The sequence below is a fragment of the Mirounga angustirostris genome, unplaced genomic scaffold (genome assembly GCF_029215605.1).
Source record: "Mirounga angustirostris isolate CCGP_5_RB_7025 unplaced genomic scaffold, mMirAng1.0.hap1 SCAF_6, whole genome shotgun sequence".
Classification (NCBI taxonomy): domain Eukaryota; kingdom Metazoa; phylum Chordata; class Mammalia; order Carnivora; family Phocidae; genus Mirounga; species Mirounga angustirostris.
Window position 1 is genome coordinate 77,231,256 of NW_026991714.1, and position 132,033 is coordinate 77,363,288.

At 44.0% G+C, this 132,033-nt stretch overlaps 2 protein-coding genes and 1 long non-coding RNA gene across 5 annotated transcripts; 1 reads left to right on the forward strand and 2 right to left on the reverse strand.

Moving 5' to 3' along the window:
- The first annotated feature begins 27,600 nt into the window (after positions 1 to 27,600).
- Positions 27,601 to 77,859, forward strand: STAMBPL1 (STAM binding protein like 1). Of its 3 annotated transcripts, none has more exons than XM_064594576.1 (11): positions 27,601 to 27,719; positions 53,072 to 53,154; positions 57,380 to 57,597; positions 60,927 to 61,002; positions 62,845 to 62,940; positions 65,003 to 65,360; positions 66,452 to 66,576; positions 68,600 to 68,737; positions 72,875 to 72,987; positions 73,984 to 74,083; positions 74,833 to 77,859. In XM_064594576.1, the coding sequence occupies exons 2-11, from the start codon at positions 53,125 to 53,127 to the stop codon at positions 74,887 to 74,889; spliced, it is 1,311 nt and encodes a 436-aa protein (XP_064450646.1). In that variant the 5' UTR covers positions 27,601 to 27,719; positions 53,072 to 53,124; the 3' UTR covers positions 74,890 to 77,859. The 3 variants fall into 3 exon arrangements, 2 of the variants coding, with proteins under 2 accessions (XP_064450646.1, XP_045733699.2); XR_006791272.3 differs by lacking the exons at positions 27,601 to 27,719; positions 74,833 to 77,859 and adding exons at positions 28,045 to 28,555; positions 70,042 to 70,225 and having other exon boundaries at positions 73,984 to 74,002; XM_045877743.3 differs by lacking the exon at positions 27,601 to 27,719 and adding an exon at positions 28,396 to 28,555.
- Positions 77,860 to 83,553: 5,694 nt separating this feature from the next.
- On the reverse strand, positions 83,554 to 100,426 carry ACTA2 (actin alpha 2, smooth muscle). The gene is made up of 9 exons (XM_045877744.2): positions 100,161 to 100,426; positions 96,139 to 96,292; positions 94,477 to 94,605; positions 91,552 to 91,662; positions 89,713 to 89,797; positions 89,208 to 89,369; positions 87,689 to 87,880; positions 86,047 to 86,228; positions 83,554 to 83,843 (listed from the first exon to the last, which is right to left on the reverse strand). Exons 2-9 carry the CDS (start codon positions 96,265 to 96,267, stop codon positions 83,700 to 83,702), a joined length of 1,134 nt encoding a protein of 377 aa, XP_045733700.1. The 5' UTR covers positions 96,268 to 96,292; positions 100,161 to 100,426; the 3' UTR covers positions 83,554 to 83,699.
- Positions 100,427 to 110,239: 9,813 nt separating this feature from the next.
- LOC123846378 (uncharacterized) lies at positions 110,240 to 115,593 on the reverse strand. Its single transcript, XR_006791273.3, has 4 exons — positions 115,434 to 115,593; positions 114,503 to 114,720; positions 113,233 to 113,390; positions 110,240 to 112,327 (listed from the first exon to the last, which is right to left on the reverse strand). It is a non-coding gene; the product is annotated as an uncharacterized LOC123846378 (long non-coding RNA).
- Positions 115,594 to 132,033: the final 16,440 nt, after the last annotated feature.

The following is a 132,033-nucleotide window of genomic DNA, read 5'->3' on the forward strand; positions in this document are numbered from 1 at the left end:
TCATATATAGGATCTCTTCACCAAACTAGAGTCACTGAGCAAGACATACCTGCAATTTTAAACTAATCAAAGAGTACACTGACTATAGAAAGACACACACACACGCACGCGCACAGGACAGGCATTAGAAATAATTGCAAATGCAGAGAAACTGCTTTTAATATGAGGAGAAGAACTACCCAAGGAGGTTCTGTTGAGCATTTGTAATGAAATGCAGAATAACTGGTTGTGTTAGAGAGGAAAGGGATAAATTGTGAATAATAACATCATTATACCTCTTATACTCTTGTGTATACATTACTTGTACTTCTTTGAAACAGTATTACAAATATATTCGATTCTAATAGGTTACTTTCAATACAGGGGGAGAAATTTTTTGTATTTATCAGATGTGAAAAGAAAAAACTCAAAGCATCAAAAATATAGTCTGCATTTATCCCTCTTCTATATAGGGATGATCTCTATTTATAATTGCTGATAGTGAATTTCTTTTCAAATGCCAAGCTGAAAGGTGTCGCTCTGTCCGTGTGGTTCCATAAAGGAGCCAGTCTACTTTTGTATGTTTAGAAAATCCAGTTGGGTACAATTTTCACTTTTCCTCTGGAAGTTTGACATCAGAAAACATGACTCCATTAATTCCATTTTCATAAGTTCCTGCAAGATCCAAATTACCCCCACAAACATCTGGACATTGTGACATATTTATCGTATTGCTCCCTACTTAGATGTAGGTAGAGTTTTAGAATTGCAAAATAATTTGCCTTAAAATATTAAATGTATCAAAAAGATTAATACACAGCACTTTGTTTTGGCTTAACACTCTCACAGAAAGCTAAGCCAGGAAAGGACACATTTTAACAGGAACAGGAAATTACATTTGAAAAGCAAGAACAATTTTCAACACCTTTGGAATCTTACTTCCAGAAAGGTCACATACCTCAGAGTATAGGATCCCCATGCTGGTCCTTCACAGATTTGCATCACCCTTACCGCTTCTTGAATCTTCTGGAAGTATTTCTGATGAACATAAAATCCTTCCCAGCCAAGAGAAAAGTCCCTAGAAGCTGAGGCCGGTGGCACGTCCTTTCTTCCCACACCTGTGGAATGCTCTTCCAGTAACACAGGCAACAACACACCTTCTAGAGAACCCAGCCCAATGAAACATAGGCATTGGCTTACGGCGTAATGACCCAAGTGTGCATCATTTAATATTACAACCCTGAGGAACCGGTTTCTGAGTCACATTTGCTCTGCGAGTAGTGACATGTGGAGAGAAGGGGGCAAAGTCAAGGAGAAAGGGAAGTTCTCAGCCTCTCAGGAAGGACTCAGGGTTCAAAATAGGGCATTGTATATAAGACATTTCCTAATTGAAATCTGGTATTCAGTGGCTATTGAGAAAGGCTAGGGTTGAGCAAACTCACTTATTAGAACCATGGATATCTGCCACAGGCTTGATTTCCAGAAAAGATAATCCTCAAGGGGCCCCTGAGCAGCTCAGTCGGTTAAGTATCCGACTTTTGATTATGGCTCAGGGCATGATCTCAGGATCCTGAGATCGAGCCCACCGTCAGGCCGTCAGGCTCCACACTCAGCATGGAGTCTGCTCAAGATCCTCTCCCTCTGTCTCCCCACCCTGCTCAAAAAAAACAAAAAAAATGAGAAAAAAAAATAATCTTCAAAACTCTCACTATGGATTATTTGCTATCTTTAAGCCTGGACAAAGCTATTTGTTTTTCCTTGATGGTCCTGATTAATATAAAGAAATTAAAGCAATAAATTAAATAACAGATGAAGTTTTTAAGCTATATTATTTTATATACATAAATATGTTCACTTTCAAGGGCATTTTGAATAAAGCTTGAACAATTCAAATTGAAAGAAACGAAAATCTTTGAAGAATCAGTCCCACTTATATCCTAGTTAATTAAATTATCTTTAAACGTTTAAATTACACTTATAGTATCACTATATTTAATTTTCTTTAATAAGTACTTCAATTCCGAACCTAACAAGTAATACTTTTCCAGCTAAATGGTCTTGAAATTTAATAAACTTATTAACATAATAAATATTAAGTTGTCTTAAAAATTCTAATAGTGTTTATAAATTCAGCCAAATTATTTTATAATACTCAATTTTAACATTGTAAGTCTGAAATCAACTGTCCCATTACATATTTTAAAAGGAATCACCAGGCCACTTGGTCAAACATGGTTTTATGCAAAATCTCTTCAACATTCTAAACATTTTATATATAAATATAATACCAACCATTCACACATTGTCATAGCAAAGTGTGGAAATTTTCCAGAATTAGAAAATCCACACACACACCCATGAAAGAACCAGTTTCAACCATCCCAAACAAATTGATGTGATTCTTCCAGTCACTGAAGGTTCTTCAGTGGCCAAGAATAAGGGGCCAGAATCCAAGACCTGAGCCTACATATATTCAGTGAACTTCTTCCTACTCCACTGATGGACATAATGAGCTATTTTTATAAGTTTTATAACAAAAATTATATACTTTACCTTAGATTTGGCTTTCGGACCAACCTCCCGGGAGTTTAAGAATTAACTAATTCTTTTGTTGAAGATGGAAGTCTGCAATAACCACTAAGTTGCAGCTGACTTTCCTTTTGGCTTGGTTTGATTTTGCGTTTCTTAAAACACTTAAGACATTTAAGTGTCTTTCCCTTTGACATAAACATTAATGTTTTTTCCACTGGGTACTTCACGCTCTTATGCAAATCTTCTATAACCCCTTTCAGCTCCTTCTGTAACCTCTTTTAACTAATTGGTGTGGCCAGAACTCTTCACTCTCCCCACCTCTCTGCGAAGGTCGCTGCTAGCTTCCTTCTCTAAGCTCCTTTCTCCCTGACCTCGAGAGGATTCTTCAACTTCCTGTCAGGACCAAAACTCACCTAATCGGATTCTGCATCTCTCTCTTGACTTCATCTTGAAGGGTAGCAAAACACACCACCCTAAAATATGTCTCTTTGACATAAGGATTGTTTTGATGTGGTTGTTTTTAAAAACCTTCAGACACATAAGAGAATCTCTGAAAACAGAGTAGAAGTTTACTTTTTTGTAAAGGACATTTACATATATAAAAGAAATTTCCCATTTATAAAGGTGTCTCCCTCGGGAAGAGGAGGCTGACTCTAGATCTCCATTGGAGATTAATTCTTCAATTAATGGAGAAGGCAATGACTTAAATCTGCAGGACAATTGATGCTGTTTACTGTGCTTTTCCTGATAGCGGTCCCATAACTGCCCACCCCCCCAACTTCTTCAGTTCTCTCCAGCTGGAGATTATATTTAAGGTGTTGGTTTGGGTCATTTCAAGGGATTTTACTCAGTTTTCCTGGGCCTCCTGTGTGTACACATGAGATACACACGTTATTAAACTTCGGTTTTTTTTCTCTTAATCTGTCTCTTGTGACGGGGGTTCTCAGCCACAGAACCTAGAGGGGTAGAGGAAAGATTCTTTTTCCTCCCCTACAATCTGATTCTAAAGACACAATACTCATTATAATTACGGAAGAGGAACTGTTTCAATGTAGGGTTGACTCTGAAAAACAACAATAAAAAAGCAATTGACTCATTGCAATTGGTAAAAACACTCCAGACCAGTGAGTCTCGAACAGCGATGATTTAGCCCCTAGGTAGGACTGCCAGATTAGCAAATAAAAATACAGGATGTTTAGTTAAATTTGAATTTTAGATAAATTTCTGAACTACCACATGGGGAATGCTTCTACTAAACAATTATGTTGTTTAACTGAAAATTAAAGGGGCGCCTGGGTGGTTCAGTAGGTTGAGCATCTGTCTTCAGCTCAGGTCATGATCCCAGGGTCCTGGGATGGAGCCCTGAGTCTGGCTCCCTGCTCAGCGGGGAGTCTGCTTCTCCCTGCCCCCCTGCTCTTGTGCTCTTGCTCTCTCTCTCCCCCTCTCAAATAAATAAATAAATAAATAAAATCTTCAAAAAAGTAAAATAAAACAATAAAGCCATTACTCTGACCATTGTGTGGAAATTGGATCTGAGGCAGGCATGAGAAAAAACAGCAAGACCAGTTAAGAGGCTATTGCATGAGGTCAGCGGGGAGACAATAGTACGTAAGGCAGGAAAGCAGCAGTGAGGACAGAGAGAAGAGGAGGTAGGAGGTAGAAATAATGGGTTTTTTGTTGAAAATGCACTGTTAGGCTGTGTTGAAATAAACTTCTGTGTCCAAGATGGAGCCACACTTGCCCAGAATGCCACGTCAGCAAACCAAAACTGAGAGAACTTTCATGTTCCTATAAATGCTCCATTTGATCAGAAAGGCAGTATTTCCAGCCAGCCAATCCCCAACTGCCAAGAATCTGTGCTACTATTGTAGTTCTAAATAAAGTGAGATATGCAACCCTGGCCAATCAGCTTAAACCAAAGACATTAACCTTATTCCCCGATGGGCCTGCTAGCCAGGGATGCCCCGTTTCCATATTGCTGCTTCTAATGCTCTATAAAACTTGCCTCTGCCCAACATCCCTTGAGAAGAGTGTCCCATTTGTGTGGCATTGTACTCCCCCAATCCAAAGGATATCAAACTAAATTGTTTTATTCTTGTCATTTGACAATGATTTTCTCCTGGCACCAAATACACGTCCCTATACATTGTTCTGTGATGCTCACATTAGCTCTCTGTAAATTACATTTCTCTTTTCCCCACTGGCCTCCTGTTAGATTTCCCCCATAGGGTGCACTCAAGGAAGACTGCAAGACTAAGGAGGCAGAAAGAAAGCTGCTCCTTCCTGTGTGTTTCCTGATCCCATCAGCCTAAGCCCAGGAATAGCCCTTCATCCTGGAAACAGCGATAGGTCTGGCTTTTTCCCTGCACTGCTTGGACCCCAGCCGAATCATGCCCTTCAGAGGTACCAATTCCAATGGCCTCCCTCCTCCAGCCCAACCAGGTGCAACTCCTCCCCTGAGCTCCTATAGCAGCAAGCAGACCGTGGTCCCTCCTCAATGCCTGGGTCCCAAGAATTTCAGGGTCCTTCCCTGTAGCTCCTACATTCTGGTAACCCCAACCTCTAGTCCTTGTTCCCCCATTCCAAGAGGTGGTAGCTGCTTCTGTAGTTCTGTCACCTCAATGCCCCCCCTTTGCCTTTTCAGCCCTGCAATACCCACTTAACTGATGTCTTATATTAAATTCTTTCAGTTAAAATAACTAGTGTGGTTGGGGGGCCTGGGTGGCGCAGTTGGTTAAGCATCCAACCCTTGATTTCAGCTCAGGTCATGATCTCAGGGTTGTGAGATCGAGCCCCGCCTCTGGCTCTGTGCTGGACATGGAGCCTGCTTAAGATTCTCTCTCTCCCTCTCCTTCTGGCCCTCCCCCAAACTCACCCTGGCTCGCTCGCTCTCTCCCCAAATAAATAAATAAACAGACAAACAAATACAAATGCAAATGAAAAATAAAAAAAATAAGTTGTACGGTTTTCCTTACTGGGCTCTGGCTGATATAGTGCCCTGGAGATGTGTAGAAGCTACAGATAGCCAGAATTCTCAATCCGATATAAGCAACATGCAGAATCACAGATCAAGGAAGGCATGCATGTTTCCAGCTTGGTGCCTTTCACCCAAGTGCAAAACACCAGAAAGGAAACAAGACTAGGGAAGGGCTGGGGAGACACGATCTGTCCCAGTTTGCAGGAGTGGTGTTTGAGAGACATCCAATATCCAATGGGAAATTTGTCATCCGGTCCCAGAATTTTACAATGAGAGCTGTTCTAGAGACAAAGATTTGGAGAGTGATCAGCAAATAGACCAGTAGTTCCCAAAGTAAGAAATAAGAGAGTTTAGATACCTTACTAAAGTCTTTCCCCCCCCCACCACCACCACACAACCTGTATAAATTCTTTGACTGTATAGGGTTTTTTTCTTCTTTAAATAACATAACAACTTTTTCTTTTCATTTTAGCACCTTTAAATGGGAACAATGGCTATCCAAGCAAATAAGTACTTTTGCTAATCAGAATGTTTGTGTTTCTGAGTTTTAATCATCGGAGCCCTGTCATCTCTTTCTGCAATTCTCTTGCTTGTGAAAGCTTATTAGATCATTTGTTCGCTTAAAATAAAGTCCAGGATTCTGAGGCCAAATTGCAATAATTGTTGTTTTGTACTAAGATAGGGTCTTTACTCCAAGACTTAAAAAATCTTGTCAAATTTGAAATCACTTCTGAATTTTCCAGAAAGAAATTTATGGTAATGGAAAAGGAAATGGGGTCAGCCATCCCTTAAAATAAAGAAAAAAAAATACATTGGCATTTTAAGTTTAAATTTAAAGTAGGTCACTTAATTGTTTAGCACTTACGCAACACTTAATTCCACGGTGGGTTTTATTTCTGTGTCATCCTCCATCAGTACTCACAGAATTAGTTATTACCATGTGCTTTAATGGAAGCACGAAGAGTAAATATCATGCTCTTGATCCCGCAGCCATTGGAATGCTGTGATTTGTGTTTTTCTGTTTTTTAGATAACTTCACATATCTGAGATGAGAGTTTATTTTTATTTCTTGGTAAAAGCAGAAATGAAGCTTAAAAGTAACTATATTACTGATAAATCCTGTGATGTTGGATGACTGTTTCGGGATATAACCACCTACTTTTGCAAATGTCCACTATTCCTCCAGTGACTGGGGAATCTGCTGGAAGAATTAAATTATAAGGCTCTTGTCATTTTGCAGTAAAACCAGTTTCACAGTGTAGACAAGCTATACTCTTTAGGGTGTGGATTTATTACTCTGCCCTGGGACAGAGGATGTTACCTACCTTATTTACACTTTGAACTGCAATTTTCTCTTGCTCTTGGTGCCTTTTAGGGCTTGAGAAAGAGAATTTATGTCTACTTTCTCGCGGGGCCTTAACATTCATCCTATTACATTCTCTTCTGAGGTTATGAAATGCAATCTCAACTTTTTATGGGGTTTTGTTTGTTTGGTTCTATTTCATAGTAAAGGGTTGCTTTCTGGATTTTTTGTTTTGTTTTTTGAATTCAGCTGTTGTTAAGGTCAGGCCCGTCAGACTGGTGGGCCCAGATTCTGATCCTTCCTTTTTAGAACTTGACCTATTTCCCCCAGTTCTCAGTAAAGCCCAGACGTTTTCGGCCAACCATTTCTCATAGAATAAGGCAGGGTCCCAAGGCCATTGTCTCACATACCATTCTTTCAATTCAAGGCATTCCTTCTTTCTCTGTGTCAATCATGAATCCACCAAAACAAGGGAACCTGAGACATTCCATTATATTGCCATTTTTAAATTGCTTTGAAAGCATTAAGAATGGCAGCATCTAAAAGGCTGAAAAACCATAGTATAACATTCAGGGCCAACCATTCTGGAAGGCACTTAGCATGCAGACTGATGAGAGTTTCTGTCTATGTTCTTATCCTCTCTCCCCCTTTTTCCATTTTGCATTCCTCACTCTTACAGTTATGTTATGAGCCAGCTGTGTGATGCGCTGCTTAAACAGACTCATGAAACTCTGACGGATAGGCTTTCCACAGGCCATTGAGAGTATAAGAAACATCTCACATCCTTATTTTTTAAATCAAATTGTAAGTGGGTTGAGCCTACTTTCTGAGGCTTTGAAGAAATCCAAGACTGCTCAAGTTCTCTGGGGTTTCCCCCTCTCTTGGGACGTACCGGAACCCTTGGGGTCTCAGCACATATCACTCTATGCAAGTGAGTTACCGTGGTGATTAGCATCATCCTTATCATTATTCTGTAGCGTGCTTACAAAAAGCTTGGCAGTTTGCTAAAATGTAAATTCCCCACACTCACACCAGAATATGTGAGGACCTGGGGAACTGCATGTTGATAAACATTCCAGATGATTCTGAAGCTGGTGTCCATGGCCACTTTGAGAACTGGTGATTCTTGATCTTTCTGATCTAGAAGCTTGGACAGGAAGCATTTATCTGGCTCCAAAGACAGTTTTGGACTTGCATATAAATGCATTTGTGAGGCACCTGGCTGGCTCGTTGGAAAAGCATGTGACTCTTAATCTTGGGGTCATGAGCTTGAGCCCCACATTGGGTGTGGAGCCTACTTCAAAAAAATAAATAAAATATTAAAAATGAATAAATAAATGCATTTGAGTTTGAGATTCTAAGAATTCTTCACATAAAATTAATGGAGGTGGGCGGCGCCTGAATGGTTCAGTTTGTTAAACGTCTGCCTTCGGCTCAGGTCATGACCCTGGAGTCCTGGGATTGAGCCCCGCATCAGGCTCCCTGCTCAGCGGGGGGTCTGCTTGTCCCCCCCAATTCATGCTCCTTCTCTCTCTCTCTCTCTCAAATGAATAAATAAAATCTTAAAAAAAAAAAAGTAATAAGGCTGTATAGCAAATACTATTCCTGACCTTAATGATTCTACTCTCTCGATGACGACACTCAGTTATCGACAGGCAGTTATTGGGCCGGAACTGCCTGCTCATTTCTATTCTAGACATAAAACCGAAAAAAGATCTTATGGTAAATAACCCATGAAATAGGAACAGATTCACGTGTATCTGAATTGCTGCTACCAGGGCTTTGACCTACTACATTTTCTACCCTAGGTTTTTCTTCCTTGGTCATTAATATTTGCTTGTTTCTTTTAACTAACGTGTGCTCAATGAGAATGCTATCACTCTGCCATCCCAGCAAAACTACTGCTTGGAGGGAGAAGAAAAACGTAGTTTTCGTGACCATAGCACAGATATAAATACAGTACATAAACCGATATCCAGCATATCTGCCGTACTACATGGAGAAGCGTCAATGAGGGAAGGATGCCTGCAAAGCTTCCTTAAAAAGAAACAGGTAGAAAAGTTTGAGAAATACTGCTTCACCTGATTTCAATCTTAAGTTTTCTAGTTTTTAAAATAAACAACGTTTATGGGGCCCCGGGGTGGTTTAGTAGGTTGGGCATCTGCCTTCAGCTCAGGTCATGATCCCAGGGTCCTGGGATCGAGTCCCGCATCGGGCTCCCCGCTCAGCGAGGAGTCTGCTTCTCCCTCTCCCTCTGCCTGCCGCTCCCCCTGCTTGTGCTCTCTCTCTCAAACAAATAAATAAAACCTTTAAAAAATAATATATAAATAAAATAAACAACTTTTAAATTTGGGAAATAGAGAAGAAACTGATTTCCAAGAATCCTGCCGCACCAACATAACACATACCCGTAACATTATCAAACACATAGTTGGCACTTGGTGTTCTAGGGAGTAGTCTGAGCCCTTTATATATATTAACTCCTCTAATGTGGTCAACAATCCTTGACCACATTAAACCCAACAATGATTTAACAGATGAGGAAGCCGAGGCCCAGAGACTTAAGTAACTTGCCAGGGTGACATGACTCTTAAATGGCAACATGACAGTCAAAACCCAAGACACTTGGCCTCAGAATCTGTCCGTAGAGCCATTATATTATCTGGTCTCTCTTTTGGTATACAGCCTTCCAATCTTCCTGTGGATGTGTGTGTTCACTTGGTTAATTAACTTGCAAAAAGTGGGATTTTGTGGTGCAATGATTTGCATCCTACATTTGCCCTTTACTGGTACTTAGTGACTTCCTTTCCTGTTACAAGAAAGGCCTCAGTATAATTTTTCTGTGACCACCTTAACATTTCCTTGGTATCGATGATAACAGCTCTCATTTATTTAGCACTTCCCATGGCCTGCTGTCTGGCAGGTGCTTGACACATACTGTCTAGTTCAAACTATGAGGAGAGGAATTCCCTGAGATAATAAAAAACAATGGCTAGCATTTATTGAGAGTTTACTATTCACTGGGCACCTCTGAGGGACCTCATCCACATTAGTGCTCTTTTGCAATCACCCAATGAAGTTGACACTACTGTTATCCCCATTTGTACTGAGGAGGAGACTAAGACTTTGAGAGGCAAACTTATCTGCTCAAAATCAGCAGGTGGCAAGTGGCAGAACATAGCCAAAAGCCTTCCTCTAGGTAGACTTCTTGCTGCCATGGTGGTGTCTTGATTTCCAGACCTTGACTCATTTTGGCTCCCCAGACACCCCTAGACCACTGAAGCTGCAGATTGCTCATTATGAGCTTGGATTTCCTGACCTTTTTCAAGTTCAACTTGCCCAGCTACTGTCCTGTTGCATTACAACTTGGGCATTATTGACTCTGACCAAATAAATGGCACAGAAAATAAATCCGTAATTCTTAGAATGTGCCCCTCTCAGAGTGGGTCTTCCTGACATTAGCCCAGAGGCAAACAGCATCATTTGCAGCATTATTTGTAGGTGGTCAAACAAGAAAGCTGAATTAGCTAAGAGCTAGTGTCAGGTTTCCTGTGCAATTTCAATAGAAAAATATTAAACCTATAGGAGTCAATATTTTTCATATTTTATGTTTAAAATATTAGTAGAAGAAAAGTTACAAAAGTATCCATATTCACTGTGGCTATGTGATGTCTCCAAGTAGAAGATGATAACTGAAATCCATATTTCAATGTGTCTTCGAAACTGTAAAAAAGAGAGAAATATGCAAAAGCATTTCCTTAGAGGGAAAAAAATAAACATTCCCTAAGGAAATTTATGGTGTGGCCAAGCAAGTTGAATTCTCCATGAGCTTTTGAATCTGGTTTGAACCAAATATTGACTCTTAGTTTATAGTTCTGACCCTTACGGGACTGTACTCAGGAGTTTGTCAGTGACTCAGGAAGAAACAAAGTGTGGGTGTAGGAAAGAACTATCTGGCAAAGAAGGAGGTGACTTAGCTGGTGCTAAGAAATATGAGGCATTCTTATAGATACATTCAGCCCACAAACTCAGCACGGGGGCCAAGAGAAGGCAGACCCAAGATGGGCCACTTGGGTATGAAGATCATTTTGATTTAAAAAGCAATCAAGGGCGCCTGGGTGGCTCAGTTGGTTAAGCAACTGCCTTCGACTCAGGTCATGGAGTCCTGGGATCGAGTCCCGCATTGGGCTCCCTGCTCAGGGAGGAGCCTGCTTCTCCCTCTGACCCTCCCCCCTCTCATGTATTCTCTCTCATTCTCGCTCTCTCAAATAAATAAATAAATCTTTAAAAAAATAAAAAATAATAAATAAATAAATAAATAAATAAAAAGCAATCAAAACCCAGCAGATTCAGGAAAAGCTCTTTTACCTCCTCGCTCAAAATAATTCAGATAGAGGACTTGCTCCAGTAAGAGAGCTATCAGTATTGATAACTATGTTATGATATGAACTAGGTATGGTAACGAGGGAGGAACCTAGTAAGGGCTGTTTGATCAAAGTCCTCTATGTCACATTGTTTCTGAAGGGCCCAGAATGCATTTGTTTATAAACATTTGCTCTTTTATCTTCCTGTGAATTGCATTCCTTCCCTTTCAAGTCCCAGACCCCTAACCCCTCAGTTCTAACTCATATGTATACTTCATTTTGCCTGACTGTCTTTGGAATTTCCATGTCTGTGTGGATTCCACATACACATAAAATTAAATTTGATTTTCTCCTGTTAACCTGTCTCATGTCAATGTCAATTTGATTCTTACTCCAGCTAGAAGGACCTTGAATGGCACAGAGAATTCTTCCTTCCCAACATCAGTTAATCACACAAAGAAGTTTGAGGATCCAAGATGGAAGATTCCATTCATCTTCAGAGGTTTGATGTTCCTCAAAGTTTAATCCCAGTGCAGGAGGAGTGCAAATTGTTACATCCACTCTGGAAATTTTTTTGGAAGTACTACTGCAATTCTACACATGAATATCTTATGACCAGAAAATTCTACTCTTAACATATACTTAACCAAAATGTAAATACCAAAGACATAAAAAAAAATTCAAGTGGCATTTGCAATGGACAAAAGTTGAACTCCACGAGCTGTGGAATAGATAAATAAAATTTGATACAGTAATATAATGGAATTCTATACAGCAATACAAATGAACAGACTACTGCTACATGCAAAAATATGGATGAATCCCACAACCATAATGTTGAGCGAAGAAGCTAGACCCAAAAAAGTATGTACATGCAATTCCATTTTTATAAAGTTCAAAAGAGCAAACTAATAAGATATTAGAATCAGAGTAGTGGCTCTCTTTAAGGAAGAGAAGGAAATGGTCATTGGGAGGCACTTGAGAGAGTTTTTGGGTACTGGCAGAGTTCTATTTCTTGATCTGAGGTATGATTTCACAAGTATATTCACTTTAGGATAATTAATTGAGCTTATTACCTCCACATGTTTCTACATGTATGTTACTCTTAAACATACAGAATGAATAGACTAAAACCTCCAACAAATATGATTTTCTAGGACCCTCTCCCCCAGGGCTACTTCCCCATTCCCACCAGCCCACCATCCTCTTAGAGAATGTTCCCATCTCCAGTCCTGCCTTTTCCTTGTCACTCCAGGTGGTGGTGACTGAGTCACTGTCTCTTGTCATCGTAGGCCTTGGACACCTGTAACACATGCTTCCTCCTAGCCCTGAATCACCCATGGCCAGAGAATCCATCTTATTTGAGAAATATGATAGGAACAACTGGAATCTGGCCACATTGATCTTTTCCTGGAAGGATTCTGCTGTGCCCTAAAAACACACCCAATGAAGTTAGGGGAAAGCAGAAGTACAATTACTACTTAGAGTGCCATCTGGTGTATTTTTTGCCAAGTAACACAAACATCTCTGCTAGGAGCCATGGAATTTAAAGTCTTTCCCTGAAGCATATTATAGACTTTGGATTTAACCTTTGACAAAGTCCTACGAATTTCTGTAATGTATCAATTTGGGAAATATAGAATAACTACTGATGTAGTGGACATTTGTCTGGGTTTTTTTCCCCTGTCATCCTGAACAAGCTATGTTTGGAGACTGTCCCACTATGGAAACAGTAGAAAAACAAATATTGGATTTCCCAGACTCCCTTTACCTCAAGCATCACATGACCTAGGGCCACCAATTAAAAACATCTGCCACCTGAGCTTAGAATTAGAAGCTCAGAAGAAAAAAAGCTGAGACTGCTGTTTCTGTTCTAATGACTGGTTCCCATTTCTAAAGACAACAATGGGAGCAAGTCTAGCAGCAAGTGCAAAAGCTAAAGGGTATGAGAATTTGCCCTACTTGCAGGCTAATAGATTCTTGAGGGAGCAAAGCAGATGAGCCAGATAGATACCTGAACACACAAGAGAACATAGTGGATCTTTTATAATGGGCAGTAAGCACGTCTACCCCTTTGCTCTGTAGGGAAATACTGTTTTTACTTTCCAAGGCTTCTGCTATGCAAGCATCCGTTTAAAAAAAATTAAATTTAAATTCAATTGATTAACATAGAGTGTATTATTAGCTTCAGAAGTAGAGTTCAGTGATTCATTAGCTGTGTATAACACCCAGTGCTCATTACATCACGTTGCCAGACACATCTCCGAAGGCAAGGGAGACAAAAGCAAAAATGAACTATTGGGACTTCATCAAGATAAAAAGCTTTCGCACAGCAAAGAAAACAGTCGACAAAAGACAACCTACAGAACAGGAGAAGGTATTTGCAAATATCTTATCAGATAAAGGGCTAATATCTAAAATCTATAAAGAACTTATCAAACTCAACACCCAAAGAACAAATAATCTAGTCAAGAAATGGGCAGAAGACATGAGCAGACATTTCTCTAAAGAAAACAACCAAATGACCAAAAGACATATGCAATCATCCTTGACGGGTAGTCTAGAACACCAGCAACCAGGGCCTCTGCTTGTAAGACATGCAGAAAAGCAAGATACCAATAGAGAAATGTCTCCTAACACAGGGCTCAACAACCAGTGTTGAGGAAATTGGAGGTGTTAATTGCAGTGACTCAATTGAACCATGGTGCCAGTGATGTTTTCACCAGACCAGTCTGCAGCATTATTTCCAGCACTGGCCCTGGCTACATTGTCTACAAACCTAGTTCCTGAACCCATTTGGAGTTAGCCAGCTCTGGGCAATATTTTCTGCTTAGCTTCTTTCACTCACACCTATCTGTCCTGACTGATACACTAATGAAGTGAAGTAGTGACTTTTCACTAGAAAATGCCTATCCATACCCATCTCTTGCCCTTTATTTTGGTTGATTCATTTACTCTCTTAGATATTGGATAAACCATCTGCCTTCTCATCCACCAAAGGCAGGTGTAAGATCTCTCCTGAGTCCAGTCTTAAAGAACAATGAAGTAGGATCTGTACCACCCAAATGTCCAAGACCTGAGGTTATATCCCCAGATCATATGCTTTCTGAAGGTGTTGGATCCCTGGCCTGCAAGTTGCGAGGACCCTGGAGATTTTGTCTTAATCTAGGATATAAAGAAACTCAACTTCATGAGCACCACTGATGAGTTTCTGCATTTGTTAATTGTGTTCTGCACGACAGAGCTTCCTAGCACAGTGTCTCACGGTTCTTGCAAGATACAGTTTTTGTTCATGGATTGTTGGATAAGGACCTGAGTTTTAATATTTCTTGAAGGATTGTCTCCCAGACAGTCCGTAATTTGATATTGGTTTTCGTGTCTAAAAATGTATCATTTTTGCATTGTCCTGATAGTAAAAAATACTTTTCTAGCAGTTTTCCAAGATGGAGTGTATATATTGCATCATCTTGCCTCTACGATCAGCTACCTTGATTATATTTTAACTGCACCTTTCATGTTAATTACATATCAAGTCCTTCTCCCTCTTAATTTAAGGACTCATACGCTGCTGGGGTGGGAAGGGGCTGAAGGGGTCATCTAGTTTACTGCTCGATTTTTAAAGAAGGAAGGAAATTTCACATGCTGTAAGTTTTCATGCCCTTTTTGTTTCTTTTAAAAACATGCCATTTGTTAGATTTATTTTGAAGCAGTAATGTAATACTTGCTTATTCTTTTATTGGAAAATAAAGGAACTAGTTTTTAAAAAGTCATCCAAAGAGTATTTGCTATTAATGCCTACATGCAGTTTTTTCCAGACACTCATTTCTCACTGTGTGCACATTTTTATGATTTAAATAAAAGTATATATTTCATTTACATCTTGGTTATTTTTCCACTTAGCTGCATATCATTGCTTCTTTTTCTTAACACGCCACTGCTTCTAAAGATGTCCCCCCTTCTTTCCCAAGTGGTGAGGAAAGTTAATGGTTTTAGGAGGCAGTTTTCAGATTTTAAGTTGCCTGCAAATTTATTTTTCATTTTCATATACAGAGTCACACGCAGGTTTGGCTGGGATGGTAGGGAGTAAAGTGCATGCGGTTATGATGAAATGTAAAGTTAGACTTACGTGTTCTAAATGATGTAAGCGAACGCTGGGCTGGAACTTTCTAGACCAACATGGTCACTAATGCACCCAGGATCTATGTCATCTGCAAGAAGAGAAAAGTATACAGGAATTCCTACTGGGAAATGGACCAGCCATGCAGGATCAGGATGACAGATGTCACTGAAAATTGTCAAGACAAGCATTGTTTAAAAAGATAACAATGGTGTGCCTGTGTGGCTCAGTAGGTTAAGCATCTGCTTTCTACTCAGGTCATGATCCCAGGGTCCTGGGATCCGCCTTCAGCTCAGGTCATGGTCCCAGGGTCCTGGCATCAAGCCCCGCATCAGGCTCCCTGCTCAGTGGGGAGCCTGCTCCTCCCTCTCCTCTGCTCCTCTCCCTGCTCATGCTCACTGTCTCTCTCTCGCTCTCTCGAAACAGTAAATAAATAAAAACTTTTTAAAAATGATAACAATGTTATTTCATCTTGGCCAGAGGGTTTATTGTATGCCATGAACCATACCTTAAATGCATTTTCTTAATCATCTCACAGACCTTAAACTAGATACTGTTACCAGTTGAGACTTAGAGAAGTTCCGTAGCTTATCTTAAGGAGCTTGCAAGTGACAGAGCTAGGACTCCTGTAGCATCCGCCTCAGTGCTAGGCATTTTGAAGTCACCCAGTGGCAATCTGTGGGGCTGACGCAATTGGATGTAAAAATTATATTGTAAAAAATTATATCATATATTTAAAGGGGTGCCTGGGTGGCTCAGTTGGTTAAGCATCTGACTCTTGGTTCAGGTGGTGATCTCAGGGTCTGAGACTGAGCCCTGCATGGGGCTCTCTGTTCAGTTCAGAGTCTGTTTGTCCCTCTCCCTCCCCCTCTCCTCCTCCCCCTACTCGTGAGTGCTCTCTCAAATAAGTATGTAAAGATAAAACCTCAAAAAATAAGAATATATTTAAAGATGTGGGGAATGTTCACCACACATTAAGAGAAAAAAGGAAGGTTACTTAGGAGCGTGTGTACTCTAATATGTATTTAGTAAAGTAAACACACAGAGCTATATATGGTACTCACACCCCATAAATACGTGTGTGTGTGTTTGCCTGTACAGAGGAATCCAACAGCAAATATGCCAAGATGTTGGTTGTCTTTGGATAGTAAGATCACAGATTTTTTTTTTTTTTAAAGATTTTGTTTATTTATTTGACAGAGAGAGATACACAGCGAGAGAGAGAACACAAGCAGGGGGAGTGGGAGAGGGAGAAGCAGGCTTCCCGCTGAGCAGGGAGCCCAATGCGGGGCTCGATCCCAGGACTCTGGGATCATGACCTGAGCCAAAGGCAGACGCTTAACGACTGAGCCACCCAGGCGCCACCGATCACAGATGGTTTTTATTTTCCTCTTTGAGATCTTTATTTTAGAAATATTCAAGTTTTATAATAAGAAGAAGCAAATAGCTGGCTGTTTGCCTCAAAAGGTTAGTTGGGTAACTGGTTGAATGGTGTTATCAGTCAGGGTTCTCCAGAGAAGCAGAACCAATGGAGTAAATACAGACATATGTACAGAGAGACATATCAGGAAGGATCGCTTCACATGATTATGAGGCTGAGGGGCCTCACCATCTGTAAGCTGGAGGCCCAGGAAAGTTGATGGTGTAGTTCCAGTCTGAGCCCAAAGGCCTGAGAAACAGGGGAGCCTATGTCTGAAGGCAGAAGAAGACAGATGTCCCAGCTCAAACAGAGAGAGCAAACTGGCCCTCCTCTGCCTTTTTGTTGTATTCAGGCCCTCAGTGGATGGGGTGGGGAGTGCCCACCTACCCTGGGGAGAATGATCTTCTTTACTCAGTCTACCAATTCAAATGCTAATCTCTTCCAGAAACATCCTCACAGACACATCCAGAAATAATGTTTTACCTACTCTGGACATCCCTTAGCCCAGTCAACTTGACACATAAAATTATCACAAATGGTATCCTACATCCTAAAGCCTGGGCAAGAGGGAAAGAATATTCGCATCATCATAAAGAGGGAAGCAGATGTGAATACCAGCTTTTTTTAAGCCAAATCTCAAGGTCTCATCCTAGATTTATCCTGCAAAACACCCACCAGGGGTTCATAGTTTAAAGCAGAGTGTTGAGAGGCATATCTTCCATCCCCTCATCAGAAGAATCACCGGAGGGCCTTAGCTTTTTTTATAAAACCTCAGAGCAATCAGGTCTGTCTCCTAAAACAAAGCCTTGACCTCCTATCCCACCCCTCTGGTAGCATCAGAAATCTCTATCTTTCCGCAAAAGATTTTTTTTTTTCAGTGAACAGGAAGATGGGAACAGGCGACGAGAGAAAAAAAGAACATATTAGAGATAAACTCAAAGTTTTACCACTTTATGCCCAGATGCTTGCCTCCAGGTCTTCCCCTCCCCAAATCCTCTTGAACACGGTAGCCCGACTTCCCTTTCACACTGGCTTTTCACACTCGTGTGTTAGTAAGACAGGAGATATATTTCCTTCATAACTTTCAATTTGTACTATTATACAAGTAATAGATGTTCTTGGCAGAAAGGTTGGAAAAATAACACAATTAGAAAAATTACAAAGGAAGAGAGGAAACTAAAGATCACACACAAATCCGTTCCCCATCACCCAAGCACTTCTGGAATTGAAATCATTCTCTAGGCACTGACATAATGCTAGGGGATGTTATTTCTCTTGCAACAACTTCCTTAGGCTAGATCAATATAGATTTTAATCAAGCTAAGTCAGAGTTTAATGAAACATCTGCTGAAAGATGCCTTTTGTCTCCTGAGTCTAGTCTGCATTGCAGACATCTCTTTTTGGCTATGACATCGAGGCTGAAAGAGTAACCTGGGCTTCTAAGCAGAGCACAGCATTTTCTAGGAAAGGCAGCTTGGATGTCTGCATGTGAAATGGCCCGTAAGTACGAAGACAGATTCTGTCTCCCCCTCCCTGCTCCTCCCCCAATGCACATAGCTTTGTTTCACTGTGTGGCTAATGAACTTGCAGGACAGCTCAGGGGTGTCTCACCAGCTGACTCTACCCATCTGACTGACTTACTAATCAGAAATTCTCTTTTATTACTAGCCATAATGATGACTCTTTATTGAGGGCCCACGGGGTGCTGATCACCGTGCTGAGCATTTGAGTTTGCCAGATCAGCGAATACTTAACAAACTCCCCATGAAATAGTATTACTATTTCTGTTTGTTATTTTTTAAGATTTCATTTATTTATTTATTTGAGAATTTGAGAGAAAGAGAGAGAGAGATCCTGAGCAGGGGGAGGGGCAGAGGGAGAGACTCTCAAGCAGATTCTGCGCTCAGCACAGAGCATGACATGGGGCTCGGTCTCCCAACCCTGAGATCATGACACTGGGCTGAAATTAAGAGTCAGATGCCCAACTGACTGAGCCACCCAGACCCCCCCCTTACAATCCCTGTTTTATAGATGGGAAAACTGAAATTCAGAGGAGTTAATTTAACGGCTCAAAGGTCACAGGGCTGCAAAGTGCTGGAACCAAGATTCAAACCAAGTCTGTCTCACTCTAAATCCATTCTCTTAACTGATCGAGTTAACAGGCTCTCTCAGGTAAGTAGACTCACTTTCTAAAGACATGGCTCATGTTCATGATGCTAATGGTCCAAGTACAGAGGAAAGCCCTGGACCAAGATACTATAAAGTGTCATCCACTCAAACCTTATCTCCCTAAATATCCCACCTTGAGACCTAAATTCCAATGCTATGAGGTCAATAACTGCTGTTTGGTTGAGTCCAGATGACTGTTGAATTTTTATATTTGGTAAGACAATTCCTGACTCCCAGAAGCACCTCTACCTTATGGAATATCAAATAAAAGAACTTCATTTGGGGATGGATAGGATGTATTTTTGACTCCATACTTTTCATCCTTTCCTTGTGTCTCAGATGAATTGTGTGTGACAAGGATATAAGTTCCTATATGTCCTCAGGCTTCCACCATCTTCTCAGAGTTGGAGAGGTAATGGGAGGTCATGAAAGGACCCTTGCTTGCTAGGTTAATCCTGGTTTCTCTTTCCTTGGAAGGAATCTGGGTAATGTGAGAATAAATCAGTAGAAAGAGTCTAGGAAGCCTTACAGACTTAAAATAAAGAGAAGGAAGAGGAACACAACAAAAACCTTGGAGTGACTGCCATTTATAAGACACAAAGAATAAGAAAAAAAAGTAACATTGTGAAAACAACCCTTTCAGCATTTTTGTGACACACACAGCAATGCTTTAAAATTGCCATCTAAAATTTGGATGCTGGGGCGCCTGGGTGGCTCAGTCAGTGAAGCCTCTGACTCTTGATTTCAGCTCAGGCCATGATCTCAGGGTCGTGAGATTGAGCGCTGCATTGGGCTCTGAGCCCATCGTGAGTTGGCTTGAGGTTCGCTCTCTCCTCTCCCTCTGCCCCCACCCCACTCTAAATAAATAAATAAAATCTTTAAAAATTAAAAAAAAATAAAGTTTGGAGGCTGAATGGATATTTCTTTGAATGCAAAAGCTTGCTAAGAAAGTGTTACAAAGTAGTAGAACATGACTTAAGTTTGGTCTTCTTCCCTTGAAAATGAATCCTCACACCTGTATTATTGATCTCAGCCTGTCTTGACTCCTTCAGGATCTTACTCTTTTCCTTATGTCTTTCCATATTCCACAGTCTTTCATCTTCTTTCTACCAGCTCCTTCCTTCTGCTGCCCTACCTTGCAGGCAGAAGCTGCCAGGCTCTGAGGACCCCCTGACTGCCCATCTATTTCTTGCCTTCCATTGGGGTAACTGGTCCATGGTTGGCATCCCAGTCCTGCCCCAACACTCACCGATTCCTGTGACCTGGCGTAAGTGCACTCCACCTTCTGCTGCCCAATACACGTGGACATTTGTTGAGGCTCAGTCTTTGGTGCTCAGGCCTTTCCCATTCACTGTCCTTGAGGCTTTTATCCATCTTCTGGGTTGTACTTATCACTCCTCAGCAGAGGACCCCCAACTCTACATCTCAAGGTTAATTTCGTGGGATTACTAGGTCGGCATTTCCATCTGGCTCTTTGCCATCTTACTCCAGCCTCCATTATAGCTTGACTCGGAAACCTTTGTGCATCCCTCCCCATGCTAGACACAGCGCTACATGCTCTCTAGATGTGATTTCACTTACTTTTCATAAGAGTTTTACTGTATTTATTACTTAAGAAACTGGGGCTTGGGAGAATTAATCGACTTGCCTTTGAAGTCCAATCCGTCCAAATATAAGTACCCCCACCCCCATTCTTTCTGATCAACTCCTCTGCCACCTAATAGTCCACTTCCACAAATTCACTTAGCCCTTTATAATATGTAACAGATGCCCATTTGTTTCTAGGTGGCATCTGAGTCCCACTTTAACTCTGACCTTTATTGTCCCGTGGTTTGCAGATTTGCAATATTCTCCCCATTCCCTTCTGTGTACCATTTCTAAAAACACAAGCCTTCATCCTTTGCCCTAACACAAGGCCTTCCTTTAACAGGGTTGTGAAGAGAATCAATTGGCATAATGCCTGGGAAAGCATGTACAATCAGTAAAGGTAAAATCTAATCACACTAGCTGGTGGAGAGCTAATGCCATTAATCAACGCTAAATGTTGAGTGTTTCCCAACTATAATGGAACAGCCGTGTGGAGTCCTCAGTGACCTTGACAACTTACCACCACCCTCTAAGATTTCTGTTTCCTCTTCTGTGAAGTCAGGAGGTCGGACCAGCTGATACCTGTGGTACCTTCTGATTTGAAAACCTGAAGATTCTACTTGTCCAGAATGCACTCTATCTCCCACCTCAAAGAATAATGGGTTTTTCTGATTTTAAAAAAACCATAAAGTCAGAGAAAGGCAGTATTAACAAGCTTTTAGAATTTCCCCCTTCTCTCTCCAGAGGAGGGGGTATTTCCTTGTTTATTCGAGGCTCTCAAAACATAAGTCGTGCTATGACAGAGTAACTTATGATGGCAAAGTTTTGACATTTAATCAGAGAAACTGAACAAATCACAGTGTGCTATGACATACTCATGAGTATTTTGTCCCTTGGAGTACAAAGGATCCTGTAGTCTCTAAGAGACTCATAGGAAACTATGTGGTTTCATTTATGGTTTATTTTGTACTTACGTTTAAATGGCAAATAAGTTCTATGGACTGAATTCAGTCCCCCCCAAATTTCACATATTGATGGTCTAACCCCCAGTGTGACTGTATTTGGAGACAGGATTCCAGGAGGTAATTGAGGTTAAATAAGGCCATGATATTGGGGTCCTAATCCTATAGGGTTGGTGGCCTTATAAGAAGAGGAGGAGATGGGGCACCTGGCTGGCTCAGTCTGTGGAGCATGTGACTCTTAATCTCGAGGTTGTGGGTTTGAGCCCCACACTGGGTATAGAGATTACTTAAAAATAAAATAAAATCTGGGGCGCCTGGGTGGCTCATTCGGTTAAGGGTTGGACTCTTGGTTTCAGCTCAGGTCATGATCTCAGCATTGTGAGATCAAGCCCCACAATAGGCTCTGCATTTAGCAGGGAGTCTGCTTGTGATTCTCTCCCTCTCTCCCTGCCCCTCCCCACTGCCTGCATGCTCTCTCTCTCTCTCTTTCTCTAAAATAAATAAATAGATCTTTAAAAAAAAGTTAAATAAAATCTTAAAAAAAAACAAAAGAGGAAGAGAGAGATCTCCCCCCGCCCCCACCCACGTGAGGACACAGCAAGAAGGGGAGCATCCGCAAACCAGGAGGAGAGCTCCCAGTAGGAAAAGAATCAGCCAGCCCCTTGATTGTGACTTCCAGTTTCCAGGCAGTGAGAAAAAATTTCTGTTGTTCATAGCCACCCAGTCTGTGGTATTTTGTGAGGGCAGCCTGAGCAGGCTCAGACCTAAGTATTATCTATATTATGAGCCTGAGTTTTAAGCCCCAGAGCACGTGCCCCAATATATATTCACAGATCCGCTATTTTTACTATTTGTCCTTGGAAAAGGTCATGTCTTTGCTTACAGAGCCACAAATTTAAGAATTGTATTTTAAAATAATATTATTCACTCCGGTAAAAACTTTACTGGGCACTTTTTTTTTTCTATAAACAGAAGATAGCTTCTTTCTCTGCTGACCAAAGAGATTTTTTTTTTTTTTAAAGATTTTATTTATTTTTCAACAGAGAGAGAGACAGTGAGAGAGGGAACACAAGCAGGGGGAATGGGAGAGGGAGAAGCAGGCTTCCCGCGGAGCGGGGAGCCCGATGTGGGACTCGATCCCGGGACCTTGGGATCATGACCTGAGCCGAAGGCAGACGCTTAACGACTGAGCCACCCAGGCGCCCAGAGATTTTAAATTTAAAGAACCAATATCAGGCCATCTTGCGTGTTTCAAAGGGATGCCACTCAAACCTACTGAAGAGCTGTTAAATAATACTTAAAGCCTACAATGGAAGGATTTCTATTGCATGGGAGCAGTACCAGAGGAGATGGGACTGTTATAGGATATGTTTTGACGGTGCAGGTCAGATGCTGTTCTATGGTTCCCCCCCTCCCCCCTTTCTGTCCTTCCCCACACATCCTTCATATCTGCAAACAAGCCTGTAAAAAAAGGTCTGTAGAAAAAAGTCTAACAATACCCCAAACACTATTAATACTTTTTTTAAGTAAGCTCTCCACCCAATGGGGGGCTAGAACTCACAACCCCGAGATCGAGAGTTGCACGCTCTCCCCACTGAGCCAGCCAGGCGCCCCTATTAATACTTGTCTTACATTTACTAACATCTCATGGGCCTCAATCCAAGGGATCAAATAATATCAGCTGAAGAGGGAACTTATATTTTCATCACATGTCTGCCTGGGTGTTGAAATGTGTGATGGTAGTAAGTCTTCTCTCTACAAAGCACATGCGAGTTTGCAAAATGCTTGCATATTCGTTAGCTTCATGACAAACCTCAAGAACTATCCGGAGCCACCATTCCCATGTTTCCAGGGGAAAACTAGGCTCAGGAAGTTAGATGATAGGGGAAGACACAGTTGCAGGAATTTTGAAGGCTCATCCAGTGTACTGGCCACGGGAACACAGTGGACGTGAAGTAATCCGAGCCTAGAGTAACTAACAGGAAGGGAGCACTAAAATAAATCTCACGGGCGCCTGGGTGGCTCAGTTGGTTAGGCGACTGCCTTTGGCTCAGGTCATGATCCTGGAGTCCCGGGATCGAGTCCCGCATCGGGCTCCCTGCTCAGCAGGGAGTCTGCTTCTCCCTCTGACCCTCCCCCCTCTCATGTGCTCTCTCTCAAATAAATAAATAAAATCTTTAAAAATAAATAAATAAATAAAATAAAATAAAATAAAATAAATCTCACAAATGGAAAAAGTCAAATGTGCCTTCTGTTTCTGTGTTTGGTGCACTTAATTCCTGGGTTCTGTGACACAGACTAGTTATGAAGAAATTCCTCAAATGAAGAATAGGTCATTTAGAACTTACTAGCTCCGTAATAGCCTAGACCGGTGGCTTGCAAACTTTTTGGCCTGGGGACTTCTTGACACTCTTCAAATGATCTTAAAAACTATGGAGGACTCCAGAGAGCTTTTGTTTATGTGACTTTTAACTACTCATTTGTACTGCATTAGAAAATAACATTTAAAAATTTTAAATATCTTATCAATTTATTAAAAAATAAGAAAGAGATCACATGTGAAACGAAATACGTCATTTTCATTACAATAGAACTATATTTTCCCAAACAAAACAAAGATTGGTGAGAAATCTGGCATTGTTGTATAATTTTAGAAATCTCTTTCACATCTGGCTTCAGACATCTGGCTGCATTCTCCTGCCCGGGTCTGTGTTCTAGCTGTGGCGACATCATACATGTAGCTCTGGAAAGTTCCACTGCAAGCCCATGAGAGAAAGAGAGTGAACAAGTCAAATGATGTATTCATGTGTTTATGAAAATCCTTTGATCTTGAAATCCATCTGAAAGGATTTCGAGGGTCACTGAGCCATACTTTGAGAACTATTGGACTGAACAACAGCAAACCCCTAATTTTAAGAACACATGTTTTTAAGGTACAGGCTTTTAAGCACATAATCTCTGAGATGAATATCCCTTCCTGTAGAATCAACTGGGTATTAGAGTTCTTGTTTTTCCCTTGACTTTAAAGATAATCCAGAGCCAGGAAATTCTAAACAAAGAACAAGGACTCCAGTCCATCTAGACTCAGCAAGGACCCCGGGTGAGGGCGGTTATTACCCCAGGGACTATCACTTTATGTGCAAACACCAAACAATTACAGGAGTGTACAAATGTAATTTTGGTCTCCTGACTTATGTAAATTCAAGCCTGCACACTTAATCTTTGTACTGTGAGTGCCAACAAATAAGATTCCCCTAGGATGTCAACAGATGTGGCGATTAGAGACTGTTCCAAACTCTTGGACTTTTGGGGCCCCAAAGAGAGGGGAGGCCCTCCATATAGCGGCCAATCAGAGGCAAAAGGGGCCTCTTTGTCTTGAACACCAATACCCTGTGGTTCTTCCACCCCAGATCTGTCTCAGATCTCCTGCCTTGGGACAGGACAAAGTCTGAGTGTTGGCTCCATGTTACTCCTCCAATGAGAAAGATATTCAGTGTTTTGCCACATACCACAATTAGGAAACACTCAAATGCAGCATTACTTAATAAAGCAATTTAGGGGGGGCCTGGGTGGCTCAGTCGGTTAAGCGTCTACCTTCGGCTCAGGTCATGATGCCAGGGTCCTGGGATCGAGTCCCGCATCGGCGTCCCTGCTCATCGGGGAGTCTGCTTCTCCCTCTCCCTCTGCTGCTCCCCCCGTTTGTGCTCTCTCTCTCTCAAATAAATAAACTCTTAAACATAAAGCAATTTAGAATGCGCTGTCTTGTTTCTATATATGCCATCAACTAAGCAAATGACAGGGGAATCACAATCCCTTAATTCATCATTCTTTGTGAAACAGTGTGACCCCCTACTCCCTTCGTCCCTCTCTCCCTTCTTTCTACCTTCGTTCTTACCTCAAATATTGATTACGTACCCATTATGAACGAGGCACTGTGATAAGCAGAACCTCATATTTTCCTGGCTACCAATTCGGTGTATTTGTAATTATTAAATAATCTTTTTTCCTAAATAAGAGGAAGGCATGCCCACTATAGGATATTAAAATTATAGTAAAGTGTAAAGAAGGCAAGGATAATTGCCCATAGTTAATCTCTAGGGGTAATTTTAATAAATTCTAGATTTTTCCCCTGTGGTTTCACCTAGTTGAGATTATATGTGGACACCATTTTATATCCTGATTTGTTTAACATTGGATCACGAGCAGCTTCAATGTTATTTAAAACTCATCATAAACCTAACTTTAATGCCTAAAGTTGATGATAAATATCTCAATGGAGAAATCTTATTTCCCATTTCAGATTTCCTTAGGACCAGTTCCTTCCTGGAGGTAGAATTACTTGCAGGGAAGGCTACATTTCACAGCTTCTGTTAACACACTGACAAATTCCTTTCCTTGGCAGTGTATCAAAACTACACCACCAGATGAGGGGGCTCATTTCATTGCACCCTCACCAGTATTGAGGGCAATGTTTATTTACACACTATCTTTGCTAATATGATTAGTAAAGAAAACAAATCCTATCTTTTTTTAAAAATTGCATATTGGGCTCATAGTAAAATAAAATCTTTGAAAGTGCTAGTAAAGGGGCACCTGGGTGGCTCAGGGGGTTGAGCATCTGATTTCTGCCCTGGCTGGTCCCAATTCTGATCTCGGGGTTGGGAATCAGCCCGATTCAGTGGGGGGCAGAGGGGGCGGTCTGCTTGTCCCTCTCCCTCTGCCCCTCCCCTGGCTCGTGCTCTGTCTCTCTCTCAGAGAAATAAATAAAATATTTAAAAACAGAAAGTGCAGGTACAGTTATAGAACACTTTAAAATTCCAAGATAAAAGGTGAATAAAGACACTTTTGCCCACTTTTCATTAATTCAATTAGTGAAAGGGAGGCAGACCCGGATCATCCCAAAAGTCACTGGATCAGAGTTTTGGTGGCCAACACTGAAACCAATTCTGATCGCTTAATCAGAAGAGAAATGTCTTGGAAAGCCAGCAGGTAGCAAACCAAAACAGACAGGAAGGCTGGAGCATCAGGTTCATCAAACAGGTAGGGTGGTTGGAATCAGAACATGTCACCCAGTCCACGTAGGACACCGCTTGGTATTGCCACTGGACATGTCTGTTACCTCTAGCACTGCTGCTTAGGAGCACAAACATCACTTCATAGATAATGACATTATTTCTAAAATGTCTCCTGTTTGAGTCAGACTCTGGATTCAAAGACCTGGATAGGAATCTCTGATGGGCTGAACTGAGGTCACATGATGGTGCCGGGGATACTAGGGGGTGGAGACTGAGTACTGGGCCATTTTGGCTTTTATGATCATTTGGATTCTAGGTAGCAAGACCTCGATCAATGACCACTATAAATATTTATGTAAAATTCTTTGTTTCATAATATTTTTTAGGAATCTGATTAATCTTTTAATTACAACTGAATTTTTAGATTGTCTAGTGGGTCATGAGATTATCTAGTCCAGAACTGCAAACTCAAATGTCTATCCTATCTTCAAATGTCAGTGGCATGAGGCATACGGGGGTGGTGGGGACTGTGGAAAACTGAAGAGCATCATCCCAGGGTCAAGGGGACACCTCTGACTTGGCTTCAGCTGATGGTTGCTAGAACCCACCATGAACCAAACGTTGCCAATTCTTTCAACTTCTCAGAACAGACCAAGAGTCTGCGTTTTTGTGAAATTTCCTGATTTTAAAATTTGGAACTAAATTCAAAATGAGAAAAACAATGACACCATCACTTTTCAAAAATCAGGGCTGCAGGCCACCTCCAAGAGTCAAACCTCTTCATTTTCAAAACCGAAACAGGGAGATGAGGCCTAAGAAGGTGGGGCATGCCTGAGGCTCAGAAGCTCAGCTGGGGCCAGAGGCAGGGCTGGAAATTTGGTCTCCCCAGGAAAAGCAGATAAGGAAAAGCCAATGTTTCACTACATGTCTCTGCAATCACTTCTCCTGGAAATAACGTCCTCCCCAAATCCGGGAAAAGCAGAACAGTGTCTGTGTTTCTTCCAGCAGAAGCAGTGTTTGTAAAATGTTTATAAATTCATAGAATCTGCTGGGGCGACAGAAAGAAATACCGTGTAGTGACGTCAGATCAGAATTTAAATCTTAACTCGTACTACTTTCTAAGTGGGTAACCAGAGACAAATTACTTCTCCGGGTCGCAATCACGGGAAACGTGAGAGCACTTTTCCTAAGGCTGTGGAGAGGATGAAATAAGATTTCACGCTGATCGTGCCGGACACAGTGCCAGGACCATACTAAAAAACGCGCCACAGGATAATAACACGATACCCAGAAGGTAGCTGACTCGTCCGCGTTACCCGGAGGGTGGGGGGGAAGGAAGAGGACTAACGCGTTTCACGGTGGGGGTGCGTTATGGATGACCCTCCAGGCGAATTCCTAACACGAGGACTAAGTGGGGTTTCCACCCACGCGCCAGCCTTCCTCGGACTCCCGTGCGAGGGTCACGGCCACGTCCAGCTGCACGGGGCGCGCGTACAGCGCAGCGTTCAAAGGGCACCCTCTCGGGGCCGCCGGGGTGAAGCCCATGGTGGCGCACGAGAGTCCCAGGGGTTCGGGCTGGGGAGGTGACGCGCAGCGCTTCGGAGGACAAAGTGGCTGCGGGTGGTTTCCCTGGCGCCCTAGGCCCGCCGCGGGGGCTCGCTGCCTGCCACCCGCGAGCTTTCTCTGCAGAATGCGGGAGCCGCCGCCGCGGAGGAGGGGCGGAGGCAGGGGCGGAGGCGGCGCCCAGGCCCCGGGGCCGGGGAGGCCGGGACCTGCGCGGCGGCGGCGGCGGGGCCGGCTGCAGGCTCGGGTCGGCCGGCCTGCGCGTGGGTTCCACAGGGACCTGCTCGGTGCGGCTTCTGGGCAGCGTGGCCGCCGAGGGGCGGCGGCGGCGGAGGAGAGCGGGGCGCGGCGGAGAAGCGGGGACGGCACGGCCAAGGCCGGCGAGCGGGCGCTCCTCACCGGGGCGGGGCGGGGGCTCGGGGAGGGGGGGCACATCACCCGGCTGCAGGCCCTTCCAGCAAAAGCCACCGCGGCGCGGGCTGCAGCGGCCAGACGGATGCCAAGGCCACACGGCAGGCGCGGGGACAGCCGCCGTCCCACGCGGGCTCCGGACACCGGGGGCTGCTGGTGAGTGGACGCGCGCGTGCGTGAGTGTGAGCCCGCTCCGGCCCGGGGCGAGGGGGCACGCCGGCGGGGGCGGGGGCGGGGGGGGCAGGTGCCCGCGGGCCCCTTTTCCGCCCGCGGCGTCCGGTCCCGGGCTTTGCTCGGCGGGGAGAAAAGGCGCGCTGCCGGGGCTCACTTCCTTCCTGGCGGTCCTGCGAGCGGCCGCCTCCGCCGCGCTGCCGGGGCGCGGCCCCCGCCGGCCCCTAGGGGTTGCGTTCACCTTGATGGGGAAGGCAGGAAGCCGTGGCTGCCGGTGGCGGGGCGGGACTGCGGCGGCGACCTCTGCGAGTGTGCTTCTGATTCCCACTGGGGATGCAGCCTGGGGGAGGGTCCGGCGTCCCGAAGGACCGCCGCTCTGCTTCTGGGGCGCGCTGCACAAACGGACCCTCACCCCTGCAGGACGAGCGGCGCGCCTTTCTAGATGGTGTTTGATTTTGTGCCTTCTCTCAGCGACTCTAAGACACGTCCCCTCACCTGGATCATTGAAGCCTTAACCAAAGCCTTTTAATGAAGTCCACAAAGGAAGTGGAATGTGGCTGAGACATAATTTTCCAAAACTCTCTGAAACAACCCCCGCTGCGGATCCAAGAGCCTAAGGTGCTCTAATTACTGAAAAGGAAAAAAAAATTAAAGTTGTATAAGTAATAAGTTGTTTAGGAAACAGAACCTGATAGAGAGGATTGGAGAAAGTCTTGTGTTTGGTTGGCGTGGGGGGAGGGGTGGCTTTCTGGAAATCAGTGTTTGATGTAAGTACAACAGACATCTTTCAAAGTAAGCCCCAGCGAGCACCCTGCTTTGCAAACATCCTGCTAATCACTGAGAATGAAACGAAGTCCTGGGTTTTAGGGGTGTCCAAAATGATCGTGGCTATCTAGGGTGCGGATTTACGATCTCATGATTCAAGGCCCTGTCAAGGTCAATATGGCAGATTTGTTCCAGCAGTTAAATTACACCTGGATGTTTGATATCCTGTTCCAAGATTGGGGGTCGGGGGTGAGGGGGAGGGGAAGAATTACTTTTTCTATGGTGGTTTTACACAGAGATTAAGCCACTGTGTTCTGTTTCTTTCCAGACCTCCTTTCGGTTGGCAGTCTTGTAGGCATTGTGTAGTTACCCTCTAAATATTTCTGTTTCTTTCTAATTCAGGTTAGTGCCTTTGAGAAACACACTCCTCTTGTTTCCCATTTTCTCCATTGCAGCATCTTCATTCAAAGACATGAAATGTTACTGGAATCTACCTAGAAAATGAACGGGCTGCTTGTTTTCTGTCCAAGCATATAGACAGCAAATAGTTTGCCCCTCAGGAATCTGTTTTTGCATATACTTCAGCTGTCATTTCTGTATGAGCTGGTTCTTGGGAATTTTAAGAAGAAATGTGCTTTCTTATACTCTTTCGTGAAATAAGCACCATTTAAATGATCAGGCAGAGAATCCTAGCCCTTGATTCATATTGCCAACTTCTGGGGGCCAGTTTCTTGCCTACTCTTGGGTCTTTTGGTAGGACCCATTACCGGTGAGAGGCTTGGAGGAAGAAATGGCAGAATCATGGCCCCAGGGTATCTTCCCCAGAGAGGTTTCTCCTGGAGAGGAGAATGTCTCTGGGGTTGGCTCCTGAAAAGACAGATAAAAATAGTTAGGGAATTGCTAGTAATAGCTACCTCTTTTTACTTTCGGCACATAGGACTTAACACAGCTTGGTTCATATTCCTCCTTTAAGGACCCTTCCCAAGCCTACTTACAGGTACAATCCCAGAAGTGAGGTTGCCTTTTACAGAGAAGAAAAGCCTGGTACTTCTTGCTCAAAATATGAGGGGGCAGGAGGAATGTGAGAGGTGCCCAGGAATCCCAGCTGCCTACCTGGAAGGATACATTTACCAGTTAGACTACATTTTAATCCGCTGGGTTTATGATTGTGCCCAAAGCTAGCATTTTTTTCTCAGCACTGTGAGGGATTTGTAAGTAACTTGAGTTGAAACTATGAGAAATGACTCATGGTCATCCTTGAGAATATGTGAGTGAGTTTTTGGTCCCTTAGGCTAATGGATTACAGCTGCTCAATAAATATTTGTTACGTGAATAGCAATTCTAAAATGTTTATCTTCCCAATTTAACTCTATCACCTCTTCTAGTATGGATGATTTTTAGCCATAACTTGGTATGAATTAGCAATCATTTCATCCAATTGAAGCCCAGTTGATACACTCAACTAAGACTGACTTCCTCAACCAAAGGAACTGTAAGAATCCCTCCAAAACAAAACAAAAGCAAGCAGACAGCAATGTATTGGTACCTGTTGACTTGCTCATCCCAGCTATCTGAAATTGTGAATTGTCCAGTTGGACATGTGAGTGGCCATTCAGAAATCCTGAGTTGACATCAGAATGTTCAACTCAGGAATAATCTGGATGTGGCTACATCTGGATGTGGCTTTTGTCAGAAATGATTTGCATTTCTAAGCAAATCAGGTGAACTTCTGGTACATTCCTGTATCTCCTCATGCTAAGTAGAAGAGCCAATTAAACATTTGGCAAATTGCTAAGTCTTCAAAACCTATGTTGTTTGATTTTTTTAATTTTAAATTAAATCCATGTTATGTTTGTCCATTGATGTGATTGCCTTAGAGATATTAATTCAGACTGCTGGTTACTTAGTAACTTAGATTTATTAAAAGCAGCCCCTGGATATAAATACAAATAATTCGTATGTTTTGGTTTGCTCTGGTTAGCCTCTCAAGGTACTCTTGGAAATGGGTGCATTCTCTGATCTTGAATATTAAGGGTATTATACCTTTTTTTTTTTTTTTTTAAATAGGGTGACTTTCCGTCCCCAATCCTTAGAAGTTTACCCTGTGGTTCATGATCTAGTTTCAGAGTGAAAGATAAGAAAGCTGTCTGAAATTTACCTGGATATTAACATTAGAGTGCACATTAATAATAACATTTTCTCTTTGGTATCCTTCCCTTTACGTCTTTCAGTCAAGCTTGTTTCATTCTGAACAAAAGTCAGGTGAGATCCTTCAACATTTAAAATTTTTTTCTATTGGGCTATGTTCAAAATAAATATGTAAAATAAAACATTGTTTATCACTGTGGTTTTGAAGTAACATCAACACTGCTGTTCTCTATGTAATGAAGCATGATCATTCTTTTTTTTTTTAAGATTTTATTTATTTGACAGAGAGAGAGACTGCGAGAGAGGGAACAGAAGCAAGGGGAGTATGAGAGGGAGAAGCAGGCTTCCTACTGAGCAGGGAGCCCTATGCGGGGTTCGATCCCGGGACTCGATCCCAAGACCCTGGGAACATGACCTGAGCCAAAGGCAGACGCTTAATGGCTGAGCCACCTAGGCACCCCTAAGCATATTTATTTTAGAGAGAGAGAATGAGAGACAGAGAGCATGAGAGGGAGGAGGGACAGAGGGAGAAGCAGACTCCCCGCTGAGCAGGGAGCCCGATGCGGGACTCGATCCCGGGACTCCAGGATCATGACCTGAGCCGAAGGCAGTCGCTTAACCAACTGAGCCACCCAGGCGCCCTAAGCATAACCATTCTTATTAAGGATTTATTTGGTAAGTAGGCATTGATCTCTTGAACCTGAGTTAAAGGAATGTTCTTTCCATGTCTTATTAAGGCCCTCGAAAGCCAGGGTGTGGCATTTTGATTAGACGAGGTGGCCAATTCAAGGTCGGTTCATTGAAAGGAGTAAGTGACAAAAGCGTCCTTTTAGAAGAGTATTTGGCACCTGGCTATTTGGCACTTGAGTGGATTCGTAGAAGAAGGGAATTGGGGTAGAATCTAGTGGCAGATAATGATGGCCTGACGTAGCATCCCAATGACACCGAATGGACAAGGGAGAATGTTAGGCAGTCAGACCAATGTCATATGTGGATGAGGGTCAGTGCACCTGACCATGACCATGACCTCACTTGTTCCCCCTCGGTTGATCACAGCATCCTTTCCTGCTGAGCCCTGGTGTAACCTCAGAATCTTGCAAACACTGGCCAGATATTTATTAATAAATAAAGTACCAGGCACTGTACAAAACCTTAACACATGTCATCTCAAGGATGGTGGCATGGTTAGAAACATGGATTCTTTGCCATTGACGAGCTGTGTGTCCTTGGGCAAGTTACTAATTTCTCTGAGCCTTGGTTTCTTCATTTTTCAATTGAGGTATTCATTTCTGTCTCATAAGGTTTGGAGCAGGGTTAAATGAATAAAGTAGGTGTAAATGAAAAGTGTTTAGAAGTTTCTGACATGACGTTAAGTGCTGTATGTGTTGTTATTATTAATTCATAAAACAACCTTATGCAATAGGTATCATTTTGAAGAGTAAAAAATTGAGTACAAAGAGGCTCAGGGTCATAGCTGGGAGTGAAAGGCAGACAATGACCCCAGGGCTTGCTTTCATAACGTGTATACAGGGCTGTCTGCTATCCTGCATGCGCGGTGCTCGGAATGCTACTTGGGGCAGGAAACGTGGGTGCGGGTCCCCTGGAGAGTCAGGGCGCCAGTCATTTCCATTGTGGAATTGGCCATCTCCAATATAGAATGAATACCCAGTGTACAGAATTTTTGCTAGTTTTCCTAGATGTTTTGGTCTTTGGGGAATCGTAATTTTTCATGAAGTTCTTTATTTTATTTTATTTTTTTTAAAGATTTTATTTATATATTTATTTATTTGACAGAGAGAGACACAGCAAGAGAGGGAACACAAGCAGGGGGAGTGGGAGAGGGAGAAGCAGGCTTCCCGCCTAGCAGGAAGCCCAGTGCGGGGCTCGATCCCAGGACCCTGGGATCATGACCTGAGCCGAAGGCAGACGCTTAACGACTGAGCCACCCAGGTGCCCCTTTTCATGAAGTTCTTTATTAAGAGGTGTTCCAATGTGCGTTTTCACATGTGCTTGAAAAACAGGCTTTTTTTTGTTTCTGACAGGTGACATATGCAGGGAATACCCATTTGTTACATCTCCTTATACTCAGTGATTCTTTGCTGGAGGCAGAGAGGATACGTCTCCCTAATGAATGCATAACACTATAATGTATCCATTATATATTATTTATATAATGTAATACTGTGTATTTGTATAATATAGGGTATATAGGGTTTATACAGTGTATAGACTATATATGACGTGTATTATATACATCTCTATACATTATATAATAAATACTATGTCATACATTATGTTAAGGAGACACAGTATATGTAAGGAGTCACTGGGTATGAGGAGAGATGTTACTAATGAGTATGTGTATATTGTATTATTGGGAAGATATCAGCATTCTGGAAAACACCATCCACCACCTATGCCCATCTCTACACCCCCAGAGTCTCATATGTCTTCCATTCTTGAGCCGCAGTGGAGTTATGATGACATTTCATAGCCATTGTTATTCAGGGGGCATCTGGGTGGCTCAGTCGGTTAAGTGTCCAGCTCTTGATTTTGGCTCAGGTCATGATCTTGGGGTCATGGGATCGAGCCCCGCGTCACGCTCCATGCTCAGCCAGAGTCTGCTTGAGATTTTCTCTGTTCCTCCTCCCCTCTCACTGGCTCTCTCTAAAATAAATAAATAAATCTTTAAAACAACAACCATTTGTATTCAGAATATTTTAGAGAGTAATGGCAAAATAATTTTAGCTATTTTTTGTCATGTTGAGGTAATTATGTTTAATTTTAAGAGGCCACATTTTAATTATAGGTGGGAAGACTGCCAGAGCAACAAAGAGTAAAAAATCCGTAATTCCGCCAGAGCTTCTTTAGGATGGAATACATCATCACTGATTTCAATATTTTAGCATTACATTAGTTCTTGTAATTCTTCGTTCTTATAAATAGCTTCCAGAAATCTGTAACTGGTATTGCTTTCTTCTAAGGAGGCAGAAGCTTTCCTTGGTCTTGTAAAAAGTTAATGGGTACTATTTAGTTGAGGAAAATTTTTAAATCTCGTCTTTAAAAATATTGTCTGCATCCTTTGATTTAATTTTTCATATCAATTATACATTTATTTAACCAAAGTTCAATTCCTTTTATTTTTTTTAAAGATTTTATTTATTTATTTGACAGAGAGAGATCACAAGCAGGCAGACAGGGAGGCAGAGGGAGAGGGAGAAGCAGGCTCCCTGCTGAGCAGGGAGCCCGATGCAGGGCTCGATCCCAGGACCCTGAGATCATGACCTGAGCCGAAGCCAGACGCTGAGCCACCCAGGCATCCCTAAAGTTCAATTATTTTTAAAGGAACTGTTTTTAGGGTTTTATGAGTTTAAACCTGATTTAAAGAAAAAAAGGTGGGGCGCCTGGGTGGCTCAGTCATTAAGTGTCTGCCTTTGGCTCAGGTCATGATCCTAGGGTCCTGGGATCGAGCCCCACATCAGGCTCCCTGCTCGGCAGAAGCCTGCTTCTCCCTCTCCCACTCCCCCTGCTTGTGTTCCCTCTCTCGTTGTGTCTCTCTCTGTCAAATAAATAAAATCTTTAAAAAAATTTAAAAAATGATAATAGAGAAAGAAAAAAAGGTGGGACGGCCACGGGTCTCCACCTGTGGCCGTGGTGAGCCTGGAAGGCTTCCTACCTGGGATTGATCACTGGGAGCCTACTTGTGGGTTGGGAGGAGCTGGCTGGCAAGCACTTTTTTTTCTCACCACACCTCCTGCCCTCGTGGGCCAAGCTAGCTCATCAGTCCCTCTTTCAGTAGCCTGGGGTTATCACCACCGCCCCTAAGATGCCAAGCAAGTCAGGAGGTTGAACGAGATGCCCTGTGGCCTTGTTCTCCCAGGGAGCGAAAGAGCACCAGAGACAAACGTTTTTCTAAATTAAACAAACAAACAAACAAAAAAACCCTTATTAAGGATGAAAGAATTTGAGTTCCGGTGGATTTGGTGTTTTGTTTTTTAAAACCTTTGCTATACTTTTTCTTAGTGGCATCATAGTAACTGAACCAGAGAATCAACTCAGGCTCATACAAGAGATAACTGTTCAGGGACCCATCAGGAATTATTCATTTTGATTGTTTGACTTGATGACCCTCTGGGTCATTTGGAAACAGGAGGCGGGTGATGACTCATTATTAACCCTTCCTGGCTCAGGGTGAACATTGCCTGTCTGCTTTCCTTTGCAGGTGCTCAGAAAGCAGCTGCAGTGTGGGTCCCTTATGGGTATAGCATTTCAGACGTCAATGGCTGGGGCAACAACCAGCTCTGCACCTTTTAGTTAAAGGCAGAAAGAAAACTAGAATCAGTAATCGCATTTATGGTTACATTCAGCTCATCTAAGGACCATGTGATTTTATTCACCCTGTTGCTAGAGCCATAGCTTTTAACACCAGAAATGTGCATTTCAACCACGAAGAAGAGATGTAGAGAGGCCTTTATGTCTGTGGGTTCATGCTTCAATCTTCTGATAGGTTGACTCAGGTTCTTTTTCCAGTCTGTTTTGTCCTTGAAAGGCTGGTTTATGAACTGTTCCACAAGATAAGTTTTCTTTAATAGAAACAAATAGACAGGACGGGTGGAACAAAATTAGAAGAGAGAGGCCTGAAATCAGCTCTTTTTTGTAAAAATGGGTCAGAGAAACGCTCACTGAATCAAGACAGTACTTTCAGCAAACAAAACAAAACAAAAAAGATGAAAATCACTTGGAATCATTAGTGGGTGCAGAACTTGGTTTTTCCAATTAATGGAAAAGCCATGAGATTAAAGTACAGCTTTAAAGACCTGTAGATGGCTATCACATTCTTATCACATAAAAGTTATTTTTCTGTTGCCAAGTATAACGTTATTGAAAGACTTAGTTAAATAACTGGGGTGATGTGTCCTTAACTAGTCTCCAAAAACCAAAATGGCCTCCATCCCACTGACATAATTCAGTAAGTTTGGGTGGGGCCGGGAACCTTCATTTTAACAAGCTTTGCAGAGGATTCTAATGTGCAGATGGTCAATAAACCACCCTTTGAGAGAAAAGAAGCCTATAAAGAGCTAGATCTGATTTCATATTCAGATTTGTATTTCTACTTTTAAGTAATAACGTATACAGTAAGGCCATCTTGGAGTTTTTATAACGGCAGTATATATTGTGTTTCATTTTCTTATTAATACCACTTTTTGGATGGAGGGAATCAGAAAACCACAGGGTTGGTGGGAATATTTAGACGGAACATCACACATCCTGAATGGCAGATGTTGGGATGGAGCAAAGAGGGTTTGATCAAAGAGGGAAGTAGCAGGGAGACATACGGTGGGGAGCAATGGGATACAAAGTCTCTTCGTGCCCAAGAAAAGTGGTCAGGTCTCTGGCACTGAAGGGCCTCCAAGGAAGGGTATTTAGACCTCTGCTGGTAGGCACTAGGTTACCAGTGTGCCTTGCTGAGCCGGGGACTAACCTGTGCAAACAAGTGTTAGACCCACGCTCGGGACACACAGCATCTGGTCCAGAAACAGAGAATTAAGGAAGAGGCAGGCAAAGCCAACTGGTTTGTCACCAAAAGGCAGAAGGGAGCAAGGGGGAGCACTTGGGGCCTTGAATTCGGCAGAAGTGACTGTGAAGGGTTTATGCAGCGGATTTCTCTGTGTTTCTAAAGGCCTGTAGCCAGTTCCGTGCTCTTCCCGGCACTCAGCTCGGCCATGAGGCCAGGGCAGCTCCTCTGGGTTTAGAAAGCCCCTGAGTAAACTACTATAGCTACCCACTACCTTAAAAATATTGTGAAGGAAGAAGGGCACAATTAAGCTCTGTTTGGACTGGAGGAACAGACTCAGAGAGTAATTTACCCAAATTCACATATCTGGAACCTGGCAGGGCCAGGATTAAAATCTGGAGCTACCTACTCAAAATTGATAGATGTCACGAAAGTATAATTTATCTGATTATGAAGTGATACCTCTTGGTAACAAACTGTACAGAAATGAATGAATTGAACGTGAAAGGCCTTCATGATCCCATCCTTGAGAGAACAGCTGGGAAAAATTCAGTGTGTGTTGTTCAGACTTTTTTCTTGCAAATGCCCATATACATTAACTGCATATGTATGAGCATCACAAGGATGGAGTCATACTTTATATGTTACTTTACAACTGGCTTCTTTTCCCACTTAATAATGCTAGAACTTGGACATCTTCCTGGTTCAGTACGTGTAGGTGTGAGTCCTTTCTAATGGCTTCATCAACTAGAGATATCTTTATTTTAAGTAACACCCTTTTGATGGATATTTTTACTTCCTAAATTTTCATATTTTTAAACCATGCTGAGATGAGAGAGAGGGAGGGAGGTGTGTGTGTGTGTGTGTGTGTGTTATATTATATGGCCTAAGGGGACATCTTAGAATTGGAATTGCTTGGTTAACAGGAATGCATATTATTTAAAAAATTGCTAATTTTTCTTCCAATCCTTATCAATGTTTAGTATGATCAATCGTGCAAATTTTATCAATCAAATAAAGGAAGATGTCTTGTTCCAATTTGTGGTTTCTTAATTATTAGAAAAATGAAGCATTTTTCATATTACTTAGTTGTTTATATTTCTCTTGTGACTCATTCATTCCATTTGCCTGTTTTTATTCAACTCTATCTCTTTCTTATTTTTCTGCAAATGCTCCCTATGCTTTAGAAGCGATAGATGTTATAACTGTCACAAGGGATAGGAACTCTTTTCCTTTTGTTGTCCTTTTCCTTTCTGAGGGATTTTTAAGGTACTAATTTTAAGGTACTAATTGAGCATTAAAAACAATGCTTTAAAATAATGTCAGACTTAAAAAAAATTAAATCATGTCAGACTTCCAAAAAATTGCAAAAATAGTACATGGAATTTCTGTATACCTTTTCCCCGCCCCTTCCCCAAATATTAACAGCTTACATAATCACAGTAGTTATCAAAATCAGGAAAGTAATACTGTCACAATGTTACTGTCTAATGCACAGGTCTTATTCACATTTCCCCAGCATCCTTCTGGTCCAGGATCCCCTGCAGGATCGTGCCTGGCATTTAGGTGTCTTTTCTCCGAGTTCTCTTTTAATTTGAAACTGTGCCTCAGTCTTTCTCTGTCTTTCATCATCTGGACACTTTTTAAGAGCAATAGCCAGTTGTTTTATGGAAACTCTCTGCATGTGGGTGGGTCTAACATTTTTTCATGAGCGTGTGAGCGCGCGTGCGCGCGCGTGTATGTATATGTGTGTGTGTGCAGTGGCAGATTGGCTGTGGACTTCAGGGAGGCGGCAGACACAGGGGGGCTATTTCCCGATTTGGGCAGGGGTTGTGCAATTGATTAGATGTTGGTACCGTTCACTCAGTTTCCTCTATGCGAGTCAGAAGCACCACCATCTGCCATTCCAGCGTCAGCATTGACAGTATCTTTGCCTGCTTTTGTCCCAGACCTCAATATGTCCGCTTAACTTCCAAGGTCTATGTCTTTTCCTCAGAATCTCCCTCAATAACTATTTATCCTTCTTCAGTCATTTCACCACTCAGTCCAGATCTGGGGTACCTTATCCACAATTGCCTCCTATCCTGTGGGGGGCCAGTTCCTCTCCTCTATGATTTTATCCATTGCTGCTAGACTTTTTTTTCCCCCCTTTCAGCTTTATTGAGGTGTAATTGGCAGAGACCAGTTTAATTTAATAAATATGTACTAAGTGCCTAGTTTGGCCAGATCACCTTATGGGGCAAAGTTGTGAGTTAAATAAGAAGCTAAGTGCAATTGAGGAGTTTCAGGGCCATTCCGCCTAGTGGTAAAAGGAAACTGTAGCCTTGTCTTACTCCTTACAAAAAACTAATTCCACACAGATCAAATGTATTTATTCAGAAATATCCAACCGTAAAAGTACTGGAAGAAAAGATTGGTGGACATATTTTAGGAAGTTTCTTTGGCATTAGTGGGTTTGAGGACCTTTAAAACCCGATCCCGTAAAGAAGAGATGGAACCATTTAAGAGGCTGCAATGTAAACACTTTGTACAAAAACTAAACAACCTTCAACCAAAAATGCCACCTAAACTAAGAAATGTCAAAGGGAGGATGGAAATAGAAAATTTGCCATTCTCAGACGCCATACTAATCATTGTTCAGGCAAGAATCATCTTGGACGCTACAGTTAGTGGGCCGAGGTGTATTCGCAGATTCTCGAAGTAACTCCCTAAAGATACTTTGTAATTACGAAGGAAAAATTAGTATCTTTGCAGGGAAGAAGCCTGGCAGACATGATTTAAAACAAGAGATCAAAGTTGGCATCACCGATAATGGGGCAAAACACTGCCTCCCTTTGCACTGAGGACGACACGCGGTTGTTTCTGAGGTATTGTTTTGCAAAAAAAAGTGCATAACTGTCTCTGTTTCCTGTATTTTGTCTTTGTAGCAGTTCCCACACGTCTCTGCCTCACCCTGCCCCTAGCAGAATGTTCGTGTCGTAAGATCGGATATGATCTGTCTCTTTGGTCACCATTGTATCACTAGCTCCTAGCACAGACTGTCGTTAATAAATAATGTTGTACAAATAAATGAAGGGCTGGATTTCCTTGGAGCCAGCAATATTTGTAGGAAAGATGCATTTAGCCGTGGAACGTACTGAGTGAGAAATCACAGTTGGGTGTCGTGGTGGAAGGGTATGGAAGACATTTGAAGACACAGGGTGAACGCTCGGATGAAGCATCAGTCGAGTCATGAAAAACTGTGTCCTATGGAATAAAGGTATGTTAACGGGAAAGACAGAAAATTAATATTTGAGATGCAGGGTGAGGACAGGTGTGGGGGGACACCTCCACTTCCTGGAGGTCTAGGCAGGAGCTCCTGCTGCGGTAGGGAATATGCAGCTGGTCAAGGCCAGGCTTTTAGGAGGTTATTTGTAGCCGTCTTAGGGCAGTTTTATCTGATATGAGCCTCGGGTTTCCATGTGCATCAAGATCTGCTGGGGTGCTTGGTAAAAATAGAGATTTGTGGGGCAATCTTCTCAGAAAATCTGACTTGGTGGCATCTGGAAATCTGTTTTCTTGTGACAGGCGCTCTCCTCCTCTACCAAGTCATTACGATGCAGGTGGCCTGGGAACCACAGTCAGAGGAAACTCCTCGTAGAGGAGGGGGATGTCAGTGACAGGGCGGGAAATTAGGAAGCGGGTGAGTGGTGAGCGTGCAGGCACAGAAGCCAGCCGGGCCCCTGCGGGCCCCTGCTAACCACTTTGGCAGCGTGAGGGGCTCATTAAGCATCTTTAAATGGACTGCCTGCCAGGCAAGACTATGGAAGGACACAGCCAATTTTGTTTTGGTCCACTGTGTCGAAGAGATTGTCTAGTACAAAACCGAAAATGTGATCGCCTGTCCACGGGAACGTGTCGAACTGTTACAATTCCTGTGGTCGGGGAGCATTGGAGAAAGGCTCCTTGAGAAGTATTCGAGGACAGCTTTTGCTTTTGAGTAGTAGTGCTGGGCTCAATTCATCTTGGTCATGGACTGTCCTTAGGAAATCTATGAAAATTAAATAAAATGGATTCATAATGCCCAAGGACTGACCTTGTATCTCTGAGCTTCAGGCAACAGGCAGGCAAGAAAATGAGGTTATTTTTAAAATTTATTCTGACTCATTATGCTTCATCGAATTAGATAACTCCTGGATAGTATTTTGTTACAAGCTTATTGCAGCAAAAAAAAGGGAAGTATGTTCAAGTATACATTAAAGTTTAGTGGCTTATGGATGGCTTAATTTTTTTTTTTTTTTGGATGGCTTATTTTTAGAAGGCATAATTTCCAGGAAATTTTAGTACCTCAACAGCAAAATAACAAAATTAACTTGTATGGTTTTAGGATAACAAAATAATTTGTACAAAAGTGAATTTCTCCCCGATACCTCAGATTCATTTTCTAAGTGTTTTATGATGCATATTAATTGGATCATCTCATTAAGAAAAGAAAAAAAACAGAATCCTAAATCAGCACATTTATGTGCATGTGAAATGCCTTTTGAAAACCACAATTTAGAACTTACATTAAAAACCAGCACATAATTGAATTGAACTGAGTCTTGGTAGAATAATTATGTGTTTGAATTTTTCAACTCCATATTCCAGGTGGTCAATCCACAGACTATAAAACAAGTGAAGGGAATGAATGCTCTTTTCTTTTTTTGGCATAGACAAGATTATGAATCAGATATTTGTAATGCCGAACTGAAATTTCCTTTTTCTCTTTTCTCTGCTTAAATACATTTGCTGAAAAATCACGAAACATAGAATACAAGGAACAGTCCTCAGGAAGCTAGAAGTGAAGTGGTATCTTAATTCTAAAGATGGTGAAAGTAATGAGATGATAAAAATAAGAACAGAAATGAATCAGATAAGGTTGCGAGGAAAAACCAGCCCAAAAGCTGATTCTTTGGAAATCATTGATGAAGTAGCTAAATTTCTGACAACGTTAACCCAGAAAGAAAGAGGAAAACCCACAAATAATTAATATTAGGAATGAAAACTATAATTACAGACCCATTAATTATTTATTTATTTTGGAAAGCTTTTATTTATTTATTCATTTGAGAGAGAGAGCAGGGGGCAGGGGGAGGGGCAGAGGGAGAGGGAGAGAATCTCAAACAGATTCCATGCTGAGCATGGAGCACAACATGGGGCTTGATCTCACAACCCTGACATCAGAACCTGAGCCGACACCAAGAGTTGGACGCCTAACCGACTGAGCCACCCAGGCACCCCATGACCCATTAATAATTTAAAACATCTGAAGAGAACACTATCTGCATTTGACAAACAGATAAAATGGGGGAAAAATAGAAAATCTGAGCTACTAAAATTGACTCCAAGAGAAAGCAGAAAACCTGAATAATACAATAACCGTTAAAACACTCCAGTCAGTAGTTAGAAGTTTCTCATAGGGGTGACTGGGTGGCTCAGTCATTAAGCGTCTGCCTTCGGCTCAGGTCATGATCCCAGGGTCCTGGGATCGAGCCCCGCATCGGGCTCCCTGCTCAGTGGGAAGTCTGCTTCTCTCTCTCCCACTCCCCCTGCTTGTGTTCCCTCTCTTGCTGTGTCTCTCTCTGTCAAATAAATAAATAAAAAATCTTTAAAAATAAAGGAGTTTCTCCCCAGTTGCCCCGCCCCCCCACACCACATCCATATATATTCCCTGGGTCAGATGATTTTAAAGGCATGAACTTTCATTTCTGCAGTAAATCCTATCATTCTTATCCAAGCCCCAAGGATCTGACTTTGCCCTGATTTCACCATCAACTATCACGTGCTGCTTGAGCTTGAACTCGGGAATCCTATGCACTTAGTTCTGAGTCCCTGCTCCACCCCTTGCTCAGGTTACTTATCTATTCTGGGCTCTTTTTTTTTTTTTTAAAGATTTTATTTATTTATTTGACAAAGAGAGATACAGCAAGAGAGGGGACACAAGCAGGGGGAGTGGGAGAGGGAGAAGCAGGCTTCCTGCAGAGCAGGGAGCCCGATGTGGGGCTCGATCCCAGGACCCTGGGATCATGACCTGAGCTGAAGGCAGACGCTTAACGACTGAGCCACCCAGGCGCCCCTATTCTGGACTCTTGTTTCCTCATCTGTAACATGCAGATGATGGTGTGGTCATTTGTTAGCACCAAGCATCGTGCTCTATGTTTTATAGGCATCCTTTTCCTTACTTACTGTTCTCAACCCCACTTTGCAGCTGGAGAAGCTGCCATTCTGCATTTAGTGGTTGGAGTCAAGAATATGAACCCAGGTGGTCTGACCCTGGAGGTTGCACATTTGATCTCTAGGCTCAAATGACCCCTATCTGTTCAGGCTTTGGTGAGGGTTAGCGGGTTATTCCAGTTAACCAGGGAAGGAAAGCTTTCTGTTCATAGTCATTATGATGATGATAGCTCTTTTGCTATATTAAAGGATATATAGTGCTACAATAATCCCTCACCTGCCCAGAACTCACCTTGCTCTTATCTAGGAGACAGTGGAGGAAAAAAAAAAAAGGGTAAGAAAATGGTCTTTGTGTAGCCAGTTTGGAAATCATGTAGCACCTTCACTGTAATCAGCATACAGTTTACTCACAGGGGGACCCCTTGAGATCCGTGTCCAGTCTAAACTTTAATTTTACAAATAAGTGTAAATTATTTCATCAGTGAGCTAAAATTAAAAGGATAGAAAGACAAGTTAGAGGGAAGTTAAATAAAGCAGTTCTTTTTTAATTGATTTTGTATATAAGAGCAAATGAGAAATGGAGCAAAGCATTGCTATGGGCAGGTACATTGAAATACGGTTGACTCATCAAGAAAGAGTTAAATAGTAATTACATTTTAATCAAAGAAGATGTAATATCTTGGAGATATTCAAAAATGGTTAAATCTTACAGAATTCTATTATTATTATTTTAGTGATACAGAATCACTACTTTTTGCCATTGGAAGGAATTACATAGCTGAAGAGTTCGTTACGTTGCCAGAGAAACCCTATATCAAGGCAATATCTTACAGAATCCTGGGAGTGTCCCAAACAATGGCACTTACATCTTATATGGTAACAACAGTTCAGAGGAGGATAGTTGTAGGGTAAAACTCGGCACCGCGGCAACCTCAACAAGAATCCCACCTCATTCCACCCTTTGGCACACCAAGAGCTTCTCAGGCTTGACTCCCATGTTGCAAGATGGCAGTTGCATTTCAAGTCTTGCATGAAGACACATGTCCAGCCAATGAGAAGGCACATACATATTCTCCAGAATGTCTCCTGGTATTAGAGATGAAAACCTCTCACAGTCCTCCCAATAGTATTCCCCTTTTGGTCCCATTGTCCAAGATTTGGTCACTTACCAACTAGCCAACTAGTCCTGAGTGCAAGGGACACTGGGAACGGGAAGGTCTCTGGTGAGGTTAGCGCCTGCTGGCAAGGAAAACATGGCGGGCATGGGGGGCAAGTAGTTGCTGGGTGGATAACTGAGAGTGTCTGTCAAAAACTAACTGCAATGAAGCAAGTCCCTCCACATCAATCATCTCTGATCTCTATAACAGAAATCAACACTGGGGGACAGAGGCAATTAACCTCACTTCCCTAATCACCTCATGTGAGAAGGGGCTGGTTTTCTTTGACTTTTCTACTGCGTGCCAGGGACTGTAATAGAACTTCTATTTATTACTTCATGTTTTGCCTTACATATATCTCTCTTATATATTTAAGTTCAGTCGAGTTCTTCTGGAAAGGTGTTCTTTCCCCCTATTTAATAGAGGAAGAATAAGTACACAGAGAAGGTTATTTAAGATGTCATAGGCGCGCCTGGGTGGCTCAGTCGGTTAAGCATCTGCCTTCGGCTCAGGTCATGAGCCCAGCGTCCTGGGATTGAGTCCCGAGCCAGGCTCCCTGCTCATCGGGGAGTCTGCTTCTCTCTCCCTCTCCTCACCTGCTTGTGCTCTCTCTCAAATAAACAAATAAAATCTTAAAAAAAAAAGAAAAAAAAAGATGTCGTAGCACTCCCAACTCATAAATGGTGGAAGTTGGATTCTCCTACAGGTGTATATGGCCCCAAAGCCTGAGCCGTTGGTGCTAAAGGTCCCCAGCCATTTCATTCTGGTGTCAGGACAAAAATGCTATTATGCTATGAGAAATAATTACTTTATGGCCAAAATGAGACTTGATAGCTTTCAGTGTAGCCTAGACTTACCTTGAAGTAATTTAAAACATGCATCAGAGCAATAATTTATTTAATAACCTTTCCTGTAGCAACTGCATTCTTGCTGATTGATCAAATCTAAACCACACTATTGTGGTATGTTTAACCTGGACTATCCCTCTAGGGCTAAAAGACAAGCACCTGCCATCTGGTAGGTGCTCCCATATGGTACTTACAAGTATAGGGGGAAAATGCAATAAAACTATTTCTAACATTCTTACCCAGTTTCATATTTATCTTCTCAATGTTTTAGTACAAGTAAGGTGTTATCTTACATGTAAAGGCATATTTATTTGTATCAGCTTATTTCTGATTTGCAGGTATTTACAGAGGAGAATAAGAGAAAGTAATCTTTTGTTTTAATGTCTGAATTTTTAAATCTTTTGAAGTGAACAGCACGTGTGGGCCTAGGTCATTTCGTTCCTAAAGCCGGTCCCAACCTGCAAGAGAGTGACTTGGGAGATGCTCCTCTCTGCTCGTGTCCTTTAAGGCGTGAGAATGACCCTTTACCTCCTTTTCTCTAAATCAGATGATAACACTGTAGCTCACAGCCTAGCTGATGATCACTTCTTTTATTTATCTCCACCATAGTAAATTGCCCCATGTCGTTCCTGAAAAACATAAACTCTAACCCAGTGGAGACAGGAAAGGCTGCTGGTCGGCCAGTTAGAAATGATAGCCTGGGAGGTGGCATGAGGTGCTCCCAGCCTGTGTCACCGGCTGGCAGGGTGCTCCTGCTTTTCCAGTTCACCCCAGCAGTCTGGTCCGAGGGAGTGCCAGCGAGCAAATGCCACGCCCGGGAGCTCACCTGGCTGCCTCTTCTGTGTGCTGGCTCTCGGAGGAGACTGCTCATTGCCCGCTGGATGCCCCTGTATTCTGGAAAATATGGTTGTGTGCATGGAAGTGGGTCAGAATTCTGAGCTTAGCCACAAAAAAAAGCACACACACACAGACTCACACACACACACACAAAAGAAAGTTAAGGGACTTAAAGTAAAAGGTCATGAGATAAACAGTGTGCTAGGCGAGATATTTTCTTCTTCATTCTTGGCATTATCTGCAGCTGGTTTTTCTTTTTATTTATTTATTTGTTTTTAAGGATTTTATTTATTTATTTGAGGGAGAGAGAGAGCATAAGCGGGGTGAAGGGCAGAGAGAGAAGCAAACTCCCCGCTGAGCAGGGAGCCCGATGCGGGACTCAATCCCAGGACCCCGGGATCATAACCTGAGCCGAAGGCAGACGCTTAACTGACTGAGCCACCCAGGCGCCGCAGCGGCTGGTTTTTAATGCAAAAGCAGCCTCATAGAGCTGCTTTCACGCTGCTTTTGCGGGGGAGGAGCAGTTGAGACTTGGAGAGAGCCAGTTGGGACCCCAAATTCAAAAAGAATTCTGCTATTGGGCTGTAAATCTGTGGGGACAGAGGGAGAATAAACTCTCACAAACTCAGAGCTGTGAGGTGTCAGCTAGGAGAGGGTTCCTGCCCCCTCCCAGGCCACTCATGAGTGAAACCCGCTTCCTGTCCCATCCGCCCTGGGCCTGGTTGGGAATTGTTCCGTTGTTTCCAGGAGGTACCCCTTAGCTGGACAGGAGTTGGCCTGCATGTGTTCAGTGTGAATATATATGGTTTTGACCAGTTCCCCAAGCCCTTGAGTGCCAGGATTCATGGAAGGCAGACACTCCCCCTCTTCCTCTTTAAAAAGTCCTTGAAAGAGGAAAATGGTGTGTCTGTGGAAGCTACAGGGAGGAAAAGGGGCTGGAGGTCCAGGCAAGAAGACAGGGGGCTCTAAAGCAAAAAGAACTCTCGAGAGGTGCGCTACAGGTTAAATGTATCTGTGGGCTGTGGTTCAGATTTATGAAGTCACAGAAATGTGGGCTCCCCTGGGGTGGAGGGAGGCTAGGGAGCAAGTTGAGATTGAAGCCGGTGTTCCTGGTGAATGTTTGCAGTTGGTTGTGGGCCACTCCAAAGTGATGAGCCCAGTTGTGCAGGAGGGAGGGGAGCCTGGGAGGGTCCAGGAAGGATGAGCGGCAAGTGGACAATGCAGCCAAGACTCCCAGCCAGGCCGGCTGCAGAGGCTGCCTTTGTTCTTCGTGCCCCTCGAGCCTCTGCTTCCAAAGGGAACTTAAGTGTTACTGGTGCATGATGCTGAGTACTTCCCGTCCGCCTTTGGCATTCTCTGCTATTTATTTCTGATCCTCCAAATTCCAGTGTTTATCTGATCTTTAACACCTGAAGTCATCGTTGGCCTGCTTCCCACGATGCTTGCTGATGAGCAAGGAGCTCCAGAACATGGTGCGGCCAGTGTTGGGCTGGCTGGCCTCCTCCAGCCAGCTGCCTTGCTCTCTCTCAAGCACGTGGTGCTTCTACCCCAGGGCCTTTGCACCATCTCTCTCCTCTCCCTCAACCCCTTCAAGCCCTTGCTTCATTTTTGGCTTCAGGTAAGACCTACCTTGAAAATTCCGTTTCATACTGGCATCTGCTGCCCAGCCTACCCCCTCCACAGGGCCTCTCGTTCCCTTTGCTCTTTTTCTTTTTTCAAAAGCACGTATCACCTTCTAACTTATGATACGATTTATTTAAAAGATTTGTTGTTTATCTGTCTCTTACGACTAGAATGTAAACTCCACAAAGGGCAGGAACCTTGGCCAATTCTGTTCACGTCCCGCATGCTTGGAACAATGCCTGGTATATCCTAGATGTTCGGTTGCTGTTTGTTGAATGAATATGTGACTGAATTAATGAACAGACGTGTGTTAAGAGAATTAAATGAGCTATCCGTAAGTTCTTGAAGGCTGGTGCATTTGGGGGATGTATTTTAGCACAGATTTAGTGCCAAACACTTACCAAGCGCCTGGGAATGTGATGGGGAGTATACTGTAGACTTTAAGGAAACTGTTTCCTCATTCACACAACAAATACGTACGAGTAGCAGGCACTGTTCTAAACTCAGGTTAGAAGATAAAAACAAACCAATGTCCCAAGTCCTGGGCCCAGTGGTGCCAGATCCTCTGATTTTTTTTTTTTTTTTGAGAAGCTAAAACCTGAATTTTTATATGAAACCTCCTGATTTTTAAATATTGATAACTAAGTTAGAATTTTTTAAATTTACTCTAATAACCAAATTAAACATTTTAACAATCAAATGTTGCCTTTGGGGCTGTAGCTTAATAATATCTGAAGAAGTGTGAAACTTCTGGCTGGGCATGTGGGATCTCCCAGGTTGGGCAGGATTTGGGTGAGTTGTGAGGTCACGAGGAGGGAGGAGGATGTTTCTGCTACTGTCTGTCCCTGGAGCAAAGACGTGGATGCAGCACAGCCGAGCGCTGGGGCGTGGGGGGCATGATGGAGGGTTGTCGGTATCGGCCACGGTCTCCCTTGGGCCACGCTGCCTCATCCTTTCTAGGTTAAACCATTGCATTTGTCAGCATGCAGGTCCAGCTGCCTAAACAAGACACAGTATTGCACAAGATAGACGTTTGTGTCTGTCACGGTCTGAGCGTAAGCAAACTGGAGTGCTTCCTTTCTCTTCTTGCTTTGCTCTACCTCGTGCTCCTGACTGGCTCCCCGCACCTGCTCCGCCACATTCCAGCCACCAGGAAGGGCCGGGGTGGGTGAGGAGACCGGGTCCCTTTCTCTAGAGGGCACGATCCAGACTTTGATCCCAGTACTTCTGTTCACACCCCATTGGCAGGGCTTGGGGACACGGCCATGTCTAAGGCCAGGACAGGCTGGAAAATGTAGGTTTTTACCTGGGTTATATATCATCAAAAAATTATATTTTTCTACTAGAAAAAGAGAGTGGATATCACAGATATCAAGCAGTATATGGCATTTGCTTTTCTGGGTCTCAGGTTCTGTTGAGGTCGGGCACTTCTTACAGTGCCCTCAGTTTTTTTGGTTTGGTTTTTTTTTTTTTTTTAAGATTTATTTATTTATTTATTTGTGAGAGAGAATGAGAGACAGAGAGCACGAGAGGGACGAGGGTCAGAGGGAGAAGCAGACTCCCCGCTGAGCAGGGAGCCCGATGCGGGACTCGATCCCGGGACTCCAGGATCATGACCTGAGCCGAAGGCAGTCGCTTAACCAACTGAGCCACCCAGGCGCCCGGTTTGGTTTTGTTTTTAAGATTTATTTATTTAGGGCGCCTGGGTGGCTCAGATGGTTAAGCATCTGCCTTCGGCTCAGGTCATGATCCCGGAGTCCCTGGATCGAGTCCCGCATCGGGCTCCCTGCTCAGCAAGGAGCCTGCTTCTCCCTCTGACCCTCCCCCCTCTCGTGCTCTCTCTCTATCTCATTCTCTCTCTCAAATAAATAAATAAAATCTTTAAAAAAAAAAAAGATTTATTTATTTAGGGTTTTTTTTTAGAGAGAAGGGGGCGGGGCAGAGGGAGAGGGAGAGAGAATCTCCAGCAGACTCCCGGCTGAGCCTGGAGCCTGACGCGGGGCTAGATCTCACAACCCTGAGATCACCAGCTGAGCCGAAATCAACAGTCAGACAGTTAACCGACTGAGCCACCCAGGAGCACCTGCCCTCAGCTTTTTAAATTATGTTAGCAGGACCCCAGTAGCGCCAACGGAAGGTGATACTCAACATGTATTTTTTTCTCTTTTAGTTTCTTCTGGACCACACTATTTGTGTTTAGATTGAAGTCACATGGCGAGATTTTGTTTTGTTTTGTTTGTTTGCGTAGTTGGTCTAGAGCAGTGTTTTTCAAATGTCTTGGTCTTGGGACCCCTTTGCACTCTTAAAAAGTACTCAGGATACTAAAAAACTTTGCTTATGTGGGCTATATGGATTTATATTTACCATATTGAAAATTGAAACGGACATTGACAGGAATATGCAGATAAGCATTCAGTTAACTTGGACCCTCTAGAAGTCTCCACTGCAGAATTGTGACATATTGATAGTAAAGGAGCAAATAACGTTTGAGTGATATTATGAAAATAATATTGACCTTGCACACCCCTTAAAGGGGTCTTGGGGATCCTGTACCACACTTGGATAGCTACTGGTCAAGAGAACATAACTGGTTATGTTGACTTGGGTGATAGTTGGTGTTGAAACTGATACATGCTAAGATTAGAGGTTAAAAAAACAAATTAAGACAGGACCACTGCCATTGAGTAGTTAATGGTCCAAAGAAATAAGTTGACCGACCGATCTATAAACTTCTTTCATCTTAGATTTGAGGGGAGTTGGTTTCTATTTCTGAATTATAAATAAATTTATGTGTGGGCATTAATAGTGATGGGTTTGCATCTATGGCAAAGTAATAAAATCTGGTATTCAAGATATATTGAATTACACATTTTGTACATTCAGAAGCTCATTACAGAGACGTCTGAGTCTTGTGCATGCTCATCATTGTTTTTGGCCACCCAGGCCGGCCACCCGGTACCTTTTCTCACTGGGCACATCCCACCACCTCCTGTGGAAGTGTCAGGTGCTGGGGGTTTGCATTTTTCCGGTGCCAGGCTGCCAGCATGTGACCTAGGCTCTGCCAGCCACGCACCCCCGTCCCATACTTTGAACTGGAAACTGGTGACATCAAGCAAGACATGGCCGCTGGTGGTGATGCTGGAAGTTGGGGGGGGCCCCCTCCCCATCAGACCAGTGCTGCCGAGTGATTTGGGGGGGTGTTTCTGGATATGTAGCCTCCAAGCCCCATTTCCCTGGCCCTCCTGGAAATCTGTGATCTTTCTACTATCCTATGAATTCAAGAGTCAGTGCCTTCGCTTGCAACTAAGAACCCTGCTTGATGCATTCCCAAAGACAGCATCTCTGAAAGTATTCTTTGGAAACTTCGTGTATCAGATTTACCTGGGCCACATCCTAACCATCAGTGCCAATTGGTGGGCTGACAAATGATGGATTCAGATTCTAGGAATCTGCATTAAATAAGCCTCAGGCTTGCATAACTTTTAGATACAGTAAAATTTAAGAACTGCTGTTACAATGTTTTTAATTTTAAAAATTATTTGTCTCCATTTAAGGATCTGAGTAACTCCCCAAAAATAACTCTAGGCTTTCACAAGACCCTAGTCAATGACTAACTAGTGTTTCGTTGTCCCCTTCCCTCCCTTCCCCCCACCCAGCCCCAAATTCCCCATAAGCCTTTTTGTTCTGTCTCTTTAACTGTTTTAATGTCTTTCTTTCTTTCTCTTCCTTCCTTCCTTCACTCCTTCCTTCCTTTCCTCTCTCCCTTCCTTCCTTCTTTCCTTTTTTTTCTTTTCTTTTCTTTCCTTTCTTTCCCTGGTTTATTTCTTCTTACTGAGGGCTGGTAATTCCCCAAATGAAGTTGCCTACACTCTGTGACACCAGAACACCAGAATTAATTAGGGTTTTAAGCTACACTGTGACTGTGGCACTCCCCAGGTCATTTCTTTCCCAGCCATTTCTGCAGCCTGCAAGCTTAGATCTCCCTGTTTATTCCAGGCATCACTAGAGAGGATGAAGGGGAAAGATGAGCACATGCCACGTGACTTTCCTTGGAGGGTTTCTCAGGCATGGATTCAGGCCAGAGAAAAAGCAGGAAGGGTTGAATGATCTACATGTGAGATTTCTAGAATCACAGAATGCTGTGATCTGAATGAATGAATGTAGGTTAAGCTCCTCTTGTCATAAATGAGGAACTAAAGAGAAGATGTGCCCAGCATCACATAAATAATTTAGTGGAGTAAAAGGCCAAAATGAATTTAGAAGTGGGAAGTGGTGAATGCAGAGCCTGACCTGAAGTAGCATAAGAGAGGAGACTAATTAATATTCATGGAGTGACTATTTGAACTTGAGCACATTCACGTAACCCTGAGCCTCAGTTTCTACAACTGCAAAATAAAGATTCTAATAATAGCTGACACGTCTATAATCTTGACTGTGCTAGCAACTATTCCAAGCACTTCATATGCTCACTGATTTCATCCTTATCACAAAAATATGACATAGATCATATTATTTCCCCCACTGTCCCTTGCTCAGGATCTCACAAGGCAGCAGTGGAGGTGCTGACCAGGGTAAGGGTCTCATCTGAGGCTCGGGGTGCTCTTCCAATCTCTCATGATTACTGGCAGAATTCATTTCCCTGTGGCTGTGGTATTTATGGCAGCTGAGTCTTCAAGGCCAGCAGGAGACTGTCTCAGTCTTTGAAAGGCCTCCCCTGATTAGGCCGGGCCCACCCAGGATCATCTTTCTTTGGATTGCTTCAATCCAGCTGGTTAGACAGCTTAATCTGTCTGCAACATCTCTTCATCCCTGCTGTGTGACATAACGTAAACATGGGAGTAGTATTCCATCACCTTTGCTGTGTTCTGTTGTTTAGAAGTCAGTTACAGGTCTCCTCCACACTCAAAGTTGGGGGGGTGTTACACAAACCCCTGGATACCGAGGGGAAGGAGTCAGAGAGCTGTCTTATAATTCTGCCTTCCACAGCTAGTAAATCTCAACCTAGGCCCAGACGGACTCCAGCTGTGGGAGTCCATGGCCCCAGTGTCCAGGCTCTTCACAGTTAGGATCTTTCTCCCTTTGAACAAAGTAAACCCACTTTATAACCTTGCATGGAGTTCTGAGTAAGAAAACCCCCAGAAGACACACTGGGTGCTAAGCAATAGTGTATTCTCGTCAAACCCCTGCTTTAAAAGGTCTGCTCTTAAGGCCTGCTTTTAACCACCTGCCGTTGTGTATTTTCAGGAAGAGATTTCCAAAGTCTCTCTAAAAACTCAGGTTATATAAGTCATTTCGATGTGTTTATATTCTGAGCCAGAAATAACCCTGGGGTTTGAGATTTGAGACTTGCGTTCTCAAAAAAAAAAAAAAATTAGATAAATAACCGTAGCTCTGCTTTTTGTCTTTGAAACAGATGAAGTGATTGAGAAGAAACAGTGAACACCTTCGTTCTGTGGAAAGGACAACATGGATCAGCCATTTACTGTGAATTCTCTGGTAGGTAGCACCAACTGATACCCTACATATGGCCTGAAAACCCAGAAAGAAGAACAAAAACATAACACATGTGAAATGAGTCACCGTTACTTCACAAAGTTGAGCACTTGTCGCTCCTCATCCATCTGTGGGGTCCTCTCCTTTGAGGAAGTGACTAATAAAGCCATCTTTGCTAGAGCTAAAAATAATTCATTTTGTCCACAAAAGCGTGAAATTTTAATCTCTCTGGTTAGATTCCAGGAGTGTGGGGGAGGGGAACTTCAGAATTGACTTTGTAAGCAGGGACTTCAACCTCTTTGTGCTTCAGCTTCTTCACGGATAAAAACTGGAAGCTTCCCTTGTGTGGTAATGACCGAGGGAGACGTTCTATATATGACACGCAGATGTTACTTTGGGATCCGGTGTAAAGGTCTCCACACTTGAAATTCTCGTTCTTCTCACTTTGCCCTTTAGAACCCAACACGGTCCGTGCCTTCTCGAGGTACATCTTAGAAGGAACAACATGCCTGAGACGAAATAACAGGAGCCCTGGGATCACAGGGACATAGTGTGAGTCCCAGATCATTCTCTGGGTGAGAATGTAGGCACATTATATAACCTCCATGGCCCCATTTTTGTACTTGGCACATTACGACAGTTGGGGACAATATTTTTAATGTTCCCAGCCAATCGTGGAGTCTTGATCAAAGGAAGCTCTCACGACTGTTAGCCTTCTCCTGACGACCAGCAGTATACTGAATACCTGCACTCGCAAAGCTTTAGCCCCAGATCACAAGGAAATGGAGGGGGTGCCTGGGTGGCTCATTCGGTTGAGCCTCTACCTTTGGCTCAGGTCTTGATCCCAGGGTCCTGGGATGGAGCCCCGCATTGGGCTCCCTGCTCAACGAGAAGCCTGCTTCTCCCTCTGCTGCTCCCCTTCTGCTCTTTCTCTCTCTCCGTCAAATAAATAAATATATAAATCTTAAAAAAAAACACAAAGAAATGGAGGGCCTGGTTCTTGCTCTGAAATAGGTCGTGACCCCCATCCTCCTTGCCAGGAATGTCCTTCACAGATGCTCAGTTGCTTTGACGGGAGGAGGAGCAGAGAACTGTAGGAACTTCTTCACTTTCTGACCCCATGCTGTCGGGGCACTGTGGGGGAGTAAAGGCAGCCCCCTTTCCTACCTGCAGAGGAAGGGATCATCCTTTTGGCACGTCTTAGGTGTTTTCTAGAACATTAGGTAGCAATGATTAAAATGTTAGTGGACATGTCACTGTAAAATGAACACTAAGGCTTTTTCATCTGGAGATTTTGTATTTTGTAAGGTATCACAAACCCAACATTAGAGATTGATGAAGACCTGAGGCTCTTTCCCCGTTTACTTCTGAAATCACTTTTGCTAATTTGGGAAGGATAGGACCATTCAGGAGAGCAAAAACAAATCTTACTTTTACTTCCTGGTAAAAAGATAATCCAGTTACAATCACATTGCACCTGTTTCTCTCTTCCTCTTTTATTTGGTACATGTTTTGATTATCGTCTGTGCTGCAAGGAACATGCTACATCCTAGGAAACAGGGATGGATGGACACTGCACACAAATAATTGTAATTCAGTGCGGACTGTACAGTAATAAAAAGTGGGCAAATTACTTTTGCACGTTCAGGATCCTGGAAACCCCCTTTGGAAAAATGTGCTAATTTCCATAGTTTTTTTTCCCGATCATTTTCTGATGTCGTTGACGCCTTCACCTGTGGTCGAATAGCAGCATTTTCCTTGAGGGCTGCTGGGCGCTCTGGGTGAGGGAAGGGCGGGCTGCGGCTCAGACAAGGCACACACTCAGGCCTGAGGCTCAGACGTCACAAGCTTCGATTCCTGCTTCTGAGGAGGGGAAGCCTCTGGCGGCTTCTCAGAAATTAGAAAGTCTTTTTGAAAACGAGAGGAGGAGCAAGACAGGGTTTGGCTAGAAGGAAGTGTGCCTTTATGTAAGGTGAGGTCACTGAGGCAGGGCTGGGGGTTATGTTCAGTCACACCTCTCTGTTCTCAGAATTCTGGACCAAAGGTAATTGACTGAAGATGCCAAGGTCAAAAATCCAGTGTACGCTTTATTCTTTATCACTTGGCCCTGGAGACAGATTCTGGGAGACTAGTAAGTCTCCTTATCCCTTCCGCTCTAAATTGAACTGGCCACCCAATCTCAGGAAGGATCGCTGGAGACTTCAGCACCAGGAAGCCCAGGCCCTGAGAGCCTCCTCTTGGGAGAAGGAAACGGGGAGGAGAACAGGTTTATGCCTCTCTGGTTGGTTATAAATTTCACCTTTAGAAACAAGAATCAGGGCGCCTGGGTGGCTCAGTGGGTTAAACGTCTGCCTTCAGCTCAGGTCGTGATCTCAGGGTCCTGGGATCGAGCCCCGCATCGGGCTCCCTGCTCCGCGGGAAGCCTGCTTCTCCCTCTCCCTCTGCTGTTCCCTCCTGCTCGTGCTCACTCTCTCAAATAAATAAAATCTTAAAAAAAAAAAAAAAAGAAAGAAAGAAGAATCATTCCAGGTCTCTAGGGTTCTATCTGTTACAAAATTGCCACCACAGTGGACCCCCCCAGGGCATCGGAAGATTCATTGCAGCCTGCCCTGACAGCTTGGATCCGTCATTCATGGCCAGACTAAAACCATTCCACCTGTGGATTTCTTTTTTAACTTCCTACAGACCTTTTAATCAAATGCGCTGCCCTTGACTGACAGAGGCCGACTCGGGGAGCTAAATTTGCTCTGGGCTAATTCCATTTCTGTTGATCAAAGGTTGCTAGAGGTGTCTAAAGCAGCGTTTCTCAAACTGCAGCATGCATCAATGCCTCTGGGAACACCAGTTGAAACATGGGTTCTTCAAGCCTGCCTCCAATCTGTAGATGCCAGGGGATGCCTGTTGAGAATTTGTACTTTTTTTTTTAACTTTTTTTTTAAAAGATTTTATTTATTTATTTGACAGAGAGAGACACAGTGAGAGAGAGAACACAAGCAGGGGGAATGGCAGAGGGAAAAGCAGGCTCCCCGCTGAGCAGGGAGCCCGATGCAGGGCTCAATCCCAGGACTCTGGGACCATGACCTGAGCCAGAGGCAGACGCTTAACCGACTGAGCCACCCAGGCGCCTGGGAATTTGTACTTTTAAGAAACTCCCAGTTGATGCTGATACTGCTGGAGCATGGACCGTACTTGGAGAAGCAGTGGTCTGAAGCTGGGGTCAGCAAACCATGGTCTGAGCGCCAAAGTCACCTGCTTGTTTTGAAAACATTTTTGAAAACAGAGCCAGGATCATTTGCTTACGTTTGTGGCTGCTTGCACATCGGCAGGGCTAAGTAGTTGTGGTGGGGACTCTAGGGTCTGCAAAGCCCAAAATGTTTGCTATCCGGCCTTCAACAGAAAAAAGATTTGTTGACTTTTTTGCCTTTCCAAAGCACTGAGCTTTTCATTGAATCATTGAATAATTATCCTGAATACATACGTTCTGTGTTTTCCCAAATGTGTACAGATGCTATTTTTATGAATAAAGTACAAATGTATGTCTTAATATCACTGACTTTTTCTTAGTAATGATTTTCATTATTTTCTCAGTCAGGGACTAATTAACCGTGCCTGTTAATGTACTATAATTATTATGTGCAGGTCTAAGAGTCTTTTTATGTTAAAAAGAAATAGGGGGTATCCTTGAAAAGGACTTATTGGTGAGGTTTTGTTCACTTGGTGAAAAAACAGGTCCTAAAAGCTTCTTATTAAACTGGATATATTTATAGTGGAAGAGCATTGAATCCTTAGAGTAACTTTTGAATGCAGACCACCTCTTGGAGACCCCTCAGAGGAGCATGATGTGAGCCCTCCCCAGACAAGAGTCCACCTGCTGGTCTGCTTCACGTGAGCCGGAATGGAAGTATCCATGAGGACATAAGGGTCAATGATACTTTACCTAAAATGACCTAAAGCATTTGCATACCCAGGAACTGCCACATAATTGTACCCTGAACCCTAAAGGAGATTTGCCCCCAACACAAAGGTGTGTCTATCCTAGAGATACATGTCTTCTTGGTGTCTGGCCCATGTGTTTCTGCACAAAGATTGCACTTTTATGGTATCATTAACTCTTAGGAAATGCTTTCCTTAGGGACTGGTGTCGGGTATTTAGTGCAGAAAATACACCTGTAATTTCAGTCCTGTTCATTTCTTATTTCTACTCAGAGGTTCCATTTTTGCTTTGCAGAAAAAGTTAGCTGCTCTGCCTGACCATACGGATGTCTCCCTCAGCCCAGAGGAGCGAGTCCGTGCCCTCAGCAAGCTCGGGTGTAATATCACCATCACTGAAGATATCACCCCACGCCGCTACTTTAGATCTGGAGTAGAGATGGAGAGAATGGCGTCAGTGTATTTGGAAGAAGGAAATTTGGAAAATGCCTTTGTCCTTTATAACAAATTTATAACGTAAGTCTTTTGTTTGGGAGGTCTTCAAAATGGGAAAATATTTACATGCTGTTTTAGTGAAACGGTTTGGACTTCAGGAATATTTTCATATTCAGACCAGTTTTGCAATCTCCAAAAGCATTAACTGTCCCACGTTTTTAGGTTACCAAGTAATGTATTCAAAGGCATCCCCACACCAGCTCTGAGGCTCAGGCATGGAGCAAGCCTCAGGGACATGAACAAGTCTCTCAATAGCCCTGTGTAGTGACGTGCATGTGCCTGTCTTTGGCACTCTTCACCAAGAGAATGTCCTGTTTTATGCTGTCCTCCCCCCACAGGAATGTCAGCTTTGTGAGAGCAGGAACCATATTGCAGCACCATCCACAGCACTTGGAACAGACCAGCGCCTGGAACAGACCATTAACGGTTTTAAAATTTGACTTGATAGGTTGGGACGGGGCGGTAAGTTGGCAGTTATAGGAAGGATCTGATTCAGGGATAGAAAGTAGCAGTTTCACATTGTAGTTAGTATTTTTTTAAAGATTTATTTATTGATTTGAGAAAGAGAGAGAGTGGGAGGGGGCAGGGAGAGAGAATCTCAAGCAGACTCCCCACTGAGCTTGGAGCCTGACATGGGGCTTGATCCCAGGATCCTGAGATCATGACCTGAGCTGAAATCAAGACTCGGCCACTTAACCAATGGAGCCACCCCCAGACGCCCCTAGTTAGTATTTTTTAAAAAGGCAATTTATTGGGGTGCCTGGGTGGCTCTGTCGGCTAAGCAACTGACTTCAGTTCAGGTCATGATCCCAGGGTCCTGGGATCGACCCCACATCAGGCTCCCTGCTCAGTGGGGAGTCTGCTTCTCCCTCTGCCCCCCACCCCCGCTCGTTCACACTCTCTCTCTCAAATAAATAGAATCTATTAAAAAAAAAAGAGTCAATTTATTTAGCTGTGTAATAGTGCTAGGTATAAAAGAGCTTCCAAAGTGTTGAGTGAAAGCAGCTACCTGAAACCCGTACTTTTAGCTTAATTAAAAGTCACATGATGATTGACTCCCTCGTTCACTTGGGGACTTAACCTGAGAACATCTGAGAACTGGACAGTTGGCAACACTCAGCCTACATGGGGAAACCACTGGTTTCTAGAGAGCTAACAATAAATATGAAATCGGAAGCTGTTGGGCAGAATTGATAGCACACATTCTCCAAAAACTTTAATTTCTGAACTCTAGGTCACCAGTTGCTAATATTTCTGTGTTGCCTTCTGCTGGTGTTTTTTGCCCACGTTCCTGTGGGGTCGTAAGTGTGGTTAAGCGAAAGACCACTCCACTGTCCACATTACCGAGTCACCAGAATGTTGGAGTTCCCTTCTGTCGTGAACCACGTGACAATCTGCAATGCACGTATCCCCCGTGGGCCTCAGTTCCTCATTACAAATGGAAGACGTAGGGGCAGAAGTCTCTCTTATCTCCAAATGGAAGACTTCTCTAAGCTCTCTTCAACTCCAAACATTTGTGACTTTATTCTATTTATAAAAAATAGCTACTTTAGGCAACTAACAATTTCTGTAGCCTCTTTAAACCATAACTTCCTCATTCAAGAAATGAGTTATTTTACCAACCCAGTGTCCCCTGTAGGCCACATGATGAGAGCACGTGTGATCTGTGAGAGGACACCAATAATTATAAGGTATCATGTATTAGTTGATCTTAAATAGTATTTATAGCCCATCATGGTCTATCAAGGAAGGACTTTTCATTTATTCAACAAATATTTACTGAGCACACATCATTAGCTGGACACTATTCTACTGGCTAGGGATACTTCAGTAAGAAAAAAAGAAACCCAGAATTCCCTGCCCTTGTGAAAGCAAAATCTTCATTTTACGTGGAAGTGATGCATCTGATTTGGTCTAAGGATTTCCCTTTACCTCTGCTGTCCCTTGTTCCTCAAAAAAGTGATGAAAAATAATGAACTCCTAATTAGCACCTCCTCATCCACTAGGGATTCTGACTGTCATTTCTCTTAGTTGTGAATTTTCAGTTAAGAGTTTCTGATATCAGGGCACCTGGGTGGCTCGGTTAGTGCAGCGTCTGCCTTCGGTCAGGTAACGATCCCAGGGTCCTGGGATCGAGTCCCGCGCTGGGCTCCTCGGCTCCACCCCGTTCTCCCTCTCCCTCTCTCTCACACACACATAAATAAATAAAATCTTTAAAAAAAAAGAATTTTCGATATAGACACATAGACACCATGGCACTCCTGACTCATCAGTGGTCCTCTGAGTCTTTTTCAATGGTAAGAAGAGATTACATTGATCTTCCTAAACTCTTTTTTTTTTAATTTTTTATTGCTATGTTAATCACCATACATTACATCATTAGTTTTTGATGTAGTGGTCCATGATTCATTGTTTGAGTATAACACCCAGTGCTCCATGCAGAACGTGCCCTCTTTAATACCCATCACCAGGCTAACCCATCCTCCCACCCCCCTCCCCTCTAGAACCTTCAGTTTGTTTTTCAGAGTCCATCGTCTCTCATGGTTTGTCTCCCCCTCCGATTTCCCCCCCTTCATTCTTCCCCTCCTGCTATCTTCTTTTTTTTTTTTCTTAACATATATTGCATTATTTGTTTCAGAGGTACAGATCTGTGATTCAACAGTCCTGCACAATTCACAGCGCTCACCATAGCACATACCCTCCCCAGTGTCTATCACCCAGCCACCCCATCCCTCCCACCCCCACCACTCCGATCTTCCTAAACTCTTAACATTTTTACATGATCCTCTGTGTTGCCAGCAGCATACGTGAGTGAGATAGTGTTCTGGCGGATCAAGCACCCAGGACCCAAGAGGGACCAAATTGACATGGTCTCTTAGGGAGCATCCTGACCCTCTTAGCCTCAGCGCTCAGTCCACAGAGCTTACTTCCCTGTAATGCCAAAATCATACTCATGCCAGCCTTTGGTGGAACGGCTGATGGAATGAATATAGGCTAAATAATGATGTATTAAGCACGTCCTTTTTGAAAAGGAGTTTCGTTCTCGTATTAGAAACCTTCACTGACAGGGGCGCCTGGGTGGCTCAATTGGTTTAGTGTCTGACTCTTGGTTTCAGCTCAGGTCGTGATCTCAGGGTCGTGAGATCGAGCCCCGTACTGGGCTCCGCGCTCAGCAGAGTCTACTTCTCTCCCTCTCCTTCTCCCTCTGCCCCTCCCCCTGCTCATGCATGCCTTCTCTCTCTCTCTCTCTCTGTCTCAAAATAAATAAATAAAATCTTTAAGAAAAAAAGAAACCATCGCTGAGCTTTTCCTGTCATATAATGCTAAGGATGTGCTTTCTCTTTTCCTAGCTTGTTTGTAGAAAAGCTTCCCAGCCATCGAGATTATCAGCAATGTGCAGTCCCAGAAAAGCAGGATATTATGAAGGTATTGTGAGGTCGATTCTCCCCCCGGGGGTCAAATGCTCCACATGTCTCCATTATTGATCTCCTCCTCCTCCTCCCTTCCTTCATCTCATCCTCTGGAGAGTTTGAGCACAGAAAATTCATTCCATTAGCCAAGATGTTTCGATTTCTTCTTGGACCTTTAATCATTGCTCCAGAGCCAGTGTGGGATGTCTAATTGAAACTGGAAGGGGGGAGAAAATAAAAAGATCGAGAATGTGCTCAATGTCTTTGTGGCGAGAAGAAGGAATTATTCACTGTTCTTCCCAGGGATTGCAAGAAAGGTGGTTCAATTCCCCGGATTTGTTTGAGAGTCATTTTGGCGGGTTTTGATTCTTCCATACAGTCCTGAACCTCAGAAGTGTTTGAAAATCAGTGTTGATTATTAAGGTGACCCCAAAGTTCTAGTTCTTTTCTTGTAGTACCCAGAAAAGCAGGATATTATGAAGGTGTTGTGGGGTGCTAGCCTACGGCGTAATCAAGTGTTTAAGGGTAAGGGGTGGCTTGAAATAGTCTCAAGGAAAAGGAAGATGTTTGCTGAAAAGTTCTGTATTCACCGTCAACCTTGGCAGCCGATAGAGCTTCAAGTATTTTTAGCTGAGAATATATATATATATATCCTTTTAAATAACATTTTTAAAATGTTTCCCATGTATCTGTGTTAAGTAGTTTGGTTGATCTTATATATGGAGGAAGATAACACGGTATATACAAAGCCATGAAATTTTAAGTAACTCTCCGAAGATGCTTGACCATATAATGGACAAGAGGCTCTCTTACCACTATGTCTGGCCTGAGGCTGCCTGTAAGAACCCAGATTGTGTCAAATGGTCATCTACATTTTTAAAAATTTCTATACACACTTATCTGAAGGGGCACTCACTGCCATGCCTTGTGTAGCCTTTCCACCGAATTCTCTTGTTCATTCAAACTCAGGCTGTTCTGTATGTTCTGCCAAGCTGACTCTTTTACTCTGATTTAGTTTTATTCTTATTTCTTCTCATAGGAAGCCATTTTCTGAAAGCATATACATTTTCTTTGTTTATGCTTGTTGAATAAATGGATGGGTGGGAGGATGGGAGGATGGATGGATAGATGGGAGGATGGATATAGATGGACGGATGGATGGATGGATGGATGGCAGAAGATTAAGAGAAAAGAAATTTTAGTGGAAGAGCCTGGCCAGAGTCAGATTTGGATTCTAGTCATAATGGGGCCACTAGCTAGTAGTACTTCTAATCTCTATAGGGCTTTGTTCCCTCATCTCTGAAAAGGAGGGTGGTACTTGGACTTAATCAGATTTCCCAGATTTTCTGTCCACTAAGAAGAATCACGGGAAAATTGTTTGAGATCCAGATCCCCCGACCCCTTCTCTAAACATGTTGATTCAGGGGAACTGGGAGGAGGCCTAGGAATCTGTATTTGTATACAAAGTGCCTCAGCCTCTTTTTTTGCAGTCAAGCGTAGCAATCCCTACCTACTGTGTTCTCCAGCGTCGCTTCGAACTATGATGCCATAGCATTTGCATACAGTGGAATGTGCAGTTACAAACCCACTGCTTAAAAACGGGGTGCCTACCTAGACGGAATGCTTATCTAACCGAGTCGATTGAGGTCTTACGAGAGGGATAATGCTTTCCCTTCCCTACTGAAAATTTGTGTTTCGGAGCCATAGCAAGGAGAGGTTTATATGTCCACCATCATCTTTGGTTACTTGTGTCTTGATTTCTAATACACATACAAGTTGTTTTTCTTTCTCAGCTGATGATCTGAAAGACTATACTGAGAATCCCACTAATCAATATGTATATATATATTTTTAAAAGAAACTGAAGGAGATTGCATTCCCAAGGACAGATGAATTGAAAAAGGACCTTTTAAAGAAATATAACATAGAATACCAAGAATATTTGCAAAGCAAAGTAAGTTCAATTGGTACATTTGTTTCATGACTGTTTTCTGTGCAAACATTTTTTTTAATTTCATGTTCATGTGAGTTTTTCAAATGGCTTGTGCATTTAAATTAAAAATTAAAGACGCAGTGATGTAAAACCAATAAAAAATTCATGTTGATATACGGGTTAAGCACTTGCACCAAAGATGTGGTATTTTTATTACCCTGCAACATCTAATCATGTAATGCATTAGAAAATAAACTTCCTACAGTGAATTTAAATGGAGCTTTTTGACCAACTCTTGGCCACTGTAACCTTGAGGCAGATGACTGCTCTTTGGTGATGAACAGAGGCAGTGGGAGATAGGGAGAATAGTACATAGTTTCTGACTTACCTTATTATGCAGGCCTTGGAAATGTGAATTCGATTCTTCAGTCTTACAGTCAATATTACATTGAGAGGGAATAATAGCTAACCATATGAGTGAAATGTAATCGTATCACCAATGGATGGTGGCTTCTGCATCCTTATTACATAAAGAGTGACAATGATAATGATGTCTAAGAGATTGAATGGCATTAAGAGAAAAAATTGATCTCTAGGACCTCGAGTTCAAAACTCAAACTCTTAATGTCTTCAGCAATGTTATAAAAATCGCTTTGCTTTTTTTGTTGGACTGTGTGTTTATGTGCTTTGAAATTGTCACTTGTGCTGCCTCTCGCTTGAGTTCAGGCTCATGAACTCTGAATGTGGCCCCGGGAACCTCCGGGCTTCCTGTGGGCGTAGCTGGAAGTCAGGGTTGAGTGCGGCGTTTTGACCAAGGGACAGAGGGAATGTTGAAATCTGAACGTTGCCTCAAGTGCGGCTATGGATGATTTGGATTTGACTTGAAGTATGATAGATGAGAATGCTCTTGGAGGTTCAGACAAAGCAACGGCAAAGGAGAGAAAGGCCCAGGCCAGTCTTCCTTCCCATCAGCAGTGTGCGTGTGGTCGTCCCCTCAGGGTCTCCCAGAGAGGAACAGCCCGGTCTGCCTTTGATGACACCAATTTGGTCCCAGTGGGCAACAGTGTCCCGAAGTATATGTCACAGAGAAATCTGTGTGGAGATAGAGTGGCAGCCTTTATGCCTAGGAGAGATGGACATGCCCATCAGTAAGCCCTTGCTATAGGGAGCACGGGCATCATCGGGAGCTTGTTCGAAATGCAGACTCTCAGGCCACCCCCCACTCCTGCTGAGTCGGAATCAGCCCTTCTGACGAGACCCTGGGGGATTCGTGCACACCCCCAAACTGCTGCCGTAAGCTGTGTCCCCCACCCTGCCCTTCCCAAAGTGACTTTTAATCAAAACCATTTGAGGAGCTTATTAAAGATTTATATTCTCTGACCTAATAATGCCTGGATTTTTTTTTTCTAAGACTAGGGAGCCTGGGAATCCTCATTCTAACAAAATTCCTGACTCGTCCTGATGGAGATGATTCGACCCCATTTTGAGAACCGTTTCCTAGGGGTTCCCCCTTCTCTGTAAAGTTCCAGCAGTCTGAGTTCTAGAGTCCAAGGCAAGAGGTTCTAGGGCAACACCGGCCAACAGAACTTCCTCCCATGGTAGAAAAATGTTCCATGCGGAAGCCGCCAGCCAGGTGATACTTAAAAGGTGGCTGGCAGGACTGCGGAACTCAATGTCTAACGTCATTAGACTTGAATTAATTTAAACTTAAGTAGCCCACAGGGCTGGCAGCTACTGTATTGGCCAGTGAGGTCTAGGGTGATAGAACCGTTCCCGAGATACTTTGCTCTGGTTATCGGTGAGGCAGGCCACGCTGCCAACCGTGACCTTGATTTTCTAATATTCTTCTAACGCGCAGGGGAATGGAGGGGACGTGACTGTCACGGCCTGCCCCCGGTAACATAATGAGTGGACGTGGAGCTGCCGCCTTGATCAGACTAAGGGGCTCTTGCCGTGATGGTTTCTTATTTCCCTCGCTGTCACCTGCATGTCCCTGCACGCACACCGCAGCGTCTGTGTCTCTCTGTCCTTGGCAAGCGGGGAAGTTAAATGTCTAATCCCAGTTGGCTGGTGCCTTTTCCAGAACAAATACAAGGCGGAAATTCTCAAACAACTGGAGCATCAGAGCCTGATCGAGGCCGAAAGGAAGCGGGTGGCTCGGATGCGCCAGCAGCAGCTGGAGTCTGAGCAGTTCCTATTTTTCGAAGACCAGCTCAAGAAGCAGGAATTAGCCCGGGGTCAGATGCGAAGCCAGGAAACCCCGGCGCTGGCGGAGCAGATTGACGGGAGCGCTTTGTCCTGCTTGTCCGCGCAGCGGAACAGTGCCCTGCTGAATGTGTTCGCAGACCAGCCTCCTAAGAGCGAGGCGGCCCCTGACGCCAGGCACTCACCTCCCGTAAACCGGGCTTTAAAGCCCGCGGCCGCTCTGAGCGCCGTGCACAGTAAGTGACGGGCGGCCTCCCTGCCAGGCCCGGCCGCGCTTCTGACCGAGCCTCCTTTCCACGACGGCTGGGACAGGGCTCCTCTTCCCATTATCCGCTGTGATAGCGCGGCGGCAGGGTGTGGTGTGAATTTCAGTGCCATCCGGCTTTCCCGCAGCCGTAACCTAACGTTCAGGCAGCACAATTTGCTTCCCCCCCCCCCCCCTTAGAGCAGCAACTCTCTCATAAACGGGGCCCTTATGTGGTCATGGGGCCAGAGATTTGAAAAGAGAATTCCGAGCATTTTTTTTTTCTTTCCTGTATTTTCTACCAAGAAACACCTGAATCTTAAAGGTGGACACTTAAACACTGGAAAGAAGATGCCGAGAAAATGGTTGGCGCAGACCTCGGCTTAAAACGTCAATGTTTCGCCTTTACCTGCCCCAGGAGGGTCTTGCTCACACAGGTAGTCAACCTCCAGGTGGATTATGTGCTTCTGCCCACAGTTAGGGCTGCTCGGGGGCGGCTCCATCCCCGCCGACAAGTTCCCAAATCCAAACGCAGACCCTGTCGGATGGCGTCTTGTTTCCATTTATTTTAAAAGAGTTGTGGTAGGCAACCGCTTTATAAATTACCCCATCGCGAATTATTCCTGAAAACGGTGCTCTTATTTAACCATCACCAACTCCCATAAAGACATAAAGTAACATGTGGAAGACACAGTGAAGAGCATCTCTCCTATGTCTTACGGTCTGTGAGATATATGCTCTGCAACCTTGGCACTTAGCAGTGTATTTGCTTTGTGCCACAAAAAAAAAAAAAAAAAAAACCTCACACATACGTGTAAACAGTTGATCTAAGGTGCAAAGGTGTTAAAATGCTGGTGCCTCCCCGCTTGTTCATGAGACAATTTATAGGCAAAGCGGAATTTTACCTTCCTTCTCATTGATGCTTACTGTTAAAGAGTTTAAAAATAAAATACAGAAAGTGGAGCACCTGAAAATTTCATCTTTTATGTTTCGATGGCCCTGCAGTTGCTTGCCAAAAACAGCTCTGATGGATGGGATGTAAGATTTGTTTCTTTAGCTTGTTCTGCCTTTCCTGTTTCTTAGATTTAGTGGTCGAAGGACTGCGGTGTGTAGTTTTATCAAGAGACCTTTGCCAGAGATTTCTGTTGCTGGCAGAATCTAACACACTCAGAGGAATAGAAACCTGTGGAATACTCTGTGGAAAACTGGTATGCCCTTTGTTTCATATCTTTCTGCCCACGATACGTTCAGTCGTCATGACTTTCTCGTCATAAGCAGAACAGAATAAACGCATCCTAACAGTTGCAAAAATTATGAGGTTATCTTTACCTAGATCAATGAACACAAAACCACTGTCATTATTCGTGGAATGGTCCTTTCAGGAAATGGGTTGTAAAATTTTAGGGATACCGTAAAAACTTGTTGTAAAGAATGAATCAAACCACATGTAAACCTTTGTTTAAAAAAATGATGGATTAGGGCCACCCGGGGGGCTGAGTCGGTTGAGCATCCGACTCTTGGTTTCAGCTCAGGTTATGATCTCAGGGTCGTGAGATCGAGCCCCGAGTCCAGCTCCGTGCTGAGTTCGGAGTCTTCTTGAGAGTCTCTCTCTCCCTCTGCCCCTCCCCACCTGCTCTCTCTCTCTCTGTCAAATAAATAAATAAAATTTTTTTTTAAAAAGGAAAAATGATGGATTATAGGTCTCCAGATTTCCAAAGCCATCTAGTTTTCTAAATTAGATTTCTATTGCAATTGTTAGTTTCCCATATATTTATCTAATTCACTCCCTGTTCTGATCTGAGGCAAGTGTCATCTCGTCACCCTTTTGCAGATCCATGTGGAATAAAACTAGGGTTCTGTTGTTTGGGTTTTGTTTTTTTTTTTTAGTTGCAGACAGGAGTTTCAACAAGCTGAAATCTTACGGCACAGGTCCTGTTTACGTATGGAAGATTTTATCAGAAATATGTGATGAAAGACAATGTCAAAATAGAAGGAGGGCCACAGAGAGAAGATGCATTTAATTTGCTAGTTGCAAGAAGGTTAAATAATGTCTTGTGGAAGGTGCCCTTTATGGTGTCACTTGGGTCCAGGCGCATTTTCCACCCTAAACATTTAGCTTGGGAACTGTTGCTTAACCGAATACGTTCTATTCAGCACACAGTGTCCCTACCGTATTCCCATTCTGCATCTTCATGTTTCCTCCAGGAGAGAGGAAGCACAGATGACCCAACACAGGAGTGTGACCCACCCTGTGCTCCCCTCAGCCACCTTGTTTGTCCTTCAGGGGCAATGTGCTCTGGATGCTTCCTCAAGACCATATGTGGTACCTAGTTTGATTGATTGATGGAGTCATTCATTCATTCTTCACTCATTCCTTCATTCGTTCCTTCATCGGACAGACATGTACTGAGTACCTAGATGTGCCAGGCACTGCGCTTGGTTTTGGCATTCTGTAGCCTCCAACAGCCATAGTCCTTTCTCACATGATGCCTCTGAAGAACCAGCCAGATGACTAATTCTCAGTGGGGCAGGAAAGCCCTTAGACCAGAGAGAAGGGGGTGTTTGTGGAGGGCGGACAGCCCCTCCCAGTACCAGCAGCTCCTCCCTGAGCATCCTATCACCTCTTCTCAGCCCCCTTCCTTCAACTCTTCCCTTGACCTGAAGGGAGCAATGTGTTTTTCCTTTTTCGTTTTCTAAATGCAAACCCAAAACATCACCTTACTTATGGAAAATCTCAGTGAGTTCCCCCAGTGGCAGGAGGAAAATTAGGTCTGGACGTGAAATGAAGTATCATTAATAAAATAAAAACGAGACCATCAACCTCCACAAACCTTAGAAATGTCCCTCAGTAAAGCCACAAAATCGTTTAACTAGTATCTCCCCCTCCAAATAAGCCTGCTGCTATTTTGTTCGGACTTTTTTCCTCTGCAAATGTAGTATATCAAGACATTATTTATTAACTGAACGATCATGGACCAGCCCGGGATGCGAACTCCTATTTGTTATACATTTTCTATTGTGAAAAGAGGTTTTGAGGTCCAGAGAGCTACCTCTCAGATTTTTGGCAGATTATCCATTTTTAAGTGTGAGGCTTTGATTTTGAGGATGTGGATGGTGGGGCACTCTCTAGTCTTACAGCAAAACATTGTACTTCCAGCTCAGGCTGTGGTCTTTTGTTTTTGTTTTTTTTCTCCCAGATGCTTGTTATTCTTTTTGCTGATTGTTTTTTAGACACATAATGAATTTACTATCACCCACGTAATTGTGCCAAAGCAGTCTGCGGGGCCGGACTACTGTGACGTGGAGAATGTGGAAGAATTATTTGGCGTTCAGGACCAACATGGCCTCCTCACACTGGGATGGATCCACGTACGTGTGACCTTTGGCTTTCAGTATATTTTCCGTGGGGTGCCGTTTTCCTTCTTGAGGAAATTTAGCTTCCTTTAAATCGTTTCTTCTTGATTTTTTTTCAGGTGGAATAAAGGTCATCATATTAAAGCATTCTCTTCAATGTTAGGTCATGTCTAAAACTGTCAGATCTGGATTTGGACAGGCTTATATTATGCTTTTTTTCTTACCATCCAACGTTAAAAGAGAGAAACATTTGGAAATTGGGTGACTTGCTTTGATGATTTTATAGAGTCTAATGGAGACCTAGTCAGATTTTTAACTAATTCGATGAGACCATTATTAATGTTCTCTTTCTCTTTGCCATGGGTCAAAAGTAGATTATTTTAAGAAAATTGCTGAAAATGTTTCTTTGAAACAGATGTTTTTATATATTAAACAGGAACCATACATTCTTCCGCATCTCCCCTCCAGGCCAAGGAGGAATTTATCACTGTACAAACAGCTGTGGTGGGGCCAAAAATATTGGGTTCCAACATCTACTGGGCCATCATAGGAGCAAGAAAAGGCTTGGCATGAATGAAAAGACATGAGTTTAAATCTCAGTTCTGCTAAAAATTCCTTACAGAAATGTTGGTAAATTATGTAAACAATCTGGGCATCAGCTTTATCATCCGTAGAACAGACGTCATAATAATTGACTTCCTGCAGTGGTCTGCAGTAAATGAGATAATGCCAGTGAATTTCGTGACACCTTTTTCTAGGAACTCAAAAACACCATTGGTTTTGGTGATGATGCTCTACTTTTCCTGTCCATGGTTTAATCTGTCTGGGGGACATTTTTCCATTCAGTCTTGTACATGTGGACCTGGGGTAGAGACAAATCATCCCACTATCATGGGATGATGGCCAAGATTTTCAGAGAGAATGAGGAGGAATTCAAGAGCCCTTGCAGAGAGAGGGGCAGAACACATGCTTGGATGGCCCCATCCCTCCCTACCCACAAAATCGGCAAGCACTTAGTGTTACATCATTTCAGAGGTAGAAGAGACTTTAGTCTCAGCTCTACCTAAGTTCCTTTTTTTTAAGATTTTATTTATTTATTTGCGAGAGAGAGAGAGAGAGAGCGAGAGCATGAGCAGTAAGAGGGGCAGAGGGAGAGGGAGAAGCAGACTCCCCACTGAGCAGGGAGCCCGACATAGGGCTCCATCCCAGGACTCTGAGATCATGACCTGAGCTGAGGGCAGACACTTAACCAACTGAGCCACCCAGGCGCCCCCTCCACCTAGGTTCCTATGTGTTCTTCGTCACTTCCTTGCTTCCAGGTGCCGCATTGAGCAGCTGGGGCTAATGAGTGCCCTCTCTCCCTCACTGGATTTGTGTGAGCCATAAACAAGACATCAAGTGTGAAAGCCCTTTGAAAAATATAAACCACCTCTCAAACGCAAGAAATGATTGATGACGAAGAGTTGGCAAAACCTTCCATATGTCTATTTGTTTTACTTAACAGTAAGTAATGTGCCTTAGTGGGTGCTTAGAAATTGCTGAATTTTAAAGGCACTCTTTAGTTTAATGTGATTTTCTGTAACAGGGGTGTATTTTAAAGCAAAATAAATTGCAGCAAAGAAATTATAACACAAACTGAGTAAGAATGACAGTCCATTATATTATACTTACACCGAAGAGTCAGTGTTAGTTTATCTTATAAAACATTTCCCAAATTAAAAACAGGTTTTCCCTTTATGGCCTGTGTATATAATATATGCAATAGTGAAGTTAAGTCATTTAGATGATGAATTTGGCAAAATTTTAGAATTCCAGGATTTTGCTTTTTGTTTATTTCACCATGGCAAATCATTGTGGTTTGATGCAAACCCTAAAACATTGTATTTCTAAATTTTAATGGTTGCAAATGACATTTTGTGATTTTTTTTTATTGAATAATAGTAGCAACACATTCCAGAGCTAGCTTTTTTTCAGATGTAAGCTAGTCCTAGGAAAGAAGGGCTGAATCAGAATCAAATAGGGCTAGATTCGCATGTGGACTTAGCTTAACTGGCTCCCTGAACGTTGGCATTATTTACTCTTGTGCTTACCTCAGTCTTCTCATCTGTAAAATGGGCATGGTAATAGCACTTTTCTCATGTTGTTGTAAGAGTTGAATGAGGTAATGCATGGAAGGTGATTTGCTCAGTGCCTGAGCGAATGACATCTGCAGCCATCCTCATCATCATGGTCCTGGCCATGGTCATGGTCATTTTTATTTCCATCGAGGGCGTGAGGTGGGAGCGCCATTTTCCCATGGAAGAGCTATTATTATCTGAGTAGCAGTGATTCCTCCTGGCAGAAATGTGCTTTCAGTCTGCAAATAAATGGACAGGCAGAGTGATTTGTCTCTTTGACAGTCTGCTTGCCGCCTCCACAGCGCTGGAGTCCCATTGAGCAATTCTTACTTTCTCACCGAGGCATAGACAGTTCTATGTAGTAACAGAAGGTTTGCATTGAATCAGATGAACAGGCAGTCAGACCCTCCTACTCATACCCTCACTAAAGCTTTGGGTTTTAAAAGGTAGGATAAAGGCACCTGGGTGGCTCAGACGGTTAAGCGTCTGCCTTCGGCTCAAGTCATGATCACAGGGTCCCGGGATCGAGTTCCGCATCGGGCTCCCTGCTAGGCGGGGAGCCTGCTTCTCTTTCTGCCTCTGCCTCTCTCTCTCTCTCTCTGACTCTCATGAATAAATAAATAAAACATTTAAAAAAATAAAATAAAAAGGTAGGGTAATTTCCAGTCCTCAGTTGACCTCCATCTTTGTAGACCAAGACCAAGAGTTACTTTTTCCTCACAGAATACATAACTTCTGTAAATAGATATCAATGACTTTTACTTTCATTCTGTTAAATCTGTTAAATAAAGTGGAAATGAGTTGTAATATCCTGCATTTCTTTAGCAGACCATAGTTACGTGTAAAGGCATGAAGCCGTGCCCTTTAGTTAATAATGACGATATTGGGGCGCATGGGTGGTTCAGTCGGTTAAGCCTCCAGCTCTTGGTTTCGGCTTAGGTCACGATCTCAGTCATGAGATCGAGCCCCACATGGGGCTCTATGCTCAGCAGGGAGTCTGCTTGAGATTCTCTCTTCCTTCTCCCCCTGCTTCCCTCAAAAAAAAAAGATGATATTAAAATAACAACAGCAATAACACAGGGAATGATTTTGATTCCTTTCTGTGCTAGGCACTATTCTAAGAATTTACATGGATTGTCTCATTTAATTTTAATGTAGCAACCCCATGAAGAAAATGATTACTGTCCTTATTTTATGGCTGATGAAATGGGCATGAGGAGGTTAATCTTAGTATCATACAGCCAATGAGCGATGGGCCTAGGACCCAGACAGTGCATGCCGGGGACCTTGGTTTCATGCTTAAAGTGGTCACATTCCTTTTTCAAGGGTAACTGGGGTTGACTGTGAATTTTAAAATCATGTTGGGTGCAGGTATTTTTCATATTCAAGTGTGTACCTATGATCTGTCTCTCGTATACACAAGCTTGTATATAGCCAAAAACCTGGAAGACACATCTTTCGATTTATAATCTCCCATTCCTTCTCATCATATGGGTATTTACTTACTGTAGGAGATGAGTCCCAAACGCCTCCAACAACCCAGAGAATTCTGTTCTCCCATTTGTAGGGAATGATGATCCACAAAAGGACACACAGCAAAATGTGGTAAATTCATTGAAAGCATTCCTTTTGTGTCCATGGTTTTGTATAAAGTATCTCTGTGTTTCCGATCACAGCTGTGTTCCTGACCAGCTGTGTGACCACGGGCAAGTTACTTAAAGGAACCTCGGGATCCTGTGTGTGAAATTGAGATGCTAATAGAAGCATCCCCTAGCTGCGTTGTGATGAGAAGAGTTCTGTCTGTTCTAATAAGCAGAAAGTGCATGAACACTTCCAAGAGCCTCTTCTCAAAGTCGTGGTTATTCCCAAGGTGCATGAGGGGAAGGATTATGTCAGCAACATATTTTTTAAAATCCTGATTTGATTAATGACGGTAAAAAAGAAAAAGCCAATTACGAGAGATTTCTCTTCGAATGGGCTGTGGCCTCGGCTAAGACAACTCCTCCAATAAGATTGTCCTCTTTTCTGTTTATAGACACACCCGACCCAAACTGCGTTCTTGTCCAGTGTTGATCTTCACACTCACTGTTCCTATCAGCTCATGCTGCCAGAGGCTATTGCCATTGTTTGTTCACCAAAGCATAAAGAGTAAGTGTACCTGTGGATGGGGTCCAAGTGAGGCGTTGTCTGGGGCTGCTGGGTTCAAGTGCGTCCACGTGGCAGGTGGTGGCTCTTGGATAGGCAGGCACCCAGTGCCCTTGGGAAGCAGAGATTGGTGCCAGCCAGCTCCCTTTTACTGATAGCTCAGCAGTCTTTTGGTTTTTAAGGTCCTTTCATAGTAGAATTACTGGCTCTCTTTACTTAGTGAGCATGATCTCCAAGTGGATAAACTGGATATTATTTCAGTTTGCCTTTTGAGATCGTGATTCTCCTGTTGTAAGAAAATTTCTAGCCTTAGCTTAATGACCTCCAAAGCCTTTCTAGGTTTGGGAGACAATGACTGTGAGAGAGTGATTATGAGCAGAGGAGTCAGACAAACTTCGAGTGGAATCCTGCCTCCAGCCTCAAATGGTGTGTGACTAGCAGGATACCTGACCACTATGAGCCTCAGTCTCTTTATCTCTGACACCACCCGTCGGGATTGATGTGAAGAAGCTGATGTGTAGAAAGGGCTTAGCATAGTGCCTGGTCCCACAGTTAGCACTTGACAAATATTTGCTGTTTCTTTAAACAGTGTCTGTGTTATTAGAGAAAGTAGAAATATTTTCCACCTGTGATTTCCTCCCACGGGGCCTCCATTTTCCATTCCGGTCTCACAGGACAGTTCAGCTGCCCCTCTTCCCCATTGCAGCCCAGCAGGTGCGTGGAGTTCGCCTTGGCCCCTCGGGAGTTTCTCTGTCTGGGCCAGTGGTTGCAAAATTGGTTTAAAAGATCGCTATGGAGGGCGCCTGGGCAGTTTAGTAGGTTAAGCGTCAGACTCTTGATTTCAGCTCAGGGTCATGAGATCGAGCCCTGCGTCGAGCTACTCGCTGAGCGTGGAGTCTGCTTAAGATTCCCTCTCTCTCCCCCTCCTCCCCCACCTGCTCGCCCTGGAAAGCCAAATGATCTTAAATTTCTATTCCTTTTGTTTCCACCCTGTAACAGCACTGGCATTTTCAGACTCACCAACGCTGGCATGCTCGAGGTTTCTGCTTGTAAAAAGAAGGGTTTTCATCCACACACCAAGGACCCCAGGCTGTTCAGTGTGAGTAGACTGCGCTGGCTATTTTTTTTTTTTTTTTTTTTTTTACAGATACTTATTTTTCACCTCTTCCTTTTTTCTTTTCTCCTTGAAGGAGAGAAACAGTAACAGTATAATATGGGATAAAACACTGAAGTGCTTAGTTTGGGGCTTTCTTATCCTGAAAATTAATCAAGCTTTGTAGTTACTTCTGATTTCTTTGCACGATCATTTTATTTACAAGAGAATACCAGTTTCTCTGTAGCACAGTTGATTGTGCATAAAGTTACCTTTCCATTTCTAAATGTTTCTCTGTGATACTTAAGGAAATGCAGTTTTCCTCAGACCCCAAGTAAGCACAATGAAAGAAAATGATATTTAGTGTCTCATAAATTCTTTCTGCCCGATGTGGCCAGATTAATTTTTTCATAACAGTACACTGAAAACTGTAAGCATACTTCTTGGTTAGCTATGTATAGCCCCAAAGAAACACTATTTGACTACATCTTTTCTTTCTAAATGCTTGCCTCGTGGTTCTCTGGTGGTAACGTCAGAGAAACATTATTTTGAAGTTAGAATCTACTTAAAATGACAATTACTTGGCAACGTCTGTACGTGTGTTTCGGTTGGAAATGAATAAATACGATTCTATTTGTTCTGATCGGAAACATTTTCAAAATTAGGAACGTTTTTAAGCTAGGAAATTCATATTCCCTTTCTGCAGAGAACCAGGGTAAACATTATGATGTAAAACCAATTTTTTTCTCACCTAGATATGCAAACATGTGTTGGTAAAAGACATAAAAATAACCATGCTGGATCTAAGGTGATGTGTTCCGAAGATTAGCACCGTCGACCCCAGACACCTACCCGTGGACGTGCGGTTGTGGATTTTCTTAAGACGTTTCCTGAAGTGACTGATATTTTGTATTTATACATTTTAGATCAGAAAGTTTGATATTTATTGTTCTTGCCCATGTTGAAGTTTCCTTTCTGGGTTGCTCTGTCTCTGGAGAAGCACAGTTGGGTTCCATCAATAGCTGTGAATGCGCCCAGATACTACAACCACACCATAAATAATGCTGCAAACAACAGTACGTCCGGTGTTCGTAGAGGTCTCCGCGCGCGTTTTCAGAGCTTTCCATGCTTCGCTGTATTTTTCTTGTCCTCGTTCCTATTAAAGGTCATTCCAAACAAGAGATGCTGAGTACCAGGGGGTCTCTCAGACAGGCCGTCTGTTTCTGCCACGCTTCCCTGTGGTCGAAAATGAGCAGTTTCCACGTGTGAGAAGAAATGTGGCTGTAGACGGTAGAGCCGTCTTGTGTTCAATGTCAAGCTCAGAGATACGTCTGCAGCGGATCCTAGTGGAGGATACCAGAAGAGCGAGCTTCTGTTCAGGGAGGGGTACCAGAGGGCTTGGGGTTAGCAGACGATTCATTAATTTGATTGAGAGGACTAAAAGCAGAGACGCTTGAGAGAAGAATGAAAAAAGACTCAGATGAAAGTGTACAGCTTGTTACCGTGAAAGTTAATAGGGGCGACGGGAAGAAGAAATGAAATGTAGGAAATAACTGATAATTCTCAGCCTAAGAGAATAAGAAAATAATTTGGAAAGTGTGCTTGCAATTAAAAGCACCTACCTATAAATCAAGGCACAGGGAACTGGAAGAAAAATACCCTTAAGCTGAATAAGGTGACATAAATACAACATGGTTTTACCGAGGCTTGGATTGGGATTTGTGACTGGTATCTAGATAATAAAAGCATTTACCTGGGTCAAAAGACAGGGATTAAATGGAAGGGGAGGTTTGTGGACTACGTTGGCCAGTTGAATTAGGAGGAAAAACTTTGTGGAGACAGAATGTGACCATATTCAGAGGTAAAACGTTTCAAGGGGCAATTAAGGGGCGCCTGGGTGGCTCAGTCATTAAGCGTCTGCCTTCGGCTCAGGTCATGATCCCAGGGTCCTGGGATGGAGCCCCACATCGGGCTCCCTGCTCCGCAGGAAGCCTGCTTCTCCCTTTCCTACTCCCCCTGCTTGTGTCCCCTCTCTTGCTGTGTCTTTCTCTGTCAAATAAATAAATAAAATCTTTAAAAATAAATAAAATAAAATAAAAAATAAAGGGGCAATTAAGGTAAAATGAGGCCACTAGAGGGCCCTAATCCAATCTGACTGGGGTCCTTAATGAAGAAGAGATTAGGATGCAGACACAGAGGGAAGACCACGAGAGGACACAGGGAAAAGACAACCCTCTACAAGGAAAGATGCTTCCAAAGAAACCAGACCTGTCCACGCCTTGATCCCAGACCTCCAGCCTCCAGAACCATGAGAAAATAAATTTCCACGTCATCTGAACCACTCAATCTGTGGTATTTTATTATGGCAATCCAGCAAACTCATACAGTACTTAATAAATATTTACTGACGTTGTTTTCTTTTTTCTCTCGCGGGACGGAATTGGAAATGACTTTCTTTGTTGTCACGCAGAAATTACTCTCTTCTCCACAGACCTTGTCAATTATAGAAGAGCAAGGCAGGTTTCTGTGGGTTATTCTCAGCTCCTGAAGGTGCTCCTGGATTCTTCTGAGAAGTGGTTTGTTTGCGGAACAATTGGCATTATATTCGAGATGCAGTGTCAGTGAAGGTCATATCCCAGGGCTGGTTCCATATCTCCCCCCACTTCATCCCACGCTGCAGACACACAGGTCATGCCAGAGACTGTGTTATTACAACTGCTTGGACTGAGACTGAGGTTTTTATTGGGGAGCCAGCCACAGTGACCCCAACACGTGGAAAGCAGATGTTTCTCACCTGGCACGTCTTACAGAATTATGTAGTGAGAGAATGTTCTATGTGAAGAGGATGCTTGAGAAATGTCAAGTGTTGGGCACTGATCAAGGAAAAGAGGAAAACGTTCAGTTCCTTATTCTTGGAATTTAGCATGTTATTTGTCACAAAGACAACAAATAAGCCAAAAAACTCTCCTCTGTTCCTTTAAGAAACGTGTTTCCTTTTCTAGCGTCTTGGCTCTTTGTGAGGCAAGAATGTCTTTTCCTTGGGGACAGTTGACAAAAACATTAGTTAGTGGCTCTGAGTCATCATACTGATGTCCGAGAAGACTCTTTTTTTAGTTATCAAAAGGCACGTCTTCTTTTGGATTGCTTTGACAAAAATACCACAGGCTGGGTGGCTTAAACAACAGACATTTATTTCTCTCAGTTCTGGAGACCCGAAGTCTGAGGGAATGCCAGCACGTTTGGGTTCAGAGCTCATCTCCCTCCAGTGTCTTCTTATAAGGACACTAAAGTCCCATCATCAGGGCTCCACCCTCCTGACTCAGCCACCCCCACACACCATCACCCTGGGGACTCAATTTCAACATACGGATGTGGGGGCGGGGGAGGGAGGTACAAACATTCAGTCCATAGCAAAGCAAGTGCCAAAAAGCTAATGTTTTATCCATTTGCCTTTTTTTTTTTTTTTTGGAAACGTTGCTGTACATCTGAAATCCCATAATTACATTAAAAAGAACCATTCATGAGAATGTGAATATGTGAATAGCTGTTATTCTAGTCCCTGTGATCTGGTGTTCAAATGCCTTCAAACAGATTTACGGAATTAAGAAGATAGTTTTCAGTTGATTAAGTCATACTAGGTATTAGTTTCCAAGAACAAATTTCTCTAAAAGAAAGGGTTGTGTTTTTTTTTAATTAAAGCAATATATCTTATATTAAAGTTTTATACTTATGCTTTTAATCTTACAATATTTTTTATAATTAAAATAATTTAATAAAATCCATATTCCTGTATATGTTTGAATGATCAGAGAGGAGCTAGAGAAATGGAAAAGATGACAAAAATCCAGGGGAGAGAACATTACTTAGAAAGGAAACTAGCCAGAATTCAGCGTGCAGTTGGGGCAGTGTAGAGGATGAGGGAGAGAAAACAGAGTAACAGGATGAGTGTTGTAGACTGCCGTACCGAATTTGCTTGAAGTAAATACCTTGGGCATTATCTAAAGCAAAAGACACTCTAAAACCATGGAGATAATTTTTCCCCTCCAGCAGGGAGGATTACCTACACAGCCACATTTATTCAAGTTTAAAATTCTTCTGTGCAGTTATTCTAAGAGAGAAGTGCATGGACAGACTGGTCAAAAATAAGTTTCACAAGGTTTTCTCTCACTAAAGGCTGATGGACAAGAAAAACAAAACAACTAGAAGACGTTTGCTCTATTCCTGAGTTCAGGCAAGGTTTCTTCACTTCTAGAAATGTGTATGAATTACTGATTTGGCAGGTTCCTTGCAGCAATAAAATGTTGTACTTATTGAAGTTTTTTGCAAGGCAATACATTATATTTTTTTCTGTTTTTAAAAAACTATTTGTTGAGGTAAAACTCATGCGACGTAAAACTAACCATTTTAAAGTGAACAATTCAGTGACACTCAGTACCTATGTAATATCGTGCAACCACTACCTCTGACTAGTTCCAAAACATTGCCATCACTCCGAAGTGAAACTCCTCACCCACTAAGCTGTTCCTCCCCATTTCCTTCCCTCTGGCTTCTGGCAACCACTGACTTGCATTGTCTTTATAAATTTATCTATTCTGGAGATTTCATATAATTGAAATCATACAATGTGTGAACTTTTGTGTCTGGTTTCTTTTACCTTAACATTGTGAAGGTTCATCACATTGTACCATGTATCAGTACTTCGTTCCTTTTTAATGCCTGACTAATATTCCACTGAATGGATATGTCACAATTTGTTCATCCATTCATCCAGTGATGGATGTTTGGAATGTGTCCCCCCTTTGGGCTATTGTGAATAGTGCTTCTATGAACATGTGTGTAGATGTCCTTTTTGAGTATCTGTTTTCATTGTTTGGGGGTATATACATAGGAGTAGAATGGCAGGATCATATAGTAATTCTATCTTTAACTTTTTGAGAGACCACCAAACTGTTTTCCATAGAAGCTGAACCATTTTGCGTTCCTGCCAGCAATGTACAAGGGTTCTAATTTCTGCACATCTTTGCCAACACTTATTTTTTTTTTATGATAGCCATCCTAGTAGGTGTGTTTTGTAGTATCTCATAGTGGTTCTGACAGAACAGTACATTATTAACTTAATTCTTTTAAAGTCAAAATTTAAAAAAATATTTATTTAATCTCTATACCCATTGTGGGGCTCGAACCCACCACCCCGAGATCAGGAGTCACACACTCTTTGACTGAGCCAGCCAGGCATCCCAAAGTCAAATTTTAATAATAAAATCCAAGCTGATTATGAAGATGCCTGAGGCTTCTAGAACTCTCTGTCATCACAGATTGTGGGACATCCAGTCCCAGGCATTTATCAAGGTTGACTCTTTTGACTGGGTAGGACTAGAAATACAGGAGAGAGGGGCGTCTGGGTGGCTCAGTTGGTTGAGAGTTTGCCTTCAGCTCAGGTTGTGATCCCAGGGGTCCTGGGATCGAGCCCCACGTTGGGCTCCCTCCTTGGTGGAAAGTCTGCTTCTCCCTCTCCCTCTGCTCCTCCCCCTCCCTCTGCTCCTCCCCCTGCCTGTTCTCTCTCTCTTTTAAATAAATGAATAAAAAAAATCTTAGAAATACAGGAGAGAGAACTGACGAGCCATACCAATGGCACTTAAATACTACTTTTATTTGTGTGAAACTCAGTGGTTGATGTATTCACACGGGAGAAGGCTACCTGGGAACATCCATCTGAAATCAAAAACTTTTCCTTTTTTTAAGAACAAGGGCTAGTTCTTAATTTGAAGGATGGAATTTTTGTGTGGACAGGTGATGCCATTTTGTAGAGGAAGATCTGATATTGGATGATTTTAGGCCATTTCTTAAGGGGTTTCGGGTTGTAGCCTCTGCAGAGCGATCTAAAGAGGGGAGGAAATGATCAGTCCAATGATAGGACAGAGGAATAAGCTTCAAAACCAAATGTGGAGTGTAAGAAAGAGACATGACCTAAGAAAGAATACGAAAATACCATCTTTGGATTTGGTGGGTCTAGAGTGCCACCGATTTTTCTCAAAGGGACATCTGAGCTTCAGCCTCTGAAAAACTGTCATTAACTATACTACGTAAAAGCCTGTGTCCTCATCAGTTTTCCTGAAAGATAGCATATGTTACAAAAGCAGCTGGCAAACTGTAATCATTTATATTCCCTTCAGATTTCAAAGGGGGCATGGAGTTATTACAAGAACATTCTAGAAGAGCTGTAACCATCAGGAACAAATCAGAGAGGCAGCAGTCCTTGGATGTTCGTTTTCCCGGATACATTTCTGAAAACGGGATGACGAATTTAACCCGCCAGATGAAGCACTCGTGAATGGCACATGAACCCGACAGATACCAACTTTCTCACTCAACATGGCTGTCACGGCCTGTAACAGCTGTCTGATTTCAAGACTGACGTTTCACGGAGAAAACGTTATGAACTCTGCTTTAGAAAATCACAGTCAGTCATAGTCAGACTTCTGAAGTCTGTGTGTGGTTTGATGCTTTGGGGTTCTTTTTTCAGTTCCACATAGGGGTACCCTGCCTCATCTCGGCCTCTGCCAGGAACCCGGGCCACCTACATCCTACTTCTCCTTCCCCAGCCTCAACCCCCTCAGGTCCCCGCCCTGTTTTCCCAGTTAACTCTAAGTTTCTCGTAAGCACTACCTCCTCAGGGGGGCCTACTGGTCCCTCATAGCCATATTTCCCTTTTTGTGATCCTCACAGGGCACGCTAGCTACCGGTGTAATGTCCGTCTTCCTGACTAGAACTAGACCGGAAGTTCTGCCCACCAGAGCCATGCCTATCCTCTCTGTATGGTTTATCACTGTCCCAGTCCTGGCTGACAGCAAGTGGCTCTTCAAGCAGCACCTGAATTAAGTTGGGTCTCCTAGGAATGACCATGACTTGTACATCCATTTTTCAGACTCTGATATGTAACAGCCACATCTAGGACTGGGTCATTCCCTCCTCTTCCTCCTCCAGGGGTTCCTTCCTCCCCTCCAGGGTTCAAGAGGCAGCCAAATATATTGCTGGTTTTATCTCCTCGAGATTCATATGAAGCTCATCCACAAGACTCTGACACCTGTCCAGCCCTTCAGATCACCGGGCATCTTGTGGAATCAAGGGGAGGAGGTATTGATCTGAGACTGGGCAAAGGGGCATAGGCACTTAAGCTGGGTGCTCACAAGGAAGGAGGATTTCACGGATGCCCATTTTAGTGAGTGGTTCTAGTTCTCCTGATTTCTGCCTCTGGCCATGGCGCTTTCAGATTCTTGGACTTTTCCAAGCCCTCATTCCGTTATCAGAGAGCTCACATCCCCTGGTGATAGATATGAAGTAAAAAAGTGCAGCGAATTGGTTTTACTCTATGTAAACCCAATAGTGAGGATGGGAACGGTTGGTGACTTTTGCCTGAATTACAAGAGCGATCTGTTTACAATTATCTGTGCACTAATGCCCAAGTTTAGGTTCTAGTAGGTATGGAGCGCCCTTGCCTGGTAAATGTAAATCTGCAATTGGGAAATTTCCCTCAGTCATAGCATGTTACAGCGGTTCTCAAATTTTGATGTGCGAAGGAATGAATCATCAGAGAAATCTGATTAAAACTTAGGCTCCCAGTCTCGGATCCAGAGATTCTAGCTCAACTGGGTTTGGATTATGACCTTGGGATCTGCCCACTTAAAATGAGCCCCCAATGAAGTTGACCTGTGTGGCCTACGTCTTGAGACCCACTGGCCTAGGGGCTAAGAGTTGGGCTTGGAACCAAGGTCAAGTTACCCCTCTGCCAGTGGTAGGACCACTCAGAGTCTCAGGTCCTCCATCCATCAAAAGGCAGTAAGAATATCAACTCCATAGGGTTGTCGTAGGATAACATGAGGTCCTAATATAAAGGGTTTGGTATGTACCCCGCACATGCCAACTCTTATTATTTGTAGCATTAATATTAATTAGCTCAAGCTACAGGGCCAGAGAAGACCAGGGAAAGCTTGGATTTTCTGGGCCAAACAGGCATTCAGTCTTGGGTAAATCTGTGCAGTCAGATGCTGCATTGGACAGAGACGTCTCCCTCTAAGGACAGCCAATGATTGTTGACCCCCACTTAGACTTTCCCACACAAGAGAAAAGCAGCACCCAGCTGGGGGGCTGCTGAGGGCACTGAACAGCCTGGGCAGAAAAGCGCCTTGAGACTAAAGCCCTTATGAGTAGGGAAGGTGTTTCTATGCTTCTTTGTACCTCCCAGGCCAAATGGGTAAAAGAGAAGTTGAAGACAGCTTCTCTGTATAATGATATTAAGGGAACAATTTCTGTTTTTTCATCTGTAAAACGGACACGAAAGTAATATTGTGCCCACCTTGTTCTGAAGAACAGATGAGGGAGGAGATATATAAAACCCTTTGTGTGATGACTGACAGAGGTGGGCCTTGGAGACTTTTGTTAACTTTCCCATCCCTTCTGGTGTGAATATATCTGTAGCATCTTATTCGGACAGATACTGATCAGGAGAAAAGCAACTGATGATCGAGATGTGTAATGAGATTTTAGAGCAGCGTTTCTTATTCTTTTAGGAATCTCTTCCCCTGAAAGACTCTATACTTTCTTTTAATACACCTACAGATGGCCTCAGCTTACAATGGTTCGACTTAAGATTTTTCAACTTTATGATGGTGTGAAAGCAAAAGGCATTTGGTAGAAACTGTACTTTGAATTTTCATGTTTCCCCAGGCTAGCGCTGTGTGGTAGATACGCCCTCTTGAGACTGGGTGGGAGCAGCGAACACAGCTCCCAGGGTCCAGGACAAACACATTTCCTGCTATTTCGGACCCATGCAGTCATCCTGTCTTTCACTTTACAGTATTTCATAAATTACATGAGCTATCCAGCACTTGTTTTTTTATAGAACAGGCTTTGTGCTAGATGGTTTTGCCCATCTGGAGGCTACTGTCAGTGTTCTGAGGACATTTGAGGTCGGCTGGGCTCATCGACCATGTTCCGTAGTTAGGTGCCTTAAATGCATTTCGACTTGCGATATCTCCAACTCAGGTTGGAGATGGTTGGTTTGTCGGGATGTTCGCTCATTGCAAGTCGAGGAAAATCTGTATGTTTATTGTTTCACCTGTTTCATATATATTATAATCATACATCTGTGTATCTATAATACACAGTTATTGTAATTCTGTTTTTGCACATCAGGCGCCCAGTACTGAGGTTAGAAGACAGCAAGGTAATGTAATGACCCGGCAAGTTGTGAAGTCAGGGTGGGCTATCCTATTGATACACTTTCATCCACGTTTCCATTTATCTCCTGTGTATTTTCAAATTCTTTCCACGGACAGCATTTAGTCCAACTTCCCAGCTTAGTGTGAGCGAGCCCGTCCTAGCGGTGTCGTGCCCCAGGATCCACCACTAGGGGGAGCCACTGGTCCACCTACAGAAACGGGAGCCGCAGGGTGCCCATCAGAGGCCAAGTCCGCAGGTTACCAGTAACATATTTCAGATTTATTAAAAAACACATAGGTAACAAGTCAGAGCTTTGGCTAGGAATGATTTGGAAAAGAATTGAAGGCATTACTCCACATAACGTTCACAGTTGTGTGCCAGAGACAGAGAGCAAGGACGTGTTTTAGAAGCATTTGCGGTGGACAATGGACGGCCCGGCCTCGTCATATTCCTGTTTGCTGATCCACATCTGCTGGAAGGTGGACAGAGAGGCCAGGATGGAGCCCCCGATCCAGACGGAGTACTTGCGCTCCGGAGGGGCAATGATCTGTTGGCCAGGATGAGAAAGAAGGACCGTTAGCACGCTAGAACAGGGCCGGGCATTCCCCCAGGGTGCAGACTGGGTGGACCTCGCAGGAGTCCCATGGACAGCGGGGACAGTCTCAGCTGTCAGACGCCTGGCCCTAACCCCACGTTGACCCTAAGCCAACGGAGGCGACTAGTGAATTTAGAGACTCTCATTGGAGAGCTTACTCTATGAGTCTTCTTCCACCTGTTTAAGGCCACTGAGATGCACTGTTTCACACTGGAGGGCTCAGGGTGCCCTGCTGGATGACCATTTCCCTGGGGTAGGTCCCAGTAAGCTGCCCTGGCTGGCTCTCCTTGACTCATGCCAGGGGTCCCATCTACCCGCAGGAACCCCAAAACATAGCTACAGCTGAGCACTTCCCAATCTCGCTCCCGACTTGGATACTTAGGTAGAGACAAATACGGAGACTTGGGCAAAAAGACAAGGTATTTCCAAAACCACGGTGGAAAGGTTTAATTTCTGTGTATCCCTCAAGCTCTGTTTGAACGTTTATTTTTCATACACATAGCTGATACTTACTGAGCACCTACTATGTGCCTAGCACGATGCTAAGCGTTTTACATGTATTACCTCAAACCAGTTTAGAGAGTATTGAATTAGTGCCATGTTACCCATGGGGAAACAGAGTCTGAGAGAGGTTTACGTAACTGATGTAGGTCACACTGGTTGTGCACCTGTCAGACCCGATATTCAAACCTGGATCTCTTCCAGGTGTGGTTTTGTTTTGTTTCATTTTGTTTTAGAAACAACCTTTCCATTTGGGGGTAATTTTAGTTGGATAGAAAGGTGGTAGGTAAAAGACAGTCCAGAGTTCCTATAACCCCCGCCATCCAGTTTCAGTTTTCCCTAAAGTCATCACCTTATGGCCCCAGATTTTTTAACGGGTTTTCTCTCCCCACACGGGAGCCCCACGTTCCACATTCGTGTTATTCGAGAAGCCAGGTTTGGGGAAGCAGGACCGGGCCAGCTCTGGCTGCTGCCGCCGTGTGTAATACACCCCCACCCGGGCAGGGTTTGTCAGTGAGCCCAGAGCTGGTTGCATGTCTCTCCGGCAGGTGTTCGAGGGAGAAGGGGAGACAGCCGATCAGAGGAGCATTCAAGAAACACCAGCCTCAGGAAACAGTCTCTCCTCTTACCATGCAGTCTTTCAGAGCCTGTGATGCAGGCAGAGAGCTTCACTCTCTTTCTGTTATCGGCAAACCCTCTTCAAAAAAGGACAAGGGAGTGCAAATAACAGAGAATATGTTTGAATACTTCTCGCGTGCGCGGGTGTGAACTGCAGGCAGAGTGTCCTCTCTTCTGCTCCCTGGGACACGGGTCAGAGAGTCCCAGCATGGCTTCTGATTTCAGAGCGGGATAACAGCTTTTGAGAAGTCGCCAGGCACACGTAAGTTGCCTCCAAAGAACCATCTCCTTTTAATCTCTGAGTTCCTGCGACTGGGACTCAAAACACATAACATAAGGGTCTTTGGTAGCTCAGGGACCAAGCTTGGTCATCGTGGAGGGATTCTGTGCTTCTGAGCACCTAGATCAAAAGGAGTGCCAGACAGAGAGCTGAAGATACCACTCTTAATTCTTGGCCACTGAGCTGTGATCACTTTTGGAAAAAGAGTACATGCTCTAGAATCTACAGCATTTAAACCTCTTTGGAAACATGTCTGGCTCATCTGATTTTTTATAATGTTTTATGTGTGAGATGCACTAGTTCTGTGATGGGGGAAAATGACACCATGTCTACTTTTAAGAGATATAATGGAAATCATCTAGATTTACTGTGGGGATCATTTCACAATATATGCAAATATTGAATTACATTGTACACCTGAAACTAATAGAATGTTACATGTGAGTTACATCTCAATAGAAAAATAAAGGGCTATGCTCACACGGGGAGCTCTGATGAACTTCACTCCTGAAAGTAGCTGACGGACAAAGGTAATTATAGATTAAATTTTGTGCAAAATAATTTAGCTTCTCTGATGAACTGGACTGACTTAAATCCTATAAAGAGCAGAACTTGTGGATATGGACCCACTGCTTAGCCCTGGAAACCACGAGCACACGTGAGCACGACGTGGCCTCTGAAGGGCCCGTCTCGTCTGGTGATGGAGTTGGTATCATAGCCTGAAGCATAGCCGTGGCACCTGACCCTGAACCATACCTTGATCTTCATGGTGCTGGGCGCCAGCGCGGTGATCTCCTTCTGCATGCGGTCAGCAATGCCGGGGTACATGGTGGTACCCCCCGAGAGGACGTTGTTAGCATAGAGGTCCTTCCTGATGTCAATGTCACACTTCATGATACTGTTGTAGGTGGTTTCATGGATGCCAGCAGACTCCATCCCTGCAAAGGAGACATGGGCCATGATCCTTGGGTGGTGGGCAAAACCCAGGAAGAGCTGCATGGGCCGTTGGAGGGTCTTACGTTGGGCTGAAGCTAGGTAGACATCGCAGTGTGGGAACCGCCCGTCCTTAGAGTCTCCATGCGCTCCCACCTCTCATCTAGTGAGGAAGCCTTGCAGCGGCACCTCCAGGGGGCAAGGGCTGATAACCGACTCACCACTATGTGGGGTTCAAGTAAGGGCGGAGTCTCAGGCTCCCCACAGGAGGTCCAGTGCAGAGCTCGTGCCCAGGCATAGCTCAGGGCTAGCCCAAGTCTCTCTCTGCCTGCTCTCTTGCTCACACCCCTCAAAGCCAAAGGGCACCGAATCCCAGGGAAGGTGATTCATCCAATTTGGACAAAGGCTCCTTTTTCTTCAATTTTGATAATAGTTGTGTTTGGGGTTGGTTGTTTTGTTTTGTTTTGTTTTGTTTTGCTTGCCTGGATTTTTAAAAATTTCTGATGTGGGTCTTTTGAAAAGAACCTCCAGGTGGCCCTTCACCTTTTGCGATGCTGGAATGTAATTGTAATGATACCTGATTATTCATTATCAACAAGGTCTAATAGTTCCTGAGTGTTTGTTTCGGCCAGGCGTTGGGTTAAGTGTCCCACACTGTACTTCTTTTTTTTTTTTTTTAAGATTTTATTTATTTGCGAGAGAGAGAATGAGAGACAGAGAGCATGAGAGGGAGGAGGGTCAGAGGGAGAAGCAGATCCCCCCGTTGAGCAGGGAGCCCGATGCGGGACTCGATCCCGGGACTCCAGGATCATGACCTGAGCCGAAGGCAGTCGCTTAACCGACTGAGCCACCCAGGCGCCCCTCACACTGTACTTCTCACGGCCACCCTGTGATGCAGGTACCATCACAATCCTCATTTCATACATGAGGACACGGAGGCTTGGGGACATTGAGTGACCTTCCCGAGATCGTGACAGGAGAACTGAGACCCAAGCCCGGGCTCATCCCTCCCAGAACCCACCCTCTGTAAACAACTATGCTAATATTTGTCCAAGGTCAATGCTAACGTAGGAACGGGCTCTTCCGTTTTCCTCTCCCCCCAACCCCTGCACTCCTCCCAAAGTCTCAGCATTCAGCACACCCTTCCCATCCCTCGATGGCTCCACTGTGTCCTCAGCACAGACAATATCTGATTTTTTCACCATACTTCCCACACCAAGGATGCTTTTGGCTTGACTACAGCGTAGACCGTGTTTGCTTAGAAAGAAAACTCCTTTCCTGACGTTCTTCTGCTCTCTCTAGAAATCTGACACTCTTTCCTTTGCCCTGGTTTAGAAATGCATTTGGTCTTGTGGCCCCTGGCCCAAGTCCCCACATGCAGAAGGGTGCTGAGAGCCAGGGGCTGGCTGGATTCGGGGGGTTAGGGTGCTCCCCCCCTGCCCAGGGACAGGACGCTGAAGCCTACCGATGAAGGAGGGCTGGAACAGGGTCTCTGGGCAGCGGAAGCGCTCATTCCCGATGGTGATCACCTGCCCATCGGGCAGCTCATAGCTCTTCTCAAGGGAGGAAGACGACGCAGCTGTGGCCATCTCGTTTTCAAAGTCCAGAGCCACGTAGCACAGCTTCTCCTTGATGTCCCGGACGATCTCACGCTCAGCTGTCAAGATACAAACATGAGGGTTTGTGCAGGTGGTGAAAATCCACCCACCTTACTTGGGTCTCTCCTCCAAGAAGGGTTCCTTCAAAAACATGTGTAACTTCGATATCATGCAACCCAAAATCCATGATGGGAATTAAACTCTAGGTCCTCGAGGGAGCCACTTCTGTCCCTAGCAGAGGGATAGGCTCCTCAAAAATATGGTCTGGAAAATGCATGACAGGAAGAAAAGGAGCTAGCTAAAGGCACAGAGCAGGGCATCCTTCTATACGTTACATTTGGGATTTTTTTTTTTTTTTCAGGATTAACTATTCACTCTCTGTTACAATTGTCTTATAATAGTTTGTCATATTGGATTTTCAGTTGACCAGGAAGTCTTATGCTTTGGGGCCCCCACAGTTTTCAAAAAGCTCCAGAGACCCATGTTGCCCAGCCCAGGTAGGTCCCAGTTCACACCGCTGGCATATTCATCACCTTCCAGAAGGAGGCAGGCCCTGGCTCAGGACCGGTCCTGGCCCAGGAGGCTCAGGGATGCATAGTGAAGGAGGTGTGGAAGAAGCAGGCAGCCAGTACCTTTCAGACTCCTGCACTCTGAACTTCTAAGTGTTGGCTGCACCTAGGCCCCTGGGGCCTTTTGGAAATTTTCTGGGGTTCTTTTGTGGAGAGCAGAAGAGGAATGTAGGAATGAATTCAACTCCCTACCCCAGAAGAAAATTTAACACCCACAGAGCTCAAGCTCAGAGTCTATAATAAACCTCAGGTGTGTCCAGACACGGAAACGTGTGGACACCACCAGCTCGATGGGGGGAGGGCAGGCAGCCAGGGCCATGGGCACTGAGGATGGCCCAACGTGTCCAGCACCAGCTGAGGTCGCCTCTTGCAGATACAGACGGGGCGGCACCAGCTTGGAGGCCAAAGACACGTGAACAGCTTTCTGCTGGGTTGGCCTTCAAACTAGCTAACAGTTATTGACTAACTGACTCACAAATGTGGAATTACTCAGTGCTGGGAATTCCACGTGCTTGGTGTCATTCAATACAATAATCATGTGAGGGGTGACCCCCCATTCTACAGATGGTTTGGTGAGGTTGGGTCACCCTGCTGGCGGGGGCAGGACCAGGCCCTGGGCCCTCCCCTGGTGTCTCCAAGAGCACCAACCATCACTTTGAGCCAAAAAGGCCGTGCTTTGTTGTGGGCCTTGGAGTCAGGCCTTGCCACCCGCACGGTCCCCTCCCATTGTTTCCCTGGATGGTCACCAGGGTCCTGCACGTCGCTGTGAAGGAGACGCGGGCCCTTCGCCCCCAGCCCTCCCTCCCACCCATCTCACCGGTTGTCACGAAGGAGTAGCCGCGTTCAGTCAGGATCTTCATGAGGTAGTCGGTGAGGTCACGGCCGGCCAGGTCCAGACGCATGATGGCGTGGGGCAGAGCGTAGCCCTCGTAGATGGGCACATTGTGGGTGACCCCGTCCCCGGAGTCCAGCACGATGCCTGGGGGACAAATGGGCACGATGAAAGTGACCGCAGCAGCAGGTGCGTGGGCCCTGGCTGGCTGAGTGGCAGGGGAATTTCTGAGCCTCTGATTTGAAAGAGAAGAGAGAGAGCATGTGAGAGCATAGGACAGGCAGGACAGGGCTTGGGGAAGATAGAGAAAGAGGAGGAAGAGCGAGAGAAAAAGAAGGCCTGCTGGAAATAAGAGCTCGAGGGCTTATTTTTCAAGGTGGGCTGGCATTAGGCTTGTCAGCTCTAGCCAGCCCCCAGTCCGTCCAAACACCATGTTTACAACCATCAAACCCCATCATGGACGGTGCACCCAACCTGGGCTCCCGCCTACCAGTCGTGCGTCCAGAGGCGTAGAGGGACAGCACTGCCTGGATAGCCACATACATAGCCGGGACGTTGAAAGTCTCAAACATAATCTGCAAGGCAAGCCAAAGCACTGAGTTAGTGATGCTGCTGCCAGTCTGGGCCAGAATGTTCAAGAGAGCGCCCCCTGCAGGTGGGCTCAGAATATAGACTGGCTCTGGGCAGAGGACACTGTGCCCTGAGGGTGCAGGCAAGGGAAGGGGCTCTGTGCACACATGACCGGTGGGGGTATAGCTGACCACTGTGGGCTTCCTTCCTGGTCACTCAACTGTAAACGGAGGGGTCTGGACTAGGCGAGCTCCCAGTGTGAGCAGCCTAGGACCTGTTCATGATATCAAAGCCAAAAGATAAAGAGAAGATGACATTCAGGTTCAGACTTCTCTGGTCTACAGAAGGAGACCTTTGACCAGAAGCTCAGACTGGTTGGGAAGGAGCCCATTTCTGTGATTTGTCTGAGGTTCCTGTTCATCTGTTCCATTTTTTCATGTAGTTGTTGAGTCAATGTCAGCCCTAGAATCCAAGGCCACTTTGGCTGCAGCGGAAGGGACCTTGATCCTGGAAGACGAGAAATGCCCACTGGTAGCAGAGGGCCCTATATGAACACCAGTGCCTCAGCTCACACAGTCTGGGGACAAGACCAGAGCCGCTGCAGGTCACTCGTGAGAAGGCTGTGCACACGGAGATGCCCACGGGCCTCCCCTTCCCCATCCACCAAACCCTGCTTGGTCTATCCACCAGAATATCTGACATCGTTTGCTAGACCACCGTGATTCCCAACTGCTTTTCTGCCCCCACACCATTCCCAGGGACAAGAACACCCATCAGAAACGACATCGCTCGCCACATGGAGGGACACCCAGGCACACAGAGGTCCCCCTGCAGAGAATGACCGCACGTGTGTTAGTGTAAGCACACCAACCCAGAGCTCTTCTGAGGAAAAGGCCCTGCAGTATTTACATTTATTGACCCCAAAGATCCAAGGTCAACTGCAGCCTCTGCCGCTTCTAGCTGTATGACCTTGGGACACTCACCTTGTGTATGCGATCCTTGAATTGTTCATTTATATAATCAGCTATATCATTGTATATTCATTTATAGAATATAATCTGCTTCACGTTGTTCAGATTTAAAGAGACAATGCACGTAAACCACTTAACCCAGAGCTTCACTATAGCAAGCATTAAGCTGACACTGGATGCTTTTATTTGATAGTTCATCCAAACTGGAAGGCTTGTCTGGCTGGTGGAATGGATGATCTCCTACTGGAAAGTCTTTGAGCTTCATAGAAGTCACAATGATGACAATAAAAACTATTATTTGTTAAACGTTTATTATATCAGGCACCGCAAAACACATTTGACATTTTGCCTCATTGATCTTCACATCAACACTTTGAAAAATAATAGTACTAGTCTTATTCCCAACACATAGACAAGGAAACCAGGAATCCAAGAAATTAAGTGGATTCGTTAAGCTCACATAGCTGAGAAGCAACAGATCCCTGGCTGTATGTTACCCTGCATTTTGAAATGATTTCTCCTTAGAAGTTTTTAACTTAACACGTCCAACCTTTCCCATTACATATTCTAATTTCCTATTGCTTTTGGAGTCAAGGGGCAGTTCCCTCCCATAAGGATATGAGTACCATCAAGATGTTTCTGTCCTTGGGAATCCCCAAGTTCCTGGAAAATTGTTGGTCTGCAAGTGGGCTGTTGGGGTGGGCCTCCTCTCTGCTGTCCTGTCCCGTCCCTTTCAAATAGGACTCTCCCCAAGCCCCAGAGTGCTGGATCCTGGAGCGGCTATTTACCTGGGTCATTTTCTCCCGGTTGGCCTTGGGGTTCAGGGGCGCCTCGGTGAGCAGAGTTGGATGCTCTTCAGGGGCAACGCGAAGCTCATTGTAGAAAGAGTGGTGCCAGATCTAGCGGGGGACCAAGGAGAAACACAATGAGGTGATGTTGTGGAGGGCTGCGGACCCCCAGAAAGGGACCAGAATGAGCTAGCTGAAACTAGGACCAAATAGTATGTTACAAGCCCTCACGAAATATCCACATTTTTACTGACACAGAAACTGAAGCTCAAAGACTATGAGTAACTTACCCAAGGATTCACATCAAGGAGGTGACTCAGCGAAAACCCAAACCCAGGTCAGTGGGGCAGGATGGCTTAGCGGTTGAGGGCACAGGGTCTAGCTAGCATCAAATCTGGGTTCAAATCCCAGCTCAACCACTTCTTGGTTGTGCAAGCTAAGGCAAATTTTAATCCTTCCCAGCTCACCTCACCATGGGTAGTATGAAAATAACTAGTATGGGGGCACCTGGGTGGCTCAGTTGGTTAAGCGACTGCCTTCAGCTCAGGTCATGATCCTGAAGTCCTGGGATCGAGTCCCGCATCGGGCTCCCTGCTCGGCGGGGAGTCTGCTTCTCCCTCTGACCCTCCTCCCTCTCATGCTCTCTGTCTCTCATTCTCTCTCTCTAAAATAAATAAATAAAATCTTAAAAAAAAAAATAACTAGTATGTCTTGGCGAGAACCCTAGAGTTACTATTTACTCCAGCACCTGGCCCAGAATAAATATTATTATTATTATTAATCAACCATACCTTTGTTTAAAGTAATCTCTATGCCCAATGTGGAGTTTGAACTCACAACCCCGAGATCAGGAGTCTCATGCTCTTTGGACTGAGCCAGCTGGGTGCCAACTATATCTTTACCCCTACTACTACTTTAGTTAATATTCATGGGAAAATGATTTAGTTTAGCAAGAAAAGGGACAAATGAGTGAATGAATGAATAGATGAATGAAACTGACCTGAAAATCTAGTTACCATTTTTAATATTTTTGGGGAAATTTCCCTCTGCAACCTATGCTAAGAAGACAGGTGTCCCCGTCTCCACCTCCACCTCCTCCGTCCCCCTCTCTACTCTCCAGGGCTAGGAGAAGCCTGCCTTCATGCACACGCTCCAGACCTTCCATTCGTGGGCAGATATTTGGCCTTCAGGTGTTTTGAAAATAGCCTGTGCCTATTGATAGCACATCTGTATGATGCACTTGGACATGAGTGTGTTCGCTTCATGGTTGAGCATCCTCTTTAATCATCAATGCCAAAAAGAACAGACCATTGTAAAAAGGGCCAAATTAATTATATTTAAGGGCCTGAAAAGTCTTCGTTAGCACTAGGAATATTAGATTCATCCAGAACTGAAACAAAGCAAAACAAAACAAGAACTGCTTGCAAAAGTTTTATTAAATCCACAAAAGCCAGATTGACTTTAAAGATTCTTTATCTTGTTCCAGTTTCTTTGGTTTTGAAGTTGTGGTTTCTAAAAAGGAAAGAAGGCTCTTGAATGTTGTACTCCTTTGATGGAATAAAAGTAGCAGAGTGCTCAAGAAATTCCGCCTGAAATGTCACATTGAGCAAACAACCAACCCCTCCCTACCGCCAGCAAACCTCTCTCCCCAACCCCCTCTCTCGCCTCTCTCTCTCTCTCTCTCTCCAGAAGACACTTTAAATTTCAGTTTTAGAAATGACGAAATGCTTTATTCATCCCAATTCTCTAGGTGCATGCAAGCTGAGATGCTGCCAGCCTCATGGAGAAACTCTTAGAGTATTTCCTACTGCTATTAATACCTTCTCATCTCTGCAAATTGCAGCTTTAACCAAATCCGGCATCTCAGACAAAGCAAACCTAATGAAATGCTGTTGAAGAGAAGTAGAGTCCTTGGCATTATTACTGATAAATTCTAGCAATACTATTTTCTTTCTCTTAAACTGGTGAGACTGTGTGTGTGTGTGTGTGTGTGTGTGTAGGGAGCTGACAAATAAAAGTCCAGATATTGTGGTTCTAATATTTTGCAACATTAAAAAAATTAATGTCATTTTCTCATTAGCCTATCTGCTTTTTCTCCAATCACTTGTGTTTCTATGATGTCTAATAACAAACATTAAAATCCTAGGATTTGGGGCGCCTGGGTGGCTCAGTTGGTTAAGTATCTGACTCTTGATTTCAGCTCAGGTCATGATCTCAGGGTAGAGAGATGGAGCCCTGCACTGGGCTCCGCCCTGGGTGTGGAACCTGCTTAAGAGTCTCTCTCTCCCCCTGCCCCTCCTCCCCTCCCCACCCTCATTTGCCCCTCACCAATCTAAAAAAAAAAAAAAAGTCCTAGGATTTAACTCTTTCCATAAGCTCTTTTATATGAAATTGGGAGATAAAGCATTCACTTAATGCAACACAGAGAGGTACTTTTTAAAATATTTAAAAATTTTTGTCAGTTCCTTGTGCTTCAGTATACTGGGGAACATTCAGGAATGTACCAAATCTGCAATGTCATGGGTCCTGCTTGTATAGTGAAAACTAAAACACTTAAAAAAATGTTCAGGGTGATTAATGAAAAGCTTTCCAGCATGGATGGGGCAGAGGTGGCCTGGCTCCTCTCTCCTCGCCTGGGAGGCACAGCCTTTCTGCTGCTGGTGAGCAGGGGGGGTGGGGGTGAGTTAATTCCCCTGGCTGTGGGCCCTGGGAGGGTAATCCAGTTGACTGACCCAACAGACTATTAATTCCCACCCCTGGCAAAGGGCTACTGTTCTCATCTGCCAAACAGTCTCCCTCTAACTAGTTTATAAACCCTGTTAGGCAAGGGATTTTTTTTTTTTTCAACAGTAGCAAGATGTTTTGAACCAGGCCATGGAAAATTATGCATCCTGAAGGCTCAACCTACAGAGAAGCTCCCAGTACCTTTTCCATGTCGTCCCAGTTGGTGATGATGCCGTGTTCTATCGGGTACTTCAGGGTCAGGATTCCCCTTTTGCTTTGTGCTTCGTCACCCACGTAGCTGTCCTTTTGTCCCATTCCCACCATCACTCCCTACAAAGATTCAACACAGCCTGAGTCAGCCGCCCCCAGAACTTGTGAACTGATGATGATCCAATCACAAAGGGTTAAATCGTTGCAATAGGAAGTTCCTCTTTTGGTGCCAGCAACTTGACATTCTGTCTTATGGTCACTATGCCCTTAAGCAACGTCCCTCAGTTGATGGGCAACAGGCCTGAATCAGTCTCGAAATAGCAGAGGGCCCCATGGGTAAAGCAACCTTACACTGTATTTTTTTTATCTGCTCTGTTTCTTACTGAGCTCTGTTAGGGCAGAGATTGTCCTTGTCTTGTTCGTCATTATAACCAATTGCCCAGCAAGTACTTATCACTCAATAATTACTTGTTAAATGAATGCATGAAATTTTACATATAAGTTAAATGGCACTTTGCCTCTTATAAATCCTTGAAACTATACTGTTAAAGTTGTCACCCACCTTGTGAATATTTTCTAACCATTATAAGCAAAAGCATTATATAGGCAAATGAGCACTCAGTGCTTGATTTCTAATAAATAACTCCATACCAGTCAACATTAAGACATTTGCCTAAACTAGTCGGAAGTATGTTTTTAATCATTAAAGTGAAGCTTTAAAAAAGCAACAAGGGAAAGGAAATTCTCATTGTTGGGATTTTAAATGGCACTGGCGTGACTTTCAGAATTGCAAAACAGTCGTGGTTACTAGAGAGCCATGACTAGTGGTTTGTGCGAAGTATCTCCATTGCACATAGTTCAGAGGCTGATTTCAGATTTCATTCATTGGAAGAGGCTATTATTTACTCTTATGACTATATGCCAAACTGGGAGCCATAAATATCAATCAGATAGGCTCAATTCGCAACTACGTTGCTGATGCGAAGGAGAATTTCTAAGGTGAAATTCTCCCCTTTTTACCATGTGGCTGCCCCCAACGTTTTGTTTATACGTAAGGTCCTATAAAATTACCAGGTGGCTGTCCCCTATGTCACTGACTCCTAAAATATGTAAAACTACATTTGGTAGCAATGCCTCCTTCCATCTAATCTCAAGATCTTTGAGAGTGAGTGATCTAGGCATTTATTTTAATTTCCTTCCAAAGAGTGGCTGTGGTATGCATTACTAGGTAACTCACAGTATCTCTGATGATGATAATGATCGTATCGAGACAAAAAGGAATTGTGAGAAAAGGTTAACTTTATGTGTGATAGACACCCACCAGATAATCTGTCTACATGGTGTATGAAATTCATACTTACTCCTAGACATCAATCATCAGAGGTATGTTTATAACAAGGTTACATAATTTCTGGGCAGAGAGCAAGAGACGGTCTGTGGATACCCACGGACACACAGACATAGAGGGACGTCGTCTATAGCCCCGTTTCTCTCTATTCCAATCAGAATTGTTTTTATTGAATACATTTGATGTGCAACATTGTGTGAGTTTAAGGTGCACAGCCGTTATCTTGATACATTTTGATGTTGTCATGTGATTGTCAATGTTGTGATATTTATCGTGTTAGGTAATTATGGTACGATATTGCTCACCTGATGTCTGGGGCGTCCCACAATGGATGGGAAAACAGCCCTGGGAGCATCGTCCCCAGCAAAGCCAGCCTTACAGAGCCCAGAGCCATTGTCACACACGAGGGCAGTGCTGTCCTCCTCTTCACACATTTTGATGGAGCTGCTTCACAGGGTCCTAGGGGAACAGGGACGAAGGCCACCCAGCTGTCATCCCAAGATCATGGCACTTGACTGACCACTCCTACTCTCTACTCCTAGAGCGCACACCACAGGCCCTTATCACGGCATTTATCTCAAAGTACTTTAATTAGCCTGAAAACTTTTTACAAGCCACAACTCAGAAGTCCAAGTTCATAACTGGCCTCCAACACAGTGGCTGGCCCATCATCTGAGAAGCACTTTAAACAATGACCAAGCAATGGGCGCCTGGGTGGCTCAGTCGGTTAAGCATCAGCCTTTGGCTCAGGTCATGATCTCAGGATCCTGGTATTGACCCCACGTCGGGCTCCCTGTTCAGCGGGGAGTCTCCTTCTCCCTCTCCCTCTGCCCCACCACCTGCTCATGTTCTCTCTCTCTCTCTCTCTCTCTCAAATGAATAAATAAAATCTTTAAAAAAAAAAAGAATGACCAAGGAAGTGAATGAATGAGCAACTGTAGAGCACAGATGGGAATATCAGACTAGGAGATCAGATCTTCACAGAGACAAGTCATTTGTCATATGTTAAAGAAGTTTCTGGCATTTGCTGTCTGTATCAACCCAAACACATTTTTCTAGATACGTTATCACGTTTAAATATTTTCTTAACAGGGCAGACTTTGAGGGATGGGCAGCATGGGAAAATTTGGAAATGCTGAGATGTTGAAACGTTTAATGTAAAGTGTTGAAAAATCTCTTCTGGGACCTGAGAACTGTTATTTTACGTTTGGAAAACCATTAGAGCTAATTGAAACTTTCTAAGAAGGTGCTTTAAATTTTAGGGGGCCACCGTTATTCTCCATTAATAAAAATCACAGCTAACCTAAACTTCCAAGTGAAGGAGAGTCTAATAAATTACACATCAGGTAGTAGAATACCTTGCTGCCATTAGAAAAGATAAAGGATAGGGAAAAGTATATTCCATGTAAGAATGATAGATTAGAGAAAATAACATCATATGATTCTATTTAAAAATGTATTTTATGCATTGAAAAAAGATTAATTATATTTACCAAGACGTTGATGGGTATTATTTTGAAGCGGGGGGGTTTTGTGTTTTTAATGATCTTTCCTGGGTCCTATCATGTTTTCTAAATTGAACATGTATTCTTTTAGTAATAAAACAATATTTTTAATATCCTACTCTTATGCTTGGATCCTATCACCAAATTTGAAAGGTTGGAGCAAAAGTAGCAACTTTATAGATTTGGGAAATTGAAGGTTTGTTAGAGAGACCGTTTTCATTCACTGCCTTCATTTTTATTAATGAGAAAACCCAGAGGAAGTATATTGCTCACGGGCACGCAGGGCGTTGGAGGAGAGTTGAATCAGAGATCAGGTCCCTTTGGCTACCTCCTTGACTTTCAGTTTAGATTCCCTTGCATTTTTCCAAGCAGAATTAGGTGGAAATATCTCGTAAAGAGAGGGACACCCAGAGTTCTCTGCTCGACTTCGAGATCTTAAGATTTCAATCTGAGGAAGATTCTTCTAAGTTGGTGAACTCACTGCACACCCAGACCCAGATATAAAAGGCAATTCCTTTAAGGAAATTTCTGGGGTGTGAGGAAAAGAAAATGCTTTTGCAGTTGGAGTTCTTCCAGATCATTCCCAGGAAATCAGTGCTATATCTTTCCAAACGCCATGTAACCCTTTGCAAAGAGCATGAACCTCAACTGAGACCATGCATTTTAAAATCTGGGACAGGTGCTATTCTCTGCAATCGACAAACAAGGAAATCAAGACTCAAGGAATCGTAGTGACTTGTCCAAGATCCCAACACTGGTAACGTTAGGACCACAGAGATGACAGAGCGTGATGATTATGGGCTTATGCTCTGCAGTCAGACTGCCTGGGTTTGAGTCCGGACTCCACCCCTTAGAAGCCGGGTGACTTAGTAAAGTATTTAAATCTCTAAGTCACAGTTTCCTCTCCATAAGACAGCAAGAAAATCAGTACATGCTACATAGAGCTCTTATGATGGGGGGTTAGATTTTTTTTAAAAAGCATTTAAAATAATTTGTAGTGGCATACACATTATGAGTTCTCAATAAATGTTACAGTTATGATGATTAGTATCATTATATATTTATCCTCATTATCCACATCTCTGTATTTCTAGTCTTTGCTTTCTTTCCAAGCATAGCATGGAGATCCTTGACCTGTGGATTCCACTTGTAAGAATGCTCTTTCCATCCCCACCCACCTTTTCCCTTCCCAGACACTGGATTCTGTTGGGCATTCGTGTGATCTGGCTTCCGTCCTCGCAGAACCAGAAGCTGGAGGAGAAGTGAGGAATGCAGAGGAGACAAGACAGAACAGGCGGTAAGAGCTGGAAGCATGTGTGAGATGCAACCAGCTCCAAGCGGCAGGCTGCCTGTGGATGTGCTAAGCAGACTTTCCAGACCAAAAGAGTTGAAAACAGGATGAATTATTTGGAAATCGGACACTCTGAAAATGTGACGAGACGATCACCGTGAGTGCACGTGTCCTTACTAACTCTCTTCTTGGCCAGGAGGGCTTGAGGGCGGTGGGGAGTGTCTGATTACACTGCAGGAAAGGGAGGCTGACCCTCAGCATCGGCAAGCATGCAGAAAAGACATCTCAAAATTCAGTAAAAGTGTTTTTATTTGGCAAAAAATGTCCAGAAGGGATTTTCTAATCTCTCGGATGAGCACTGTCATTAGAGAAGAAGTCTCTGTGTCCCCAGAAAGCAGCTGGCTCAGTGATTTACAACCCTTATCTATAACCTGAATGAGCAGCTCCGTTTGGAGGTTTGGAGCAAAGCATTTCCTAATTAGGTAAAACACACTCGAGTGTCTGCTTTTGGGACTGCCCCCTGGTCAGGGGGTTGCTCCAACTGCCTCGCGTGCATCTTGTGCCAAAAATGAGTAGTTAGTGGCGGGGCGGGGGAGGGGGTGGGGGGTGGGGGTGGGGGGTGGGGAGAACACCACCACCAGCTCATCCGTCTTGAAAAGCAAACCATATTTAGTCATGGATCACAAAATGGAAGGAAAATTTCAGTGTGAAAACTCCAGTCGGGGCTGAAGCAAGCCAAGCCCTGATTTATAGCGAAGTTGAAGTTCAGCCTGGGGTGGCAGGGCTGGCTCCGCAGTCCTGCCAGCCTCACCAGGGTGAGAGAAATGCAAACCGGACTTCCCATAGGCTGAGAGGCGAGCAGTTGTCAGATGCATGCCCTGCTCCCTCCCTCTTTATTCACAGAGAAAGATGCAGTGGGTTTCCTGCTGCACTCTGTGACAAATGACCAGTGGACCCTGCGATGCACATCCTGAAGTATAAATTCACAGACATTCTCAAGAGACATGCCTTTCCTACAGAACCCACTACCAGTCAGAGCCTAGGAACCCAGATGCAAACGCACAAATAGTCAGCATCAAAGACCAGCCAAGTAGACTCTGTTCACTTCTAAAACCCCCTTGAGGCACCTTGGCTGCACCCGAAACACAGTCTAGTGAGAAATCCCCACACAAAACCTAACCGCAAACAAATGCTGGAGTTGCCAGTGTCTAAATATAAATAAATATGATTTACTGGAAATAGCTAGATTGCATCTCTGAAACGCCCTACAAGATCTGGGCTGCTGACTTAGTATAAAGAGAGTGACACAGAGATTCCATTCCGTCTTCCTTTTGCCCTCCTCCCCCACACCCACCTGCAACGTTAGGTGATTAGGAGCTAAGAGCTACAATCGTTTCACTACTACAGTGTTCATTCAGAGATTTCAGAGCGCGCCAGCCCAGCCAAATCTCCGTAGATGACGTCTGGTTGTCCTGAGTAATATCAGAGCTGCTGGGATCGGAAGTCACATCCCTGGGTCCGTGCCACTTACCGTGACGATGCTCGGCTGGCCTCCTCCGCTCTGGGTGGTGTTCGGGGAAGCTGAACGCTGAAGGGTTATATAGCCCCTTGGCCTGCTTCCCTCCCACTTGCTTCCCAAACAAGGAACGAAGACAGACTTGGGCCCGGCGTTCAGGCTAACACAACCATATAGGGACCTCAGCACAAAACTCTCTAATCTGGGTGGCCGGAGGTCTGGGTCTCTTCCACCGCATTCCACTGCTCTGCTCAAGGAACGGGAGGCAGCTCAGCTGCTTGCAGCAGATAAACAGCCCAAGCCTCCAGAGCACCTGCTGAGATGCCCAGAGACACTGAGCTCGTGCACCCGGGCAGAGGCACATTCCTGTTGTCGTGCTGGCCTTCCAGGGCATTTCCTCACGACCTGAGCCCGGAGAGGAGTGGCTTCGAGAAGTAGGGACTTTAAAAAACTCTTCCACAAAGGTGGCCTGCAATGAAGATATTGCTTCAACTGTTCATAAATAGAGAGAGCGCCCTGATTTAATGGGTGTCACGCTGTGTTTCTAAATCGAATCCACATGTGGTGTTAATAGAAATAGGAACTGAAGTGCAGACAGGGTTGACCAGCCCATGTTTCCCAGAGGAGCCTGGGAGTCAGCATGACCTTAACCACTTTAGTCCTTGGGCACATCGGAAATGTCCACCGTATGTCACCGAGTGATTTAGCAGAATGATGAGGGGCCACCGTTTGACCAGAGTCCACACAGCGCCCTGTTACAGAAGCCGTTTGGGAGAGAAAGGGGAGTGTTCAAGGGTGGGGGGAGGTCTCTCTGATCCTCCTCTCTACCTGCTGACCCATTTGACAGGTGACAGAGAGAGACAGGCGACCCAGGCATTTCTCAAAGACAGGGAGTCAACGGGCGTGAATCTGGCTTTAAGCTCTCATTCCCAAGGGTCGGGGGTAGCTTCAGTGTTTGACATTTGTCTGCTCCCTTCCTCCAGGCCATGGTTCCAACTAAATTCGTAATAGAAATCTTACTGGTGGATATCATGAGTGATTCTGGACGGCTGATACATGAGAACGGTACCAGAATGAATGGCTTTATTTTACAGCTAGGGCAAGCTGTTCACTTATGGTACCAGGTCTGGTACCTTGGATTTGTGGCATGCACGCACATACACATGTATTCATCTTGGAGAAATGGCACTGTTGATTATTAGAAAATTTCAGATGGCTTAAGACTACATAAATAATAAGACTACATAAATAATAACAGGTTTCTCTGTGCTTTTCAGAATCTGTCAACTGTGTCTAGTTTTTATCAACCAGAACACACAACGGTCTGCATGTTCAAACATGAAGACTTCACAATATAACATAAAATTGGGTTTGGGGGACTAAGCCAGTGGTTTTTGATCCCAGGGACCAGGTGAAGCAAAAGTTCCTTGTTTTCCTGGTTAGAGGGCAATTTGACTAGAGGTCGTCTCCCCATCTCGGGCAGTGTCTGTGTCATGCTTGGTCACTTTGTAAAGTGAATATTCCTTTAAACACCAAAGACAAGAGTTGTGGTATTCACCTTATTAATTCTTACATCAATTCCTGCCTTGATTACAGTAGAGTACAGCCACGGCCCTGACAATAACCAGATTATGATGTAAACAGACACACAAGGAGACTCAAGATTTCGTTTTTCTTAGGACTTTTTTCCCTTTTTTTCCTTTCTCCCTCCCCTCCTTCCCTCCCTTCCCCCCTCCCCCCCTTCCTTCTCTCTTTTCCTCCCCGCTCCTTTCTTTTCTTCATCTATGATACTAACCAGGGAGGACCTATAACTGAAAATAAATTTCTCATCAAGTGATTAAATGGTCTCATTGTCTGAGTTTGAGATTTATACTTCCATGCCCCATCCAAGTCCCTTCACTGAGAGAAAGCAGCACCGCCTGAGTATGTGTGTGTGCAAAGAAATCTCCAGCCAAGTGGCCAGTTACCTTCTGTATCCAAGGAGTTATGAGCCAATTAGCAAAACAGAGCTGTCTGATGACTTGGTTGCAATTCAGGAAAACTCTAAAATAAATTCCAAACCCTAAGCACACAGTCAAGAATCCTCTCCAGATGCACTGTTCTACAAACATCACACACACCCTCTTGGTAACATTATCCAGTGATGATTTATTATTGTAAATCCCTGAAGATCTGGGATAAGTTTCATCCTCTCGGCGGCCCAGTCTAGAGCTGAGTAAACAGTGAGTGCTCAATAATTGCCTAACAAGTTCTAGATTATTCTCTAGCCCCATCACCTTGTAGACTTCAGTTAGACCATGTCAATCCTGGCAAACAGCTATACCATCTGGATTCTGGTAAGGAAAATGATTTTCTGCTGCTATTGAAAATTTGGGCTGTAGGAATTGCTTTCTCCAGACTAATCACACTCATTGGCTATTTTGTATTTTAATCAGCTCGTAAAATTCATCTCATCTGAGAAGACACAGTGAGAGAAAGGCACCCCGCCTATCTCCCGTTCTTGACATTCTCCAGGTTCTGGAAATCTCAGATCCAAAGGCTGAGTTGTCCTAAGACAGCCCAAGCAGACAAAGGCATGAAGCCCATACCGCACACAGCCCCTCTCACTTCACCTGCAGGCCTTCGCCGGGCTCTGCTCTTCACTTGAGCATCACAGGATCTTCATGGCAAATTTGATTTGACACCTCCTATGGAGGTGAAAGGGCTGGTATTTGGAGGTTATGCAAGTGCTCGGTAGATGGCTTTAATGTTAGTAGCCTTCTCATTAATTCAAAATCTGAGAAGCCCAAGGACTCTCCCATAAGAGAGGACACTTCGCACGCTACACTCGAGAGGAATAACACGCAGCATAAGGAAGGAATGCAGTGACAATCAGCCCTCACACCTTGGCTTTGTACAAAGGCAAACACTTTTGGAGGGATTTCGGTTTAGAGACCAAGTTCTGGATCTACTGCTTACCAGCCCTGTGTCCTCTGTCTGCCTTAGCTTTCTTTCTTTTTTTTTCTTTAAGATTTTATTTATTTTTTTGATAGAGAAAGAATGAGGGAGAGGGGCAACGGGAGAGGGAGAAGCAGACTCCCCACTGAGCAGGGAGCCCAATGCAGGACTTGATCCCAGGACCCTGGGATCCTGACCTGAGCTGAAGGCAGCAGCTTAACCGACTGAGCCACCCAGGAGCCCCTGCCTTAGCTTTCTTATACGAAAAACTCCTTTAATAATCCTACATTATCACAAGGTCATGAGATGCAGAGAATAAATGAGCGGAGCCTGGGACACCGCCCTGCCCTCGGATGTTCCGTAAGAGGAACCTGGATCTACAGGTGAGGAAGACACAATCTCAGACAACAAAGGCAGAGAGCAAAACTTGGCCAGAAGAACGTGACACGCTGTGTTCATTTCCTGTTGCTGCTTTAACAAACCACAACAAACAGACTGGCTTCAAACAACAGAATTTATTATGTTCCGGTTCTCAAGGTCGGAAGTCCCCATGAGGTTTCACGAGGCTAAGGTCAAGGTGACTCTGGGGGAGAATCTGTTTCCCGGCCATCTGGTTTCCAGAGGTGGCCTGCATTCCTTGGCGCGTGGCCCCTCCATCCCCAAGGCTGACAATAAACCATCTTCAAATCTCAATTTCTGACTCTACCCATCCCGCCTCCCTCTTGGAAGGACTCTTGTGATTCCACTGGGCCCTGCTGGATAACACAGGATAATCTTCCCATTTTAAGATTAGTAACTTAATCACATCTGCAAAGTTCTTTTTTTTTTTTTCTCATCTCAGGTACCAAGCCCCTAGGCTTTGGGATTAGGATGGGAGCATGCACGTGCGGCAAGCCTGTCCCAGCACACACACAGATGTTTCCTGTTGCACGCCAAGGTGTTTGTAACAGTTTCTCAGTTAAAAAAAAAAAAAAGATTTCCATGCATGATGTTGACATTAAGCATACTTAATAACATTTAATAGACACTTCGGAGATAGTGTCCAGGTCCTGTCTTAGGGGAGGGATCTGAGCACTTTATAAAGCTGTCTTTCCATGATCCCATGGAGCCAGCGAGGAAAAGAGAGGAAGCCTGGGGACTCCCAGAAGCTTTTCAGAGTGTCTAGAATGTGTAATGTGTTTCAAGGTTAAGAGAGTGCTCTATTTTATGTTTATTTCATTGCATTGCTTTTCTGAAAGCACAGAATCCCTGCTGGGCTGCAGAATAGCACCCTGCTGGATTTTGGACACAGAACAACTTCCAACATTCTCGTTGTCACCAAAAGATGACTCGGTAAATGAGGCTTGCCCGTGCACAATAGAGAGCTTTACGAGCTGAGTTAAATCCCTGGAGGAGAAGGACACTCTCTATTGTGTCTTTCTTAACTGCACTTAATTTCTCATGCTTCTTCCCCCTTATCTACCCTCCTCGCAAGTACTATGCTCCAACATTGCCCTGATGATACTGAACGATAGATAGACTTTTCCACTAACAGATCAGACCAGCTTCCAGCTCAGGACCTCTGCTCACGCTGTTCTCTGCCTGGGGCGACCTCCGCCCGTTCACCTTTCTACCTTTACCCCACCCCCACCCCAGGTCTTCTTCTGCCACTCTGCATCCTTTCCAGCTCAGTTAGCTGTCCCGGACCTGTAGGCCTCCCCTGCCCACTCCTGCCCCCCATACTCCCCTCCGAGTGCACATACCACTCTATGCTCACCTCCCTCACAGGACTCATCACGCTGTTCTGTAACAACACACCTCATTCCCAGGCTAGACTCTAAGGTGTTTGAGGGCAAAGACTAAACTGGTTTCATCTTTGCATTCCTAGAGCCTGGAACATTCAGTAAATGTTTCTTGAGTGGAACTGAATCAAGCACAGAAAATGCTTAACAATGGGTTTTCAAACACTGAACGTCAAGAGCATTCTGAGGAGAGGGTAAATAACCCTGCTTGCTATCACATAGTACTATGAGCTCTTTTCTCTACATCCATGAGCTCATCTGATCATCACAGCAGCCCCAAGGGATGTCACTGTTCCCTTTTGTAGGAGTATATGGAGGCTCAGGTCAGCTAAACCTCTTGCAAAAGGCTTCACAGCTCATCAGTGGTGGAGCTGGGATTCAGACCGGACACATCTGAGCTTGACCAGAGATTGAGTTCAAGCACATACACAGAGGTGTGGGTAATGGCATGTGTCAGCATCAACCATGACAGTGGGGAGCAAGAGGTTAAATCATCACGCAAAGGCAGGTGACATCACTGTTCAATGTCCCTGCGTCACGAAATCCTGGGCACCCAGGACAAAGCTGGTGGCAGCAACTGCCTCAAATGAGAGAAACGTCTCAACACCAGCTCCTGCCTCCTATCCCCGCTAGGCTCGAACCTCCCAGAGTCCTCCTGGCCGAAACCCTTCTTTACAGAAGTCTTGGATCACTGTCTCTAACTGAAGGGGTTCTGGGGTGCGGGACTTTCAGTGCCTGAGAAAGTCCTGGGCCAACAAGGGCAAGTTGGTTACTCTGATCTTCATTAGTGGTTCAGCATGGCCTTTCCCACGTATTACTCATAGGGAATCCTTAGGGACTCTTCCCCTCAGAGGCTCTTGGTGAAGATCACAAGCATCCCCTTCACACCAATGATACAGAGCAGCGCTGTCCAACAGAACTTTCTGCTGTGATGGAAGGGTTCAGTATCTGTGCGTGGCTACCATATTGGACAGCACACTTCTAGGAAGTGATTTTTAAGCTTGATGGCCTTGAACTAAAGTCACCTCGGGGGTTTTCAAAAACCTCAAATGCCCAGGCCACACTCCAGATCAATTAAATCAGAGCATCTGGAGAGGGACACAAGCATCCAAAGTGCCGCCAAAAATGAGGACCTTCAGAAGAACCCAGGGTTCTCAAAGCATCCAAATTATGGATGATTGACTTGCATCCAAATCATCAAGAGAGTGTGTTAACAACACACAAAACTGAAACCCCTCCCACTCAAACACATCTTCTAAATCAAAATCCCTGGGGAAGACCCCAGAATAACACTTTTAAAATAAACTTTCCACTTTATTTTAAGATTTTATTTACTTATTTATTTTAGAGAGAGAGCACATGTAAGGGGAGGGGCAGCGGGAGAGGGAGAGAGAGAATCTCAAGCAGACTCCTGGTTGAGTGGGGAGCCCGATGCAGGGCTGGATCTCACGACCACGAGATCACGACCTGAACCGAAACCAAGAGTCAGATGCTTAACTGACTGTGCCACCAGGCACCACCCCTATACACTTTCATTTTAGAATACATTTAGGTTTATGGAAATGTCATGAAGACAGTACAGAGTTCCACATGTCCCACACCCAGTTACCCTATTATTAACCTCTTACATTAGTATGGTACATTGATCACACTCAATGAACCAATAATGATACCTTATTATTAACTAAAGTCAATGCTTTATTCAGATTTCCTTAGCTTTTACCTAAAGTCCCTTTCTGTGCCAGTATCCCATCCAGGACACCACATTACAATTGGTAGTCATGTCTCCTGAGGTTCCTCTTGGCTGTTTCTTAGACTTTCCTTATTTTTAATGACCTTGACAGTTTTGAGTAGTGGTTATGTATTTTGTAAAAAGTCCCTCAGTTGGGAGTTGTCTGATGTTTTTTGCATGGTTAGACTGGGGTTATATATTTTGGGAGGAAGATTCCAGAGGTCAAGTGCCATTCTCATCACTTTGTATTAAGTGTACATGCTATCAAGAGAACTTACCAGTGTTGATGTTGGTCTTAATCACCCGGCTGAGGTTTGTCAGGTTTCTCTCCTGTAGTTACTCTCCTCCCAGCCCCTTCAATACAAAACCTTTCAGAAGGAAGTCACCAAACACAGCCCACACTTGAAGAATGGGGAGTCACACTCCTCCTCCTTAAGAGCTGAGCATCTACACGAATCATCTAGAATGGAATCTACTTCTGATAGGATCCTCAATGATTCGTATCCATACTGAAATTTGGGAATTGCTGGGCTGAAGGGGCATAATCACGTGATGTCCTGGGGTTCCTTCCAACTTGGTAACTCTCTGATTCTCTGAGTGTGGATGACATGGTGAATGGGTGGATTTGCTGGACTCCAGTGGAGACTGATATTCACTTATTTAGTCTAGAAACCAAGTCATGGATCCTCTAGACACAAAACAGTGAATAAATATAGAATTGTTGATATTACCACCATGGAGTGTTTTGGAATTGGAACCCGGCATGTTGGAGGAGAAAAAAAGCCACACCATGGAGGTGTGTGTGTATATATATATATATACACAGTGCTTTGGGCCAGAGTCGGACACTGTTGTGGACCCAGCTAAGGAACAGAAAGTGTTCGCCCACTGGAGAAAGGGAGCTATGGAGGAGCAAAGGACCCTGGGATATAGGAGGCCATGTGAGGAGGGTCACGAGGCACAGGAGCGGTCTGGGGGCACTTCAGAGCTACTCTAGCATGAAGAACAGCAGTAAAAAGATTTATTAAGCTATTAGTATGCAGCAGGCATCAATTGGACTAATAACATACCCATTCTTTAAATTACAAAGCAGAAGCTGGGTTTCCATAACTTACCCAAGGTCACACCATTACTGAGGGATGGGTGTAGGATTCAAACTCAGGTCTGCATGACCTGAGACCTGAGGTGAAAACAAAGGATGAGGCCAGCTGCATTCTTAGAGGAACAGGATATTCCCATAGACATGTGGAGAAGGTAGGGCACCTACCGCAGGAGAGAAGTAGCCATGTTCCCCCTCAGGAAGTTGGAAGAAGGAAGTAGCCTTATTCACGTCACTGACTTCAGAGAAACAGCATAGGAAAGGCAGGCCGAAGGTGGAACCATCAGCCAGCGTGTGGACACATGAACTGTTGACAGACTTTGTGGCATAAAATGTAATTTTGAAACTCATTTGTCACTAATGGAAGCCATGGACTAGTCACAGAGCAGTCTCACCAAGAGGGAAGCATTCAGTTATTGCTGTTTATAAGTCACAGAAAGTTTCGGTAAACTGGATCCTTGTTTGGCTTTAGCAAAGCTAAGCTTAGAGACTAGCCCTATCGCTTTCTCAAGTCATGGATCCCTGAAGTGTTCCTTTTATTTTATTTTATTTTAATTTAATTTTTGAAGTGTTCTATTTTAATAGTCAAGGAAATGACCAGTGGTGGGTGGAAGGGTTGGGAGAGGCCCAGAAGCCTGGCCACACAGAGGAGTGGCTCTGAGCAACAGAAGACATAGTGGGAGTCAGGACCTCGGGGAAACTGAGGGCAGCCCAGATGATGCACTATGAAGGGGGACTGTTGGCATCTTCGTGTTCCTCGTGAAAGTAGAACCTTCTAAAATTAATAATCCATTGAAATACTGTCAGGTGGGGTACCAGGGAGCACTGGGGCTGTGATTGAGTGGTATGATCATGTGTTCCTCAGTTTACCAACTGAAGGCCCACAGAAAGCATTCATCTAATGTGAATTAGTTACCTGCATTGAAAAACAAGGGAATTACACATGAAACTTGCAATTTCAGCCTTCTCTGAAAAAGTGGAAAATCTAGCAACTCTGAACTAGTGTATCAGCAAGGCATAGAAGCTGAGAGGTAGCTGACCCCTTTACAGGCTTCCTGTTCATCAGAAGCATCAATCACTTGGCCATTTTCAGTTATTTTTGCCGCTAAAGGCATTTGAGTTTGCAAAACTTGCCCTGGATTTTGAGACACAGATAGATGACTGGCACCAGGCAGAAATGTCATGTATAGGTTATGCAAGTAGAAAGGTCCATCAATGCAGCAGTGCTAACCCCGCTGATTATATTTTCTGGAGCACCATCAGCAAACCCTAGTCTCCAGGCTTTTGTGATTTTCACCCAATGGTAACGCCTGGTACTTCCTCGCTGAGATGTAGGAAACACTGTTTGAAGGTAAAGACAGAGGGAAGATTGCATAGAATGTCAGGACCAGAAGAACACAGGTGAAATCGCTCAAACTTTCACTTTAGAAACAGGTTATTGAGATGCAGAGACGCACCCACTACAGCTCAGATCTGGACCTGTGAACCACACCAACAGCCCGTTCTTCTGGGTCACCATGGTGTTGGCACATCTCTGTCCTTGGAGGGTGGATTGACTTTTGTCTGCAGCCAAGTGTCATTCTCCTTGAAGGCTGGCAGAGAAGGTGAGGGGGCAAGCTTGGGTATTACCACTTGAAGCAACACCGAGGTGGGTTCTGGAGTAATCAGACCAATTTCCTTGCGTGGCTGGTAAAGCTGCAGGCAGAATATGCAATATTCATGGAGCTATGCATCCTTTCAGGTTTGCTTAAAGGTCTCTTTTCTACACGTTCATTCCTCATTTCCATGCTATAGGCTCTAATCACCTTCCAGCTAGACTAAGACTCCTGCTCTGCCACCTCATTTCTGATTTCTGTTTTCCCTAAGAGGCCCTATCTCAGTCTAGACTCTGCGCCCAGGTATTTTGCACACCTTATCTGCATATTATACCAACTGGCCCCTTTCCCTCCGTGTAGTCACAAATATTCAAGGATTCGGGGAGCAAGAACATGCAGGAGGCTCCCTCCCACTGCTCCCACTTGGCTGCCCCCTTGCAATCTTCACACCAAGCTTGGCAAGCATCCTTAATGCCCTAGGCTCCCCCTTCGCCCCCGGCACACAAATCCAGAGTCCAGCCTCGAAGCCTTCCTGCCTTCCACTTCCAGAGCTTGAGATGCCTTCTCACTTCCTAATCTGCTAAATCATCTTCCTGCCTTTTCTCAAAAGCCTGTTCAAACGAACCTTCTTAGATTAATGTTTCCAAGTGGAGGATGCTCTATCATTCCTGTGAGTACCCGATCGCATTTCCTTGTTGGAAGCTCTTCTATTTTCTAAGGTGTGCCCGTGGGTCCCCATGGTTGCCATGGAGGCCACCTTTGGAGGCAGCCAGAGTGAGGGTTATTCCCTTAGGGCACACCAACCTTCCTTCCGCCCAGAGTGGAATCTCAGGAATGCAGTTACATAACTTCCCATTTTCCCCCCAGCCTTAAAAGAGCTGCAATGACCATCTCAGACGTCGTTATTTTCAGAAAGTTTTCCTAATTTATTTTAAGAAAAGAACCGATAAGATGCATAAGATAGGGCCGTTCTCTGGCTCCAGGTTGTCTTCAGCACGTTTTAGGATTATTGCAACTTGACAGCTTCGCCCTCTTTTTCTTAAGCCGGGTGCGGCTGTCTAGCATCCCAACCCTAGGAGATCAAATACAAGAGGGATAACAGTATGCATCAACTACCCAACAATGCACAGAACAGAGCCCTCAGCCAAGCAAACTGGACCGGTTTGGGAGATAGGTCGTTAGTCAAAGCAGGAGAAGGCTGGTGTCATGCCCCCCTTTGCATTTGCACAAAGGACAGGTTTTCCCCGGGGATGGCTGAGTGAAGGAGCCCCTTACTAACAGAACAGCAGACTCCTTGGACGAGTCTCTGTTTTATGATACACCACGGGTTTTGGCTAATGTGCACCTAACCAATTGTTGGTCACCATTATGGCTGGTCTCTGAGTTAGCCCTACAAGAGTAAATTGTTCCTTCAGTTAGCTAACCATCATTTTTCCCACCCCAATCGTTAAAGTTAGTAAGTTAGAGTTTCTTAACGCCTGGCCTAAACTTATGGAACCATAGTCATCAGAATCGCTTGGGCAATTTGTCGGAGTGTACATTCCTGGGGCTCTCCTGAGCCAGATTTTCTGGGGTGGAGCCAAAAGGTACATTGAAATAAGAGCTATCCAGAAGCCCCTAGAAGAGAGGCTAGAGGGATAATGGCAACTGAACTCTCAAACGTGGAGGAACATAGCGAGGATCAGTTTGTCATTACAATCATCATTGTCTCTCATTGGTTATGGGTCCCAGGCATACATCCTCAGAGAACAGAGCAGGTAGGAGACACACAGCCATGGGGAGGTAAGCTCTGGGCAAGACTGGAGGCCTGCCTTCTATTTCGGTTCTGCCACTAACTCTGTGTGGCTTTGAACAGTTCGCTCACCCCTCCAGCCTTGGCTTTGTCACCCACAAGCATAAGTGTGTGGACCCATCTATTTTAATGTCCTTTTTCCCTCTGCCAATCTCTGGATTATTAAATTTTTAAATATAAACTCTCCTGATGGCCTCTGTAAGATAATGGGCCAGAGAGGTTGATAGTTTTCACAAAAGGAAAGTGTGTCTCAGATAGAGTGGGTGAAATTCTGTCCCAGGAGCCAGAACTGTATCGTCAATTGGTGGGGCACGTGACTTGTGCCTCAGTTTCCCCATTCGCAAAATGACCATGACTTCCACTCAACCACTTTGTGGGGTTCCTGAGCTTATAGCACTTACAGAAAGACATAAACTGCTCAAGTGTTTTGAAAACTATAAAGTAGTAGTCAAGGGGCACAGTACCAGTTGTCACCTAAATTAGGATTAATTCAGGCATGCATCAGGTGTCAGGAGATGCTCACATGGTCACCGTCCAGAGAGAGGTGGGAGGCACTAGGAACTTAGGGTTCCATTAGAAGATCCCGGGGCTTGAGTGAGAAGACCCTACAAGGAGCAAAGTGGCCTGGGAGGTACTGAGGGAGGGCAGGCTGTGTGCCAGGATGGCCCCAGAGTGTATACGACACTCATTTTAGCATCAGACATACTTTAGCTCCTAGAAAAGAAAGCGAACAGGAAGGACCCTGGGAGACTTCTTTGGATGCCTCAAGAATTCCAAAAGCTGCAACTTGGAATTCGAGGCATTCACTTCCTTTTTCAACAAAATTGAGACCCTATAGGGTAATTTCATGCTGAGGAGCTCCCCCTTCTTTAAAGGCTGGTTGGAAATTCCAGCTAGTTGGAACAGGCCAAGACTCTCATTCTCCATGATGACAGCCATCATCAAGGAGAAGCTCTGGAATTTGGTTGGATTCAAACACGTTTTCCAACTTATTTCGGACCAATCTTTGGTCCAAATCACCCAGCATGCCAGCTCTTTTTCACCCTTTGGACCAATCACCCAGCATGCCAGCTCTTTTTCATCTGAAAAGATGGGAACGATGTGACATCCACTTCATTGGGTCATCGTGAAGAATGTCAGATTCTAGTAATTTTCAATCTTCTGCCCCTTCGCATTGCTCCATCCCTGTGTGCATCTTCACCGCAACCCACGTTGCTTAAATCCAAATCGCTAAATGCAGCACATCCTGACAAACACAAACAAAAAGAAACATAAGAGCTTTTGTGTCTTAAGCTTTCAGAGCTGGAAGATGAACATATGAAGTAGAACATTTTGTTTCATGATTTTCTCCCTTTAAGTCACGTCTCGTAAAGGCCCATACGAGAAAGCGGGCTGAATCTCTATGAATTACTTCAGCCAGGCCAGAAGCCTGAAGGTCCACACACCACACCTGCACACGTTTTAATTGTCACCACACAGGAAGACGGTTGACAGGGTTTCCTTCTTCCTGACCCCCACTTGGGGAAACTACTTGGAATATACCTAAATTGGAGTTTTTTGAATGGGATATCTCAATATTTTGTTGGGATGATCATCATACTGCAAGTTTATATTTTACCCAGAATTCAAATGACCAGAGTGCCCAGATAATATCTGCTTTTTCGATGTCACATACAACAGTAATTGGGATTTTTCCAGTTGTGACCTGAAGGCATGGTATGATCCTGCCAAGTGCTTCCGAAGTCAAATATTCACTTCAGCACCTTTGTATATATAATAATTTGTATTTAACTCATATGTTGTATGTTAAGCTTGCATGTAAGTCTCTGAAAGCTGTTCATTCGGATATGTCAGATTTAGCAATTCTCATTTATCCAGAATACTGGACTAACCACAATATCTCATTCTACATTTGTGCGATCAGATCTGTGCATTTAATGAACTTCCTGATTCTGCAGCAAGAACATACGATATAGGTGATTTCTTTCAGGGAAGGAACCCGCCAAATCTACATGCACAGTCTTTGGTCACCTTAGGCTTAACATTCACAATAGAACAATTGAAAATATGTTTGTGTTCCTGAGTCCATGACAACGAGAACTTTATCCAAAAACCCACCATGGATGCTGGTAACACAGGTTCTCCACTGACCTGAAGGAATGCAGGCGAGGGCTGCATTTTGCACACGTATTTGTCCATGGAGGGCTTTTTTGGTAGAGAGGGACAGAAAACTCTGGCTTCTTCAGACAACTGGATGCAGGCAGTTCCTCCTCCAAAAGTAGTCAAAATACCACTCCAGAGAACCTTGACTTTATAAGGGAAGGCAGCTTCTGAGTCACAGAGAGGCTTTTCCTGGAATGAGGCTCTGCTAAAAATGTTTCAGGCAACTGTTGATGTAGGAATTTCTGCCCTCTATTCTAGTAACAGAATGTGTACATGGTACAAAATTCGGCAGGTCCCTATACCGCACTCATGCCTTTTAAAGCCCTCTTCTTGGAAAGTGGCGTATGGAAGGAAGACTTCTCAGACTCTGAGAAGGAAAAGATTCCGTCCGCCAGAACTTGGTATGGGTTTGGAATTTGGGGTAAAGCGTTACATTATTTTATTTGTTCCCAGACTATATGCGGATGGAAAATGCGTCTGGGTAGAGGATCCTTCTGGATGAGGAGAAACATCCCAGTAAAATGAAAGTGTTAGGAGTTTGGAAAGCTATTCTCTGTGTTTGTTGTTTGTGTTTTTTTGTTTTGTTTTGTTTTTTGTTTTTTGGGTGTTTTGTTTTGTTTTGTTTTGTTTTGTTTTGCCGCACACGGAACAGTACTCAATCCTACTCAGTAAGTAGGATTTTGATTGTTGGCCAAAAAGTAAATCCTGATGGTAGAGATGGGGGAAATGGGAGCACAGGGTTATTTCCATAAGATTAAAGTAGATTTTTCCCATGCCCCGTTGGCCTTCATTTCTCTCATCTCCCAGAAAACTCCACTGACTTTAGTGTCAATAATCTATCTCAAAAAAAAAAAAAAAAAAACAAACAACAACAACAACAAAAACCCAGAAACCAAAAACCACAAAACAAAAAAAACCCCAAAACTGCTATGGAAGAAATGAACATCTCTACATTCTGGCACGTTTGGGACATCAGCCATGCCTAAACTCCTGTTGTAATCTAAGCAGCCACTCTGCCTCAGTGTGTCTTTGAAAGGAAAAAAACACACCCAGAAGGGCATATTGTCTGTTGTGCAACAGAGACTTTCAGAGCTTTGGGCTTCCTCTGTCAGGAGCCTTTGTAGGGGGAAGGGTCACTCCTACTTAGATTTTTTCAGATCTCTGGGATGGTGGATTTCTCAAGGAAGCCTTCCCTGACCCCCTGACCCACTCCCAACTACACTCTACTAGCATCGAGCCTTCCTCGGGTAGCACTTACCTGTGTCTGTAGTAGTATGTGTATGTATGATCGTCGCATTCATAGCCCCCTCTCCCACTCACTCGGCTAAGGGGGGGACTCTGACTGCTCACCATCGTATCTCCAGCGTCTATCACAATGCCCCGGGGCTCGCAGGTGCCCAGTACATGTTTCTCACGTGGATGTTGGTACACGATAAACTCTGCCTGGGCTTTGATGATGAACGAATGCTTCCAATCCTTCAGAAAACACACACGTTTTGAAAACTATGCTAATGACACACCTGAGCTGTCACTGCACCCACAACTGGAAAGAACGATGAATTTAGATGAGGTTTTAGAGATAGAACATTGTCCCCAGTATTCAGGCAATCCATAAATCCCTCACGTTTAATGTTTGGATGTAAGATACGATGCTTAAGAAAAATCTTTACTCTTAGGTAGCCCGAGAAGACACATAATTTTGTTACCATTCCTTTCCCTACAGTTTAAAACTTCAGTTGTTTGGATGGGTGAGTGTGTCACTTCCAAGTGCGTGGGGTAATAGATGGCATATTTGTTTTTCATCTTGTTCACTCGATGAAATAAGAACAGCTAAGGACAAATATAAACACAAAATGAGCAAACCTCATGTGGGATGTTTTGCAGAGGGACTCAGTGGGATGGCGCCATATGATTTTGTTTTAATTTTGTCAATGCAGCCCATTAAAATTTAAGTTAGGATCCGAGTGTTTGGGTAAACAGAATAAGCTAAGAATGAGTGGGAGACGTATTTCCTTAAGTTCCATCTGCTAAAGGTTTAGCTCCAAATCTCATTATCTGACTAAGCCCTTCCTCTCCAGATCATGTGGGTTTGATATTTTTCTGATGGGTTTGCAAGAAGCAAGAAGCAACAGCATTAAGCACTTGAAGAGTTGTTTGTTGTTCGTTTTGATTTTGATTTTGTTTTTTACCTTTGTGAAGTGAGGGCTACAATGCAGGCGGGAGCCCCAGCAGGCAGTGGCTTCAGCAATTTGTGCAATATCTTTCTTCTTGCCCTTGCGGCATTTTACCCTAGAAAACAGGAGTGGGTGTTCAGAGGGTGGTCTCTGACCGGGAGCTGACATACAGATCTGTAGCTTTTCCAACAGTTTATTTAAGCCAGATTTCTAGTTTCTGGAGAACTAAAAGGCTGCTGCCCGATGGAACCACTTAGTAATTACCCATTTCTAGTGACAAGAAACAAAGTCATCAATTGCTAGCAACTAACAGGAGAGGAGTTTAAATTCAGCTGGTCTTCAGGCAGCAGGAAAATAAGAGATTGGCTACTATTAGTTTCCATAGTGATTGATGTCAAAAAGGAGTTTGGGGGACAGAGCATTTAGGAAAACAATCAATCCCCATTTATTTTTTAGTCCATTAACCTCTAATGTCATATTTGATATGGTTAGATTTCAATCTACTATTTTATGATTTATTCTATTTGTTGCCTTTGTTTGCTCTCTCTCTTCTCTCCTGCCTTCTTTTGTATTATTTGAATATTTCCTAAATGTCATTTTAATTTCTCTACTTTTGTTCTAGTGTATCTTTTTGCATTATGGGTAAGCAGTTGCTCCAAGGTTTGCAATATACATCCTTACATATTCTCCATCCACTTCAGTTAATATTGTACCACACTTCATGGGAAATGTTGAAATCTGACAAGTGTCTAAGTATGTTTATCCCCTCATCCTGTTACAATGTACATGACAGATCCCGTTCAGTGGTATAATTTTGCTTTAATATTCTCTGCATTATTTCTACTTTAGTATATGTGCTGCCAAAGTGAGCATCCTATTTAGCTTTTGATCTATTTCTTTTTTTAAAAGATTTTATTTATTTATTTGACAGAGAACTATCTCCCCAATACCCATTTTAACTGAGAACCCTAAAGGCAACTTTGTAGCATTCAAGGTATTGTGGGTGGCTGATAAAAAGACTCTGTGTGTGTGTGTGTGTGTGTGTAGCTATTGAAAATTGAAAAGTGCCACACAGGGGCGCCTGGGTGGCTCAGTCATCAAGCATCTGCCTTCGCCTCAGGTCATGATCCCGGAGTCCTGGGATCGAGTCCCGCTTTGGGCTTCCTGCTCAGCGGGAAGCCTGCTTCTCCCTCTCCCACTCCCCCTGCTTGTGTTCCCTCTCTCACTGTGTCTCTCTCTCTGTCAAATAAATAAATAAATAAATAAAACCTTAAAAACAAAAGTGCCACACAGAATACTAAAGCAGATTGTACCCATACGGAGTTTGTGGTGGTTTTATTTTAAAAGCTAAATTCGTAAGTCCTTGGTTTTTCCAAAAATAGGTTTGAACTTCTAAGTTTCATTTTCCTATTTGCATTTTGCCGGGAACTTCCCTTGCCTTCGCCCCAGCCCCCAACCCCCTTTGCTCCATGAGACCCATTGAGTCAGAAATTCCTTAGTGGGAAAATTTCTGGCACTGCTCTAGAGACAGAATCCACAAAGATTGACCCTTGAGGTCCCTGCCTGGATCTACTGGATCCCCACTCTCGGAGACCTCTGGCTTATTGTCATTTGAGCAGGTTTAAGAGAAACAGGAAGTGGGATGTCCTAATGGGGAGTGACAAGGCAGCCCCAGAGACTGTTGGGGCGAAATTGTGAAATCCTTTCATACAGCAAAAAGAGCACTTTCTTATCAGAAACTATATCTTCCTCCCCCTTTCTATTCTGTTAAATTTTTTTTTTTTAATTTTAAGATGTGTATCTATTTGAGAGAGAGAGACAGAGATGGTCACAAAGATAGCCAGACAGAGCACAAGCAGGGAGGAGAGGGAGAAGCTGACTCCCTGCTGAACAGGAAGCCCGATACGGGGGCTTGATCCCAGGACTCTTCCCAGGACCCTGGGATCATGACCTGAGCTGAAGGCAGACACTCCACCGACTGAACCACCCAGGTGCCACCTCCCCCTTTCTAAAGAGAAATAGATTGTATCATCCTGGTTCATCGATTCAGCAAGTACTCATGTATTTGAGACACTGTGCCCCCCCCTGCCGTGGGCTCTGTCTGGGATCCACTGCTGTGCTTACCCCCCTTTCCCTATGCCCCCCCAAAGCCTCTCTAACATGGGCTATTCTCTCTTCCGGTACAAAGCATGTGACCTGCATGAACCTCAAATGGCCCCTATTAATTTGCAGACATTTGAATAAAATTTGTATTCATTTTTGCAACTGAACCAAATTCACAGGGCAGCTTTGTTTTTGTCAGGCCAAATGTAACCAAATATATATGCACATACACACACAGTTACCTGTAGTTTTGCACATTTACATAAACACGGACCTTTTGAGCTATCAATTTTTGTTAAACTTTCAAAGTGGGACTAAACCAGGCATTGGGATGAACTGTAAATATAGCCTGACTAAAGTACTATTTCATTTGGCTTGAATCTTTGGTAAAGAAACAGACTCTCAAGACCCCTATTTAGGAAACCCTTAGCAGAGAGAAAAATGTTCTTGGCCTTTTCCCCAAAAATAGATGTTCAAAGAATTTGCACTTTGAACTTTATGCTTGTTTTATGCTTTATGTATTAAAAGTCAGATGAAAACTAACACCCTACCGAACTAATTTGAACATATGGAAAAAGCAATTGCCATAGCATATAACTTATTAAATGTTGGTGGTTTTTTCAAAATGAATTTCTCTGGTGGCCAGTTAATGGTTATTAAGTAATAAGTAATAAAAATATTTTTGTGAATTCCACCTGACCATTGACCTTGGCGTTCATGGCTCACTTAAGACTCTGTTTGGTAAAATGAAATCTCTCTCCTTCTAATTAGGAAGCATTTTGGGGAAGCTGACCATGCCCTAATGTCGTGGGGTCAAAAAGTATGTGGAATGTTGCCCCCGCCCTTTGAAATAATATTCCCAGTGTCTGCCAGGAGCAGGGTAACTTTCTGGGACAGAAAGCAGAAGGTTCTATGTGGCCTAGGCCTCAGTCTCTGGAGTTGGCTGAGCTCATTTCAAACCCCAGATCAATGATCTGCCGGCTCTGTGACCCTGGGCAATTTATTTCACCTGTCAAAATACGCATCTTTAACTTGGGGAAAATGCTGAGGTTATTTTGCAACATGAGATAATGCAAATTGTTTAGTGCAATGTCTAGCATGTAATTAGTGCTCAGTGCATTTAACTATTATTATGGACTGTGTTGGTATCACATTAAATTACCAACTGAAATCAAAATAAAACAGTGTTTTCAGTCATCAGTTTAAAAAAAAAGACATCAAGCGAGAGCAAACAGTTGTATTGCCTTTACATCGTTTAAATCTTTGAACATTTAGGCATTTTAAGGTTTGTGAAGAAGATTGCTAAATTTATAAAAAGGAAGGTTGATAAATCAGAGGCTGAAGAAGACTCCTGTCCAGAGGAGATGAGAAAGACACCAGGTCTGTGATTTTTTTTGTTTAGGAAACTAAAAGTACTGAAGGTGTTTCTGGTTTGATCTCGTTACAGATGAGACAGGACAAAATTTTCCCGTCGCCCCTGGTCTCCCCGAGGCTTGGTGAGTCAAGGATCTCAGGTGGTAAGGCAGGGTGACTATAGGAAGGGACATGGAACTAGAGAAGGCAGCCTTTGGAAAAGCAGCCTGCAGACTCCAGGCTCTGTAAACTGGGGCCAGGTCTGGATTGTAAACGGCACTTCTTTTCAGTTTTGTTCGTTACTGCATCTCCAGGGCGTAAAACAGTGCCTGGCACGTGGTGGGCTCTCAATAAATATTCTAGAATAAAAACAAGGCCACAACCTGAGGGAAACGAGAATGTTAAGGTAGTGAGAGCCTTAGAGAGGCTTTGGCTACTTACAGCTTGTGAGGCTCACCGTCCTTGGATCTGTCTTCTCCCCTACTATGTGGGGAGTGTTTATTTTAGTATTAACATGCAATACTAACACACAGTACTAATACTACAGTACTACACCATAGTATTGTACAGGTATAATACAGTGAGTTTCATTTAGAATCAACATTTATAACAGAGGCCTCTTCTGGCTCCTCTTCATTCGATTCTCAAATTAATTGTGGCCAAAATCTGAGATCCCTCTCAAGCTTGAGGCCAGGGCCAAATGGCCCAGCCACAGAATCTTGTGTCCTTTTTAGATTAAAACTCTATCACAGATTATTATTACTATGAATTATCATAAATTAAATTATATATAGTAATTATATAATGTATTATAGATAATATATAGCTAATATATTAATAAGTAATATTATTACTAGGCCAGAGTAAAGATAGGAGGGCTACATTTAGTCTCAAACAAAGGGGTTGATAGGGTTGAGGTCAACATATCGGTTCATTTCGAGAGTCGTGTAAAATGGAGAAAGACAGTATATTAATCACATTTAAATAGCTGTTCCATTGTACTGATCTAATTCAAGCTTTTCGGGTCTCAAATTCTGTAATTCTATGGCTAAAATCCACTTCTTCAGTGATTTGAAAGCAACTAACAAATCTCGTCTGTAATGAAAAATAATTCGGTGATACTGTATTGTATCATTTAAAAATATATGCTAAGGATTGAGACTGTAATTTTAAATCAAAGGAATTATATTCTATTGACATTTCAAAATGTGTATTCTTAATGAAGAAGCTATGCTAGAAAGAAAATTTTGAACAGAATCCTTGAAAATATTTCACAAAATAAAACAAAATGGAACTCTCCAGCTACTATGGTAGAGTTGAGGGCTGAATATTGAATACTTATTTATTTTATTCAACATTATTAGGCCCTCTCAGAGGCTTAAACCAATACCATGTTTGTGGAAGATGTTTACATTATTCGAGATGCTTACCTCTGGTTTAGGGAATTTTTGCCTACATCCCCCAATTCCTTTGGATGAGTAGAAAAATGTATTCCCATGGACCCCAAAGGAGAAAATATATTCCTTGCATCTTTGGCCCTTAGTGAATTGTACTTTCGTGGGCTGAATTATTAAAAAGCTGAAAGAAGCCCCTACTCTCCCTTTCACATAAAGAGGTGAAGCTAAAAAACATAACTGTCAATGCATTTGTCGGATCCGCAAATCTGCACCATCTTGTTTTCAGTGGACACTGGGAGAGCCTCTGTCACATCTGCTCCAACGTGTCAGCCTGTCAGTGAATGGTAGGAGAGAGAATTCTGTTATATGGGGACCCAACCACAAAGGAAAGAAGAAATGATGCCCAGTCAGGCTCACACTGAGAGCTGGGTCTAATCAATGCTCGGTCCTGTGCATTAGAACACCAGCTCACCCTCTGGCCAGGAAACCTACCAAATCCAGGGTATCCCAGGACCACCCTGTGAAGAGCAGGTGGTCAACGTGAGTCTTCTCTCCCACTAACAGAGGTTAAACTGTTCCACCCCGAGAGGCAGCTTCTCCATAAACCCTTCTGTGACACCTGAAGCTAGAAGCAACCCTCAGGCTCTTGGCTCTCTTAGCAATTTTGCCTCGCTTATAGTAATAATAACACTGGTAGGAACTGATATTCATCCAGAAATTCTGTGTCAGATACTGTGGGACATCCTTTTCATGAATCACCTATATCCTCATAGAAGCATATAAAGTACATTCTGTTGTTACCACCTCTTTACAGACGGGAGGCCAAAAGCTCAGAGAAATGAAGTAACTGCTCCATGCCCACATCCTTAATGTGTGTGGAGGCAGAAGTTGATTCCAGGGTCCATGCTGTTAGCCCATAGATTCTACCTGCCTGCCTGCATTCTTCTAGTTGACGGGACCCATATCCCCTTCATCACCGTATCCTAAATCTTTCTTCTCTCTTGCCACTGCAACGATAGTGACTTGCCCAAAAAGTCAATAAATATTTTTGAAATGAGAGCCCAGGAGAGAATCGGTCTTCAGGTGCACGCTTGGACCAGAACAGACTGGCATGTCCCGGCTTCCTCGCTGAGGGATATGAATGTGGCAGGTAACCGTGCGAGCTCTTTGGGCACAGAATGGAAGATGAAAAAGTTGTCTCCTTAGACCTATACCTTCAGAGTTATAACCCAAGGGAAAGGCAAACTGTGGGACAAGCTCCTCTTGTCCCTCACCCTGTTTACTAAGCCACCTCTGTTTTCGTCTGGCCGCCCCACCGTTGGCACCCAGAATCCTACCATCTTCCATAAGATAACAGCGGAGAAAGACTTTAATGCAAGAGAGCAGTCAGTGAGGGGAAGCGTGGCTCCCACAGACAGAAGTACGAGGATCGGGAGCCCCGCAACCTCTGCAAACACACGTGTGCACACCGTGCTCCCCTTGTCCTGATCTACAGCCACACAAAGCAAGTCATCCCCTCTGTCTCCTCTGTTTACTGGAGGAAAAAGTAGGATGAGTGGAGGCAGGGAGAAAAAAGAAGTAAAGAATTGATGTGCATCCAACAATGCGCATCAGGGAGAAAGACATTAGTGATCCCATGTTGTTCTGCGTTCAGGAACAGGGTCCTCTGCCCGCAACGCAGAAACACCAAGCACCATTCAAACCACAGATCCTTTAGCTGCTATGAATTTGGTGCTAATGCGCCACACGGGTGCAAGGGACAGGGGGAGGCGAGAGCTGAAACAAAGGGAAGGAAAAAATGGGGTCAAGCGAGTTTCCAGGCTCTGCAGCAAGGAAAACTTTGGCAGCCCTGTGTCCTAAGGAAGCCCAGGCCTTGTGATTCATCACGGACCAGATGCTTGCTGACTTCAAAGAGAGATGTTCATGGAACATGCCAGCATTCAGAAGGGATGACAGTCTGGCTAAATAATTGTTAAGAACCCTTAAAATGTAGCCTACTCATCTTGAGATTATATTAAGCTCTGGTTAGCGTAGGTGGCAGTAACCCTAATTTAAAAAAAAAAAAAGGGAAAGCACACGTGATGGTCTCAAGCTGAGGCTAATGTCTCTGCCTCTCTCTCTGTCTCTCTCTCTCTGCCTTTCTATTGTTGATGATGACACCGTTGTTGTTTTTCTGAACACATCTGCCATCCCTAAGAGATGGGGAAGGGCAGCATAGATGTAACAGTTTTGATTTGTCTATCAAAAATCAGGACAGAGCGCCTGGGTGGCTCAGTGGGTTAAGCGTCTGCCTTCAGCTCAGGTCAGGATCCCAGGGTCCTGGGATCGAGCCCCACATCGGGCTCCCCGCTCAGAGGGGAGTCTGCTTCTCCCTCTGTGCTCTCCCTCTGTGCTCTCCCTCCTTCCTTCTCTCTCTCTCTCAAATTAAAAAAAAAAAAAAAAAATCTTAAAAAAAACCCATCAGAGCAAAATTCAAACTCCATTCAACCAGAAAAGGTTAAAGATTTTGATCTTGTAATTTGCTAGCCATCTAGTCCTGACTCCACAATCCAGTGTCAGGTGAGTCCACACAGAAACAATAAAGGCCATTTCCAGCTCTGTGTCCTTGTCACACACCTCCTCAAATGTGTACAAAGCTCCTGTAAGACTTTGGAGTCAGCCCTGGAACTATGGAATGGTAGAAGATGTGCTCCCTACCTTGAAGGAGCTTCCAACCTAATTATGAAGATGGACAGACACAGAAGAAGCACAGCAAGGTTGCTAAGTCTGTGGGTTCAGAAAATGGCCAGATGGGCCCAAAAGTCCAACGTGGACCTCTTTCCACTTGAAATTTCATTTTATCTTTTATTTTGTTCACTGCTTCCAATCTAGGATGGAAAGGGAAGAGCTCAGTTTTAGACACACGAAGAGTTTGAGGTGATAAGCAGAAATGGGCAAAAATTAAAAATGGTGCACTGAAAGTGTAAACATAGGTCCGAGGGCACTAAATAAGCAGTGGGGCATCAGGCATAACCAGGCTGAAGACGCAGGGAAGGAGAGAACCCTAACATGAGTGTCTGGGGAACCAAAGAAGAGAAACGTTTCTCCAGGCAAGAAGAGGCCAAAGCTGACTATTGCAACCAACCACTCTACTGTGTTGTCTGCACTGGCCTGTAGAGCCCAGGGACGGGGGCCATGCCTGTCCTGCTCACCACTATTCCTAGGGCCTGGCTCAGTCCACACCACGATGTAAGCACTCATAAATTTTTATTTAATTAAGGAAGATCGTTGAGATCCAGACTTAAGCTCAAAGCCTCCATTCAAAGACTGTGGAAGATAATGGCCTCTTTTCAAGCAACTTGCTTCCTGATCAGTATCTAAAGTCAGGGGTAGCTGGGGGGCAATGATGAGTAAGAGTGGAGTAGTTCAATTCCAAATCCATATGGATTTATCTGAAGTGGAAATTTTTAAAGAGAGAGCTACTTTTCGGAGACTCCAAATAGAAAAATCTGTCTCACTCACTCCTCAAGAGTGCTGAGAAAGTTCTAAGTTTGGAAAGGTCTCAATGGGCGGAAGCCAGTCAGGGAAGGCTCCGAGTTCTTAATTTTGCTTTATAGGAAAAGTGGGAGTTGGATTCTCAAAGTGGAGGAAGAAGGTCCTTCCAGAGGGACGGTTTGGATGACAGGGTGGGGACAGGGTGTGGGGAGGCGGACTGTGAGGAAGTCCGCCTAAGCAAAGGGCAAAAAGATATACCATCAAAGTGGGAGTGGGGTCAGTTGGCAGAGGGAAAAATTAGGAGCCAGACTAGATGGTTCCAGAGAGTGTCCCAGTGACACTGGTATGTGCAGTATTCTAGGTTGTGCTTTGCAAAGCTTTCAGACTGGCTCTCTGTTAAAAGAAAAAAAAAAAAAAGCATGCGGCCAACTGTCTCGATCACTAAGAAGGTGGCGATACCAAGATATTGTGCAAAGAACACAGGCTTTAGAGACAGAGCAGTTACCTGTGCATGTGAATAAGAAAAGTAATTCTCTCGTAGGTGTGGATATCAGAATTAAATGAGATCCTACACGTAACAGGGTTTGGAAAAGTGAATGCTCAGTTAGCACGTGCCGGCTCAGGAAGAAGGTGGCCCCTTGTCAGATGCAAGAAGCAATTTACTGTCTCAGTTCAGACACCAGCTCTGCAACTTACTCGCTGAGTGACTGGATCCTTTGCGGCTTGGGACCTCAATCACCGCACCTCTGCAGCGGGTACAAGGAGACCTACCTGCCAGGATTTGTGTGAGAATTAAATGAAAGCATATTTATAAAGCCCTTAGAAGAGTACCTGGCTCATTTTAAGTGCTCTAAACGTGTTAGATATTATTACAAAGTGATCAAAACCTGCATGTACATTAATATCTTTTAACATAAAAGACAATGGACTTTTAGATGAGAGATTCTATCGAGCTTAATTTTTTTGGTTTTTTTGAGATTTTATTTATCTATTTGACAGAGAGAGCACAAGCGGCGGCGGGGGGGGCGGCGGGAAGGAGAAGCAGGATCCCCTGATGCGGGGCTCGATCCCAGGACCCCGGGATCATGACCTGAGCTGAAGGCAGACGCTTAACTGATTCTCTTCTTTTCTTTTCTTTCTCTCTCTCTCTCTTTTTTTTTTTTTTTTTGAGAAGAGTAAAGATATAAAAGGCAGAGTCTGTGGCACAAACAAGATACACATCCCCACAACAGAAGTAAAGAGGCAGAGATTCACGGAGGGGGGAATTTATGGACATTTATGGTCACATTATTCTGATTGGCTGAGGGAATCAGCAGGCTTCTGGTCAGTTTTCTTACTGTTCACAGAAATAAAAGCTCAGCCTGTTTGAAAATGAACTAGGTTTGCTTTTGTTTTTCTTGATAGGAAGAACTTATTTATATAGTCAAGGCAGACACGTTTCTGCTAAGTAAAAGTTTGGCCTGAGTAGTATAATATTAAGGTAAATGAAAACTGGATAGAAATACATTTATTAATTTATTATGACATCATTTAGTTTGAGATTTTCCTAAATGCCCCACCTAATACCATAAAAGAGGTACTCGAATAATAATACAACTGGCCAAAATGGTAAAAGTAGACTCAGCTTCTTTTTATCTGTAGATCAAACAACTGGATCTATGGGTGGTTTCTCTGAGCTGACTGGTCCCTCGCCAACTCAAGTACCCCTTGAGATGGTGTTACTGACGTCAACATGGGAGCTTGTGAGAAATACAGGATTTCACGCTCCTCTTCAGACCTACTGAATCAGAACCTGAATTTTTTTAAAAGATCTTTTATTTATTTATTTGAGAGAGAGAGAGAGCAAGCATGAGGGGCAGGGGAGGGGCAGAAGGTGAAGCAGACACCCCGCTGAGCAGGGAGCCTGATCATGACCTGAGCCAAAGGCAGAGGCTTATGGGACTGAGCCACCCAGGCGCCCCCAGAATCTGAATTTTTATACCACGGCCCCGTGAGTCACATTCATATTAAGATTTGGAAAGCTTTGAATTAGAGGGTGGAGTTTTATGGCCACACAATCTTAGTTGAGTCTTTATTTCAGTATAATTTGCACAAGCAAGTGCTGTGGTTTTTAGAAGGGAAAATAGATATAAACACAGCAAAATTTCTTACTTGATTGATTTATTCAGCACAATAAAGAGTTCCCTTAGCTCACGAAATTAGGGTCTTAGTAAATAAAGCCTGAAATTTAAGCAAATAAAATGATAAATGTGTGACATTTATCAACAGGAAACCATGTGTTCAAGAGAACAGCAAAACAGGTTTGACACTTCCTCAGGGAATTTATGTCTCAATCATAAGGGCACTGATGTAACTTTTTTGAAGAGGAAGTGGATTCAGCAGGGACTTCAAGAGATTTTTCTTGGGCACCTAGTAACCAGGTGACTCTGGGCAAGTTGTTACAAGTTGCTCGTGTGAACTGGGATGGTCACAGGACCTAGTTCATGGGGTAGCTGGGAGGTTTGGATGAGTTAACAGGTATGCAAAGAACACGCCAAGGTCCCCAGCACTATGTGAGTATTAAATGTTACTACTGGTGATACCTCATTTTTGTTTCATTTCACAATTCCTATCTCCCTAAACAATTCCTCCTAACCTCCCCTTTTCAGGGTTTAAGTAAAAATAAATTCGAAGAAAAATTTTAAAGAATTTTGATAAACCCCTTGGATGGCTTGGAGTTTCCAAGGAGATTTCAAAGCCGGGGGTGGGGCGGGTTGGGGAATACCTGCCTCCTATCGTTCTTCCAGGGGAAAGCTGCTGTAAACATCTGTCTCCCGCAGTGTGGTATGATCAGGGAGTCAGGCTGACTCATTGTTTTTGTTGCCTGGATAAAAAAAAAAAAGTCTCAAGAACACAGGTTCGCGAAGGAGGAGGTTTGGGATGATAAAAACGCCTCTTCCAACCTCTCGATGAAGGAGGGTTACTATCAGTCGTGTTTCATGGAGCTGGTCCATCTCTGTCTCTAAGTAGTGCTCTTTGGATAATGATGTTGAGCAAACACTTGTCAAACTCCAGGAAGCTGTAACGTCAGGGAGAAATTTCTAACCATTGGAAAGTGTTCTAAAATGGAATGAGCCACCTCGGGAGGCAGTGAGAGCCAGCGCTGCTGGAAGGATTCAAGCCAAGCCTGGGGCTCCAGAGCAGGGGCTGGGTTCAAATGGGAAGGACCAGTCTGGAGTCCCATTGGGTTCTCCCGCCCAAGATTCTGTGACTGCCGGTCTGAGGCTGGGAATGGGTCAGAACACCTACGAAGGACCTCAAACCTAGATTCTTGACACTAGCCCCAGATGAGATTCTGCACTGAAGTTTCGATATACCCCACAGTTTTTGCCAACCCGCTTTGATATTTGTGTTGATTTTCACTTGGCTTTGCACTAGCAGAACTTCTAAAGGCAGATAGGGCCCAAGTTCTCTGAGCCAGACCTCTCTTGATATGTGTACATAAATCTCTGGGGTCCTCTGCCCCCTTGATCCATGCTTCTGTTCGGCCCCTTCACTCTTTTATAAGAAATCCAATCTGACCAAGCATATTGTGATTGTCCACAAAGAGAGAATCCTTCAAACAGGGCTGGATGTAGAGTCTTTCTTTGGAGAAAAAAAAAACCTGATTGGACAAGTCTTTTCCTAAGTCATTCCTCCTGACCTCACATTGATTTCACCTCCCTGACTGCTACCTTGACCCATCTCTCCCCTCCAAAGGTCCTCACCCTCTCTGTCAATCTCCCAGTATCTTCTCATGTAAGGCTAGCCCCTCCGAACCAGCAGACTCCTACCACAGGACGGTCATGAGAGTTTCCAGAGAACCATCCTTCCTAGAAGGCACTGTGTATATGGGGGGAGGGGGTGCTCAGAAATTTAAAAACAATTTTAAATCCTATATCCGTGCCTCTCTCCCTTTTGGGGGGGCGTTTCTCCTTATCATTTTGAACTATCTTATAATAATCATTTGGGCACCTCACAAAGCAGATTATTAAGATATTTGTTCTTTTCTTCATCGATACCCATTTGGTGGAACTGAACCAGTAGATGACCCAGAGAACACAAACTGGGTGTGCAGCTTGCATTTAGCTTCTCCTGAAAACTTTGGGCCTGTCTGAACGGTCACATTATGTATAGGGAGAGAGAGAGAGAGAGAGAAGCATCTCTGCATCTTCAGACCAGATCTGATCAGGAAACAAAAGGACTGATACTGGTAACCGTGGGCAGGGCCCACACACCTTGTCATCTACAAATGTATTGGTGACCCACAGAGTCTGGAGTGGACCATTTGCAAATTGCAAAAATAAAAATGAAATTACAAAACGCAAGACCAGTTCCCAGGCAAATCATCAATACTCAAAAGGTTTATGTTAAATTGAGGCCGAGAGAGGTTAAATTACTGGGCAAAGCTTCTCCCAGTTAGGATTTAAATCCATGGGCCTATCCTTGTCACTATTCTGCATTCGTTGACTAAGACCACCTTGTGCAGAAAACCATCTACTTCTCCCTTTTGTGCAAGTGATGTGCGCTTTCGACTGGCCTCCAGCCCTTCCCCCCCGCCCCCCCACAAAGCTCTCTCCCCCAACACCCCACTCGCTCTCCTTCTGGCTCTGCAGGACTCACTTTCCCCTTTCCCCACCCACTGTCTCCCTTAAGCTGACTCAGCCATTCTAACAGGGAGAGGGGGGTGCCTGGTAGAGGGTCCCCCCCATTCTCACGCCCCCTACAATGACTGCCCCTCCCCCCACACCATGTGACACCTCCTCAGGCTCCTCCGCCTCGCCTCCCTTCCAGTCTCCCAGGCAGGGCCTGAGGTCCAGACTGCGGGTCTTTTCCCAGCAGTCACCCGAGGGCAGGCAGGAAGATCAAGGCAGGCAGAAGGCACTTCTGCTCCCTCAGGCAACTTCTCCAGAAGCCCCTTGGCCTTACCACGGGCTGCTTTGGGAAACGATTTCTAGTGGCACACAGGCAAATATTTTATCTCAATAGTTGTCAACTTCTTTTTATGGATACCCTCTATCTGTGGTAAGGAATGCAGATTTTCCATTTACGGTAATAATACAATATAATGTTTTGGGGTCCCTATTTTGCCATGGGCTAGTTCTGGCCAGCAGGAGGCGATCAGGCTTCTCAAGTGTGCTTGCAGGGTGCCCCATGCAGAAACAGCAGGAGAGGACTGTCCCCATCGTGTCACAAACCCAGGCCTACGGAGGAGCTATTTCTCCAACCCCTCGTTGGCCACATGGTCCCCGCATCGCGGCTAGTACTCTCTAAATGTTCTTTAATCCAGTCCCCAGGTTCTTGCTCAAGAGATAGGCTAGGATGCCACGGTTCTCAGTGGGAGAACTTGGGAGCTTGAACAACACGTTTCCCACCTCTGTGGTCAAGCTTTCCGACTCTGTCCCCCCAGGCTCCAAGCACGTTGCCTTGAGCTGCACTTTCAGGCCCCTGAACACATTCCTACAGGAAGTAGTGAGGGACAGGCCCTGCAAGCCATTTAACTTGTCTTTCTTTCCATCTGAACTTTGACCCCAAATTAGCAACCTGCACACCTCATTTAGGAAGGGCGATGGGAGAGTATTAACTGGTATTCATTGAGCATGCCAGGAGCTGTGCATCTGTTATTTCTTGAACCCTGTAAGACCTAATATGTTCTCAGGGAGATGAAAATGTCTATGTGATCCGGTTCACAGATTACCTCTCTCTTCCCTCGCGCAAGAACCAAAATATATTTCCATTAATTGAGAGAAACAGCAGTTTTGTCACTTGACTGATGTGGTATTTGGGGCCCTCTACTGGTCAAAGTGCTTTGGTGGCTTGGGACGTCTAGCTCTTGAGCCATCTCCAAAGGCTGCTTTAGGCCATTATCCTGATGTGCAGCTGAAAATGTAACAGTTAATTTGTAACAACTAATTTGGGTGCCAGAGGACTTCTTGTGATCATAAGCTCTGATGATACGTCATTCAGGATCCTTTGAGTTGCAAGAATCTGGCTTAAGCAAACATCGAGAATGCACGGAGTTGGATGACCGGGGGCTCCAAAATCAATCCAGGATTCCGGCGACCCAACCAGGCTCCGCCTCTCAGTGTGGTTTCTGCTTGGCAGGAGCTGATTCTGCCTTCAGCCCTGGCAGGCCCACAAGCTCTCTTCACGACCACATCAGTTCCTTCCGTCACATATTCCCATTTCAAATCCAGTGGAGAGGAAAAAGGGTTTGTGTCCTCCTGTTGTCAGCAAAGGTCACAGGGTTCATGCCAACAAATGTGATGGGCTGGTTGCCTCAGCCAAATGGAGTTCCCTTCCCCCTCCCTCCTCGCACCGACATACACACACACAGGCCCAAGGATGGTTAATTTTATGTGTCAACCTGGGGAGGCTACAGGACCCAACTATTTGGTACCATTCTAGATGTTTCTGGAAAGGTATTTTTAGATCCCATGAACACTTAAATCCGTAGACTGTGAGTAAAGCTGCGCTCTCCATAACATGGGTGGGCCTCATCCAATCAGTTGAAGGCCTTCCCCTGAGAAAGAGAGAGAATTCGGCCAGCAGACTGCCTTTCCATTCAAACCGCCCTTCTTCCCTGGGGCCCCAGCCTGCCAGTTTACCTTGCAGACTTTGGATTTGCCAGGCTTTATAATCACATAAACCTGTTCCTTAAAATACATCTCTCTCTCACTAGATAGATAGCTATCTCCTATCGCTTCTGTTGTTCTTGAGAACTCTGACTAATACAGTCACCCACATCAAATAGTTGAAAAGAAGAAAGAGCGGCGATTTTTCTAAAGGCAACTTGGAAGTGCTATTACTAGGAAGAAGGAGAAAACACGTAGATAAAGAATCAGGGATGCTCACTACAGTTGGGAATTATTACAACTGGCTTATTGCTATTTAGTAAGAGCAATTTGGTTGACAACAACTTTTAAAACATCAAGCCCATGGGGAGAAAGAATAAAAGTAGTTTTGGTGGTGAAGAGGTATTGAAGGTTTTCTTTCCCCCCAGGTTTTTATATTGTCAGATACGTGTTTAAGTGTTATTCAGCATGAGCTGTTGAGTAGCAAGGCTATCTTTAGAGGAGAAGAAATAAGCTTTAACCTATATGGTATGGTTTGAGTGAAACCAGGATGATTGTCCAAAATATCTCCCACATCTGGTAGAGGGCCTGAAATTCTATTATTAAAATTGTATTTCTTTGCCCCTGAAGGCTTGGAGGCCCTTAGGAATGTGTTGTTAAAATAAAAATAACTTTTAGAAATGTCCAAACGGTTTTCCCTAGAACACCAGCATTCGTGAGGTGTTCATCCAGCAGGTGTTGTTGAAAGGATCCCCTAAAGAAGACAAACAAGCAACAGTCTGTATCAAAACCCCCTCTAGGCAATACATATTAGCATAGTAAAGGCTCTGAGAAGTCTTGGTTAAGAGACCTGTTTAAATTTTTAAAATCTAGAATATGCTAAAATCATTTGGCCATGAAACACACATCTCCCCACAAAGCACCTATTACTATCTCATGGAAGCTGAGGGTAATTGCTGGGGCAGGGGTTGAGGGTGGGGTGGATAGAAAGAGCAAGGCCCAGGACCAAAAATACCTAAGTTTAATTCCTGGCTCTGCTATTGATTAACTAACCAACTTCGCCAATGTTGCATAAACTTTTTTGGCCGCAGTTCTTTATTTGTAAAGTTAGGTTAATAAGCACCCACCTCCCTGGACTAAAATGATCAATATTAAGTAAGGGAGAACCATATATGAAAGTTGCTGGCTCATAATTCACACTCGGGAGATGTTGATTTTGTCAATTGTCCTCTCTCTCTCTCTTTCTCTCTCCTTCTTTCCTCCCTCCCTCTTTCTTCTTATGGTATTTTTTTTATTTCAATGAACTTTTTATTTAAGAATGTTTTTGCTAAGAGTCCCCTATATGCCACCTCCCACCCCCATTCACTTCTTTTATGTCTATTCTGTGTCAGAACAGTGGCAAGAAGGGGCCTGGCCCACCAGGGTCTGTGCAGGACTCACCAACAATAAACTGCAAGGTGAGGCAGAAACAAGCAAATCCACCCCTACAAGTCTAGGCCTTAAGTGCAGTGCAAACCCTAAGGTGAGTGAAGGCCCCCAAGAGGGTGACTTACCCCAGGCTTTGGGAGCCTGAAAAAATCTTCCAAAAGAAGCTAGAGAGGAGTGAGCGGGCCAAAGGGAAGAGGCATGGAGTGTTCCTGATGGGATGAACCCAACTGGAAGGAAGAAGGAAGAGAGGCAGCTGATGGAGGCTCA

What these genes read in the sequence shown, in the direction of transcription:
- STAMBPL1 (XM_064594576.1), top strand. Translation starts at nt 53,125, where the DNA reads ATGGATCAGCCATTTACTGTGAATTCTCTG. An exon ending in GAATACTCTGTGGAAAACTG is followed by an intron (nt 66,577 to 68,599) that starts GTATGCCCTTTG and finishes ATTGTTTTTTAG; the next exon opens with ACACATAATGAATTTACTAT. An exon ending in TGTTCACCAAAGCATAAAGA is followed by an intron (nt 72,988 to 73,983) that starts GTAAGTGTACCT and finishes ACCCTGTAACAG; the next exon opens with CACTGGCATTTTCAGACTCA.
- ACTA2 (XM_045877744.2), bottom strand. Translation starts at nt 96,267, where the DNA reads ATGTGTGAAGAGGAGGACAGCACTGCCCTCGTGTGTGACAATGGCTCT. An exon ending in CGCCTCTGGACGCACGACTG is followed by an intron (nt 89,370 to 89,712) that starts GTAGGCGGGAGC and finishes TTTGTCCCCCAG; the next exon opens with GCATCGTGCTGGACTCCGGG. An exon ending in GTTCCAGCCCTCCTTCATCG is followed by an intron (nt 86,229 to 87,688) that starts GTAGGCTTCAGC and finishes TCTCCTTTGCAG; the next exon opens with GGATGGAGTCTGCTGGCATC.